Here is a 144,179-nt window from a genome sequence, read left to right as displayed (position 1 = left end):
TACATCTCTAGACTTATTCATCCTATTTTTAATTGCACAACAGTTCATGGTAAAAAAATTAACTCATTTTGAGTATTCTGGTTTTGGTTTCTAATGAATAATTAGTACTTAAGTATTTACATGTTAGGGATAGTAAGTCTCTCTAATGAGTACTTGACATCAGTGCCATGTGGAGACTGAAGCAAAATAAAAATTCAGTAATAATGCTTTTATATTTATTTAAATGTTTGATATGTGGTTTATCATGGAAGTCCTTGCATTAATACTGATTTTCTTTAAAATTACATTAAAATATATTTTATATTGATCACTGTGTATTTTGCTATACCCTTAAAATTTGGGAATCCTCGCTAAAAACAATCAGACATGAGAAAGAAATGAAGGGCATCCAAAGGTGAAAAGGAAGAAGTCAAATTATCATTGTTTATAGATGACATGATCTTATATTTGGAAAAACCTAATGACTCCAGAAAAAAATGATTAGAATGACAAACAAATTCAGTAAAGTTGCAGGTTACAAAGTAAATGTACAAAAGTCAGTAGCATTCCTGTGTGCCAACAGTGAACAATCTGAAAAAGCAATTTAAAAAGTAATTTCATTTACGATAGCTACAAATAACATAAAATACCTAGGAATTAATAAAAGAAGTGAAAGATCTGTACAATGAAAATTATAAAACATTGATGAAAGAAATTGAAGAAGACACAAAAAATTGGAAAGATGTTTCATTTTTATGGGTTGGATGCATCAATATTGTTAAAATGTCCATACTACCTAAAGCAATCTACAGATTCAATGTAACCTATCAAAATACCAATGGCATTCTTCATAGAAATATAACACATAATCCTAAAATGTATATGGAGCCACAAAAGATCCAAAACAGCCAAAGCTATCCTGAACTAAAGAAAAAAACTAATGAAACACATCACCTGACTACAAATTATACTACAGAGCTATAGTAACCAAAACAGCATAGTACTGTCATAAAAACAGACACATAGACCAATGGAACAGAATAGAGAACTCAGAAACAAATCCATACTCCTACGGTGAACTCATTTTTGACAAAGGTGCCAAGAGCATACACTGAGGGAAAGGATAGTCTCTTCAATAAATGGTGCTGCAAAAACTAAATATGCATATGCAGAAGAATGAAACCAGATTCCCATCTCTCACCATATACAAAAATCAAACATAATAGATTAAAGTCTTAAATATAAGAACTCAAACTGTGAAACTGCTAAAGGAAAACTTTGGAGAAACTCCAGGACATTGAACTGGCAAAGATTTCTTGAGGAATACCCAACAAGCACATGCAACTAAAGCAGAAATGGACAAATGGGATCACATCAAGTTTAAAAGTTTCTGCATGGCCAAGGGAAAAAAAATCAACAGAGTGAAACAACAGTCCATGGAATGAGAGAAAATATTTGCAAACTATCTGACTTACAAGGGATTAATAACCAGAAAATATTAAAAGCTCAAACAACTCTGTAGGAAAAAATCTAGTAATCTGATTTAAAAACGTGCAAAATATCTGTATAGACATTTCCCAAAATAAGACATACATGTGCAAAACAAGTTTATGAAAAGGTACTCAACAGGCTGGATGCGGTGGCTCACGCCTGGAATCCCAGCACTTTGGGAGGCCAAGGCGGCCGATCACAAGGTCAGGAGATCGAGACTATCCTAGCTAACACAGTGAAACCCCGTCTTTACTAAAAATACAAAAAATTAGCCGAGCGTGGTGGTGGTGCCTGTAGTCCCAGTTACTCGGGAGGCTGAGGCAGGCGAATGGTGTGAACCTGGGAGGCGGAACTTGCAGTGGGCGGAGATCACGTCACTGCACTCCACCCTGGGCGACTCCGTCTCAAAAAAAAAAAAAAGAAAGAAAAGAAAAGGTACTCGACATCATTGATCATCAGAGAAATGCAGATCAAAACTATGTTGAAGGCTGGGTGCTGTGGCTCTCGTCTGTAATCCCAGCACTTTGGGAAGCTGAGATGGGTATATCACCTGAATTCAAGAGTTCAAGACAGCCTGGGCAACATGATGAAACCCTGTCTCTACAAAAAATATAAAAATTAGCCTGTACATACCTGTAGTCCTAGCTACTTGGGAACCTGAAGCAGGAGAATCACTTGAGCCAGGGAAGATTAAGACTGCAGTGAGCCGGGACCACAGGGCTCCACTCCAGCCTGGGTAAGAGAGGGAGAGTCTGTCTCAAAATAAATAAAAAAAATAAATAAAAATCACTACAACGAGGTAACGTCTCACCCCAGTTAAAAGGGCTTTTTATCCAAAACACAGGCAATGACAAATGCGGATGAGGATGTAGGAAAAAGCGAACCCTCATACACTGCTGGTAAGAATGTAAAGTAGTACAACCACTATGGAGAACAGTTTGGAGGTTCCTAATAAAAACTAAAAATAGACCTACTATGGGATTGTGGTATCACATGGTAGCTCTATTTTTATTTCCTTCTTTTCCCAAAAGAAAGGAAATCAGTGTATCAAAGAGATATCTGCATTCTCATGTTTATTGCAGCACTGTTCACAATACCCAAGATTTGGAACAACCTGCGTGTCTACTAATAGAAGAATGGATAAAGGAAATGTGCTACATAGGCACAGTGGGGTACTATTCAGCTACAAAAAAAGAATGAGATTATGTCATTTGAACAATGTGTATTGAACTGGAGGTCACTAGGTTAAGTGAAATAAGCCAGGCACAGAAAGACAAACATCACATGTTCTCACTTATTTGTGGGAACTAAAAATTAAAACAAGTGAACTCACAGGGAGAGAGAATAGAATGATGGTTACCAGAGGCTGAAAAGGATAGTGGGGTTGAGAAGTGGGGATACTTTAATGGGTACAAAGATACAGTTAGACATAATGAATAAGATCTAGTATTTGATAGCACAACAGAGTGACAACAGTCAAAAAGAATTTATTCTACCTTTTAAAATAACTGAAAGAATATAATTGGATTGTGTATTCATCTATTCTTATGCTGCAAATAAAGACATACCTGAGACTGGGTAATTTATAAAGGAAAGAGGTTTAATTGTCTCATTTCAGCCTGTCTGGTGAGGCCTCAGGAAACTTACAATCATGGCAGAAAGGGAAGCAAACAAATCCTTCTTCATAAGGTGGCAGAAAGGAGAATGAGTGCCCAGCGAAGGAGGACACCCCTTATAAAACCATCAGATCTTTTGAGAACTAACTCACTATCTTTTGAGAACTAACTCACTATCACAAGAACAGGATTGGGTAAACCACCCCCATGATTCAATTATCTCCACCTCATCCCTCCCATGACACTTGGGGATTATGGGAACTACAATTCAAAATGAGATTTGAGTGCGGACACAGCCAAACCATATCAGATTGTTTGTAAAACAAAGGATAAATACTTGAGATGATGAATATCCCATTTACCCTGATGTGATTATTATGCATTGTATGCCTGTATCAAAATGTCTCATGTAACCCATAAATATATATGCCTACTATGTACCCACAAAAATTTAAAATTAAAAAATAAAAACTAAAATAAAATGCACTGTTAGGCAAAATATGCATATATATACAGATATACATATATGTATATACATACATACGTATATGTGTGTATATATGCATATATGTATATATGGGTGTATATATATGCATATATGTGTGTGTATATATATAGTGCCACAGCCAAGTTTCTCACTAACCTCAACCTTGTTCCAACCCTGTTTGACATGTTTCTCAAAGCTCTTGATTATATGATATCCTCCTTCAGGGATAATCATATAACCATAAATAAATATCTACATAAAAAGAATTGTACAAAAACACCTAGAGTCAAAACTTATATGCCTATACTTCTTATGTGAGCCAATATAGCACATTTAAATATTTGTCTTTTAAGATTAAAGTATTGCCCTTTCCAACAACCTTGTATTAAAATGAAGAGTTTTCATACAATGTATAAGGACACATAATCCATTAAACCATTAGCAATTTGTATTATTTGAAAATTTTCTAATATGAAAAGTAATTGATAAAAGGACAGAGAAGAACTGAGCTTTAATTGGAGCAGAGAGAAGAAACTTGCTCAAACAAGAGAGGAGATTAGTACAGAGAAGAATTAAGCTTTAATTGGAGCAGAGAGAAGAAACTTGCTCAAGCAAGAGAAGAGATTAAACCCTATAGATACAGTGCTGGAATCCCAAAATTAGCATGAGATGAATGATTGGCTTCAGATGAGGCATTCTGAAAGCCATGAAAAATGAGATGTGAGAATAATAAAGTCAAGCTTCTACTTTTGCTTGAACTAATTTTCCTTGCTCTAATTATATACAATGCATCAAATGCATTATCCACAAATAAAGTCCTCTCAGTAAATGTCTATTGCTCTATAAAATGGAATACTTAAAAGTGTTTGTAAATTTTACTTATTTATATTTTAAACAATTTTTCAGAATGCATTTCAAAAATTATATAAAAGCAGAATGCTTCTGCATTAATAAAATCAATAGCAATAATCATAATAAATATTGAGTAATAAGAAAGCCAAGATGATAGGCATCCTTATTTGTGATTAATGTTGGCAAGATGGAAGCAGCACATTTACTAATGGAACCATACAATCACGGAGTATTTCATGCATAACTATCCAAAATAAAATTATCATTTTCCTGGAATGAAAACACTTCAAAATTATAGTGTGCACAGCTCTAAATTGATTCTATAAATGGATTCCAGAAAATCATTTACCAGATGGTTATATTTAGATGCCACTCAAGCTTCCTGAGTACTTTAAAGGTGGAGTCACCTATGCCCACAGCTGTATTAATAGAGAAAAATAAAAGACTTAACATCTTTAAAGAGAAATAAATGCTGAGTGTAACAAAAAATACAAAAATACAAGAAAGTTTCCAATTAAATGATATTGATACACACAGGAAAGACAAATTAGTGTTTTAATTGTTCATCAAGCTTAATTTCATATAAGCAAGTCTCAGTCATCATCATCTAAAATTTTTTCATGTGTATCATGTTGCAATTTTGATTGTCATCAGAATCACTTACTTTGCCTATTTCCTCTCTGAGAAGTAATACAGGGAGTCCATGGTTAAAAGTACAGATTCTGGAGACAAACCACTTGCATTTACAGCCTAGGTTTGTGATTTCAGACAAAGTACTTAACCTCCTGGGTCTGAGTTTCCTCAAATATAAAATAATAATTATAACTTCATAAGGTTTTGACAATATTAGCTGATGCAATACCTGACATAATGAAAGTGCTAAATAATTGTTAGTAATAGATGTTAGAATTTTAAAGAATGGTAAAAATACCTAATTGATGTGGGAAAATCACTTTTACAAAACATTGTTAACATGTGCAGTGGAATATGTCAAAGACAACACCCCAGTTATCACTGTAAAAATAGGTCTCTGTGTGTTATATACATATTTTCTGCTATCTAAAATTCAATAGATTGTCTACATAATAACCACATAGCTGAAGGACAGTACATACCATCTGAACATGTATTTTTTTGGGGAAACAGTTTTCTCTTAAATTCAACTGCTTTATGATATCCCATGTGGGTTAGTGCTCATATGAATCTACTTAGGAGGAAACAACGTGCTAAAGACACCAAACCTAAAAGAAGATGCTGAAACTTGAAGATGTCATCCCATCACTACTTAAAGCAAAGATATAGAGTGATGGTGTTATCAATATTCAGATGAGAACTAACTTAGTAATCAATGCTTTGGCCTGGATTTTTGAACAGTGTTAAAAATTATAAAATGGCAAACCATGATCAGTCACCCCAAACATATAGAATTGGCTTACTACAGACTGAAAGTTTGTGAAGGGATACCTTTTAGACAGAAAAAAATATGCTTTAAAGATCCTGAAACAAACTTCAAGAGATGGGGCACAACTTGTTTCCAGGAAACAGAAGCATCATACGAGCTGTCTTTGACACTGCAAAATGAAATGAGGAGATTAAAAATGTCATTCAACTAGTTCAAGTTCTCTCTCTTTTCCTGCCCTCTACTAGTGTTCCTGTGGATCTCCCTGCCTGGAATTCCCTCCCTGACCTGTTGACTGTTTCTTTTTGGATGACTCCTACTTATTCTTACTTATTATTGATCACTCAAATGTCAACTTGGATATCACTTCTTCCAGGAAGCCAAATCTAGGTTAGGAGCGCGCTATGTGTGCACCCAGCACCCTGAACTTCCTGTACCACAGTATTTGTCATGTTTTATCATCCTGCTTCTCTATCTGTCCATATCCTCACTACATAAAAATGCTTTGAAGTCAGAGATCTTCTATGTAATGTTACAGTCATCACCAGAGCCATTCCTGGGTCAGTGCTCAATAAATATTTGTTTAAAATAAAAGGAGAGAGAGAAGAGAAAGGGAGTAAGAATGAAGGTAGAAATGAACAAGCAGTGCCTCATTCATTTAAATAATGGCAAAACTGCTGGAAATCCCCAAAACAAGATGCCACATGATCCCAGACTCAGGTGTGGCACAAACTAAGGGAAGTTATTTATGTGGGACCAAAGGGGCTGATTTTCTTTGCTACAGCTTTTTCAAGTCTGAAGACAAAAATATCCTTAAAACAATTTAATCTTTCTGAAATAATGGTAGACGAAAACAACTGTTTGTAAAAGCAATCCAGTGATAATTAATAAACAAACTGGTAGAGGGTTTTTTTTCTTCTGAAAAAGCTTTCTTCCAATGAGTGCTCACAAAGGAACACAGAAAGTATTGTATTTATTAAATGTGTGATTACACCACCTTTGATGTGTATGTATGTATGTGTATACATATATACACACATACATACACGTATGTATGTATAGATATCCCATACGTGGCATATGTGGTATGTGTGATATATATCTACAACATACGTGCACACATACATATGCACACACACACATATATCTACCACGTATGTGCACACATACATATGCACACACACACTCACACAAGTAACATATACATGAAACTCTTTAGACTGAATCTCATTTATCTCATTTATCTTATAATCTATAACTCCTTAATTATTTTGGATAAAATGAACTGAAGGTCATTGTACATTTGTCTTATTGGGGGAAATGTGAAATTTCACTTTAGGATCTAGATTGAGCTTTTCATTTGGGAAGAATCAAATAAATAGATTAAACATTCTTCTAAAAATGTGTTATATTTTAACAGCACAAGTTAATGTAATAATTGTATTAAAAATTCTTTATAATCACTCTGTAAATTTAAATTAGTGTACTCCTTTTATTATCTCTTTAAGGAACTGAGCTAAAGAAGTAACAGAACTATTCTTTTTCTCTTCAAAACGAATTTTCTTGTATCTTCTTTTTTTATATGAATGTAATTGTGAAATGAACTGTGTAGATTCTTCAAATATAATTATGTGTAATATTGAAAGTGTCGATGGAAAGAAGGAATAATATTAGAAATAATGAACATGAGAGAAATGTGAATGATGATACATATTTCTTGGAAGCAGGTGATCCAACTCAGAAAAATAACTGTCTTGTGCATAGCTGAATATATGTGACTATCCATTTTGCATGTCATTAGATAGCCAATCAATTGAAGTATACAACGAAGTTAACCTTTTATTTACCACAAATAATCTGCTTCACTCACATAGTTAAATTAAAATTGTTTGGGTATCATTCATTCATTAGTATCTAGTGCTATTTTTCTCCTCCGTATCTATTATCTGTCCTTCTTTCTGACTCAGGAGGTTCATCTGTATGAATCACACAGTCACAGTTTCTCACTCGTCTGACTTCCAGTTGAGTCCAATCAGTGGAGAAACCTAGCAGTTTGGAGGAAGAAAGAAAGAGGAAGAGCGGACAGTAAGATCAGAATATTACCTGGCTTCTTCCTTCCCTTTCAAAATGAGGTCAAACTAGCTAATCCTTTCAATAAGCATCACCCAAATCCCATTCTATTCCTCTGGCTTCCAATAACCATGCTATCTCTTGTTCCTTTAAGTCTAAGGGTGGTACCACGTCAGCAGCTGCTGACTCCAGGTTATTTTAGTATCCTTTATAGTCTCCCTTTTGTCTATATCATTAAACACATCAAGAATTATTCTATTTGCAGTAATCCATATGTTTTCTGTTGAGACAAGATTTATGTAGAAAACAGATATCTCTATCAACTATCTTGACATGCATTCTTTTTAAAATCAGAATGTTTACATTATTGACTTAACGCTTCCCTTTATTTAGTTATTTTATAAACTCAGACTTATGTATTATACATTTCTCATTAATGGATATTTCTGTCTGGAGGAAAAAAGAAGAGAAATGTGGTCATAAAACATGGAGGATCTTCTTTGCTCTTGCACACACATGGAAGATTCTTCTCTTCTTTCTACTTTACTAGTATTTTTAAAACTGTAAATTAACTCATTTGAATCTATTTTATTTCTTTTATCCTGACTTGAAAACTCCTATTAGGTCGCCCAGCCTCCCATTCCAGAAGAACCTAAGTCATGTTCAATAATATATCCTATTTTTGTTTCCAAAGAAGAATCCCGATTGGCCTATGTAGTCTACCTATGCATTTCATTCCCTTGTTCAGGTGGAGCAATGTTCTTTGGGGCTCAAAAGCCTATAGAATGTGAGGGATCTCTTTTAAAAAATAATAAAAACTGTGAATAGGTACAACTAAATATTTATTGAAAATAAAATTAATAATAACAAATTAAAAATTTTAAAGCTGGCTAAAGGTACTATAAATATAACAGAATTTACAAAAATAATATGACTTTAATGAACTACAAGAAGTTCATTTCTACAGTACATTTTCCCTACTTTCTTTCTTTTTTTTAATTGTTGGTTTTTAGACAGGGTCACTGTTTCTCAGGCTGGAGTTCAGTGGTACAATCATCTCTCTCTGCAGCCTCAATACCTTGGGTGGAAGCAATCCTCCCGCCTCAGCCTCTTGAGTAGCTGGGACTATAGGCATACACTGTTACGCCTGGCTAATTTTGAAAAAATTTTGTAGCGACAAGGTCTCTCTGTGTCCCAGGTAAACTCCTGGGCTCAAGTGATACTCCTGCCTCAGCCCCCTAAAGTGCTGGGATTACAGGCATGAGCCGCTGTGCCCGGCCCAATTTCCCTCCTTTTCAAAATGCACAGCCCTTGATCACCACTTCTTATAGTTTTATAGATTCAATGCCTATAGCAGAATAAAAAAAATACTTCAGGCTTTTATCTAGTAAAGTTAAAATCAAATTTAGTTTTTATTATTGCTAATAACTTGTTTTTACTTCTGCTACAGGCCTGTGCCCTACAAATAGAAGAATTCTAATAAATTCTGTTTCATGTAATTTGCAGTAAAAAGGGGAAAATGTATAATTCAATAATACTTATATATTCTATGGTATGATATGTATTCTAAATAAGAAAAATCTTCCATTTTAGTAAGTTATAGATGAGAACTGAATCCTCAGTTCACAATTTTACTCATCTGATAGTGGAAGAGTATTCCACACACTAGTTTCTTATGTTTATATTTTGAATCTTTTTTTCCATCATTAATGACAACTTTCCAGTGCCAAACATGTTAAAATATGTTAATATCATAATTCAATCTATGCAAAATGGGCAGTAAGTCAGAAGAAGTCTAGCAAAACTTCACTGTATCAACTAAAGAGGAAGTTGACTGCAAACCACGTAAATACACCCCATGAACCCCAAACTAAAATAACCCCAAACAAAATTCTTCTTGGCAAGAGCTCCCAAAATATTCAAAGCTGCCTGAACATCATCTGCAATGAAGAATAGTGTGAGAAAAGCTAAGTCAGAGTTCAAACACACAAAGATCTTAACTAATTGAAATTTAAAATGACTCATTTTGCAATTTTCATCAAAAAGAAATAAATAAAATGTGAACATGTGAGTACATTGTTAAGGAACCCTCTCCAGGTCTTAGTAAAAGTTCATGCAAGTTCTGGCCTAAAGTTTCATTAACCTTACACTAATGTATTTACCTCTGTCTCTGGTGATAGTTTCTGGCTCAAGTTTGGGCATGTGACCTAAGCTCGCCCAATTAGTGTGAAGAGAACTACTATTTTACACTTGTTTAGGAGAGGTTTCTCTACCTTCCTTATGGTAAATGTAAACAGAACATCTCTTGCAAGCATGGGAAAATGGGGCAGGGTGAAGTTAATGTTGACTGAGTGAGTATGAAAGAACCCAGATTTGGGGGATTTTCAAAATAAGTTCATATCGCCCTTGGAGTTTACCTTTGGATTTATATAATATATATATATTATATATATTATATATATATTATATATATACACACACACACACCATTTAAGACAATTTGCATTAGAGTTTTCATTTACAATGGAAATAACCCAATGTGTACCTACAAATTATTTGGTTTATTTCTGAAAGTCTTGTTGTTTAAGTATCATTTTGCATTTTCACTCAGATATAACCCTCAAATATAAAATTCTGCTAATTAAAAATCATATACTGTGTTGAATTGCACAACTATCACAGATGACAAAACTTTTTACTCAAATAATAAAATGTTTTAAAAACTTTTGATATTTCTCAGGTATGATAGTAATTGCTTCAAAGATATTTTTCAAGTAAGTTAAAGTTGGTCTGTTAGAATTTACATTGATATTCTGTGCAGCATAAATGATCCTCTAAAAGAGATATTTTCTTAAATTATTGAAAGGAAAATATAGGCTTCAGAATATTTTTTAAATTCCATTTTTGAGGTTTAGAAATAAGGCGTACACATCAGACAAGCATTACAGTCAAGGTGCTTTCCCATTGGTGAGACACATTTTAAAAGTTACCTTGCATATCTCAACTAGACAAATTTCAAGGCATAATATCAAGGGAAAAAAAAAAACTTCTATTGCTAGTAAAGAAAAAAACCACAATTCCCTTACGATTCAAAGCTCATTTACAGTTTTATTCCTGGACAGCTAATATCCTTTGATTTACAATCATTAAAGCTCTGGGAAGTCCCAAGCAGTGGAGGGTGAAGATCAGAACTCACAGAAAAGTGATTGAAGAGAGAGAAAGGGAAAAAGAGTTTTGTTTAACAATTCTAAAAGGAACATAACAAAAAGTATTGTCAGAAAATTCTTTGAGGTGCAAACCATAAAGTTATAGGCAAAGAGAAGTAAAAAGCAATACCCAGAGGAATAGTGACTAGTTTAAATCAGTATAAATTTTCTCTTTAATATGGAAACAAAGTTTATCTGAGGTTCCCTGACTCCAAGAGGAAGCAATATTAAACAACGCAAAGAAAGAGAAACTGCTTCATAGCCTTTGATACAACGTTTCTGTTCCATATGGTTTACATTTCCCAAAATGTTTCTTCTTGTTAGGAAACTGTTAATGGCCTTCTCATGAAGGCTTCGGTTTGTATTTTTCCTTACTCTTACTATGAGATCTACTTAAGAGGTCTCCCAGGGTCCCAAGGAAGAATGGTCTACTTTTTGGTTTCTAAATGCATTTTATATTTATAGATGTTTATTATGTCCATACTTTACTAAAATATACAGAAATATCTGCAAGAGAAACTAAATGTTACACTTTTGTACAGGTGTTTGGCATCTATCCTACACATTCACAAGTGAAGATTGTACCTGTAGTCCCAGCATTCCAGGAGTCTGGGGCAGGAGGATTGCTGGAACCCAGGAGTTTGAGACCAGCCTAGGTGATATAGCACAGCCTCTTTCTCTATTTAAAAACAAACAAAATCAATTCTAAAAACACTATGTACCAATTATATGCAAAATACGTTTGGTTCAAAAATATACAGAGTAAAACATATTTTGCATATAATTGAACAGAGATAGATGAAAATAATGAAAGAACAGAGATAGATGAAAATATTATTTTTATTCTTTATTATTGTGATATCTTTGTAAAATTATTTTTGTCTGCTATCTAAGGAGAAATGGTTTAGAAGTTGGACAATACAAAAAATGACTACTAAGAATGCAATATTTTTATGTTTCCCCCAAAACTTTGTATTACTTCATTTAGGATAAAGAACTTCTTTAACAAGGTTCTTGAGTTCAGAGGGTTTTCGGTCTAACTTGGGAGAGAAGACACAATAATGAGAAGAATGGAGGTGACACCAAGGGTACGTAGTAGGTTGGTGCAAAAAAATGGGAATATGAGAAGATAAGAGGATGTTCAATGATCCCTTGTTTACTTCTTTTAAAAAAATATGGACTATTTTAAGTCTAAATAAATAGAATGATATATGAAACATTCATGTTTCTACTGTTCAATTTGGTTATTCACATTTTTGCATCTTAAATTTTAATTATTTAAAATAAAAATAAAACACCATTACAGATTTTTATTAAATCCCCTTTGCTAGTGTTCCCAACCTTTTCCTTCATTTCTTACTTAGAAATGACAACCATCCTAAATTTTGCATATATTAACCCAAAGCAACTTTTAATAGTTTTACTGTGCAGGTATTACCATACACACACCAACACACACATGCAGATAATGTATTAAATGTAGGACATATGTTTGATATGTATATATTATATATAATTGTATATACGCATATATATCAAATAACCTACCATACTGTACCTCTTTCAGCAATTTCCTTTTTTCACCTAACATTTTGCTTACTCTTTATCCATGTTTATAAACTACATATGACAATTTGAGTCATTAATTTTTACTGCTATGTAGTTTTGTAATATGTGATAATTATACAATATATTTTGCCATTTTTGATATATCTTTGGGTTTTTTCCCTCACTTTTCCCTATTATAAACAAAATTACAATAAACATCCTTGAGCACATATACTTGTAAACACGTATGAGATTCCCTGGAGTATATTCCTAGGATTAAGTAGAAGCGCTGAGTCTTAAATATGTGCAGCTAAAACAGTATTCAATATGGCAAATTATTTTCCAAGGTAGCTAAATCAGTTCATTATCTACCACTAGTAAGCAAATTCCATTTTTTAACAAGAAAAAAATTATTGAAATTAAGGAAATATACAAATTAGGAATTGAGAATATATATCAGAATAAACTCAAGGAAGTGACAAAAGGAATAATACAGAAAAGAGCAGAACTTAATTACATAGAAAGCAAAAAAAATAATGCACAAATCTTTTGTTGTCAGGTTTTATTTGTCTATTAGCTCAAAGTTAACGAGCACTATTCAATGAATGTTAATTGAGCATTATTAATAGCCTCAATTAAATATTCTATAGCATTATTTTTCCTTGCTTTGTCTATTGAATATTGAAAGAGGTACTTAAAGTATTTTATTGCGATTGTGATTGTAGTTATCCAATGTTCCTTTATAATATCATTCATTTTGAGATTATTCTGTCAAGATAACATAAGAAAAACTTAGACTAAGCAGTAGATTCTGTATCTGTGGAAATCAAACAAGGAATATATTAGATTCATGAGATTATTTGAAACACATGGGTCATGTAAGCAATATAAGATATGATTTTATTTATGAATATCTAAGAGGTTTGTTGTGAGTGGATGCATGTAATCAAATTATTATTTACACCAACATACATTTGCTGCAGTTTTTCTTCACAGATGTATCATAATTTATTTAGCCAAGTCTTTATTTTAATGATTCTTAGACTGTCTGTGATACATCACAATTTTAACTACTACCAAAATAAACATTTTCCTATGGCTAAATATTTATATAAAAACTGTCTGTTTTAAATTATTAAAAGTTAAGTTATAGTATATAATGATAAAAATTATAACATGATTAACACACATTGTCCTGCTGTCCCTATATTTTATACTTGTAACTGCAAATTTTAAAATTAATTGTCCTACATAGCTTTATTAGAAATGAAGAATAATTTTTAAATCTTTGAATATTTAAGAAGGAAAAATTTGTTTTTCACAGTTGTACCACTGAATACCAGTGTTATACACATAGTTTTTTTTAATTATTTTTGTCTGTAAGTTTTTCTCTTTATTAAACAGTTTGTTTATAGTCTATTATATTTTATTTTAATGTGATGGCAATTATTTCTCAGGGATTTAATGTGTTTCTTAATTATGATATCAACTCATAAAATTGTTTCCCATTTTTTTATTTGGCCTTTAATTTTTTTATGTGTGATTTGTTGTACATCATTCATCTTAAACAATTTGCTTGATAGCCTTCAGTTTTATTGTACTTAAATCTCTCAGTCTTTTGTGGTTTCCTCAACATCCCTCCGACATTAAAAAAGCATACACTAAGCTTCTAGTATATGTCAATAACTGTTCTAGGTATAGGTAATACTTTATTGGAAAAGACAAGCAAAGCCTTGCCTTCTTGAAGCTAACATTTTATTCATTGCATTTCACTGATATGATAATCATCATTTCATGTGCATAACAATGAAAAATACAAATAATTTACAATTTTTATAGCTTTTTCTTGTTTTATTTTATTTTTAATTAAGAATTTTTTATGTAATATTACAGTTTTATAAATATGCAAATAATTATTATATGTCTTCATTTCTGCATGATTGAAAATGCCATATTACCATACAATAACTCTTAGTTATCCAAAAGTCTATTGTTATTATTTTAACTTCCAATTTGATTAATTTATCTCTTATTAGTTATTTCTTGTTTGTTTTAGGATCCGTCTGTTAAAAGATTTACACTGTACAGTATATTTCATTGTTCATATAATTTATAATAATTTTCCACATGCCATAATTTAGTCCATTTATTGAATAATCAGAATAAAGTACCACTATAAATTTTAAAACATGGAAAGTGTTTGATTATAAATAATAGCATAGGCTTTTATATGTTCCCCCAAAAGCTAAAAGATGAATGGTTACTCTAGCTGTTTCTTGGTAACTTGCCTTAAAATATTTGCATGTTGCCCAGCACCCACTTAGCAATAAGCCTCAGATAAAACTTTCATTTCATGTTTTATTATATTTTCCACTTAACTCTTACTTCAAGCATCCTACGGCCTTTGTAAACAGTAGACATTGCCCTGATCATGACCTTTCAATGACTTCACATTACATACCAAAAAAGACTTCACAAGCTCTTAAAGCTGTTGGTGTCTTCCACAATTTTTTCTCATCATATTTCTCCAGGCTCATCTCTTACGTTGTCTAACAAAAGTCCTCTATTCTAGCTAGTGTGATTCATGTTGATTATTCAGAGTTACATAAATTCTCCATGCCTATGCTTACCTTCTTTGATGTCTTCTACACTTTTGTCTTGCCTTCTCATTTAAAACAAAGTCTTAACTATGTCTCAATCATTATAAATCCTCTAAATACACTGCAATAAGATATTGTAACTTAAGGGCTTCAATTCTGGAAAGTTTAGCATATTTTGTTTTTTATCCATCTTTATCATCTACATTTTAAACTTCTTCTCCTTCCTCTCATATAAGCATCTTCTCAAATCTTTTTCTATGCTAAAATATAAAATATACTTAATCTGATAATGAACTCATTGGCAACAATTAGAAAATATTTACACATTCTTGGCTCATATGTGTCTTCAAACCTTCATCCAATAGAATAACAAATACTTTTGGCTTGATATTCAAATTATATGCAGATTCTGTTTAAGATGTCTGACTTTGAGCTTCTGTTTAAAACATAGAAAGCTGGAAGAATTATTATTCTTATTAGAAAATAAGAAAAGAAATAACAAATTATACCTTTTGCTAAACCTATCAGATAGCTTAGGTCACAGAGCCATCATTAACCAGCCTGAAATCTAAGGAAAGTCAACCGTCCCCATGACAGTGTAACAAGACAGTGGCTTATCTGGGGCAGAGGACAAGTGTAAGATAAGGCTGCCAAACTAAAGTATTCAGTCAAGTGTAGGCCAAATGAGAGTATACCCCCAACCCCCAAAGCCTCAGACATAAGGACAGTTTGCACCTACATGTATGTTCTACTCCATGGACCTCATAGCTTGTACACAAAAAAGACTGAGGTAAACAGGAATCTAAAGAAAGACTGTCTTAGTGCTTCAGAAAGGGCTGGAAGCCTTAGCTGTAATCTTCTCTCATATGAAACAAAAGACTCAATCCTCTGGAAGAAAGCCAGCAAACCCTGTCACCCCCAGGACACAGGTAAAGAGCTACTGTAGGGCCAGGCACAGTGACTCACACCTGTAATCCCAGCACTTTGGGAGACCGAGGCAGGCAGATCATGAGGTCAAGAGACTGAGACATCTTGGCCAACATGCTGAAACCCCGTCTCTACTAAAAATATAAAAATTAGCCGGGCGTGGTGGTGTGCACCTGTAGTCCCAGCTACTCTGGAGGCTGAGGCAGGAGAACTGCTTGAACAGGGGACACGGAGGTTGCAGTGAGCCAAGATCGCACCACTGTACTCCAGCCTGAAGACCGAGAGAGACGCTGTCTCAAAAAAATAAATAAATAAATAAATAAATAAATAAATAAATAAATAAATAAAAGAGCCACTGTAGTTAGAGTAAGGGAACAGGAAAAAACAAACAAAGAAACAAACTCTGGGGGAGCAGTAGGAAAATGTTCTGTTGTTTTGTACCCAGATTATTAACTATATTCTATACTGGAGAGGGAAACATAATAGAAAAAGTTCACCATCAAAACCAAAACAGAGGTACACATAGCCTGCCTAAGACTGAGAATGGGAAAGGACAAAAGGGAATGCCCTGTACTCCTCACTACAAAGCCAGCAAGCAGAAAATAACAAGTGTCAACAGTTTGTCTCCAGGGGAGGAGCAAATGCAAGGAAGTCCAAGATCGTAGGGACAGACTAAAGCTTAGACTGGAACATGGACAACAAGAAAAATCCTCTAGGAATCCAAATCATACTCTAAGCACAAAGTTAACTAAGAAGAATGTGAACATAGAGTACAGCAAAAGCTAAACAAAAATTAACTAGATTGACTCAATTACCACAATAAAGGCTTAGCAGAAGAGGGATCCCTATTTCAAGGCATAAATATAATTTACTTCAGTCTCTACTGTTGAATACATAACAGCAAACTGCAAACAACAAATTACAAGGCATACAAACTGCAAGGAGGGTGATAGAAGCTGTCAAGATTGGATCCATCTTGGTGGTGGCTCTGAATTATGGCCAGAGAAGGCACCCGACCAGAGAAACCAGCCAATAGCATGACTGCAAGAAGCAGTATCAAAAAGTCTGCCAGGGTAGAATGTCCAGCCAGGTTCTACAGCCAGCTTTGGTGCTTTAATTAATACCCCTAGTCTGGAAGACAAGTGCACATCTGTGAATATCTGTGGAGGAGAATATCTGGCAGCCCCACTCACTCCAATGCTCAGGTGGTGACTACACAAAGCTCTGATGCTCTGTATAAGACTTCCTTTGAGGCCGGGCGCGGCGGCTCAAGCCTGTAATCCCAGCACTTTGGGAGGCCGAGACGGGCAGATCACGAGGTCAGGAGATCGAGACCATCCTGGCTAACCCGGTGAAACCCCGTCTCTACTGAAAAATACAAAAAACTAGCTGGGCGAGGTGGCGGCGCCTGTAGTCCCAGCTACTCCGGAGGCTGAGGCAGGAGAATGGCGTGAACCCGGGAGGCGGAGCTTGCAGTGAGCTGAGATCCGGCCACTGCACTCCAGCCTGGGCGACAGAGCGAGACTCCGTCTCAAAAAAAAAAAAAAAAAAAAAAAAAAAGAAAAGAAACTATAATTAAGGAATCAATGGCAGAAAATTTCCCAAATCTGAAAAAAGATGCATACATTCAGATACATGAAGCTCAGAGATCTCTAATTAAATTTAATCCAAAGAGAAATTCACCAACACGCACAATATTCAAACCATCGAAATTCAAATAAAATAAGGAATTATGAAAGCAGTAAGTGAAAAGAAACATATACCATACAAAGGAGTTTCATTATGACTGTCATCATATTTCTAAACAGAAACCCTGCAGGCTAGAAGAGAGTGGAAGGATATATTTAAAATGATGAAGAAAAAGTTTAAAACCTGCCAACCAAGAATGTTTTACCTAGCAAAACTATCTTTCAGAAATGAGAGATAAATAAATACTTTTCCAGACAAACAAAAGCTAAGAGATTTCATTACTACTAGGTCAGCCCTAGAGAAACTGCTAAAGGGATTTATTTAAGTTGAGACGAAGGGCTGCTAATTAATAACATAAAACACATGAAGGCAAATAACTCAAAAAAAAAATAAATAATAAAGTCATATTCAAAATTCTCTAATATTAAAATGTGTTATATAAAACAATTTTATCTATGATGTGAGGGTTATAAGACAAAATTACTAAATATAACTTTAGCTACAATAAATTGTTAAGTGCTAGAAATTACACAAAGCATAGAGCAGGATGTCTGGCTTCCAAGTGGGAATCTTTTCAGTGCAAGGAACAAAAGACAGAACTAAATACGAGTGATGTTGGGAAAGGCAAAAAGATTTTTATTCAGAAGTGTGTCCAGTGGCATACCATGGAAAAGGAAGGCAAGCAGAGACTGGGCTAAATCTCCATGGTCTCTTTGGGCAGAAGACAGGTCAGGTCATTGGATTCTCATACACAGATGCCAATAAGAACAAAGGCATCACCTGAGGAGAGGATACACTGAAGGAGTATTTGGAGAATCTTAAGAAGTACATCCCTGGAACAAAATGATGATATTTTCTGGCATTAAGAAGGCAGAAAAGGCAGACTTGATCGCTTATCTCAGAAAAAGCTACTAATGAGTAACAATTGGTCACTGACTTATTTATTAGAAAACAGAAATGTCTCATAACTTTTTTATATGTGCCATAATTTAATAGATCTCATACACCATAATTCAGATCATAAATGACTGACAGAATATTTTTTGTTGGGTAGTCCTGATATAACTAAGACTGGCTTGTGGTTAAATGAATCTGTTTTTGTTTTTGTTTTTGTTTTTTTTTCAATTGTAATAGTAATTCTGACTCAGTAAACGCTGTCACTGTTTACTCCTTTTAAAGACATAATTGGACTTCATTAGTAATGTTCAACTTTTTACAAAGATGGCAAATGCTATCTTAAAACTTATTGGAGATTGATTTTATATTTAGATTTATATAACTGGTTATGTGAATATATTTAAATACTGGGGAAATTCCTTCACTGCCTCAGAGCGAAGCAAGATTTAATTGTTTTGTGTCCATTTGTGTCATAAAGGCAAGGGCTAAAGATAAAGTGGCAATGTCTACTTTATATTTTTGGTCTTAACTATGCCAATGCAATTAGAATTCCCTGTATCTAAAATGGTTCCTTTTGCTTATTGAAAGGCATTTTAGTGTGGTTTCTGTGTAATACCAAATAAAGATTATTTAACACTTCTCACATTTTATCAATCATCTATAAGGTCAGATGCTTTCAAAATAGCAAGGTAAATGTCACTCTTGAATTCTTTACTATCTAAGTCACACTAAGTTATAATATAGGACTGTCTTTAAACAGCCATTCAGAAACATAAAACTGTAGAACTGCTGTGTATTTATGACTGGGAATGGTACTTTTGCCAGCTTAAAAGGATGAAAGTAGAGGAGACATACACAAATTTAAAAATCTGTGTGCTCATAAGACTTAATTAAAAACAAAATTATAGATAAAAACAAAGTATGCAAAGATGTACATTTTTACATCTAAATCATAAAATGTTAGAGGGAGCAATGAAAATATAGCGGTTTTATGTGATTAAAATTAAGCTATTATCAATTTACATAGCCTCTTATATGTATAAAATGATTTATGTAAGCCTCATGGTAACCACAAAGCAAACCTTATAAGAGTTGCATAAACATTAAAAGAAATAATTCAAAGCCTAACAGCAGAGAAAACCATCAAATCTCAAAGGAAGACAGGAAGAAACAAAGGATCTACAAAACAATCAAAAAGCAAATTACTAAATGGTAGTAGCATGTTCTTACCCATTAATAAATACCCTGGACATACCAGTTTTGATGTTAACTTCCATAGCTGACAAAGCTTGTTAAGTAAGAATTCAGATCTCGTATAGACTTGATTTGTCTGGATTTTAGAGTTATTTGAGAGCCCATATTTCACCTTTAGGAGGGTGCCGCTGCTGTGACAGCCTGCAGTGTTTTGAAACAGCATGGATTGAGTATCTTGTTTCCAGCATATGTCCCATGTTCCCCAACACTGTTGAGGGAAAGCTGTTCCTCAGGACCTGCTGAGTGGCCATATTCCCTGAAGGTCTGAATCTGGTACACAGGCCACTGTTGGTAAGATCTAAAGCATCCAGTAGGGAAACAAAATTGATAAATATTGGGTGTGAATAATTGGGATTGGGGAGATTGCGGCGAACTAGAGGGGAAGTACACATTGTAAAAACACATCCACAGACAGTCCAGGCACTGAGGCTGAATGGCATCAGGTATCCAGAAATCTCAGGATTTCCAGGGCTTTGTTACTGTTAGGTCAAGATCACTGGTGCAGCAATGAACGTAGTTTTCCTAGATTCCTCTACCTCCCTGGGCTCTTTACCTAATGTCTTTGCTGCACAGGCAGTAACCCTGGGAGTAAAGAGGTGTGGTGGTCCAAGGAAGTAGCTTTTGTGACCAGCTGGAGTTTCTGGTGACTCTGTTGGCAATGGTCCTCATTGTTTGCCAGTTTTTCTTACTACTGAGGAAGAGATTGTCTTCCCAAGGTATTTAGAGCGATAAGAGTCACCATAGTGACAAAGAGTCACTCTTAGTGATCTCCAGTTGTCCAGTTTCTAATAGAAGTGGGAGACCCAGATTTTTTAAAGGGATAACTTTTTATAGGTTCACTGAGATATAACCAACATGCAATATATTGCAGATATTTAAAGTGTACCAGTAAGTCTTGATACACACACACAGACACTTGAAACTATCACCCTGTCAGTGGTGTTGGACAGATCTGTCACCACCAAAGTTAACCTCAGGCCCTTAACCTTTCTCTCAGTGCTCTCCTTCCCCCAAAATCCCAAAATCCCTAGGCAACCATTGAGTAGTTTTCACTATAGTTAAATTTGTCTTTTCTAGAATTTTCTGTAAGTCTATCTATAAAGTGTTAATTTTGTTTGCTGTCTTCATGCAACAGAATTTGAAATTTGTCCATGGTATGTATGAATAGCCCATTTTAAAATTACTGAGTCATATTCTGTATGTATATACCACAGTTTATGCATTTATCTTGATTGGTGTCTGCACTCCACACCCCATTTTTAAATATTAAAAAGCTGCACTGCAAAAATAAAAATAAAAATAAAAAATAATTACCCTGGACATAAATGAATTAAATTCTCGAATCCCAAGACATAGAGTGACTGAATGTATTTTTAGACAAGAAGCTCCAACTTATGTCCCTACAAGAATACACATAGATTAAAAGTAAAGAGATGGAAAAAGACATTCTGCAAATTGAGCACCAAAAAGGACAGGAGTAGCTACACTTATAACAGGCAAAATAGACTTTTAAGATAAAAACTGTAAAAGGAGACAAAGAATATTATTATATAATTATAAAGGGATCAATTTATCAAGAGAACATAATTGTAAATATGTATAAGCATAAAAATATATAAAGAACCTAATATATAAAGTAATTATTAAATAAGCAGAAGAAAGACTTCAAGACTGTAATAGGAAACTTCAGTATCCCTCCTTGAACAATAGAGAGATCATCTACACAGAAAATTACTAGAAAAACATTGAACTTCAATTCTACTTTAGATCAAATGGGCCTAAAAGGCCCATAAACACTATATTACATCCAACAGCAACAGAATACATTGTTTCTAGTTCACATATAACCTTCTCCATGATAGATAATATATGAGGCCAAAAAACAAGTCTTAGCAAATTTAAGATTATAAAGTATCTCATATCTTTCCCAATCAAAATGGTATTAAACTAGAAATTAATAAAAGAAGAAATCTAGGTAAATTCACAAATATGTGGAAATTAAACAACAGGCTTCTGAAAAAAAAAAAATAGGTTAAAGAATTAAAAGGGACAGCAAAAAACACCTTGAGACTGATGAAAATGGAAACATTATATACCAAACTTATGAGATGTAGCAAAAGCAGTTTCAAGAGAAAAGTATGTATCAATAAATGCCTATATCAGAAAAAAAAAGAAAAAGTAATCTAAATCTATGTAAAACTTCTCATGGATTTGAAATATTTGAAGTTGGTTATGAGTAATGAAAGGATTTTCAAATTTTTTTGATTTAGAAAACATTGGAAAAAAAAACTAAGTCTTTTACGATAGCAAAAAAGAAAATAACGAAGATCTATGCAGAAATATATGAACTAGAGACTAGAACAATATAAAAAAAATCAATGAAAGAAAGACTTGGTTCTTTGAAAAGATGGCATTGACGAACACTGAACTAAACTGAGAAAAGAAGACTCAAATAAATAAAATGAAAGAGGAGACATTGCAAAAGATGTCACAGAAATACAAAGAATTACAAGACACTACTCTGAACAATTCTACATCAACAAACTGTATTACCTAGAAGAAACAGATAAATTTCTAGACACATCCAATATACTAAGACCCAATCAAGTAGAAATAGAAAATCTGAATAGATCAATTACAAACAAGGAAACTGAATTAGTTTTAAAAAACCTCCCATCAAGCCCCGGATCTGTTGGCTTCACAGCTGAACTATACGCACATTTAAAGGAGTCTTAATACTGATCTTTCTCAAACTCTTTCAAAAAATTGAAGTGAAGGGAATATTTCCAAACTTATTGATGAAGCTAGCATTACCCTGATACCAAAGCCAGACAGGACAATACACGAAAAATTAAATTACAGGACAATATCCCTGATGAACATAGATGTAAAATTTCTTGACAAAATACTTGGAAACTGAATTCAACAATACATTAAAATAATCATTCATCATGATCAACTAGGATTTAACCCTTAGATGAAAAAATGTTCCAACATATGTGAATCAGTAAATGTGGTGCCCCACATTAATAGAATGAAGATTTAAAATTGTATAATCATCTTTATAGGTGTAAAAAAGTCACTCGGCAAAATTCAATAGGCTTTCACAATAAAAACTCAATAGATTAGGTAAGAGGTAGTGTACTTCAACCCAATCAAGGCTATATATGACAAGCCCAAAGCTAATGACATTCTAAACAGTGAAAAGTTGATAGATTTTTCTCTAAGATCAGGAATAAAACAAGAATGCCCTGTCTCACCACTTCTATTCAACCTAGTAATGGAAGTTCTAAACAGAGGAGTTAGGCAAGAGGAAGATATCAAAGACATCCAAGTAGTGACGGAAAAAAGTGAAATTGTCTCTGTTTGCTGACAACGTGATCTTATATACAGGAAACCCTAGAGATTACAGGTACACATACATAAACACATACACACACAACCGTTATAACTAATAAATTAATTTAGTAAAGATGCAGGATACAAAGTCATCAAGAAAAAAATCAGAGATGTTTCTATAAGCTAATAATAGACTATCTAAAGAGAAAATTAAGAAAACAATTCTGTTCACAATGGCAACAAAATATAAAATATTTGGACATAAATTTAACAAGGAACATGAAAAATCCATATACTGAAAACTATAAAACACTGGTGAAAGAAATGGAAGAAAACACAAACAAATGGAAATATATTCTGTGTTCATGAATTGAAAGAATTGAAATTATGTAAATGTCCATACTACCCAAAGTGACCTACAAATTCAATACAACCTTATCAAAATTTCCATGTCATTTTTCACAGAAATAGAAAAAAAATCCTAGAATTTATATGGAATCACTGAAGATCCTAAATAGTCAAACCAATCCTGAGCAAGAGGAACAAAGTTGGAGGCATCACACTTCCTTATTTCAAAATATATTATAAAGTTAATTAAAAGAACATAGTACTGGAATAAAAACAGACACACAGACCAATGAAGCAGGATGAGTCCAGAAAAAAAAAGTCATAAACTCATGTATTTTTGCACAATTGATACTTTGACAAAGGTACCAAGAACACACAATGAGAAAAGGATAGTTTATTCAATAAATGGTGATAGGAAAACCAGATGTCCACATGCAGAAGAATGGCATTGCATCTGTATCTCATACCTTATAAATAAATCAACTCTAAATGGGATACAGACTTAAATATAATATCTGAAACTATAAAACTACTGGAAGAAAACAAGGAAATAACTTGTTGAAGTTGGTTTGGGCAATGATTTTTTGGGTATGACCCCAAAAGCACAAGCCAAAAAGAACAAATAAGATTCCATCCCACTTATCAAAACAGCCACTGAAATAACTGAGCTTTCAGAATGTGGCTGGAGATGACTAAGGCTCCAAATGGGGTTATCAAATTATTGAGTATGCTTCTTATCAGTTATATTTTACATTCAACTTTCATTTGCAGGCATTTTTACTTTATGTTAGGTAGTTATTTTTATCAGTTTAGGCACATTTTCAAAGGAATAAAATAAAAGAACAATCAAATATTTCAAAAGTCTAAATTTAATGATTTCTGATGAATACTTATGAAACATTGATTTGATATTTAGTATCCTCAGCTCTTTATGTTAACTCTGAAAATCCTGGTCTAATCTTGGTATACCAAAATCAAGGATTAAGCAAAAGAGATATTTTTTTCCTCAAACACTTTGAAAGCAAAATGAAATTTAGAAACATGACAGAAGAGTGGAAATGCACCAAATACAATGTTGTCCTAAAATAAGAGTTAAGAGGTCAAAATTGCAATAGTTTTACATAAGCAAGATAATTTACATTGCAGTGATGAAACATTCAACTAAGAATTTAGAATAGTCTCAGTGTGGCAGAAGCCACACTAATAGAATGGTTAGATGTAAGAAAATGTATCTTATGCGCCAGTTTAGATCAATTTTTGTTATTAAGCGATGTCACTGTTGCATGAGAAAAAAAATGATAAATTAGTGATGTCAGTTTTAAGTGCCAGAGAGGAATTTGTGGCACACATACTATGTATTTATTCCTCTTTTTCCAATGTCTATTTTTTTCTAAGTTTTCTTATGAGGTTTAGTGGGAAATAAACAAGATTGGGAAGTTTCTTCATAAAGATGAAAAAATAATGTCTACAAATGGGAATAGAAATAGTGAACATATGGGAAAAGGAACTGCTGACAACCTTTATAGGCATGTCATAGGACTGGAACAGAAGAACTTTGAACAAATTCTGATTCATGAAGGCAGTGGAGACTAATGAGTCTACTTTAAAGTAAGTGTATGTGTCAGTTTCAGTCATCTGTTACTAAAGAATAAGCCACCTCAAAACCTGGTGAATTAGAACAACCATTTATTTGCTAGAGAGTTTATAGTATAACAACTTGATCTGGGCTCAGGTAGCTAGTTGTTACCTTGGTCTCAGCTGGGGTCACCTTAAGTGGCTGCAGTCATCTGATGGCTCGATTTGGACTAGATGGGGTATGATGGCCTCACTCACACTCGATGTCCAATAGTGTGTGCTGTCTTGTACACCTCTACATGTCCCCCTGTTTCCCAGTAAACCAAACTAGCATTTTTACATGGCATCATAAGGACAGTGTTTCACTAGGGCAAATGCAGAAGCTGCAAGATTTCATATGCTCTAAGTTCCAGAATTCATATAATTGTTACTTCCGCCATATTTTATAGGTCAATCCAAATCCCCAAGGCTAATCAAGATTAAATGGGTGGGAGAATAGATTCCACTTTTTGATGATGAATTGCAAAATACCATATCCATTGAAATCTACCACGGGGTTCTTCATTTCTTGCAATTTTCAAACACAAAAATTATTTACAAAAATAATTTTCATGAGACTAGAGAAGAAAAGTATTGATTAAAGTACTGAGAATATTAAGAAAGCACAAGGGAACATGTACTTTATAAACAAACTTAATTGTAAGATTTATGTCTCATTATCTTATCACTCATGTAGAAGAGTACTTGTCATCTAGTAAGTGAGAAATAAAGTTTTGTTTCATAATACATAGATTTAAAATAGTTGAATTTGGTTATGAGTAATGAAAGGATTTTCAAATTTTTTTCTTTACCTTTAGGTCTAAGAAACAAGTTTACTATAAAATGATAGGATATACATTTGAAATGAGAAGTTTGGGACTTGGTTATGGTGATTTTGTTTTGTTTTGTTTTTGTTTTTGTTTTTTATTATACTTTAAGTTCTAGGGTACATGTGCACAGCATGCAAGTTTGTTACATATGTATACATGTGCCATGTTGGTGTGCTGCACCCATTAACTCACCATTTATATCAGGTATATCTCCTAATGCTATCCCTTCCCCCTCCCCCCTCCCCACAATAGGCTCTGGTGTGTGATGATCCCTTTCCTGCATCCAAGTGATCTCATTGTTCAATTCCCACCTATGAGTGAGAACATGTGGTGTTTGGTTTTCTGTTCTTGCGATAGTTTCCTGAGAATGATGATTTCCAGCTGCATCCATGTCCCTACAAAGGACACAAACTCATCCTTTTTTATGGCTGCATAGTATTCCGTAGTGTATATGTGCCACATTTTCTTAATCCAGTCTGTCGCTGATGGACATTTCGGTTGATTCCAAGTCTTTGCTATTGTGAATAGTGCCACAATAAACATATGTGTGCATGTGTCTTTATAGATTTATAATCCTTTGGGTATATCCCCAGTAATGAGATGGCTGGGTCAAATGGTATTTCTAGTTCTAGATCCTTGAGGAATTGCCACACTGTTTTCCACAATGGTTGAACTAGTTTACAGTCCTACCAACAGTATAAAAGTGTTCCTATTTCTCCACATCCTCTCCAGCACCTGTTGTTTCCTGATTTTTTAATGATTGCCATTCTAACTGGTATGAGATGGTATCTCATTGTGGTTTTGATTTGCATTTCTCTGATGGCGAGTGATGATGAGCATTTTTTCCATGTGTCTGTTGGCTGCATGAATGTCTTCTTTTGAGAAGTATCTGCTCATATCCTTTGCCCACTTTTTGATGAGGTTTTTTGTTTTTTTCTTGTAAATTTGATTGAGTTCTTTATAGGTTCTGGATATTAGCCCTTTGTCAGATGTTAACTTTCTGTCTCATTGATCTGTCTAATGTTGACAGTGGGGTGTTAAAGTCTCCCATTATTATTGTATGGGAGTCTAAGTCTCTTTGTAAGTCTCTAAGGACTTGCTTTATGAATCTGGGTGCTCCCGTATTGGGTGCATATATATTTAGGATAGTTAGCTCTTCCTGATGAATTGATCCCTTTACCATTATGTAATGGCCTTCTTTGTTTCTTTTGATCTTTGATGGTTTAAAGTCTGTTTTATCAGAGACTAGGATTGCAACCCCTGCTTTTTTTTTGTTTTCCATTTGCTTGGTAGATCTTCCTCCATCCCTTGATTTTGAGCCTATGTGTGTCTCTGCATGTGAAATGGGTTTCCTGAATACAGCAAACTGATGGGTCTTGACTCTTTATCCAATTTTTCAGTCTGTGTCTTTTAATTGGAGCATTTAGTCCATTTACATTTAAGGTTAATATTGTTATGTGTGAACTTGATCCTGTCATTATGATATTAGCAGGCTATTTTGCTCTAGTTGATGCAGTTTCTTCCTAGCGTCGATGGACTTTACATTTTGACATGTTTTTGCAATGGCTGGTACCAGTTGTTCCTTTCCATGTTGATCCATGCTTCCTTCAGGATCTCTTGTAGGGCAGCGGTGGTGACAAAATCTCTAAGCATTTGCTTGTCTGTAAAGAATTTTATTTCTCCTTCATTAATGAAACTTAGTTTGGCTGGATATGAAATTCTGGGTTGAAAATTCTTTTCTTTAAGAATATTGAATATTGGCCCCTACTATTCTGGCTTGGAGAGTTTCTGCCAAGAGATCTGCTGTTAGTCTGATGGGCTCCCTTTGTGGGTAACCCGACCTTTCTCTCTGGCTTCCCTTAACATTTTTTCCTTCATTTCAACTTTGGTGAATCTGACAATTACATGTCTTGGAGTTGTTCTTCTCGAGGAGTATCTTTGTGCTATTCTCTGTATTTCCTGAATTTGAATGTTGGCCTGCCTTACTAGGTTGGGGAAGTTCTCCTGGATGATACTCTACAGAGTATTTTCCAACTTGGTTCCATTTTCCCCCTCACTTTCAGGCACCCCAATCAGACGTAGATTTGGCCTTTTCACATAATCCCATATTTGTTGGAGGCTTTGTTCATTTCTTTTTACTCTTTTTTCTCTACACTTCTCCTCTCGCTTCATTTCATTCATTTGATCTTCAATCGCTGATACTCTTTCTTCCAGTTGATAAAGTCAGTTAATGAAGCTTGTGCATTTGTCACATAGTTCTTGTGTTATGGTTTTCATCTCTATCAGTTCGTTTAAGGTCTTCTCTGCATTGATTATTCTAGTTATCCATTCATCCATTCTTTTTTCAAGGTTTTTAGTTTCTTTGTGCTGGTTACATAGTTCCTCCTTTAGCTCTGAGAAGTCTGATCGACAAGCCTTTTTCTCTCGACTCGTCAATGTCATTCCCCATCCAGCTTTGTTCCGTTGCTGGCAAAGAGCTGTGTTCCTTTGGAGGGGGAGCTGCGCTCTGATTTTTTGAATTTCCAGCATTTCTGCCCTGCTTTTTCCCCATCTTTGTGGTTTATCTGCCTGTGATCTTTGATGATGGTGACGTACTGATCGGGTTTTGGTGTGGGTGTCCTTTCTGTTTGTTAGTTTTCCTTCTAACAGTCAGGACCCTCAGCTGTAGGTCTATCGGAGTTTGCTTGAGGTCCACTCCAGACCCTGTTTGCCTGGGTATCAGCAGCAGAGGCTGCAGAAGATAGAATATTGCTGAACAGCGAGTGTTGCTGTCTGATTTTTGCTTTGGAAGCTTCATCTCAGGGGTGTACCCCACCATCTGAGGTGTGAGGTGTCGGTCTGCACCTAGTGGGGGATGTCTTCCAGTTAGGCTACTCAGGGGTCAGGGACCCACTTGAGCAGGCAGTCTGTCCATTCTCAGATCTCAACCTCCATGCAGGGAGATTCACTGCTCTCTTCAAAGCTGTCAGACAGGGGCATTTACCTCTGCCAAGGGTTCTGCTGCTTTTTGTTTAGCTATGCCCTGTCCCCAGAGGAGGAGTCCCCAGAGGCAGGCCGGCCTCCTTGAGCTGTGGTGGGCTCCACCCAATTCGAGCTTCCAGGTGGCTTTGTTTACCTACTTAAGCCTCAGCAATTGTGGGCACCCCTCCCCCAGCCTCGCTGCTGCCTTGCAGTTAGATCTCAGACTGCTGTGCTAGCAATGAGGGAAGCTCCATGGGCGTGGGACCCTCTGGGCCAGGTGTGGGATATAATCTCCTGGTGTGCCATTTGCCAAGACTCTTGGTAAAGCCTAGTATTAGGGTGGGAGTTACCCGATTTTCCAGATGTTGTGTGTCTCAATTTCCTATGGCTAGGAAAAAGAATTCCCTTCCCCCTTGCACTTCCCAGGTGAGGCGATGCCTCGCCCTGCTTCAGCTCTCGCTGGTCGGGCTGCACCCACGGACCAGCGCCAAGTGTCAGACACACCACAGTGAGATGAACCCAGTACCTCAGTTGAAAATGCAGAAATCACCCGTCTTCTGTGTTGCTCACACTGAGAGCTGGAGGCTGGAGCTGTTCCTATTCGGCCATCTTGGGCGTGCCCCGGGTGATGTTTTAATCAAATAACTAAGAAAGCCTTATGTGCATCAGTGTGTTACCAATGTTAAAAGCAAAGAACTACAAACTAGATAAAATTGCCACAGCATATTTTGAGATTTTATAGCAGCATCCACATTAGCATGGAAAATGTAAAGGCATTTATGGGCTACTTGCACTTCTATGTAAAACTTCTTATAATGATCACATATTTATGGCTAAGCACATTTTACATCTACAGAATTTTTAAATGAGTTGCAGTTTCCACAAATATTTCTAATGGGGGTTTTGCCACCTGGAATTCAAATTTCAAATCAAATTTTGCAAACTTAGTGGCTCATTATAAATGGACAGAATTGTAGGTTTGTATTTACCATCTTGGCAGAATAACTAGCAATGACAAGAGATAAAACATCAAGTGCACTAATAAATGAGCACTTTAAATCTTTTCGAGGAAAATATAATTAGTATATTTTCAGGTACTTTAAAAAATGTCATTGTCAGGTAAAATTGCAGCTTGTCAATTGTAATGAAAATTTAGTTAAATGTATCTTCAGGATTTTAAAGGAGTCTATCATGTTATCAAGAAATTATATGAGACTACAGGCTAATTAGAATTATGATTAATATAAAAATAAAGTTATAAAAATGTGCATCACTGATTTTTAAAATCTTAGAAATCAATAAAGCATAGCTGATTGAAAACATTAAACTGTATAATTTGAATAATTTACATAAAATTTTTTTTCAAGTACTGCAATGAAGTGCAATCAAGCCCCCTTGAAATTAGGGCACCATCCATAATATGAATTAGCAATAAAATGCATATCTTTGCTCTTATCCCGACACTATCAGTTAACACAGATACTCTTTATTTTCTGCAAAATTTTTACAGCAGATTAGAATAATTGTATTATACCTTTCCCCCCAAACAACTACTATTACCAAGCAAATGTAAGTGGTCACTCAGTGGTTTCTGAAGCTTTCAATACAATATTTCTTTAAGGTTCCCCTTCTCATCATCTCAAGAACCACAGTTCCTATAATACAGCAAACAAATTTTCTTGCCCTCCTTCTAACAGTAAAAATCAATTTTCCTTGCCTTGATATTTGCGTGGAACCCATTAGGAGGCCTTCCTGTCGCATCTTCTTTAACATAAATCCTGGCCTGACGCATATCCTCGAAACCCTGATCTCAAAATTTATTTCCTCTGGAAATATGTACTATATAAACTGCGTTACTTTGTAGATATCTCAAATAGTTACTGGAACAAATTGTGAAAGTTAAATAAAAATTATCACCTTGTACATTTTCTTAATTCGGTTTGCATAAAAGGAAAGCCAATTATTTCAGAAATTGTTGTTCGTAAATCTCTTGTAAACTTTTTAATGAGTGTAGACTTACTCTCTTAATAATTAAGAACAAAAAATAATGTAAATGCATTATACATGTATAAATATATTTAAAGTAAATTTCAGAAAAATGATGGTCTCATAAATAAGACCGACAATAAATATGAATTTATATTGAACTTAGCATGTTAGGAGTTATGCAAAGGAAAGGTTGGTGATACATGATCTGTTCTTAACACATTATTAGTGCTATTCATATGAAAGCATTGAATTGAAAAAATAAAGAATGAAATAATTATCGATTTCTAATTCTCGGCTATATCCAATCCAATATCTAAAGCAGTATTTTATAGCAAAATTGTATAAATTATTAAATCATTACAGCTAGGTCATGTAACTCTTTTCTACTTCCCAAACTCTCTCTTATTCAGAATCTCTCTTTTATTTACTTTGGCATGCATATTCTCACCATAATTTTTAATACTAAATAGTAATAAGGACAGCTTACAAACACGAATACACCCCCCAAAATAATAATGGGAGAAGTAGAGTGGGAAAAATGTAAAGAAGGATGGACACTCCTAATAGTTTAAATAACTTCTATTTCATCTATCTATGTTTGAATTCCTTTTCTGTTCAAGTTCATTCTCTACCCCATGTGACTGAGGGAAAGGTGACCTCTGCTTCTTACCCCAGAAGGGTAATCTGAGATATCCCAGCTAAGCTCAGAACTCTCCTTTCCTTAACCACTGTGTTCTCACAGTGGGGTATTTCACGTATTTCTGGCCAATGACATGCAAAGAGAAGTCTAGGGGGGTATCTGACAATACTTTCCCTTAATTTTTCTCTGAACACAGCTAAATATGGTACCTGGAATGACTGCATATTCCCCATTACCAGACTTAGAGAGAAGGGCAAAACCAAAATGGCGGCAGAAATGTGAACTATGCCTGAACGCTACACTTGCTCTGGACTTCTGTTATGCAATATACCATTTTTCTCACTGTTTCAATCCCATTGAGAAAAGAATCTTGTTTGTTATGTGCAATATATGGCATTTAACTGATACAAATTGGTAACCCAATAATTCCAGGTAACTTTGCAGCTTTCTTTCTTTTCAAAATCATAATGGCAAGAGTCCCAGGAATATATTCTTGAAAATTAGAACACTCCAAAATGTCCTTATTGTTTCTAACTGTTCCCAAATAGGTTTTTCATATGTGGATCCACGCATCACTCTTTCAACTATAGCTACTGCACAGGCTCTGCTCTATTCTTGTTCTTCTGCTCTGTCTTCTGCTTATCCAACTGGTCTTCCCACTATTCAGAGAAGCCTCAACATTGGTGGTGCTCATCAGAAAAATAAATAATATTCATGCAAAGGTTGCTATCGCCAAACATTGACAAATGATCTTAAGCTTCTGGCTGCATCGTTGTTTTCTGCACGGAGAGGCAAAAAACACTATCCCTAATTCTGTACAACACATGTTTTCCTTGTTCCCAATGCAGTTCTGACTTTGCCCAAAATTACTCTACACATTTCTGCCTTTAACTCCTCCTTCATTCAGGGCTCAAAAACAGGCCATGTAGGGGAACAGAATGCATCATATCACTGCTATTATTATCTCATCTCTCTCCTTTTCTTAACAGAAAGGAAAAGTTTCAATGAATTCAGGCCGACATTGTGGAGGTGCTGGTTTTTGTGGCTGTGAATAGACTCCAGCCTAACCTGCTTTGTTACAGTCAAAGACAAGAAAAATAGACTTCCTGGCTGGATGTTTTTCCCATTAAAATAGCTATTTACTTTTTCTTGTTTTCCACAAAAACTGCTTGTGCAAGTACTGTAGGCAATTTCCAAATGTTTCTTTAATTTAATTAGATTTTTTAAACACTCAGAATAGCAACACTCCTGGGGATAATTTGAATTTAAGACACATTCTGAGTCAAAACCTGCCCACAAACGTTATGTTTATTGATCTAAAATGGCAATAACAACTGAAATATTATAATTTCACTCAGCCTGCTAAGTTACTTTTTATGACCTGTGTCAATTATCGTCACAGCATAGCAACTAAGTATCACCCCACAGCAACTAAATATCAGAATATTTATGGACTAATCCCAGATGAAAACATATGTTGTCTGGGATGACTAAATGATAGAGACTGTAAACTTACTATTTATATGGATATGCAAATAACATAAATGAGTGGGCCATATAAGGTGGTGTGGGACAAAATAGGAAGCATATACCTGGTCTGGAAGTACGTGTTCCTCTAACAAGGGCTACCACTTCTCAGCTTCATGGCTGAAAGGTAGAAATATATATTATCACAGCTTCTGGTTTTTCAAGATAAGCTGGAATTCAAGATTTCTATGTAAAATCTTTAGGCATTTCAATATTGACTACTTTTTCAAAACACTATATAGAAATGCAAATTAAAACCACAATGAGGCAAGGTGTGCTGGTTCAAGTCTGTAATCCCAGCACTTTGGGAAGCAGAGGCGGGCGGATCACCTGAGGTCAGGAATTCGAGACCAGCCTGGCTAACATGGTGAAACCCTGTCTCTACTAAAAATACAAAAATTAGTTGGGCGTGGTGGTGGGTGCTTGTAATTCCAGCTACTTGGGAGGCTGGGCAGAAGAATTGCTTAAACATGAGAAGTGGAGGTTGCAGTGAGCCAAGATTGCACCATTGCACTCCAGCCTGAGCAACAAGAGCGAAACTCTGTCTCACAAAAAAAAAAGAAAAAAAGGAACCCTCATACATTGCTGGAAAAAAATGTAAAAGGGTAAAATCACTGTGGAAAACAGTTTGGAGATTCTCCTCCAAATTAAACATAGAATTACCATTGATCTAGCAATTTTGCTTCTAGGTACATACTCAGAAGAATTGAAAGCAGAGGCAGGGACTTGAAAAGATATTTACAGACCAATATTCATAACAGAATTACTCACAAAATAGCCACAAGGTGGCAACAACCCAAATATTCATGAACAGATGAATAAACAAAATATGACATATACATACAATGAAATACTATTCAGCAATATTAAAAAAAGAAGGAAGTTCTGATATATACTACAACATGTATGAACCTTGAAAGCGTTATTCTAAGCAAAATAAGCCAGACACGAAAGAACAAATATTGCATGATTCCACTTATTTGAGGTACCCAGAGCAGTCAAATTCATAGACAAAAAGCAGATAGTGGTTACCAGGGGCTGGGGGGAGGAAGAGATGTAAATTATTATTCAGTGAGTAAATTTTAATTTGGGATGATGAAAAGGTTCTGGAGTTAGTGATGTGGTTGCACTACAATATGAATATACTTAATGACACTGAATAGTACACTTAAAATTATTATAATGGTAAGCTTATGTTACTATGTTTATTTTACCATTAAAAACAAACCCTTATGTGGACCTATTAAAATACATCTGCAAGTTGGATTTAGTCTAGGGTTTTCAGGTTATATACTCTGCTTTAGCCATCAAGTCTTCAGGAAAATCACTTAGGCTTCAAGGGTCTTAAGACAGTGGAAAGGCTGACTTCCAGCATGACAATGAAGCACTAAAATTGCTAGAGACGTCAACTTCCTGTTTTATAAATTTCCATGAGAATATCCAAATACCAAGGGGAAAAAAACCTTAAATCTGAAGTAAAGTATTTTATAGAATTTTATTAGTTTTTTCCTAAATCTTCAATAATTAGAAAAGTTAATTAGGCAATTATAACATAACTAGGATTCTTATCCTTGACTCATACTGTAAGAATGGACAAGAACATAAATGAGTCTTTGACTTGCTTAACAAAAATTTCTAATTCAAGGAAATAGGAAAAAAGCCAACCTGAAAAGCCATTATTAACCTTGGACACACAAATATAGAAAGGCTTTCCAAAGAAAAATTAAATCCCTAATCCTCTATTTTGTCTCTATGCCTTAGAATTCTCAAAGTAATCTAAAGATACTTTGAGCCTATTCTATCCTGCCATTTTCCAAATTAGAGCTCCTTGGAATGGGAATTCTTGTTCCCACTGCAGAACCCAGAAAAGATCTCTGTGTATAAAAATGGGAAGCTCTAAATGGCGTCTCACATTTAGAAGGAGAAAAAGTAGTTATTGAATACCCAGTTTGTGTCCTCCACAGTATTGGGCATTAACTCACTACCTGCCTTTCATCTTCAAAAGAGTGAAGCAAAACCTGCCAGCACCCAGCCAAAATTAAATGAGGGTCATTTTCTCCTGTTCTTCAACACTGTATTTACATAGGTGTCTTTTTGTTAAAGCTAAGTAAAGAAAAAACAAATAAAAATAGTGACACATGACATAAGAACGTTACCAATTGCATAAGAATGTTAATGCCTTAAACATTCAAGGAGCAAAGTTTATAATTAAATTAATGCATGACAGATCAAAGTGTTAATAAAAATTTAAGAATTCAGAAAATATAATAACAATAACTTTTTTAGGAAAAAAATTATCATATACTGTTTTTACAATTACCATGAGATAAATATAAGGCAAGAATGGATAAAATTTAGCTGTATAGGTTGTGGAGAAAGAAAAGAAATAGTGCAACATGAATTTAAGTCAGATATTATCCAAGGTAATTTGATTTTTAAAAATAATATGGTGATTTAAACCATATAGTGTTCTGCAGTAAATCTGATGTAACTAAAAGATATTGGGACAATTTAGCAAACATCCTAAGGAAGTTAAGCCAGACAACCAGGATACTTCTTATACTTAACTATCTCAAAGCTAGTTTTAGTGTGTATAGGAGCTGATACTAGTGTCTGGAAATACTGATTTCCATGCCTTCTTTCACTCCTGATGTTGGTTAAGTTTTTCAGCTTTGAAGGTTACTATCCTTCTAGTATCCCTGGGATACATTAAGGTCAACAACAGCTTCCATAGTGAAGCCAGATCTCTCCAACAGAAAGAATAATTACTTCAATCCTCCACAACCCATCTGTGGACAATTAATTTAACACCCTTGACACCCAGGTTCTTAAATCAGAAGACTGTGTTAGTGAGAGCAAATTATCAAAGAACATAACATGAATTTTATTATTATTCCCTTTCCTACCCTTATTTTTAGGGCAAGGTATTTCTTACAGTTGAGAGTTGCTGGATGTTATGATTCAGTAATCTACCAGAGCAATGGTAACCACACTTCTCCAGATTCACCTGTCTGCTAGAGCAGGCATCCCCAACCCCCGGGTCATGGATCAGTACCTGTCTGTGGACCCTAAGGAACTGGGCTGCATAGCAGGAGGCTAGTGGCAGACCAGTGAGCAAAGCTTATCTGTATTTACAGCCACTCCTCATCACCTACATTATCTCATCTGTATTTACAGCCTCTCCCCATCACTTGCATTACCACCTGAGCCCCACCTCTTGTCAGATCAGCAGCAGCATTAGATTTTCATAGAAGCATGAACCCTATTGTGAACTGCACATATGAGGGATCTAGGTTGCATGCGCCTTATGAAAATCTAATGTTTGATGATCTGTCACCGTCTCCCATCACCTTCAGATGAGACTGTCTAGTTGCAGGAAAATGAGCTCAAGGCTCCGATTGATTCCACATTATGGTGCATTGTATAATTATTTCATTATATATTACAGTGTAACAATAATAAAAATAAATTACAAAATAAATGTAATGCACTTGAATCACCCCAAAATCATCCTTTCCCGTGCCACCTGGGTTTGTGAAAAAATGTTCTTCCATAAAACCAGTCGCCCGTGCCAAAAAGTTTGGGGAGTGCTTTGCTAGAGAATCTGTTGTACTCCCAATCACCATGGGAAAGACATGCAGTTACCGAGTCAAATGTTGACAGTGTTTCTCAGAGAGGCAGCCAACACTCAGAGCAATGGCCTCATTCCCTGACATAGCACTAGGAATTTTTCTAGGTGATGGAAGGAGAAACCACTATTGGACAGCTTCTACACTACTAGATTAACTTGATTGAAGTGTTATTCATACAGTACATTCAGTATATTAAAGAGAAAACATAGCCTGCAAATTCTGATTAGAAAAGTGCCCCAACAATCATGAGTAATATACACAGTAACTATGTTCCTAGTGCAAACACTTCTAAAAAATCACTTAGACTGCCTTCATTAATTAAAAAAAGATTAATTTTGAAAAATCCATATACACAAAGTAACTTAAAATTAAAATGCAAAAAAGAAACCCAAATTTAGTTTTATGAAAAAGGTGTAAAGCCTCACTTTAAGTTGATTCAATGTAAAAGTATTTTTTCTATAAATTACAGCTAAAATAAGTGCACAGAGTTTAATATAATAATTAGGAAAGCATAAAAATGTTTCTAAAAAGGAGTGAGGATAAACAAAAATAGAAATTTTGAACTACCAGATTGTTTCAATAGATAATAAATCCTAGTCCACCAGCAAAAGAGAAAAACAAACAAACAAAACCATAAGAGGACAACATTAGAGAAAATATGATAATTAAGTGACAAAAGCTAAGCCAAGGATAACATTACAAAATGAATATAAATGCTTTAAAATGTCTCTATTAAAAAAAGAAATAGTAAGGGTTTGAATTTTAAAAGAGCACAATACAGTGATGTTGTCTCTTTAGAAAGACATATCTAGGTGGCTCACGCCTGTATTCCCAGCACTTTGGGAGGCCGAGGCCAGCGGATCACGAGGAGAGGAGATCGAGACCATCCTGGCTAACACGGTGAAACCCCGTCTCTACCGAAAATACAAAAAATTAGCCGGGCGTGGTGGTGGGCGCCTGTAGTCCCAGCTACTTGGGAGGCTGAGGCGAGAGAATGGTGTGAACCCGGGAGGCGGAGCTTGCTGTGAGCCGAGATCGCGCCACTGCACTCCAGACTGGGCGACAGAGAGACTCCGTCTTAAAAAAAAAAAAAAAAAAAGACATATCTAAAAATAAAATAATTTTAAAAACAGACAAAAGCTAGTTAGTTAAATGTAAACTAAAAGGAAAGCTGAGCGGCAAGAGGTGTGTGAGCCAGCAAGATCAGGGTGCGGTCACTGGGCGCACCAGCTGGGCTGGAGGGGAAGCTGCAGGCACCGGGACAGGCCCTGGCGGTGGGAGAGGCTGCGGCTGAACCAGTCATACCAAAAGCATCTTCCGCTGCTGGCACAGGGAAACATGGTGGTGCCTGAAAGCCTGGAGACGCTAGTAACCGCAGAGCCCCCAAAAGGGTGTTACAGCTTGTCACAGCCCAGGCTTAGGGAGCTCCGGGTTCTGGGCTCCCAGCAGGGCGGCAGCTCTTCTCTCTTGGTAGCCCATAGTGTGGCGAGAGGGGGGTGGGGAGGTGGGGCATGGTGCACCCCGTTTGTGTTACAGCTCCCTCAATTCCCCCACCGTTAGGCTGGCCCAGCCCTGCCACTGCTTCCTGTCATGTGGGGCTGCTGCTCAGCCTAGGCAGAGAGCAGGAGGCCTACAGTGTTACAGCATCTCTGGCTAGGGGAATCCTAAGGTCTGGACCCCAGGAGGGTCACCATTCTACTCCCGCAGTCCAGGAGTGTGTCACCATCTGTAGCTTGGTGAGCTGGCCAGCAATGTGTTACAGCTCCTTTTGCTCTGGCCGTTTGATGGGTCCTGAGTTCTTGCCCTGCATCCTGGAAGAATGAAGTTACATGTACAACTGGAGCGTGAGGAAGGCAGAGAGGAGCTTTAGTGAGTGACAGAAGAGCTCTCAGGAGACTATAAGGGATCCTTACCATAGATAGGTCGTCCCGAAGAGATAAGTCTGTCTGAACCCAAGAATTTTTATGGACTCAGAATAGAGGAAGTGCATGCTGATTGGTCCATGGGCGGTCATGGGTGGGCCTGGAAAAAGCACCATCCAATTGGCCGAAAGGCTTCAGTGAAGTTCTCACTCTGAGTCCCGGACTCCACATGGAACTGGCAGCGCGGTCCGCAGGCTTGAGGCCATCCCAGACTTGAAGGTGGGGTTTCACTGGGGATCCGCCCCTTCCCGCTTAGGAACTTGTCTGCCTCCTGTTACTATCAACTTGCGGTTTATGACGCTCAGGCTCTCTGTGCTGTGGGGCTCCTGGAGGTCTGTGCTGGGCTACCTTCAGCTCCCCTGCCCCTCAGCTCCCCCACCTGCTTCCCATGCTTGTTGGCACCCAAAATCTGGAGGAAGAGAAGGCAGCAGGAGGCCGGCCTGTCTGTGCCGCCCTGAGCATGCGCACACCTGACTAGGTTGCTACAGTGCATGGGCTTTGACACAATTTTGCTACGCATCAGGTCCGGCGCCCGGGAGCAGGGGGAGGCCGGGGAGCGGGAGAAGGCACTTCTGAGCCTGTGGAAGAAGGGGGCTTCCTGGGGCCCCGAGAGTGCAGGGATGCCCAGGATCAGAGTTGCAGCTGCTCCCAGGAGCGCGGCCTCTTCCCCACCAACTCGGTAGGGCTTGGAACCCCAGCTGGCATTCCCAGTCCCCACTGGCTCTGTGGAGTGCACAGCACTAGCTGTGCCTCCCCCGCTGCAGCTGGCGTCCTCACAGTGACCGCCACTGCCATGAAGGAGCCCAGGGGAATAAACCACTTAGGGCACATGGCACCTGCTCGTAGAATTACATTTTCTACAAGCCCAGCTGCTGAAACTGCCTGAAACCAGTTTTATCTAATACCTACTGAAACAATCTGCTGACTTTATTTATTTATTTATTTATTTATTTATTTATTTATTTGGGGGAGGAGGGTTAGGGGGGTGGGGACGGAGTTTCGCTCTTGTTGCCCAGGCTGGAGTTCACTGGGGATCTCCACTCACTGCAACTTCTGCCTCCCGGGTTCAAGCCATTCTCCTGCCTCAGCCTCCCAAGTAGCTGGAATTACAGGCGCCCACCACCACGCCTGGTTGTTTTTGTATTTTTAGCAGAGATGAGGTTTCACCATTTTGGCCAGGCTGGTCTCGATCTCTTGACCTCAGGTGATCCACCCACCTCTACCTCACAAAGTTCTGTGACTACAGGCATGAGCCGCCGCTTCCGGCCTGCTGTGACTCCTAAGACTAATTTTACCCACTATTATCATTCATCAATGGAGGCTTGCCAGCTCATCAAAACTTAACTGGTGCCACTTAACTTTCAAGACAATATGCAACACTTTTTTTTTCTATAATCCCTCTAACCTTGTCTTTGTTCTTCAGACATGCCGAAGACTACTCAATCTATGTGTATTCCCCAAATTACAATTCTTGCTTCCCAGACAAAACATTTTAAATTTAAAAATTTGTCTCTATATTTTATTTGACTTAAACATACTTGGTGTCAGAAGTATAGTTCCAAAGCTGAATCACCTCAGGGAGAATCACTGTGAAGGACTATGAAATGAGGTACCTCTACTTGGCCCTTGATCCCCTCCTGTTTGCCTGGGTTACCTTTTTCCCCCTGGTGAATCTCTCTTGGACCAACCTCCCCCCTTTTTTTTTTTTTTGAGTTCTGTTTTATTTGTGATTTGGTTGGGGAGGTGGCTTACCTTTCATGTTTGAGAGATGTATTTTCCTCCTTGGTTGAGAGATCTCCTGTTGGGGAGGACGCTTTTCCTCATGGCATACCTCCGCTGCAGGTCTGCAGGAAGGGACTTTTCCCTTTGGGTTAGGGCATCAGTGAAGGGATTTTTTCCCCTTTGGTTGGAGAAGGTGGCTTATCATCCTTTTAGGATGTGCTTTGTTTTCCATTCATATTTGTGTTTATTTGATTTGTGCATATTCAGCACTTGCATTTAATTGGCCTTTGTTTATTTACAGGTTATAAAATGTGTTTATAAAAGGGTAACTTAATGATTATCTCTGTGTAAATACTCACTTTTCATAAGTAATCTAAGTGTAATTGTTAAAAAGCTAAATAAAATGGGTAACTGTAAATGGAATAAATGTTTATAAATGAAGTTTTTGTGGAATTTAAAATCTTAAAACCATGTTAAATTAACAAATAGATACTAATTAGATTTCTTAGTCATGTCCAAACAAGATAGAAACATATTTAGCTCTACTAATCGAAATATATATTTAAGAAAAAATAATTTTATATGAGAAATAGTCTTAGGTAGTAAATTTTTGTCCTAAGATAAAATGAATAATAAAAAAAAGTTTTTAATGAATGACTTGGCGGTTAAGAAAATGTAAACGGTCTAAACAAGTCAAAGAGGATTTGTAAAGGATGGGCCTTATAAAGGAAGTTTTATGTGTGCTTCGGTAAGCTGAGATTAAAAAGAAATTATTTATGTGTTTTTCTAAAAATTAAACATTGGTGTCAGGGAAACACTGTTATAGGACCAGGGCCTATTCGTATTTACTGAAAACAAGGTTTTCTTGAAGTATTGCCCTGCTCTTAATAAATTTGGCAACAGGTTTTGATTTTTTATATTAAAATCTGTATCTTTAATGCCATCTTCTAAACTGCGGACAGTTTCTATTTCTGCCACATTTCTTGCTGAGATGTATTTAATTTTTCTAGTTTCAAATTTAAAATGCTGCCCTTTTCTTTTAAAATGGTAATTTCATTTCTTGAGGTAAAGTTTTCCTTTTGAAATTTCTCAGATTTATAGCTCAGAAGTTCAAATTTTGCTGTATCTCGGGGCACGTGATTTGCAGGTTTTACATAATCATGGCCATACACAACAGAATGGCATTCTATTCTTTCTCCTCTTAAAAAGCTATATCTTTTTTCTTTGGCTGGTAACTCTCTCTTTCAACCTTTTTTTTTTTTTTTTTTTTTTTTTTCTGGTCAACTCTTGTAACTTATTTCTCCACTTCTAACTCCTGTGTTAGTGGCCTGATGCTAAAATGTTTATTTTGAAGACCTAGAAAAGCAATGCTTTCCTCCAATATAATTAGATTCTATACACTTGACTTTTCTTTATATCTAAATTGTTCCATGTAACCAGAAAACTTCCCCATGCTGTTATTAAGAGCTCAAGATACTAGTTTTCTTGTTTATATTCCTCTATAATATAGTGTACTCTCATAACCTTAGACACATTTTTCCTGTGTCTAGCATAATTCAAGTACCTTTTTCATTAAGTTTGACTTCCAGGGTACCTAAATAAGCTTCCTGTAAGGGGAAACAATAACTGCCTAGTAACTAGCCTAAACAAAGATACTACATTTTATCAAGATAATTGCTACATTGTCTTTCTTGGGTTTTGGGTTACTTAGGAAAACTTCGCTTTTGAAGGAGTAAGGTTTGTAATCCAGGTAAATTTCTACATTGCTTTAAAAGTCTTCTGATTATTACTCTAGTTAAATGAATGTTATATAATATTACAGTGACCTATGACTCTGTTTTAATCAAGCATTTTGAGCCTTTTGACATCTTTGACTAATTGTCCCAAAATCAAATTCTGAAATTCATGTACTTTTATTCAATTTGAAAACTATTATAACATCTGTTTAAGTTTTACTATGGCCTAAAAATATTGATTTTTAGTTGTGCTACATTAAAATTTTCTGTACGTCTTTTGATTCTTCCTTATAAATTTTAAAGTTATTTTTAAAGGTCATAAAATGTTTAATTGAGAACTCTATTTGAACTTGATACTAATACTCTTCTTTGGTTGCAAAGAGCAAAAACTAAATGAGAACTGTTTTAATTAAAACAAGACGGTTCGTAGAAAAATAGTTTTCAAGTTGAATAAAAGTATACGGAAATATAAATGTTAGAGTTAATGAAAGATATGAGTTATAGAGTTTTCTTCAAACATTTCATAAAATAACTTGAAATAAAATACACCATTCCTCCTCTCATGTTAACAAAGATTTAAAATACGATGATACAAATGTAAACAAATGTGCAAGGGAGGAAACAAACTGAAATATATTGTAACCAGAAGAAATCCTTTGGAAGAAATTGAGCAACTCCTATGCAAAACATCTAAGAGTGTATATGATATTGATCTGTTACTTCGGGCATAAGAAATCTATCTTTGTAATATAACCCAAAGCATGAAAACATTGCATACAAAAAAGTCATTTTTTCCCAAACAATGTAGAGGTAATGAAACAGGAGAATAATTACACAGTATTTTTTCCAAACTGTGTTCCATTGTATGCTAACACAGATTGTACAAATAAAGTGCTCTATACCCAAGAATATTTAAAAGATTTTTTAACACGGGAGTCTTCACTCTAAGCCTTCTTGGGACATTTTATACTTACATAAATTAGGAGTTCCTAAGAGGGACGTTTACTAAAAAATTTTACCCATAGGCCATTAAAAGATGGTATATGTGAAGAACTACTAATTCTGTGGAAATTGCTTGTAATTCATTTTATGTTGGAAAAACAAATGATGAGGGCTTGGAAGACTGGAAGAAGAAATGGTGAGGGCTTGGAAGGCAAGACTGAAGTTATGTGAAAGATAGAATAGGAATGTTGTTTTAGTGGTAAGGTAATTTGGATTTCACACAAAGATTCAATGAATTGTAATGAAAATCACTCAATATTTCTTTAGATTCAAGAGGTATAGAATTCAACACAATTTAGTTCCCTCCCAGAGAGAAAACAAAAGATATTTCACATTTAAATAGATGCAGAGAACTATGTGTTCTGGAAGTGAATGTGAATACACTGGTTCTCAAATTTCTCATATATCCAGACTCACTATTTGCCATTGTTGTACTATAGTTATGATGCAGGGTTATTTTTATTTTTTGTTTCCACTGTAAACCCACTTTGTCTCAGACTGGGGAGAAGGTAAGTAACTGGAGTAAAGGATTTATCAAACTGCCAAGGTTCTTTTTTCATCCACACTTTAGGACAACTGCAGGAGAAAGGCCTAGGTATCATTAAAACACAAATTTCTTTTTGAGGTGATGAAAATGTTGGAAAATTTTCTGTGGTGGTGGTTGTATATCTCTGTGAATATGCTAAAATCCTTTGGATCATACACTTGGAATTGTATAATATGTGAATTATATATCAATAAAGTTTTTAAAAATATATAGCATGATAAGAGAACTGAACCTTAGGAATCAGTCATGGAACTCTGTAAACAGAGAAATCTCGGCCTTGGGAAAAAAGTCACTGCTGCACTAAAAGTATTCATTTTACTCACTAGCTTGTTTACTGAAAAACTAACTTTAAAATCACCCACTGACAAGATGTCTGCTCTAAATCAAAACTAGTTTTTTTCTTATTTGTAGCATTTGTTGGTCTTTTATTTGAAGCCAAAGAACATTACTGTGGATACACATGGGCTATATTTACTTAAAACTTTTTGTCTTTAAATTCTACTAAAGTAACTTTATCATATTAAAATATGATATACTTTTAAAATACTTTTAATGGAGACATTTTTTAATGTTATAATTGGTCTATACCACATGCTTCTCAGACAGTTTTTCACTGGTATATCTAAAAGGCTCCAAACTGTTTCATGTTCTGAGGTATTTTATTTCATATATAACCTTTCTGAAAAATTCACAGCATACTTGCAATATCCTACTTCAACTCAGGTGGGTTCCTCTGATGTTGTTATTCTTCCTCTGTTTCATTAAATATATCCTGAATCTTTTATTTGCAAATTTATAATCTTATCAGTCAGCAATTATATTCTTCTATTAGAAGGAATCCAACTTCTTATCTGTAGGAAAATTGCATTCTGAAATGAAGAAAATATATTTCATGATTTAAAAATATGAATCATAGTCCACATGAGACTCTGAGTTTTCAAATTCACTTAGAAAGAGCTGGCAGAAAATATGCTGAACTAAGATGAGTATTTTAGTGAGGAAATGATTTCATTTATTTAAATCTGTCATTAAATATCCTAAGTTTTGTGAAATAACTACACAAAACCCCAGATTTCATAGTAATTAAATCAGTCCATCTTTGACTCTTCATCAAAGATAAATCAGTCTTTAATTATTAATAACTTGGCTCCCAAATTTAGCTGTACTTTACAACTTTTGGGCATCAAATCAATCACAGGACAAAACCAATGTAAAAGCATACATTTTTAAAAGATTTTATGATATAACTCTTTTTGGTTAAAGAGATACATTCTGAATCTTTGTTAAAATAAGAAAATTGAGTAATTACTTATAGTCTGACTCAGAATTTAAAAATTACACAGAGGCGTGTTCTGCCTATAGCAAAATGATTTTACAATCAGAAGAATATCCAGTGTCCTTGGAATGGCAGTTCTCATTAAAGAAAGATTGGGGCCTCCAAAATGCTAAAAAAGTCGCAATAGGTTTATTTCATAGTTCTCTAGATGATGGTTTGGGTACATCTATCTTGATCACCATAAGACTTTATTTGAATGTTCTAAATCCAGACCATCCAGGATTCGCCCTTTCTGTGTCTGCGTTTTTATGTCATTTTCAGCCCTACTCAGTTTCATGCACACCTAGAAGAAATTCATTCTTTCAGCAACAGCATATTAAGACCACCTAAAAGATACAAAACACAGTAGCAGGAAACATGGCAGACAGTATAAAACAGATCTTATATTCTAAGGTGTGGGAGCATGGTAGACAGACAACTAACAAACGCATATACAACAGTGTGTCAGGTAGTGTTGCGAAGAAATCTTGAGAAAGTAAGGATAACAGAGAGTTTGTGTTCATGTGAGGAGGATTACTTCAGAGAGGATATCTGGGAGGGCATCTCTTCCCATAGATACTGAGAGATAGAAGCACTCTCTTCCTTAATGATTACATTTCAAAAGGCTGGTTCCCAGGCCCTCTGGAAAAGCACTCCTAGGTTGTAAAACTGCAAAAGGCTGAGAGAGATTTACATACATTTAAAATTGGCAGAGAAAAAATATATATTTGGAAATTTTCTTGTCAATGCTCTAACAAAAGAGAAGACAGAGGCCTATAGTCAGTAAGAAACCTATCTAAAATTTAGTCAAGCTGAGAGGAACATTAAGCCAGTTTAGGTCAACTGTAAGGTGGGTCACATTAAGCATTTTAGTTAAATTTATTTTTTAAAAAAGTTTAGGATAAATAATTATAGTTTTAGATTTTAGTATATCATTTTCTTAAAAGTAGGTATATCACATAATTTTACACACTCCTCAATTCTTATATACAGCAACATGCAGAAGGAAATATTTTTAGTTAGGGAGAGTATGGACTTCAGAAATCACCCTGACCCAAATCTTCCACATAATAGCTATGTGACCTTCAATAGATGTCTTGTAACCTTCTTCTGTCTTGTAAAATGAAAACAATAACAGCCATCTTACACAATCTTTGGCTAAATCTAACAACATACTATTGTAAAACATCTAATATAGTGACTAGCACAAATAAGACAGCTGTCAAATATCATTTCCCTCCTCCTAATGCCCATAAAGTTGTTGGAATAAAGTTTAGATTTAAAAAAAAATAATAACAGTCTTCCAATAGGAGAAAAATATCTGTATTCTTTACCATCTTTTTTCCCTTCAAACGCATATAATATAATTCATATGACTGAATGTTTAGAACAAGGTTCTTGAAGTTGCCAGTTTGGGAATTCCATGCCTTAGTGCACCAGTGACTTCTGTGACCTTAATAGAACCTCTGGGCCAGTGCTCATTCATTTCTGAAATAGATACAATACTGGAAAACATATTTATCTCACAAGGGTGCTTTTTACATTACTGAAAAAAAAATCTTTTTAAGGTGCATGAGATAAAAGTACTGTTGTTATTAAATATGTGATGAATTGTTAGTAATTCATATTCTGTGATGTTGTGAGAATCAGTAGCTTCAGGAGGCAAACACTCTCGAGAGTCTTGGGCAGAAGAAACTATACAATGGCAATTGAATTACCTGCTAAATTGGAAAAAAAATCATTGAGAAAACCCAGTATCCCTTTGGAAACAGAAGAAGCTATTATATCTCAGTAGAATACTTATAACACTGGAAGAGAAGTTTAATATGATCTCATTTCTTGCCCATATCTGTAAGAGTCAAGTGCTTCACTGGGACATAGCCAAGACATTTTCTTTTATAGAGCAATGCACTGTCAAAGTATCTTTTAAGTATTTAATCTAATATTTGCAGGACCTTTGTTCACATTAAGAAATTGATACATACTAATTAATTTTGTCACATACATATGAATATATTGCTAACCTGTGTGATCAGTAAATGTTTTAAAATTTGCAAATGGTAAAATGAATACTGAATAAAACCTCCCCAAAGGTTATAAGGTTTTTTTGTAAGTTGTAAAATTTCAGCCTGAGAAGAGATGAACTTTTTATTTAAGATAAAACAGTTTTTGATAGAAAAATTCATATTTTAAATAAGACCAATACTTACTGGTGAGGAAACAAAGTTTATAATCTTTGTAGGAAGTTATAGTCAAAATACTGAATGCACTAGTTATAAACATTCCTTTAAAGTTCTTCAGGAAAACCCTGAAACTTGAAATCATAGCCATAAATCACCTCCTTCTAAACTCTCCTAGTAGATCCTGACTAGCAGCACTGAATAGCAGAAATTCCTCTTTTCATTGGTCAGATTTTTGTTAGATCACCAGGTTCTCTGTAAAATACTACAAATATGATGACAGGTTAGGTGTGATTTTACTTCTTGATAAGGGGCCTACAGTCTAGATGAGAATGAAAGCCATAAAGTAATAGTTCAAATAAAATAATATAGCTGCTATGATAAAAGTTTGTACACAACATAATACAAACATAAAGAAGTCACTCTACCTGGCAGAGATAAAGGGAAGTAAACATTAATAAAGGAGGTGATACTAGACGTAAACTTTGCTGATAAGGTAGATGTTCTTAAGGTGGACAGGAGCAGTAGGTCAGGCAGAGGAGCTGGAATGAACAAAATCATAGATGAATACAATTCTCCAGTAGATCTCAGAATTGTGTATGGGGAAAGTTTTTGCTTGGGACCAATACTCAAAGGGAGGGGAGATAGATTTTTAACTTAAGCAGATGCAAGCAGATGGTGGAAGAACAGATACACCATAATGTCAGCGTTCCAGAACTGTGCACCAAGGCAACTCAGGATGCCAGAGAAGACACTCAGTAGCACCACAGGATACATTCAATTTCAGGAGGAAACACAGCAATATCTGTGAAACACCATAAACACTACCCCTGTTAAGTCATTGGAATCAAACTACTTAGTAAATAAAACTGCTCAATATTTATTTTGACTGAGAAGAATGGACTCCAAGAAGCAAGAAAGTTTGGAAATCATGGCCTGAATGGGTTTTTAAAAGCAGGGAAATTCAGAAGAATTTTAAGTGGGGGAATAAAATGGGCAAATATGTATTAAGGGATGCTCATTCTGGCAGCAATGGGAGCATACATTAGAAATGCCATTTTGGATAAAATATGACATGTCTAGTAGATGACGGGCATCAACAATTAAAGGGTCAACTGTTATTACTTACTTAGGTGGCTCTCAATTTCCGTGTTGTTTTTTTTTTAGTATGCTAGAGGTTTTTGGCACGATTCTTGAAATTAGTAAGTTATATTCACATTTACTTAAGACCTTCATTTAGTCACATTTTATTCACTGTTTGGCTATTTGAGTAAAACCATTTACAGTGTGACACAGAGCAGCAATCTGGCAGAGAGCAACATTTTTGCATGTCCCAGTAATAAGGTGTGTTTAAAATACTAGGTTGGCATCACACTACACCTTTAACTTACTTTACAAAGAAAGTCAATATTCCACTAATTGAAAGTCAGTGACTTAGACTGATCAGACTAACGGAAACCAATTAGCACATAAAACTCACACAATATCTTCACATTTAAGCACAATTCCTGGTACCCACATCCCAAAGCTTCCCTTGCTACTGAAGTCCTTTTTTGCAAGATCATTTTATGACCTCAACAACCCAAGTCCTATATTAAAAGAGAGCTCAAAATATGTTATGGTTAATATTTATTGGGTTAAAATGTATTTCTATGAGCCAGGCACTCTTCTCAACACTTGGCGTGCATTATTTTACTTATTCCCTACACCCATCCGTTGATGAACATGCTATTATTAGTGTTCCCAATTTATACATAAAGAAACTGAAACACAAATTTAAGTGTTCCAGGTCACATGAATATGAAGGTGGACCTGAGACACAAACAAGATTTTATAACTCCAGAGTCCATAGTCTTAACAACAACTCTATATCTCTTCCATGTGGGAGCAATAACTAAAATTTGTGTTTATTTGTAATTATTTATTTTAAGCATTTTATGTGTACCTATTTGTAAAGCTCTCTTTGACTTAGGTAAATTGAATAAAAGTGGTATTAACTTCATTGTAAGGAAAAATGTTGTAATTATGGAGACACATGTTAATAAAAAATATAAGCCTGACTACAGCAGTTAGAGGGAGATAACATTAAAAAGGCAGCTTCGCTAGCCATGATACTTTGGTGCTCATGGCATAGTCCTTAAGTTTGTGAATGCAATAAACTTGGGCTTCTCAATTTTTTTAGATTTATAAGGTCCTCAGGCACTGGCTGACATTAATAAAGTCATTAAACATTGATGTTTAACTTCAAATGTTAACATGTGGACACTGACATACTAGACTAGTCACCAGAATTCTTGTGCCTACCAGCCGGGCACTTGATTATATCAAAGTGCTTGAAAGAAATATTTGAAAAATAAATCAAATGGTTGAAAGATCATATGATGATCATAAAATTAAATCAAGGAAAAGCAGAAGGTCTTTAGAAGTAATTCATTCTTGCCAAGATAAAGCTTAAATACTTACAACAAAGTATATCCTTAAAACTGAGGTGATCAAGGGTGGGGAAAGTTTTTTTTAACTTTTAATTTCAGGGGTACATGTCCAGGTTTGTTATATAAGTAAGCTGCGTGTCACGGGGGGTTGGCACACATTATTTTGTCACTCAAGTAATAAGCATACTACCTGAGAGATATTTATTCTGATCCTCTACATCCTCCCATCCTCCACCATAATTAGACCCCAGTGTCTGTTGTTTCTGTCTTTGTGTCCATGAGGTCTTACTATTTAGCTCTGACTTATAAAGTAGAACACATGATGTATTTGGTTTTCCATTTCTGCATTAGTTTGCTTAAGGTAATGGCCTCCAGTTCCATCTATGTTAGTGCAAAAATTATGATCTCATTCCTTTTTATGGCTTCATTGTATTCCATGGTTCATATGCACCACATTTTCTTTATCCAGTCTACTATTGATGGAAATTTAGGTTGATTCCATGTCTTTGCTATTGTGAATAGTGCTGCAATGAATATATGTGTGCATGTGTCTCTATGATAGAATAATTTATATTCCTTTGGGTATATAACCAATAATGGGATTGCTGAACCAAATGGTAATTCTGTTTTAATTTCTTCAAGGAATGCCACATTGCCTTCCACAATGGCTGAATTAATGTACACTCCCACCAGCAGTGAATAAGCATTCCCTTTTCTCCTCAACCCCAGCAGTATCTGCTATTTTATGACTTTTTAATGGTAGCCATTCTGTCTGGTGTGAGATGGTATCTCGTGGTTTGGATTTGCATTTCTCTAATGATTAGTAATGTTGAGCATTTTTAAATATGCTTCTTGGCCACATGCATGTCTTCTTTTGAAAAGTGTCTACTTAGGTTCTTTGACTACTTTTTTATGGGATTGTTTTTTGCTTACAAATTTAAGCTCCTTACAGATTCTGTATATTAGATCTTTGTCGGATCCATAGTTTGCAAATATTTTTCCCGTTCTGTAGGTTGTCTGTTTACTCTGTTGATAGTTTCTTTTGCTGTGCAGAAGGTCTTTGGTTTAATAGGTTCCCATTTGTCAATTTTTGGTTTTGTTGCAAATGCTTTTGGTGTCTTTGTTTTGAAATCCTTGCCAAGTCCTATGTCCAGAATGGCATTTCCTAGGGTACCTTTCAGAGTTTTTATAGTTTTAGGTTTTACGTTTCAGTCTTTAATCCATCTTGACTTGATTTTTGTATATGATGCAACATAGGAGTCTAGTTTTAATCTTCTATAAATGGCTAGCCATTTATCCCAGCACCATTTATGTATTGAATGGGGGTTGTTTCCCCATTGATTGATATTGTCAGCTTTGTCAAAGATCAGATGGTTGTAGGTGTGCAGCCCTATTTCTGGCCTCTGTATTCTGTTCCATTGGTCTATGTGTTTGTTTACCAGTACCATGCTGTTTTAGTTATTGTAGCCCTGTAGTATAGTTTTAAGTCAGGTAACATGATACCCCAGCTTTGTTCATTTTGCTGAGGTTCTCCTTGGCTATTTAGGCTCTTTTTTTGGTTTCATATGAACTTTAAAAACAGTTTTTTAAAAAAAATTCTGTGAAGAATGTCATTGGTAGTTTGATAGAAATAGCATTGCATCTGTAAATTACTTTGGGCTATGGTCATTTTAACAATATTGATTCTTCCTATCCATGAGCATGGAATGTCTTTCCATTCATTTGTTTCATTGTTTCATTATTTGATCTGTGTTCTGTAGTTCTGCTTGTAGAGATCTTTCACCTCCCTGGCTTGCTATATTCCTAAATATTCCTGAATTGGCTCTCATCTTGTATGTTGTTGGTGTATAGAAATTCTACAGATTTTTGTATGTTAATTTTGTATCCTAACACTTTGCTGAAGTTGTTTATCAGATCAAAGAACTTTGGGGCTGAGACTATGGGGTTGTCTAGGTATGGAGTTATATTGTCTATAAACAGGAATAGTTTGACTTCCTCTCTTCCTATTTGGATGTCACTTATTTCTTTCTCTTGTCTGATTGCCCTGGCCAGGCTTCCAATACTATCTTGAATAGGAGTGGTGAGAGAGGGTATCCTTGTCTTAGGGTGAATGGTTCCAGCTTTTGCCCATTCAGTATGATGTTGGCAGTGCTGAAGCTGGACTGTAGTTGCACAATCTTGGCTCACTGCAACCTCCACCTCCCGGGTTCCAGCAATTCTTCTGCCTCAGCCTCCCAAGAAGCTGGATTACACACGTGCACCACCTCACTGCCTAATTTTTTGTATTTCTAGTAGAAACGAGGTTTTACTATGTTGCCCAAGCTGGTCTCAAACTCCTGACCTCAAATGATCTGCCTGCCTCAGCCTCCCAAAGTGCTGGGATTACAGGCTTGAGCCACTGTGCCTGGCCTGTTGTAAACAGCTCTTATTATTTTGAATTATTTTCCTTCAATACCTACTTTATTAAGGGTTCTTAGCATGAAGGGATGTTGAATTTTATTGACAGCATTTCTTCATCTATTGAGATAATCATGTGGTTTTTGTTTTTAGTTCTGTTTATGTGATGAATCACATTTATTGATTATTTGTGTGTTGAGCCATCCTTGCTTCCCAGGGACAAACCCTAGTTTATCATAGTGGATTAACTTTTTATGTGTGCTAGATTTATTTTGCTAGTATTTTGTTGAGGATTTTGAAATATATATACATCAAAGATATTAGCCTGAAATTTTTTTATTGCTGTTGTGTCTCTGCCAGGTTTTAGTATCAGAATAATGCTGGTCTCATTGAATAAATTGGGGAGGAGTCTCTTATCCTCAATTTCTTGGAGTAGTTTCAATCAACATGGTACGGACTCTTCATTGTACTTATGGTAGAATTTGGCTGTGAATCCATCTGAGCCTAGGTGTTTGTTTTTTTTTATTGGTAGGCATTTTATTACTAATTTAGTTTTGGAAATCATTATTGATCTGTTCAGGGTTTCAGTTTCCTTCTGGCTCAATCTTGGGAGGTTGTTTTTGTCCAGGAATTTAACCATTTCTTCTTAATTCTCTAGTTTGTGTGCATAGAGGTGTTCATAGTAGTCTCTGATGGTTTTTTGTATTTATATGCAGTCAGCAGTAATGTGCTCTTTGTCATTTCTAATTGTGTTTATTAGGATATTCTCTTTCTTTTTCTTTGTTAGTCTAGGGGTGGCCTATCTATCTCATTGGTTTTTTCCAAAGAAACAACTCCTAGATTCATTGATCTTTTGTACGGTTTTTCATGTCTTAATTTCCTTCTGTTCAGATCTGATTTTGGTTATTTCTTGTCTTCTGCTAGCTTTGGCGTTGGTTTGCTCTTGCTTCTCTAGTACTTCTCATTGTGATGTTAGGTTTTTAATTTGAAATCTTTCTAATTTTTTTTGATATTGATGTTTAGTGGTATAAACTTCCCTTTTACCCCTGCCTTAGCTATGTCCCAAAGATTTTGGTATGTTTTATCTTTGCTCTCATTAGTTTCAAAGAATGTCTTCATTAATGACTTAATTTTATCATTTACCCAAAGGTAATTCAGGGCAGCTGATTAATTTCCATGTAATTGTATGGTTTTTAGTAATTTTCTTATTATTGATTTCTATTTTTATTGTTTTGTGGTCTGAGAGGGTGGTTGGTATGATTTCATTTTTTTAAAATTTGCTGAATATGATTTTATGTCCAATTGTGCAGTTGATTTTAGGGTATAAGCCATGTGGTGATAAAAAGAATGTGTATTCTGTTGTTTTTGTTGTAGTATTCTGCATATGTTTATTAGGTCCATTTGGTCAAATGTTGAGTTCAGGAGTTCAGGTCCTAAATATCTTTGTTAATTTCCTGCCTCAATAATCTGTCTAATACTGTCAGTGGGGTGTTGAAACCTTCCACTATTATTGTGTGGGAAAGTACGTCTCTTTGTAGATCTCTAAGAACTTCCTTTATGAATCTAGGTGCTCCTGTTTTGGGTGCATACATATTTAGGATAGTTAGATGTTCTGGTTGAATTGAACGCTTTATCATTATAAAATGCCCTTCTTTGTGTTTTTTCATCATTGGTGGTTTAGTTTGTTTTGTCTGAAATTAGAACTGCAACCCCTGCTTTTTCTCTGTTTTCCATTTGCTTAGTAGATTTTTCTTCATCTTGTTATTTTGAGCCTATAGATGCCACTGCATAGGAGATGCATTGAAGACAGTATACCACTGGGTCATGTTTCTTTATCCAACTTGCCACGCTGTAGCTTTTCATTAAAGCTTTTATCCCTTTTACATTCAAGGTCAGCATTGACAGGTGCAGATTTGATCTACTCATGTGTTGTCCGCTGGTTATTTTGCAGTCTTTTTTGTGTGATTGCCTTACAGGATCACTGGTCTGTGTACTTAAGTGTATTTTTGCACTGGCTAGTAATGGTGTTCCTTTCCATATTTAGTGTTCTTTTCCTCATGTAAGCCAGGTTTGGCCGTAATTATTTCCCTTAGCATTTTCTTGTTTGACAAGAATCTTATTTCTTTTTCATTTACAAAGCTTAGTTTGGCTGAATATGAAATTCTTGGTTTGAAATTTTTTTCTTTAAAAATGCTGAATATAGACCCCCAATCTCTTCTGGCTTGTAGGGTTTCACCTGGAAAGTCCACTGTTAGCCTGATGAGCTTCCCTTTGGAGGTGACCTGCCCCTTCTCTCTGGCTGCCATTAAGACTTTTTCTTTCCTTTTCACCTTGGAGAATCTGATGATTATGTGTCTTGGGGATGGTCTCCTTGTGTAGTATCTTGCAGAGGTTCTCTGCATTTCCTGAATTTGAATGTTGACCTCTCTAGGGAAGGTTTAAGGTGAAAGTGAGTGATTGTAAAGAAAGGAGAAAACATGACAAAGAACGAGGGAAAAATAGGAAATGCACATTTGGAAACACAAGTATTTTTAAATATCTGTTTATCTACTAATTAATAGATAGGAATACAGAGATCATGGGTGACAACCACAAGAAAGGATTTAAGACTGGTTATATAGTGAATAATGTTTTCTTGAGAGCATTGATAGATTTTAGTGTTTAGCTATAAAAGGGAGAAGTATTTGGAGATTTTCAACCATAGATATATTTGTGAGGCTTTTGAAAAATTACTACCCCTTGATGAATCTTACCCTGTGGCAGTGAGTAAGTGAATACTTTGGATATATTAGTAAAAAGATAATTTTTCATATATTAACTAATACAATTTAACTATTTTTGGCATATTAGAAATAGAAAACTTTTGTAATAAAGAACGAAAGCTCTTTATAAAAATTATCGTTATAAAAACTAAATGGAGACTTTTTTAAGTGTAAAGTTATTTTCTGTTTTGGGGGGAAATAAATATCAAAGAACCACAGCTACAGTTCCAGGTTCAAGGTGGCAAGCCCACTCCTAAGACACAGATCAGCTTTAATCTATTGCTATATTTGTTTATTTTTTGACAGGATACAAGGCAGAAACTATAGCAACTAGAGAAACTAGAGCATGTTCAACTTATCTTTTTCTTGCTCAGCAACTTCCAGGTACACAGGTTGTCTGTCTCACTACATGGATATTTGACTTCCATGGATGAGAGTCAAGATGTGTGTGGATCACCTTGACAGGTAGAAGCAACAGACTGTGCTTTCCAGTAATCCTTTGTGCTGTTCAAGTCTATAGGCCCAAACTGCATGCCAACTTGTAGGTCTCCCAACCCAGAGCTGATTTCACTCAATGTACAGAAATACCATTCCTCATTTTTGTTGCTTCATTCCTCCCAAGGCAACAGAGCCGTGGGAAACTGAAGTCACTCTTTGAGAAGTCCATATCAGACCAGGCTAACGTTAAATTCTTACTCACAGTTTCACCTCCATGACCTCAAGTCAATATTTCACAAAACATACTTAAATGTTCCCTTGTATTTTTTCTGATAGGTACATCTCTAATATTCTGTACACAGGAAAAAACAAGCTAGTATACTTGTGACCACCAAATTTGTACTGTTAATAGAGCATAGGTATCTTCTTCCCAAAACATATTCATCTTAACCAACATACTAAACAAGTCTTTTGATACCTTATTAGTGAATTACAGTCTCCTTGTCACTCAATATCACACATATCTTTTAAATGTTTTTAGGGACACTTAGACCTGTGTTTAGTTTCTCTAGGGACAATTAGTTTCTACGGGGTTATCATCAAGTGGGGATTTCAAATCAGTTTCTCAAACTATCTTTTGATCCTGGGGGGTCATCGTCATTATACATTTTATTTCCTTTAATTTCCATATGTGAGGCCATAAAATACTTTATTATACCAAATAGCAGTAGGTGAGAGATTAAAGTAATGCTTAGCACACAAACTACTTCTTAACATTACAGCAGATAGCAGCAGATAAGATATTAAAGTAATCCTTAGCCCACCAAACATTTATTTTTACTACAGTGTAATTTCCTCATCCTTCCCAACAGAACTATCTCTTGCCCATATGCCATACATTTTCAATGAAAGGAATAGTCACTAGAGTATTCAGTAAATTCAGAATTCTTTCTGGCCTGGGGGCCTCATCATACCTCTGCTATGAAAAAGCAGGATTTTATTGACAATGGTTCCCACATATAAAAGGAGAGCACAACCAGTTCACCCTACAGAGAGGACACAGTGTTGGTCTTTCGATGGCCACTAACTACATCACAGGAAATGGTGGCTCCTCTTAAATTCATGGTGTATATATTGTAAGAGAATGATGACCGGATCACTTGTCCCAGTGACATCCTGCTGTAGTTCAGGTGGTCCTTACCATTTTAATATTGCATTTGTCCAGCTTGGACCTCTAAAGCACTCAGACATTTTCCTTTAAACACAATAGAAATAAAGCATAGCAGAGAGTACTTGCTGGATGAGTATACAGGCCCTCTCCCAGAGGTTTTGCACAGGATAATGTCCCAAATGACTTTTTCTTCCCTCCAGATAAAAATAAAGCCTCACCAAATCCTTTTCTCATTCTTAAAAACAGATGATAGGTTTGCAAAGGTAAAAGATAACAGGTCCTCCTCTACCACTAGGCAATAAAGCAGTACTTAGGGTCAGTCCTACCTTGGTCACACTGGGCAAAATAACTATCTACATGTTCTTAGGAAAACATATACCCAAGTGTAAAGGAATACAGTATCCTAAGTAGTATACTCCCTTTAGTTGGAAGAAGGGCAAATGCAATGTTTGTCTAATGCACTTGATCTGATAACAGAAAAGGAAAGGTTTGTAAGGTATGAAAGACAAAGATTTATGTCACAGTATCATTTCCCAACCCTTTATTCCCAGTACAAAAAAACATTTCTTAAGTCTATTCCCCCTTCAATGCCCCCCATGTTTAGGTGAAGCACACACCCCCTTATAAGCTTCCCAGCCAGCCCTTTTCATTCTTCACTTCCTTAGCATCCTCTGTCTTTCAAAATGAATGTTTTAGTTGACCATTCCAATTTTTAATTAAGCCACTCCTATGTGGCTGGTAGGAGTATATGTCCATTACATATGGTTCTTTTTGTCTCATTTTGGGAACTTGTCCGTGGTAAAATTCATTCTCTATGAAATACAAGGAGGGGACTCAAAATATTCGTCTATCCCCAGAAAGACCCGCTGGAATACTCCAGGAGCAATTAACTGGGTTCAGTATGATCTATCTGCCAGTGATGTGCTTGCCATTGACCTCAGGGAATTCTCTCCAGTGCCATTTTTGGATTTTCTTTCTTTTTGATCACATTCAGGACAGCCTGTCACAATAGTAATGGCTTTTCTGGGTAGCATTGTTCTATGCCATTTCTTCCAATTGCCGTGGCATGGCTTGAGCACCACTGTGACAGCTCATCTCATATACTCAACTGATTTTCTCCTTTGGGAGACCAGGGCATCTACTTTGGCTTTCTAGCGCTTCTCTGGGACACTACTGGGTGTTTATTGTAGGCATCTAGAAATGTGCTTCTCCCCAGGAGTTTCTATAGAGACTTCCACAATTTCATCTCTTCACATCAAGATAATTGTGTGTATCTATGTATCAAGGAAGCAGTTGCCTGCCTGCCCGTGCAACATAGTTCTAGGGAAAGCCCAGGAGGCTTTATATATTAAGACATAACCCTGAGACCAAGAACCACATTCTTCCTGAACTATTGACATATAGCATATACTGACGTCTATTCAGACCACTATGTATGCTTATCATTGTCTCTTCAGCTCAGATTTTTACAGTACATTGGAGGTTAGCTGCAACCTTCCATATAGGGTCCCATCATTCAGTACAAGAACTCTCATTAGCAAATAAATAAGATATTTTGTCTCAGCAGGGTTCAGAACCTTTGGCAATAAGAGTGGGTAGCTCCTCCGGAGTGCCACTGTAGAGGCAGAGATGTTACCTGCTTATGGATAGAGTGCATTTCCTCCGAGTCGATCTTTTTTAGCATGTTCCCAAATATATGTTATTAGTCCGTTCTCCCACTGCTAATAAAGACATACCCAAGACTGGGTAATTTATAAAGTAAAGAGGTTTAATTTTTCAGCATGGTTGATAAGGCATCAGTAAACTTACAATCATGGTGGCAGGAAGGAGAAGAATGAGAGCCACGTGAAGGGGAAAGTCCCTTATAAAACCACCAGATCTCATAAGAACGTACTATCATGAGAATAGTATGGGGAAACTGCTATCATGATTCAATTACCTACCATGGGTCCCTCCCATGACATGTAGAAATTATGAGAAATTATGTTGAAGTTTGGGGAACCACAATTCAAGATGGGGTCTGGGTGGGGATACAGCCAAACCATACAATATATCATTTATATTTTACCAGGGAACTTGTTGTACAACTCCCTTTTTACTGAAATCTCTTTTTCGTATCACCCATGACACTGTAGACAACTCATGCCTCAAGTCATCGTAGGTAATGCAATGTGATCTGGTGCTCTTTGGGTATGAGGGCTGTTTCTTACTAGAGCCAAAAAACATGCTAATGCCTGTATCTCAAACAGGCTGTTCTCAACACAATATCATGAATTGTTTTAGTCCAAAACTCCTGCAACCACCTAAGGCTTTGGCTAGGGACTCGAGTCTATGTGTTTTTTAGTAGTGGACTTCTCTAAAACCACTGGTTATATCAGGATTATAAAATTCTAAAAAGACAGCTTGACCTACCCTCTGCTCTGGATATCATTCAAATCCATTGCTTTTTCTAGTCACTTTGTCTATCGGGGCCAACAGGATTTCCAAATATGGCATATGCGTCCTAGAATCCAAACAACCCTTTGAGGGTTTGTGCCTCTCTTGCTAGTAAAAATGGGTCAGGACAATTTGTTCTTTACTGTGTGTGAAGTGCCTCTAGTGGCCAGATTATTCCTAGAGAAAAGACTGACTAATCTGGGTCCTGAATCTTAACCAGATTTTTCAGGCATCCTTATCTAGTCCTATTGCAGCTACAGTTTGTAAATCCTCCTTGCCTCCATTCTTAGCTTACTTTCTGAGAGGAGAAGTATCATATCATCAACTTCATGAATCAATGGGCTTTCAGAAATGAAGAGACTCAAATCTTGTCTTATAGAGCAGTAGCTAAATCCTGGAGAATGTGCATAACCTTAGAGGAAGATACTAAAATATACGTAATGAAATATCTCTCCTGCAGATATAAATGATGCTTGGCATTTTTTCCAGATTCTATTATCAAAGCACATTCCCTGCCGAACCTTCTGGTAGCTTTTAATCATGCCTGGCATAACAGAGACTTTGGGGAAAATTGTTTCACTTAATTCTGCATTTTCTCACAGGACAGATAGGCCTAACATGAAGAGAATTGATGGGGATGAATGAGCACAACCGTTTCCATGACCTCTTTAATCAAGATTGAGATTTCCTGCTATTTTCCTGGAAAATGATGCAGTTTAGTATTTACTACAGAAAAGGGCAATTGTAAAGCCTCCCACTTAACAGATCTGATAAAAACCTGGCAAAGGGCAGATCCCTAGCATTCAGCTATAGACCAGTAAGAAAGGCAAGACCTTCTGTTTTTGCTTCATAACCTTTCCAGTTATTCATTCAAGCAGAGGATAGCAGCACTATTCTTATCTATGTCCACTTCTTCTTTATCATGCTCCTCTCTGGTGCTCTACTAGGGCCTTGGTGTCTTCCCTCACAGTATCTCCTTCCCACCCCAACCCTTAGCTGCTTCTTTGGCTTCTTAACATTGTGTTTTTGCTCTCCACATGTATTATAGTACTTTATGTACCAATATTCAATTGTCTCAAAATGTTTTGTTCACCAACCCTAGGATATTCTACTTTAACCAAAGCACTTGGTCTTTGAACTGCTCTGTGGGGTAGGACAAAATATCCTAGCCTTCAGATTAATCCTGATTGGTTTCTATTGCCTCTACCAATGGCATTTATTTAGCACACTGGGTCAGAACTTTTGTTCTTACAGCATCATTGGATTTTTTAGTAGTAGACTTCTCTAAAACTACTGGTAATGTCAGGTTCATAAAATATGATACCAGAGGGACAGCTTGACCTGTCTTCTTCTCTGGATCTCATTCAAATCCATTTTTTTTTCTAGTCTCTTTGTATACTGGGGCCAACGTATGTGCTCCAGAATCCAAACAGCCCTTTGAGCCTTTGAGCCTCTTTTACTAGTAAAAACGGGTCAGGACAATTTGTTCTTTACTGTTTGTGAAATGCTTCTAGTGGCCCTAGGCCAGATTATTCCCAGAGAAAGGACTGACTAATCTGGGTTAAACTCATATAGATTGGCTTAAAGGGATCATATCTCATGGGATTCATTAAGGAAGGCAGCTGGCAGATACGGAGCAAATGTTCCTTTTCCCAACTGGTGATAATGAGCCAGTAAATCTTTTCAGAGAATTCAATAAATTTCTTACCTTTTCATCTTATGTCTTAACAATAAATTTCTTAAATTTTCATCCTGTGTCTTAACAGCCACCTAACGACAACTGTATCTGATTCACCCTTTTCTTACATCTTTAACTGCCCTCTCCCTTTGCCTTTCTTTGACTATCCATTTTAACAGTTTCCTAGGAGATAAATCTGTGTAACTCAGCCATCCAGGCATCAAATGTTCATCAAAATCTGCTCCCCAACCCTATCCTGTCCTATTTCCTGCATCACAATGATTTGACTCAAGGGGCCTGAAAGCCAAGGCTACTTCTGACACCATTGTCTAGCACAGCATTTGTCTTCGGCTAGCAATCTGAGTCAGGAGACACAGGCAAGCTTTCATATAATACTATTTACTTAGCATTATAGAAGGAAATAAGCAATACATGAAGCAGGTGCAGCATGTTCATCTCATCATCACCTCATCTCAGCAGCTACCCAAGTACAAAAAAGTAGTAAAAAAAAAAAAAAAAGATTTATTTTACATCCTCACACACATATGTATGCATGGCTGCCACAAATGATTGCCAAGATGTGTGTGCAACCTTGAAACATGGAAGCTACAGCCTCTATTTCCCACCAATAGTTTTTATACCATAGTTAACCCACAGGCTCAATGCCCATGTGCATGACAACTCACAGCCCCTCTGACCTGAGGCAGATGTTGTGTTCTGCAAAACAAATGAGCCAGTCAAAACATTCCTCATTTGTCTTAAATCTACTGTTTCCACGGAAACAGTCCTACAAGAATCTAAGATCTTTCTGAAGCAGTCTTGATATGCAGGCTTAATAGTAACTCTTTATTCACAAAAGCTTTATATATACATATGTATGTATGTATATATGTGGTTAAATGTGATGTGTTAATCACCTTTTTAAAATTTCTGTGTTTATATATAATTTTCATTTACCACAATCCTTTCGTCTAACCATTTCTAATTTGTGAAATACAACACAAACAGAAAGGTGCACAGAATATTAAATAGAGTAAAATATAGTATGTATACATAAATCATTATGCATCCATCCCCCAGATTGAGAAACCGAACACTGTCCTCACCTCCAAAGCCTCCAGGTTTTTACTTCCCAAACTAAGACTTCTCAATATTCCTTAGTCCTGTGCATGTCTTTAACTTTTATAATAATCACAACTACATGCTGTTTTAGTTTTATCACTAAGTACACGTTGCTAAACAATACAGTTAGGTCTTTCCTATTTCAAATGTTTTATAAATACTACTTACCGATTTGTGTGTTTTTGCTTTTTTTTTTTTTTAACTCAACATTCTCTTTCTAAGATTGTGCAGTGGCCATTTGCTTTTTGTTACTATGCAGTATTCTATTATATAAAATGTCACAATTTATTTAATTCAGTCTCTTATTAATGGTTGTTTTATTTCAACTTAGGGTAACACAAACAGCGCTCCTCATAATATTCTTTGCGGTAAGCATTATCACTTTTGTTTTGTTTTGTTTTGTTTTTGTTTATTTTAAACAAATAGAATAATGAATAAAGAGAGAAAATGTCATTTACTCAATATCATGATGCTGGTAGAATTGGACTTTAAACCTAATTCTGGAGTCTCTGTGACTCCAGAGTCCATGTTCTCAATTTCAATAATTCTTGTAATAAGAAGCACGTTTTAATGAAAATAGTGACAATTGAGATGATGAAAATTGACAGATTCAACCAATTCTAAGAATACAGATTCAATATGATTTTGTGATTGAGGTAGTTGCTGAAGGAGATGGAAAAATCAATAGTAACATTGATTAAGCACCTGGCTTGAATAAGTGATTGGTGGTATCATTTAATGAAATACTAAATACAGAAAAATGACCAGGGTTGGCAGATGAGGAATTCAGATGGACTTGAACATACTGCATTTTGTACCCTCAAGACGCCCCTTGACTAATAGTAATAGCTAGCATTATTGAGAACTAGCAATATTCCAGGAATTGTTTCTGAAGTATTTACATGCATTAATTTGATTCTCACCACAAACCTATAAGGCAGATCCTATTATCATGTCCATTTTATAGATGAGGAAAGAAAACTGAGGGAAACAAAGGCTTAGTGGAACCTCAGTGTTACAAAGCTAGTTAATGAGATGTTTACATAAGCAGCCACTTCTAAAATTCATATTCTTAAGCATAAAATATGTAAGGTCTTTTGATAAAAGGTCATGGGCAATAGGCAGTTAACTATGCAGAGGTTGACGCTTAGGTAGGAGATCTAGGCTGGAATATAAATCTGAAAGTATTTACATGACAGTGAATATATGCAAGTTCAATTACATCATGAATTCTGAGCCATAGGTGATTTTCCCCCCCGGAGACATTTGGCAGTGTTTGAAGACATTTTGTTTGTCATAACTGGGGTGGGTGCTCATAGTATTTAGTAGGGGAGTAGCCAGGGATGTTGCTAAACATCCTACAATGCACAGGATTGTCCCTCACCACAAGAAATTATCCTGTTCAAAATGTTAATAGTGCCAAGACTGAGAAACCGTGTCCTACACAGATTAATCATTGGATGGAGGCCCACCTAGGAAGGAAGAGTGATGCAGACTAGGAAACTCTTCAGCTGAGACTTGTCTACTGATAGCACTTACAGCAGCTGTGGTAATAAGTTCTTTATTCCTAACTAGGAATGTATCAGTGTGTCACAGCAACTGCCATGATTATGGAAGGCAGATAAAGAAACACAGCCAGATGGGTCCCCCACGCAGGGGGAACCCTGCTTTCAACCACCTGCTAGGTTCAACAGTGTATTAAGTCATGCCTTTCCATTTCCTGAAATTCGGATGCTTTGACATCTTAGGGTTTTGCCGATCCTGGAAAGCCTACCCCTTCCAGGACTAGCCATCTCCTACATAGTAAATGACTGGCCCAGGACTGTAAGATTCATATGCAAACCAACAATGCAGAGCTTTCACACCCCACCACCTCCTCTAGGAGGCTGTCATACTCAGGGTCACTATCCCCTGCCCTAATCACTCCAGAGTCAAATACTAGACAATTAGGGACAGCTCCTATACCCCAGAGTATGCTGGGATTAAACAAACCACTTCTAAACCTGTTTACCTTGCTGCAGAAACCACAATAAAGGCTCTTGCTCACACTCTCCACCACCCCTCAAATCCCTCTGCCTCCCAACTGAATCTGGTGCTTCCCAGCATGGCCTTGTGTGGCATGGCATACCCCTTCCTCTATGGGAACAAACTGTCTATACAATGGCAATTGCCTCCTGATTTTTGGCCTCATAGTACCTGAATAATAATGAAACCTACATTTTAAACTGACTAGGTTGTTTGAATGATTAATTTATTTTTGTTGGGGTTTTATTTACATGTATTTCTTTTATTTCTTGTCTTTTGTATTGAAAGCATTTAAAAACTAACTCTCTGCACATGACTTGGCTGTCGAGTGGGTGCTATATTTACTATATTAATGCAAATTTTCATTTTTAAAAAATTTGCTTAATCTCCGTGAGAAAAAGTATATCCACACATGGTATTTGTTATAAACATTACAGATGCACTGTCCTTGTCTTATTCACTATCTACCTATTGCTAATACATTCCACCTCTCTGATTTTGAGTCAGACGCCTTATAGACATAAAGCTTCTATCAAATATTTAATGAAGTATTATCATTTGTATTGCTTTGTAAACAACCTGTAATCCTCTTTGATCTGTGTTAATGAGCCATGCATTGTTTATTTCCAAATAATTAATTTTTACCTTTAGCTATTAATGGCTATTTTGTATTGTGATCTGATAACATGGCACACACAAATTCAGCTATTCTTTTTGTAACTGATTCAACATTTTTCTGGCCTATTAGATGATGAGTTCTTACAAAAGATCCATTGGCTTTTAAAATAAAGTGTATATTCTGTTTATTTGGAATATACTTGGTCTCTTTATTTAAAAAATGTATAAATTCGAATACTATATAGCCTTTACTTTTTTACTTTTTTCTTACATGAGTATTCAAAACCTGGGAGATGTTTCTTCAGAGCTAAAATGTTTTCTAACTTTGTGTTGTAAAATTTTATAGCATAGCTTTAACTTTAAGTATTTTGTAGCTATGTTATTTTTCATATAAAGGTTTATGATTCTAATATCTTCATTGTGGATATATCATTTTTAAACATAAAACTGAAGTCTTTTATATTTTATGATGATTTATTTGTCTCAAAATCTGATATAGCTGATTTTAATGTTATGATCTTTCTTTTGTTTGCCTTTAGATGATGTATCTATGCCAGTCTCTTTTTCTATTTTCTTTTCTTTCCTTTTTTACCTCTCTAGGTCATATTCCCTTAGGTACGTCTCTTGGAAACCACATATAATTGGACTGATCTTTAATAGAACGGTTTAACCCATTCAAGTTCAAAACTTTTAAGCTGTTATATCTGAAAACTTTGTTCATTTGCCCTTTCAATTTTAACTTTAAAAAATGCTTCTTTACTGTCTTTTTCTTATCTGGATCCTTATGGAATACAATGTTCCCACCTTTATTGCAAACGCTTCATATAATATACATCTTATTTTAAAATTTTACAGATACATAAAAGTTAAAAATAAATTCCAGTGATCACTTTCACAAACCAAATAATGCTTTGATACCACCTGATAGAATTCTGAATATTAGTATTATGTTACTTTGCTTCCTATAGCTCTCATTCACCTCTCAGTTGGGTGAAATGAGGTTTTTATAATAAGAAATTTGAGGTTTGGATTATTATGGACATTTTTACATGTCATATATTCTATTTTATGTATTTCCTTTGTATTTTGTTTCAAAACCTATTTAGAATATTTAGTTCCATTTATTTGATTTCACCATTTATAATGCCTAACACTGAGCATTCTTTAGTCTTTTATGTGAATTAATCTCTTGGCTGGATATATGTACATCTTTCAGTAATTTTTTCCTTATGGAGAGAGTTCTTGTTATTATATATGTCATTTCAATTTTCACCTTCCTCCTTTTAATTAACATCCTTCTTCTGTCAATCTGTTGATACTTCATCTTGTATTCTCTTCTTTTGTACCAGAGACCATATTTTTAAAATTGTACTAAGGACACCAGCAAATGCTTTAAAAAATGTGCTTTACATTTCTGATAATAAACTTTCCCAAAGTATGTCCTTGCAGCTTAAATGCTGCTATATTTCTTTTATGTAGCACTTGCCAATATACTCACATATCTTTTATATCTGCTTATCCTGAGGAGGAAAATATATATCCAAACAAGATATTTTCCCATAAACATTGTGGGTGAAATTGTAGGTCATCTGACTCTATTACAACCTCCCCTCACAGATTTTGAGCCAGAAAGTTTATGGACCTGCAAAGCCTCTATCAAAATTTCTTATGTTCAGAAGACATTTATCTTTTTTGGCTATCTGGTTGTCTTTTGAAAAGGATAATTTATAGTTTGATGATTGGAAATATTCTCTGACTCTTCAGATACAATGAGAGGGAAATGGGAGCAATCAGAATACAGGGCTTTGCAACTCTTTCAATCACAGTACCTTCCACTGCTGCCACATGCCTCAGCAGAGAGCACCAGTTGCCTTCCATGTCTGTCATTGGCAGGAATAATACAATGATCATTTTATTTCTTAAATGAACAGAAAGAGCTACAGATGGGAGAAACTGGATGGTATGGTGGTCTTAAACGTTTTAGAAAACAGTTCCATCCACAATATTGGAGGATTAAAAGGTTAGTGTTGTGGTTAATACAGACATCGAGCATTGAGGCAAGAAACTGTCCGTGGCAGAACAATGCAGACTAATGATCTGTAGGTTTACTCTTTTAATATTCCTCAAGAGGCAAAATAAGTGTCAGTATCACCCATTAATTGAAGTTTCTTTTTCAGTATTTTTCACTTGTAAGTGTCTGGCTCCCTGTTCTCTAACAGCTGGGGTTTCCTAATCCTCACCCATAGCCCTGTAGGTTCTAGGGCAAGCTTTACCTAGATAGTTTTATCTAGTCCAACCATTTGACACTGAGCTTTGTCACCTGTGCCACTGGTCTTGCTGTTGTTTTGAAAGTTTGTCTTGCCTTCATTCTCACATGAAGCTCTGAAGAACTGGGCCCCTGCCTTTCCCTCTGTGGATTCAATTCCCTCTCTTGGTTACTTTCCCAATACTTTAGATCCTCTGGGTTTACCCATGCCTGCGACAAAGAGAGGGATTGTAGTCTTGCCTTCACATTCAAAGTCTGTTGCCTGGTTTGAGGGGGAATTTCAGATGCCACCTGTCTGTCTGTCTTCTTGGCTGCCTTTCTGCCTCCCATCCAGGATTGCTAAATGCGTCCCTATCAGCATGCTTTCTCTCTGACACCACAGCTTCCAAAACTAACATCTGTTGTGGTTCCTTTTCAACACTGTACTTCATATCCTGAAACGCACTTTTCCTAACTCCTGACAGCAAGTTCTATTTCACCATTATGGTTAGGCTCATCTCTAGGTCAAGGTTCCTCTAGGGTTATTCAAACCCTTATTGCTCAGCCATATATGGTCATATTAAAAATCAGAAAACTCCAGATAGGTCAGTATTCTTATCTCTGGGTTTACTAGACAGTTTCTTCCTTCTCGTTCCAGCCACCATACAACCAAGTGATCGCTGATTTAGGTGGTTTCTCATGCAAAAATTTTTTTTCTTTCCTTTTTTTTTTTTAAGACACAGTCTCACTCTGTTGCCCAGGCTGGAGGGCAGTGGCACGATCTCAGCTCGCAGCAACCTCTGCCTCCTGGGTTCAAGCAATTCTTCTGCCTAGTCTCCTGAGTGGCTGGGATTACAGGCGCCCGCCGCCACACCCGGCTAATTTTTGTATTTTTGTAGAGACGGGGCTTCACCATGTTGCCCAGGCTGGTCTTGAACTCCTGACCTCAGGTAATCCGCCTGCCTCGGCCTCTCAAAGTGCTAGGATTACAGGTATGAGTCACCATGCCTGGTTGCAAAATGTATTTTATAGCTGACCAATTTTCATGAACTTCACTAGAAGACCCTACATCAAGTCACTGTTATGCTTTACCTAGGATAAAATAGCTTCCAACATTCTCTCCTGTTTATTCCTGCTCCTGCCTCATCCCTTCTTTGTGGGGCAGTCAAAAAATCCAGTTACTCCTCTGTTTAAAACCCTTAAGGGACTTCCCACTTCTTTTGCTTATTATTAAAAAAAAAAAAAATGTTTAGACAGGTTATCACTCTGTTGCCCAAGCTGGAGTGCAGTGATGCAAACACAGCTAATGGCAGCCTCGATCTCTTTGGCTTAAGCAATCCTCCTGCCTCAGCCTCCCAAGTAGCTGGGACCATAGCCACCACCATACCTGGCTAATTTTTACAAAAATTTTTGTAGAGACGGGGACTTGATAGGTTGCCCAGGCTGATGTTGAACTCCTAAGCTCAAGAGATCCTCCCGCCTGGGCCTCCCAAACTGCTGGAATTACAGGCATGAGCCACCATGCCTGGCCTCACATATTCTTTAAGCTTATGCTGTGACTCTTGCCTTCATCTTCGGCTTCTTTTCCAGCTACTTTCTCTCCTGTTATGCTCTATCCACACCGGACTGCTTTCAGGATTTTTATTTACATTCTCTTCTGTCTGGAATGCTTTCAACTCTTGTGGGCAAATGCTAACAAATTTGTCCTTTATCCTCCTCAAATGGCATACCCTCTAAGAGGTTCCTTACTGATTTCCTTATTAGGTTACTCTATTAGCACCCTGCAGATTAGATTCTCTGAAAGCACCCTATACTTTTTGTTGGCTGCACTAACTTTATGAATAATGTGTTTGTTTGAATATTTGTTTCATGTTTGTTTTAGATATTATCCTGTAAACTTCACGATGGTGTCTGTTTAGCACATCACTTCTTGACTAGGGTCTACCAGTATCTTGAATGAACAGAGACTCAAGCATATTTGCTCAATAAAGAAAAATTGGGGTGAACATGAAGTGAAAATAAAACGTTAGCATTTTATCAATAATATTAAATATTTCTTATTAATAAATTCTATGTCTAGTGACAATATTAGGTATTCTGTGAAAATAGTGTTAGTTTGTGAGAAAATCTATCGATATTTTCTTCACATACAAGAAAAGGGAGAGGGCGTAGAATAGTTTAGTGAAAGGGAACAATATAATAACAAGTTGTAGGCCTGTGAAGAGAGTCTCATTTCTGAAGATATGCCAAAGCGCTTTGAAATATTTCTTAATCATTCATATGAATATTTATCTGAGGCTGGAAGGGTGCAACTATTATTTTTTATTCCTTTAAAGCTAACAGTGAAATAAATTTATTTTTTTTTTCAAAATTCATGTAGCAGGTAAGAATATACATGAAATTTCTTAACTTTCCATCCTAAGTTTTGTCTGCAACACTGCTGATAAAGCAGGTTCCTGCACCCTCCACCCTCACCCTATTCTGTTCACCTAACTCTCCATTTATTTCTCATCATGTTGTCTTCAAAGAATTGAGACTTAATGCAGAATGGCATATGAGACATCTGAAGTCAGCCGCTCTCAAAGAACCAACTGATGACCCTTGTTGACTCCTCCATGACTTTCCTTTTTTCTCTCCTCTTGATTCTTGCCTATGACCCTATAAGCAGCACTTCCCAGAGGTTAATGTACAAGGCTACTTGAAGAATTTGGTAAGGTTTGGGCAAAAAGATCAGATTCCTACGTCTTACCCCACAAATTTCTATTTGTTAATTCTGAATCAGGGCCTAAACATCTGAATTTTTTTCCAACTTTTATTTTAAGTTCCGGGGTACATGTGCAGGATGTGCAGGTTTGTTACATAGGTAAACGTGTGCCATGGTGGCTTGCCACGCAGATCATCCAATTACCTAGGAATTAAGCTCAGCATCCATTAGCTATTCTTCCTGATAGTCTTCCTCCTCCTACCCCCAACTCTGACAGGCCCCAGTGTGTGTTTCCCCCACGATGTGTCCCATTTGTTCTCATCATTCAGCTCCCATGTTTAAGTGAGAACATGTAGTATTTGGTTTTCTGTTCCTGTGATACTTTGCTGAAGATAAAGGCTTCCAGCTTCATTTATGTCCCTGTAAAGGACATGATCTGGTCCATTTTTAGGGCTACATAGTATTCCATGATATATATGTACCAGATTTTATTTATCCAGTCTATCATTGATGGGCATTTACATTGATTCCAGGTCTTTGCAATTGTGAATAGTGCTGCAATGAACATATGTCTGCATGTATATTTATAATAGAATAATTTATATTCTGTTGGGTATATACCTAGTAATGGGATTGCTGGGTCAAATGGTATTTCTGCCTCTAGGTCTCTGAGGAATTGCCACACTGTCTTCCATAATGGTTGAACTAGTTTACACTACCATCAACAGTGTAGAAGTGTTCCTTTTTTGGGCCGCGTGCAGTGGCTCACACCTATAATCCCAGCACTTTGGGAAGCCAAGGCGGATGGATCATGAGGTCAGGAGATTGAGGCCATCCTGGCAAACACAGTGAAACCCTGTCTCTACTAAGAATACAAAAAAATTAGCCGGACGTGGTGGCAGGTGCCTGTAGTCCCAGCTACTCGGGAGGCTGAGGCAGAAGGATGGCGTGAACCCGGGGCGGGGGGGCGGTGTTTGCAGTGAGCGGAGATTGTGCCACTGCACTCCAGCCTGGGCAATAGAGCCAGACTCTATCTCAAAAAAAAAAAAAAAAAGAAGAAGTGTTCCTTTTTCTCCACAACCTTGGCAGCATCTGTTGTTTTTTGACTTATTTAATAATAGTCATCCTAACTGGTGTAAGATAGTATCTCATTGTGGTTTTCATGGCATTTCTCTAATGATCGTTATGTTGAACTTTTTTTCATAAGTTTTTTGACTGCATGCATGTCTTCTTTTTTTTTCATTATAGAGTCCTTAATTGGTTTTTTATTATTATTATACTTTATGTTCTAGGGTACATGTGCACAACATGCAGGTTTGTTACATATTTATACATGTGCCATGTTGGTGTGCTGCACCCATAAACTCGTCATTTACATTAGGTATATATCCTAATGCTATCCCTCCCCTATCCTCCCTCCCCACAACAGGCCCCAGTGTGTGATGTTCCCCACCCTGTGCCCAAGTGTTCTCATTGTTCAATTCCCACCTATGAGTGAGAACATGCAGTGTTTGGTTTTCTGTTCTTGCAATTGTTTGGTGAGAATGATGGTTTCCAGCTACATCCATATCCCTATAAAAGACATGAATTCATCATTTTTTATGGCTGCATGGTATTCCATTGTGTGTATGTGCCACATTTTCTCAATCTAGTCTGTCATTGATGGACATTTGGGTTGATTCCAAGTCTTTGCTATTGTGAATAGTGCTGCAGTAAACATACGTGTGCATATGTCTTTATAGCAGCATGATTTATAATCCTTTGGGTGTATACCCAGTAATGGGATGGCTGGGTCAAATCGTATTTCTAGTTCTAGATCCTTGAGGAATCGCCACACTATCTTCCACAATGGTTGAACTAGTTTACAGTCCCACCAACAGTGTAAAAGTGTTCCTATTTCTCCACATCCCCTCCAGCACCTGTTGTTTCCTGACTTTTTAATGATTGCCATTCTAACTGGTGTGAGGTGGTATCTCATTGTGGTTTTGATTTGCATTTCTCTGATGGCCAGTGATGACAAGCATTTTTTCATGTGTCTGTTGGCTGCATAAATGTCTTCTTTTGAGAAATATCTGTTCATATCATTTGCCCACATTTTGATGGGGCTGTTTCTTTCTTGTAAATTTGTTTGAGTTCTTTGTAGGTTCTGGATATTAGCCCTTTGCCAGATGAGTAGATTGCAAAAATTTTCTCCCATTCTGTAGGTTGTCTGTTCGCTCTGATGGCAGTTTCTTTTGCTGTGCAGAAGCTCTTTCGTTTAATTAGATCCCATTTATCTATTTTGGCTTTTGTTGCCATTGCTTTTGGTGTTTTAGATATGAAGTCCTTCCCCATGCCTATGTCCTGAATGGTATTGCTTTAGGTTTTCTTCTAGGGTTTTTATGGTTTTAGGTCTAACATTTAAGTCTCTAATCCATATTAAATTAATTTTTGTATAAGGCATAAGGAAGGGATCCAGTTTCAGCTTTCTCCATATGGCTAGCCAGTTTTCCCAGCACCATTTATTAAATAGGGAACCCTTTCCCCATTTCTTTTATTTGTCAGGTTTGTCAAAGATCAGATGGTTGTAGATGTGTGGTATTATTTCTGAGGGCTCTGTTCTGTTCCATTGGTCTATATCTCTGTTTTGGTACTAGTACCATGCTGTTTTGGTTGCTGTAGCCTTGTAGTATAGTTTGAAGTCACGTAGCGTGATGCCTCCAGCTTTGTTCTTTTGGCTTAGGATTCGTCTTGGCAATGCAGGCTTTTTTTTGGTTCCATATGAACTTTAAAGTAGTTTTTTCCAATTCTGTGAAGAAAGTCATTGGTAGCTTAATGGGGATGGCATTGAATCTATAAATTACCTTGGGCAGTATGGCCATTTTCGCGATATTGAGTCTTCCTATCCATGAGCATAGAATGTTCTTCCATTTGTTTGTGTCCTCTTTTATTTCACTGAGCAGTGGTTTGTAGTTCTCCTTGAAGATGTCCTTCACTTCTCTTGTTAGCTGTATTCCTAGGTGTTTTATTCTTTTTGTGGCAGTTGTAAATGGGAGTTTATTCATGATTTGGTTCTGTGCTTGACTGTTGTTGGTGTATAGAAATGCTAGCAGTTTTCGGACATTGATTTTGTATCCTGAGACTTTTCTGAAGTTGCTTATCACTGTAAGAAGCTTTGGGGCTGAGGTATAGGGTTTTTTTAGATACGGGATCATGTCATGTGCAAACAAAGTTTGACTTCCTCCTTCCTATTTGAATACCCTTTATTTATTTCTCTTGCCTCATTGCACTGGCCATAACTTCCAATACTATGCTGCATAGGAGAGGTGAGAGAGGGTATCCTTATCTTGTGCCTGTTTTCAAGGGGAATAATTCCAGCTTTTGCCCATTCAGTAAGAGTATCTGCATTTTTAAAAAAACACAACAGCTACTCCTTATGCTTATGATCTACAGAAAACCTGCTGAAGAAAATGAGCAGCAGTTTTGTTGTTTATTCATTTGGCCACCAATAGGTGTCTGAAGCTTTTGCAAGCTTCAACAAATTTTGTCACTAAAGCATCCACCTATGTATAGGGTCAGCTTCATTAAAAAAAAAAATCACCACTCATTAATTCAGTATTGTTTTTGATAACTTGTAAGCATTTACAATTAATGTAGATTTGTTTCAGTTTTTGTTTTAAACCACTTCATTGACATATGATTGACATGTAAAAAGTTGTACATATTTAGCATATACAGCTTGATACATCTGGGAGTAAGTATACATCCATGACCTATCACCATCTTCAAGGTCATAAATATCCATCGCCTCCTAAAGTTTCTTCCCACCCATATTTATTTATTTATTTTAATTTGTGTGTGCTTGTGTGTTAGAAAGAATTAACATAAGATCTACTATCTTAGTAAATTTAAAGATAAAATAGTGTTGCTGCTTGTGGTCACTACGCTGTATAGATATCCAGAAGTTATCTTGAATAACTGAAACAGTTAGAAACTTGTTAGTTAATGTTCTGAAAGGCATAAGTTCTTTAATTATTTTATTTTATCCAGCTGTCAATACAATCAATACAGACAAAATGGATTCAACTTTTGAATTTTTATGTAATTTTTCTTATTCTACCACTTTGATTACATGTGTAAAAATGTTTCCAAAGAGTGCAAAAATAACAATATACTTTAAGTGATTTTAGCAAGATGACTAAACATCCAATAATTTTTTTAAAGTAAATTTTAATAGTTCAAATATAAAGATGAAATTCGTATTTTGTTACTTTTCAATCTGACTACTATATAGTCCTAGATTACCTCCAAGAACCCTCTTTCCAGTTGAAAATGATGATAGAAATGTGATGTTTTGCATCAGACACCTGACTGAAGTATCTCTACTCATCAGACTTCTGAGATTCAACCTGCAGGTGGTCCTGCATTAATTTTAGATGTCTGCTGTATTTCTCCATTTTAAATCTCTTTCAAGTAAAACAACTTAAAGGAATATCAGGAAGCAATTTATGGGAGATTATGTCTTTATTTTAATCAACATAGAGAATGAATTCAATGACTGTAATACATCATCTGGATTCAGCTACATTCTGTGTGTTCGCATTTTAGATGAAAGACTAAAATTTTCTGCGGTTCATTAGGTGTGGTATGATTTCCTGTCTTAATTAAATTTGAAACCACATAAATTATTATTTTTCACATTAAGTACTATTCTTCACTCCAGTTCAAGACATACTACTTCATGTTTCTATCTCACAATTATGTGCCATCTGAAAGTATTTTCTATGCTTCTCAAAATCTTTATAAATTTGACTACCTTTATGCTTTACAAAAATAAAACGAAATCTATATGCTTCTAACTATCTGTGTCAGGGCTGAAGCAGTATAGATGTAATTGCTGATTTTTAAGATGAGGAAACCAGTATGCTTATACTTACGCCCCCCAAGTTTTAGCTGTATAATTGACATGTTTGAAACAACATAACTTTTTAATGTTATTTAACTTTTCTTTCAAAACTTTTTATATTAATTCCCTTGTTTTACACAAAATTATAATGATTTTTGAAATTATTTATTTAAATATTTAAATGATCACAGCCATAAACGATCCAGTTCTTATTAGTTCAAGCTGATTTATTTTTCTATTTTAATAGAAATAAAAGTCCATTGTTAAAAGGAAGGCTAGCTAAAATTGTAACAAGAAAATAAAAGTTCCTGTAACTCCTGATAAAAATATCTTTGTTTTCCTTTTCACACATTTTTATACCTATATATTAAAAGTTTTATACAGCTACCTGTAGCATTTCACTATCCTTGCTGTTACGTAGTCTGCTTTCCACTTAACAATGAATCATGAGTATCTCTCCATGTCACTATACTGTACATCTTTACATTTCAAATGTATGTGTTTATATGTATATTTGTGTCACATTTCAGGTTGAAGCATCATATGAAACTACAGAAATGTATCCTTCAATATATAACCAATTTTTATGAACATTTAGATTGGTTCACATATTATTGTTATTATTAGCAATACTGTGATTAATATCCTTATTTTTATGTATGGGTTCAATTAGTTCCTGTAGATCTATTCCTGTAGGGAAAAAATGCTCAATAAAAAGTATTCACTTTAAATTTTGATATATGATTCTTATTTGCAAATGGTTGAAATAAAGGTGTATGAGTTTCTTTTTCTACATTCTTGATGTTGTATGATATTATAAGTGTTTTTATTTTATTGTTGTTAACCTAAAAACAACGTTTAAAAAACATGTTTTAATTTGTCTTTCACTCAGTATATTGGAAGGTTAACTAGGACCGCTACCTAACTTGCAGGACTGAGTGCAAAACAAAAATCCAGGGCTCTGTGTTCAAAAATTGTTAAGGATTTCAAGACTGTGACAGCAGAATATCAAACCAAGTATGGGGCCATTATCAACTATGGTCCTGCGTGACTCCATAGGTTGGACACTCATAAAGCTAACCCTTTAGCTTTTTAAATACATATTAGCCCTCTGACTTTGATTTCTAGCTACTGTTTATGAGTGGATTTCAACATTTAAAAAAATTAAGTGGGTGAAAATGGTTTTCATCCAGTTAAATGAGTTTAGTATATCTTTTAATTGATTTATTGTGAAATTACTGTATAGTCCTACATCTGAATTATAGAAACACTTATTGAATTTTATTTATATATTAATGATTTTTTTGATTTTACATATAAATATTTAATGTATTTACATTTTTTTTTTCTTGAGGACAGATCTTAACTGATTTTATTTTCCCTAGTTATCCAATAAGCCTAACATCTTTTATCTTATAATCTACAAGATCCCCTGTGATTAGAAATGCCATAGTTTTCACATGCCCATAGAAATATAAGAATCAATTTCTTGCTTTTCTATGCAATTTCATTGATCCAACTTACTGATCTTTCCCCCCAAACCATCCTATTTTAATTATTGTAGCTCTATGATTCTACTCATTCTTCTGATTTTTTTTTCTAGTATTTTCTTACTATTTAATTTTCTAACATGATTTTAAATTGTTTCAAGTTGTGAAATGGAGCTCTTGGGACTTTGATTTAAAAAACAATGACCATGTTTATCCAGGTGGATAAATGGATGTCTTTAAACTAATTTTTTATACCTAAAATCAAGGTATAAGCCTTTATTTATCTGTGTACTTTTTGAGGTACCTTGGTAGAGTATAGATTTCTTTATATGGATCCTGCACATTCTTATTTTTATTCTGTTTTTTAGATTTGACCTCTTCAAGGGAAAAAAATCTGTTACTTTTGTGTATACATTTTGTAACTGCTCACCATGCTGTTTGTTTCTTGAGGTCTACTTTGTGACTTTCCCTACCCTGCTCTGTGCCACAGGAAGAAGTCCTCTGTGAACTGAAATTAATCGAGTGCCCTTGTATTCTGATTTCCAGTTGGGTTCCGTCAATAAAAAACAGCAAGACAAAATGGGAGGGTGAAAGAGAGTGAGGTTAGGTGAAAGTCTTGATTAGTCCAAAGGAAAGGATTTTTTTTCTAGCATTTTTTTAGCCCAGAGAGGATACTATTTGCAATTTGCAAAGAAAATAACTTACGTGCTACACAAATTTCATAGAATTCTTCTAAGTCTTCTATTTATTGTGCTTTATTTTATCACTCACGTAGAATGAAGTTGAAGGGGATGGAGGAGTATAACGTTTTATTATCTGCTTAGTTGTTAGCTGCCTAAGGAGAGTAAGACCTATTATTTCAGACTATCAAGCACCAGGATTTTTATTTTTTAAATTACTTCGTCAGATACTATATTCACCACTTGTTGCAAGAACTTGTAATATAAATTGTTCTTCCATTTTATGGAAAATTTGTCACATTGTTGAAGAGACAAAAATAATAATAACAGCACGATGTTGGTATTCTCTTTGTTGCATGGGTGCCTATTTCCTCTGTACTTGTACCTTTTTACCTGTAGGTCTTTATTTATGGATTTTGGTCTAAGCAATTTTGGTGCACCCTTTTATCCAAGTCTTACATGTCCCTTTATCTTATAAAAATCCCTACTCTTAGACCACCACCAGACCAGAGAAGCATAACAAAGTATTTTCCTATGGGTAGTTTCCTGTCTAGCCACTCATACGGTCTGACATCCATAGTCGCTTGCTTTGACAGGTGGTGGGGAATGAAGTCTCACTTATAATATGCATCTGCAGCCCAAATCCCATAAAAGTTAGCAATATTAAAGAGTGTTTTGTAGAATTTCAACTCAGTATTTTGTTCATCACTTCATCTTATATCTTTTGCTGCAAGAGTCCTTGTGAATTATTTTGACAGCATAAGAGAGGCACATTTAAAAAATTTTTGTTTCTCAAGGAAGATTTTTTGAGAACAATCTTTAGAGAGTTGTGTTCTACTACTTTAATTAGAAAAATCAATTCCTATTTTCATCTTTGTTTCTCCTTCTTGAATGAAGAGAGGTCATATATGGCCTGGTATTTGTCCAAACAGCACATGGGAGAATACTTTTTTGATGTCTTCATTGTACATCTGAAATATATATATACACACACACACGTATGTATGTATATACATACAATATTCCAAATATATTTTTTGGAACATCCCTCTAATGTCTTAAACTGGAAAGGCAATTAGTGTAAGTCTTAATAATCCAGCATTCTATAAAGAATTAAAAGGAGGGTAGGGCATGAGCAGATTTAGTGGAACAATTTAATCTGTGCATGATTTCCTCTCTGTCATTTATAAGGTTGCTGTACTAGGGACCAGTTCTCTATATCTCCTTTTCCATTTGGTCCAGCCTTCAGTCCAGGAATACCATGGTGTTCAATTGCCTTTTCAAGGTTAGTGCCGAAGCTTTAGGAAGAATCAGTAGATCAGAGAAAAGTTAATACATGCTGATTTCCTTTTTGAGTAGCTTACTTTCTACATCTTCCAGTGCAGATAATTCCAAAAGCTGCTTATCAGAGAAAGTAAGGGTTGAGCTTGCTCTGTGCTATGTTTGCCGTTGCCTTTGTTCCTCTCTACTGAAAATTATGAAGCACGAGAATTTCCTGTATTTACTTCTGTAATGTCACACTACTCTTCGGAAGAAGCAATGCATCTTTCCTTGATCTGTTTTAAAGTCAATTACTTCAAGTTCAAAGTAGACTGATTAGCCTTGGCTCCTACACCATGTAGGCTCACTGTTTTCATGTTCCTTTAGACATTTTAGCCTTTAATTACCAGGTAATTAAGAGCATTAGGTAGTCAAAGTGTTTAGGTATCCCAGTATTTAATACATTTACTTGTCTGGGAATCATTGTCAACAGCTTCTTCTTCTCAAACATTAATTCTTACTAATTTTTAACTGCCCGGAGTCCTTTTATTGGCCTAGAATCTTTAATGGAGTTTTCACTCACTTGATTTCAGGTGTACTGAGCTTTCAGCTAAAAATCGACACAGGTATTTCCAAATGTTTCATCATTACCTGTCTTCCCTTTTAATTCTTTTTTTTTTTTTTTTTTTTTTTTTTTTTTTTTTTTTTTTTGAGACGGAGTGTCGCTCTGTCGCCCAGGCTGGGGTGCGGTGGCCGGATCTCAGCTCACTGCAAGCTCCGCCTCCCGGGTTTAAGCCATTCTCCTGCCTCAGCCTCCGGAGTAGCTGGGACTACAGGCGCCCGCCACTTCGATCGGCTAGTTTTTTGTACTTTTTAGTAGAGACGGGGTTTCACCGTGTTAGCCAGGATGGTCTCGATCTTCTGACCTTGTGATCCGCCCGTCTCGGCCTCCCAAAGTGCTGGGATTACAGGCTTGAGCCACCACGCCTGACCCTTAATCCATATTTTCTATATCCAATTTCATCTAGTTTTATGACTTCAACTCTCTCTACTTTGTGGATGGCTCTCAGATCTCACTCTCTACTTTTGTACTTCCTATAAGCTCTGGTTTATCCATGCAGATGATTTCCTGCTCTTGCTTGAATATTCTGGTAATGCCTTTAGTTAAAGTCATACACCCAATATTGAGATCATCATCTTCTACCTTCCCAAATGTCTCTACCTGTTCATTCAGATGTTCATTTGTTCATTTATTCATTGTTGTATTTATCAAATACCTCCTTTGTATCAGGTCCTTTTGCTGGGGGTAATCAGTGGAAGAGGTAGATAAGGTAATTCTCCCAAGGAAGTTTGCACACAATTAAGAGACACACAAGCATATAAGTAAGCAGACAAATATGATGCAATATGATAAGGCCAAGATATAATGAGTTTGGGGTAGGATGAAAGAACAAAATGGGGAACCTAGTCTTAACTTAGGTGTCAGAAAAATTTCTTAAAAGGAATAATGTCTAAGTTGAGCACTAAAGCTTAAATAGTAATTAGTCATGTAAAGGAGAGAAGCAAAGAACAGTACTATTGGTGTAAGAACAAACATGGCACACAAGCAAGTCTAGGAACAGAAAATTATTCATGACAGCGAAGTGAGGGGAGTATGGAGTAGTGAGTTTTGAGAGTGAAAGAGTAATCATCAGCTAAATCCATAAGGGTTTCATATGTTGTGTTATAGAATTTGGACTTTATCCTGAGAGACAGAGAAAGTACTGGAAGGTTATAAGGACAGGAATCACATGATCAATTTGATTTTTAGAAAGATCATTCTGACTGCAGTGTGGAGGTCATATTGAAAGGCCAAAGGCAGGTGAAAGATCAATCAGAATGAGAGATCTTAAATGAAAGCTAATAAAACATTTCATTGGAATGGTTACATTAGAAATACAGAAAAGTTAAAGTAAAATGTATTTTGAAAGATTTGTATTTTCTCTGATGAGGGCCTGAGGGGAAAAAAGAGGCCAAAAATTATGGTTTGATCTATAAGATGCATAAGGATACTTTCCACTGAGATATGGACCAGAAGAGGACAAAGTGGTTATTGAAGTCATGAAAATGAAAACAGACTTCCAACAGTGAGTATGTATCATATGAGAGAGCACCCAGTCAGAAGACGGTCTATTTAAGCTCTAGACCAAGAAAGAGAAGTCTACAGAGGAATTGTTGGAGAAATAATATTAGGACTCAATGTAATATGTTTAGAATATGTGGGTGTTCACAGAGGATTCAGTGCAGTAAGCACTTTACATGGATGCCAACTGTCAAATTGGAGAATGTGAGGTCAAGGAAACTAGAGGGAGAAAATGTTCAAGATGGATGGAGCTGAGTATAGAGCTGAATATAGCCAAGATATCAAGTGTGGTATAGACTAAAAATATATTTAGTGCAAGGAAATCACTGCAGACCTTGTGAAAAGCAATTCCTGAGGAGTGCTGGGGGCAGTAACAAGTGTACAGTAGGTTTGAGAAGCCAGAGAAGGTGAGAAAATGTTTCCCGTGCCTTGCCAGCAACTCCATTAGTCTATGTATCTAGAATGAAAAATATACAGTCACCTTTGTTTCTTTTCTCTCATTTGTCTTCTGCTGCTCATTCTAATTGCACAATGACTCTTGGTTCTCTCTGGCTTCTCCTTGCCATTACCTCTAAAAGAGCCACTCTTGCTCAGTGTTGATACTCTCACACTACTACTCCATTCTTGTTTATAGAAAATCATACCATAATTAGTTATTATTTAATACCCCGTATAAATAGTACCTGTGTGATTAACCGCCCCCCACAATAACTTTTCTCTGAACTCTTACTACACTTCATTGGAACCCTTTTAAATAACACTTATGACATTTTGCTTTGAGTGAAGCCATCTACATGCATGTCTTATCCCCCTTCATAGACTATTAACTTCATGAGGAAAGAAGTCTTATTTATTTCTATATTGTACATATTTCCTAAAACAGAACATCTAAGTACATATTTTGGTTCTGCCCAATTTTGGCCTATAGGACCTTGAGCAAGTCTTATCTAGGTCCTCTAAATATTTTTCCTTCCAAAACGTGGTAATTTTCTATGCTGCCTACTTAATATTAAAGATTGTTTTCAGAATTTATGAAAGTAATGTAATTGAAAATGTTCTGAAAGTGATAAAATATAAAAGAAACAATTTTTATATTTTTACTATGACTACAAGAGTTAGTAGTAGCAGTATTGTTATGATTATTATGTACTGAGAATTGCCACTCTATTTAGACATGCAGCAATTCGGTCAATCAATACTTTAAAGGTTAATTTCTTCAATTTAGAGCATAACACCTACAGTGACTTTGATGAATAATTCATGGAACATATATTTACTTAGAGACTGTTTCTTTCCCTAGGTGTTTATACTAGAAAATAAAAAACTGAATTTGATCAAGTGCCTGAGCCTAATTGATAAATTATTTTCTTTTTACCTTTTAAAGTGCAACATTAATGTGTGCTTGTTGCACAAATATAAATCATTCTTAAATGTATATGTATAAACTGAAATCCGGCTGGGTGCGGTGGCTCACGCCTGTAATCCTAGCACTTTGGGAGGCCGAGGCGGTGGATCACGAGGTCAGATCGAGACCATCCTCACTAACATGAAACCCCACCTCTACTAAAAATACAAAAAAAAAAAAAAAAAAAAAATTACCTGGGTGTGGTTGTGGGCACCTGTAGTCCCAGCTACTCCGGAGGCTGAGGCAAGAGAATGGTGTGAACCCAGGAGGCGGAGCTTGCAGTGAGCCGAGATCAGGTCACTGCACTCCAGCCTGGGCGACAGAGCGAGACTCCCTCTCAAAAAAAAAAAAAAAAATTAAATCCACTTCCTTTTTTTTTTTTTTAATTTTAATAAATCCACTTTCAATAAAAAACTTTGTTGGGAGCAACCCCCCCCCCCCCAAAATCTGGCCATAAACAATCTCTGCAGGACTGTGACATGTTCATGATGGCCCTAATGCCCAAGTCGGAATGAGGGCAAGGAACACCTGGCCCGCCCAGGGTGGAAAACCGCTTGAAAGTATTCTTAAGCCACAAACAACAGCGTGAGCAATTTATGCCTAAGGACATGTTCCTGCTGCAATTAACTAGCCCAACCTATTCATTTAATTCGGCCCATCCCTTCGCTTCCCATAAGGAATACTTTCAGTAAATTTAATATCTATAGAAACAATGCAAATAACTGGTTTGCTGTTAACAAATATGTGGGTAAATCTCTGTTCAGGGCTCTCAGCTCTGAAGGCTGTGAGACCCCTGATTTCCCACTTCAGACCTCTATATTTCTGTGTGTGTGTCTTTAATTCCTCTAGCGCCGCTGGGTTAGGGCCTCTGGGACCAAGCTGGTCTTGGCAAGTGGTGTCCATTCGTGGGGCTTGAATCCAGGTTGAAGTGCCGCCGGAGCAACGGTTGGAACAGAAAACTAGCTGGAGGACACCCGAGTACTCTTAAAGCAATCCCCATGGTGAGTAAGAAGGGGAGCTCGGAATCATCAGGGTAACAATGGGACAGGTTTGGAGTTTGGTTCATTTCACCTTGGAAATTTTTCACACTGATAATGAAGAGGAACAAGAGTATAGCAAAGTAACAGAAGAGGTTACAGAGCATGTTTATTTGCCAGCTAAAGCTAAAGCGGCAAAGGAAGGAGAGGTTCATCCCTACCCTTCTGCACCCCCTCCTTATTATTTTGAAGAAAATGACCCCCCAGATCTTTCTTTTCTGGAGGACACTGGGTGAAAAGTAGTTGCCCCAGTGACTGTTCGAGCAGCGCCTCGAGCAACTTCTCTCAGTTCTATTCAGGCAGGAATTCAGCAAGCTAGACTAGAGGGTGATTTAGAGGCTTGGCAGTTCCCTGTTAGAATACACCCCCCAGATCAAGAGGGAAATGTTATAGCTACATTTGAGCCTTTTCCTTTTAAATTACTCAAAGAATTAAAACAAGCAATAAATCAGTACGGACCAGGTTCTCCTTTTGTAATGGGACTGTTAAAGAATGTTACTGTTTCTAGTCGGATGATTCCTACTGACTGGGATGCTCTTACTCGAGCTTGTCTAACTCCTGCTCAGTTCTTAGAATTTAAAACTTGGTGGGCAGATGAAGCTTCCATTCAGACTGTTCACAATGCCCAGGCCCAACCTCAAATGAACATAACTGCAGACCAACTTTTGGGGGTTGGCGGCTGGGCTGGTTTAAACACACAACTGGTCATGCAGGATGATGCCATAGAACAGCTTAGAGGAGTGTGCATTAGAGTTTGGGAAAAAAATAACTTCAGGTAGAGAACAATACCCTTCCTTTAGTGCTATAAAACAGGATCGGACCCAGTTAGAAAAAAAGAACGTACTTGTTTAGGAAGATTGCTTTGCAGAACAGGCAGAGGTGCTGCACAACGATTACTATGGAATCATTATTAATTGGTCCCCTAATGGGATGTTTAGCTTAAATTGCACCTCTTAGTCTGCGTGCCACCATCACAATATGTTCAAATGATCTGAACAAAATGGTCAGATGGTAGAAATAATAACAAGTACAGCAAAAGTTCCTATTATCTGGAACCATGGCGGCATAGTGGCACCTCAACCTCAAATGATATGGCCCGCTGTAGGAGCTGTCAGGCCTCTGAGCCCAAGCCAAGCCATCGCATCCCCTTTGATTTGCACGTATATATATGCCCAGATGGCCTGAAGTAACTGAAGAATCACAAAAGAAATGAAAATGCCCTGCCCCGCCTCAACTGATGACATTCCACCACAAAAGAAGTGAAAATGGCCAGTCCTTGCCTTAAGTACTGACATTACCTTGTGAAAGTCCTTTTCCTGGCTCATCCTGGCTCAAAAAGCTCCCCGACTGAGCACCTTGTGACCCCCACTCCTGCCCGCCAGAGAACAAACCCCCTTTGACTGTAATTTTCCTTTACCTACCCAAATCCTATAAAATGGCCCCACCCTTATCTCCCTTTGCTGACTCTCTTTTCTGACTCAGCCCACCTGCACCCAGGTGGTTAAAAAGCTTTATTGCTCACACAAAGCCTGTTTCCTGGTCTCTTCACACGGATGCGCATGACAGGAGCTAAACATAAGGATTTGTGGAAACTATTAAATGCTCTTAGTAAGATCAAAATTTGGGAAAGAATAAAAAAGTATATAAAAAGACACTCTACAAACTTGTTTTTGGATATAGCAAAATTAAAACAACAAATATTTAAAGCATCCCAGGCACACCTGACCTTAATGCCAGGAACTGGAGTGCTTAAAGGAGCGGCAGATAAATTAGCAGCTATTTAAATGGATAAAAACACTTGGAAGCTCTGTGATTTCAATGATGACTGTACTTTTAGTCTATGTTGTTTGTCTTTGTATAGTCTGAAGACGCAGATCCCGACTTCTGCGAGAAGTAGCTCACTGTGACAAAGCTGCCCTTGCTTTTATCTTTTTGCAAATCAGAGAAAGGAGACATGTTGGGAGCAAGCCCCCCAAAATCTAAAGGCCATACACTGGCCCCAAAACTGGCCATAAACAGAATCTCTGCAGCACTGTGACATGTTCATGATGGCCCTAATGCCCAGGCTGGAAGGCTGTGGGTTTATGGGAATGAAGGCAAGGAACACCTGGCCCTCCCAGGGCGGAAAACCGCTTGAAAGCATTCTTAAGCCACAAACAATAGCATGAGTGATTTATGCCTTAAGGACATGTTCCGGCTGCAATTAACTAGCCCAACCTATTCATTTAATTCGACCCATCCCTTCGTTTCCCATAAGGGATACTTTTAGTTAATTTATTATCTATAGAAACAATGCTAATGACTGGTTTGCTGTTAATAAATATGTGGGTAAATCTCTGTTCAGGGCTCTCAGCTCTGAAGGCTGTGAGACCCCTGATTTCCCACTTCACACCTCTATATTTCTGTGTGTGTGTCTTTAATTCCTCTAGCGCCCTGGGTTAGGGTCTCCCCAACCAACCTGGTCTCGGCTACTGTTCAGTGTTTGGTATGTTTATTTCTAAAAATTTAGACACATACACGTTTGTTTTTTGTTGCTGATATCCCTCTCTCTCTTTCCTCATCCCTATATGTATACGTAATTGTATATGCCTATATATTTATATAATTTATATTAAATGTAAATGTGATATGAGAAGAACTGGATCTGACCTTGCTGTCTTTGACAATGGAGGCAGAGAGCTATGAGCCAGGTAACATGGAGGCCTCTAGGAACTGGAATCTGCCTTTAATATATAGCCGGCAAGAAAATGACCTCAGTTATACAATTGAATTCTGCCAAAAAAAATTGAACAAGCAAGGAAACAATCTCTCCAAGAACCTCCAGTAAGCAACGCAGCCCTGATGACACCTTGATTTTAGCATAGAGAGACCCATGTCTGACTTCTGACCTACAGAACTGTGAGATAATAAATTTGCGTTGCTTAAGCCACTTAACTTGTGGTAATTTATTATGCCAACCATATAAAATTGATACAGATATATCTTTATGTAAATTACACAATTTTGCAAAAATTATACATGGACATCTTAAAAATTATACATGGACATCTTTTCATGTCATTTACGAAGAAAGCTCACTGTGTGCAGTTTCTTCTCACGGGTACAGTTTTGTAGGAAAAAACACCTAAATATAGAATAGCTCACTCAAAGAGTAGTGCAGCCAAATTTCCCTTCAGAAAGGTTCTACCAATTAATATTCCCACCAATAAAATCTGAGAATACACATATTCCACATCCTGGCTACAACTGGATATTATCAGTCATCTTAATGCCATGGCCTTTGCCCTTTCCAGGACTCAAAATTACTTTTATAGCTATTGAGTACCCTTATTTCTTCTTTTTATGACTCTCACATGTATTCTAATGGGACACATTAGAGATCCATACAGGATTTTATAAGAATGTCCTCTTGCCCTAGTAGATTTTCTTACTAAGATAAATTGGCAATATAAAAGTTATTAATTCAGAAAACTTTTAAGGACAATTTTTAACAAAAACATCCATACTCCTAGGTCTCAAAGATTTGTGTTTAAACTCAACTGACTAGGCAGCTAACTCTACATGTTCAACTGGACACTTCCTGTACCACAATAGATGAAGTTACCTACACTTGTCACCAGTGCAAATTCACTCCTCAGTCTGTTGCTACCATGATCGCCCTTTCCACTCCATGTTCTGAGAGTACTAGTTTCTAAGCGACCTAAATGAAAACAGAGAGATGTCTTGGGATAATTTATGAACACCTAATAGCTAATATGCACTGAGTTAAGGTAAGTCTCCAATCAAGTCTGACTTAGAAAAGTCTTTCATGGCGAATATACTTAAAATTATTCTTATCAAGTGTTCCTAAATTCCTCCTAGATCTTTTGTTTTTAAATTACAGAATATTTTTAATTTGTTAAAAGTATAAAATGCATGTGCCCACCACTCAGGTAAAATTTAGCCCTACTTGCCTGAGATATAAGGTTATTCTGTTTGTTTCCCTGAATGTTTATTAGTTATCTCTTGTAAAACTTCATATGCCTAATGGGTTCTTGCTATTATTTACATTATTGCCTCTGCAGTTGATGCTATTATTATAACTATTTTGGTTAGTGTGAGTATATGTTTGATTAATGACCCATTCTTAAATTTTTATTGGTCTGTTCGGGTTTCTTTTTCTTTTCTCTTTTTTTTTTGAGACGAGTCTCGCACTGTCGCCCAGGCTGTAGTGCAGTGGTGCGAGCTTGGCTCACTGCATCTTCCGGTCTCCCAGGTTCAAGCGATTCTCCTGCCTTAACCTCCCAAGTAGCTGGGATTACAGGTGCCCACCACCACGCCCAGTTAATTTTTTGTATTTTTAGTAGAGATCGGGATTCACCACATTGGCCAAGCTGGTCTCAAACTCCTGACCTCGTGATTCACTTGCCTTGGCCTCTCAAAGTGCTAGGATTAGAGGTGTGAGCCACCGCACCCACCCAGGTTTCCTATTCTTGAGTGTGCTTTGGCCATTTATACATTTTAAAGATATTAACATCTAAGTTTTCAAATGTTCTGGCATTAAGTTATTCTTAGCATTCTCTGATGACTTTTTAAAAGCTCATGGTACTTTTATTACTCCTTTTCAATTCCTGGTATTATATGTTCCTTTTCTTGCCCTCCCTAATTTCTGTTGGAGGCCTATTTATTTTTAATAGTTTATTTTTTTTTAAAGACTCTTGTATCTTTATTTTCTATTTTATTACTTTCTTCTGTTACCACTATTTCTCCCTTTCTTTGACTTTTTGAGTTTACATTAATGTTCATATTTTAACATAAAGTCCTTTTAAAATAATTTTATTCTAAATATAATCTCTACTTTTAGTTCTTTTTTAATCCATGAATCATTGGTTTGTGTCATTTAATTCCCATACCTGATGAGTGGCTACTGTTTTGTTACTGTTTATTAATTTCAATGAATATTTGTCAAATAATACAGTTTATATGTTATTATTTGGTATTTCCTGAAACGACCTTTTGTGGCCTAGAATGTGCTAAGGTTTTCTACATACTAATGTTATCTAAAATAAAGTGAATTATTTTTTCAGGTACAGGATGCTATGCATGTACAATAAATAAACTCCCTTAAGTGCTTTGTTGAAATAATCTATATCCTATGATTTTTATACTTTACCTATTATTTCTGGTGGAAGCATGTTACCAATCTTAATATGAATAACTTTGCAAGTTCTCTTTGTAATTCTGTCAAATTAAAAAAAAAAATTCTTATGATGCAAGAATAAGTTGTCACATTTCCTTGGCTGAATGCTACAGCTTCAGAAGTTAGGAAAGAATCTTTCATCCATGTCTAATCTTCTCCACCAAGTTACTGGCTTCAAATTCTCTACTTGTTCTTGACCCTTAGAATTTTTTTCTCTCTCCCCTTCTCAGGCTACATATTAAAACCAAATATTTTAAAATTACACCTGATTTAGCATTTCTTTGTATGGGAGAGAGAGGTTGTGCAGCCACATTGGTTAGTTCACTCAGAATTGTGTTCACCAGAAGTTTTCCCCTTAAAATTTAGAGTAGGGTTGATATGAAGAATCAGTGCCTTTCTTTCCTCCTGACTGGGCATATCAGGTTGCACGGACAATATTTTCTAAAATAGACTGTATTCTGTACTGGCAATTCATTTTTTTATTCTGGCTGTCGCACTTAAGGATATTATCAAGATGTTTTGCAAAGTTGCAGAGAATTTTTAAAGGGGTTAAAATGTTTTGAAAGAAAATTAGAAACATATTCATTTATTTATTTTCGTTTAGAAGAGGTATTACAGTATTTTGTAAAGCTTCATAAAGAGAGCTAGGAAACCTGTATGGAAGAAAGTAGGAAACGCATTTAGAATTATTTTGATAAAAATATTGCAGCAATTTGTCCCGACTTTGTGAGAATCAGTTACCTATTCTTGGCTGTTCAATGTATAGCTACCACCTGTTTGGAATGTTGTAGAAGAGATTATTCTACTAAGTAAAATAAACACTGTCCCGCTCAAACTTAATGTCTCTTAATAGTCTAAAATTCTATGAGTTGCCATAAATCCAACAAAGTTCCAGCAGATGTAAGACTGGAAATTAGACAGGAAGTTAATAAGTAGCCTAAGCCAGGCACTGCCGGGCAGTAAGAGCTTTTGGAGCTACAGATTAGTATAGGGAATGCCACTGAGCTGCCCACAGTAGGAGCTTGAGGGAAAATAAATCTCAGGTCTGGAGGCAAAAATGCCACAGCGACAACTAGGAAGATGAGAGTTATCTGGTGAGCTTGAACATATGCAGAAAGAAATCACAATTGAAGGATAAAAAATTAAGAGAAGCCAAAATATTTTGTTCCTTGGTAAATAAACCCAGAATAAAATTTCCTTATCTTGTGTTTTTAATGAAATATCATTGATAGTCACTTGAAAAATATTTTATAGTCACTATTTTCACATTGTTTTGATCTTTATTTCTATACTTTTCCTGATCAAGTTACATAAATTGTAAAAAAAGTCAATGTTGTGGAATAAAGATATGTTGTATCTCATAACCAATTCTATACCCACAAAAGCAGTGCAAATGTATGTATGAAATTTGTATTATGTATTTTTAGCACATATTTTTGGGAGCACATTATCCTTTTCTATGAATCATAACATATTAGAGATAGCACATATATGGAATACATATAAAATTATATATAATACATATAGATTATATGAATACATATATATAAATATGTTTATATTTTATATAAAAATTTTTGCTGTAAAATTATATATGGTAAATTGGTAAGCTTTGCTTTTATTGTTGCATATTCTTATTTTAAAAGATGAGTAGACATCATACTTGGGGATTTTGAAAACCAAGAACAGCAAAATGTTACCACCAAATTATCATACATATGTATAAATACACACACACACAAATACACACTCCCCCCACACACTCTTACACTGTGTTTCCTTAATTTCTTATTCAGTCAATAAAGCATGAATTTCTGGCCACTAGATACATTCAATTAAATATTCCTGAAGTCTAGCTATGTGGACAGCATTGTGTTAGATGCTGTAAATAGATGAATGCAGAAAAGACTGCCCTGCAGGGGCACAAACACTTTTGAGATACACACATATACACAAAAATAATTAAAGTAACCCAAACAGTGGTAAGTAGATAATATAAACCACACACTGTGTATCTCTGTGTTTCTTGGTAGATGGCAAACTCCTAGGAGGTAGAGATTTGTCATGAATATATGTATTCTGAAAGTAGGCACCCCTCAACATTGTGAATAAATGCATAACAAAATAAAAAAAATTATGAAGCTAACATATTTGCCCATCTCAACAAACCAAAACCAACAAAAACAACCGGAATAAAAATTGGTAAATAAGAACTCAGTTTATATTAATGCATTTAGCTTTTACTCTGCAGATGCACTTAAAGAATGATGTGTCTCTCACACTCAAGGAACCAATCTGGCCATCATATAATTAATGTAATATTTACCGAATCCCTACTGTTCATTGATTTATTTATTCAACACATATTTGTTGAAAACTGTATTAGTTTCCTGTGGCTGCTAGAACAAATTAGCAGAAACTTGGTAGCTTAAAAAACATACATTTATTCTCCTGCAGTTCAGGAGGCCAGAAGTCTGAAGTCAGTTTCACTGGGCTGAAATTGCGGTATTATCATGGTCATTCTCCCTTCTGAAGGTTTTTCTTGCCTTTTCTGGCTTTTAGAGCTTGAATGAAATACTTGCTTTCCTTTCCTTTTGGTCCCTAGTGTGATCTTCAAAGCCAGCAGCCTAGCATTTTTCAGTAGTCCCACTGCCTTCTTCTTTGTCAAATCTCCCTTTGCCTCCCTGTTATAAAGACATATGTGATTATATTTAGGGCCCATCCAGACAACTCTCATCTCAAGATCCTTCCTCGCACCTGCAAAGTCCCTTTTGCCATGTGAATTATTATTCACTGGTTCAGAGGATTAGGACCTCTATATCTTTGGGGATTTTTATCATCCTACTATAAGCCTATAAGCACCTACTATGTGTTGGGGGTTGGAGCCCCAGCTCTGAATTAGACAATCTCTGAACTGCTTTCATGGAACCTGACATTACAGGGTGTATAAAAGATGTATATAACACAGGCCTGCTATTTAATTGGGTTCTCTAATAGAAAAATGTTTATCAGTGAGTAAATGTATGTTTTTTTCTTTTTCTCTTTTAACAAGAGAAATTGCCAGCTACTTCTTAGAATAAGCAGGCAGAGAAAATCACCTTGTAGCTGATACTGTTGAGAAGAATTACTGTGGTCTCTCTTATATAAATAGAAGACCAGTGAGCTCATCTATTTTGAGAAATAACAAGGCATTCTTTTTTTCTTTTACTGACTTTTGCAAACTGCTTCTTTTTCCATGGCAGAAGAGGGTGGTATCATGGCAAGAGAAAGATTAGGTTGCTTTGTTTAAATAACCCATGGCATCCTACGAAGGAGGAAACCCAAACCTAATACCTTAGGAAATTCTCCATAAAACCTGGAGTTTGAGTGATGCAACATTTGGGGAGTGGCTGATTGTGGTATGACACTAATGCTCAATCATAAAACATGAAACTTCCTTCCATCAACACACCGAGAGGCCCTACATCAACTGGTGGAGTCATTTCCGAACTCAGGAAGTGCTACATCTTCCTGCTGGCTCTGGTTTCCACTAAAGACATGCATCTGCCTTAGCTGCCACCATGCCTGTTTGCAGAATAGGGTTTCCTTCAGGATAGGGTTTCCTTAAGGAGAAATATTCCATATCTAGTAAATCAACGCATTGGCATCTAACAGCATCATTCAATCAGAGGTGAACTTTCTGCCTTCTTTATTGGGGAAGGCAGAACCCTCTCCCATCTCCATCACTCAGGAGGGCCATGACCTGGGCAAGTACTTGGATCAGAGAATGAGAAAAACTTTCACCAAAGGGGCTTAGCTTGTTTAGTTAGAAGTTACCTACACTGAGTTTAATTCTGGGTTACGTACATCAATTCTGAGAAGAGCCTTATCTAATGCATCAAGAAGTCACCCTAAAACCTGTGACCACTATGAGGCCAGTGAATTTTAATCATGGCCTACCAAGGCAAGTGTTTTCCTTGGTCTGATCATAGTTCGTGAATTTATGTGAGATAGAGTTAGAATGGATTCCTTGCTGTCAGGATGCTGGTAGGTATAGTGAAAGGATTAGAGCATTAGGGGGAACAATGAAAGTTTGGTTTTCTGAATTATCTGCTGCTATAAACTGGTGGAAACTTTAGTGTTTTACTCATGGCACTTCTTGGAGTTACATTCTTTGCATCCCAAATTGTGTCAAGGAATATCCAAGTTAAACCTTCATAAACACAAGATATGATCAAAAGAACAGAACAATTTAGTTAATTAAGAAATGATTGCTGTTTCATATTACTCCCTATAAATGTAGAGGTATTAAAAGAATAAAATAGTATAAAATAAACTTTATATGGACAGTGAAGCATACGGTGATGGATAATTGGACTATTTGGGGATTTATTTTATTTTGTTACTACTTAGAATCTAAAGATCCTTCAGGTTTTTGGAAGAATAATGTATTGTGTGTTTTGTGCCCAATTTCCCATTATATAAGCCAAAAGTTCTGGGCTCTACTTCAAGGAGGCTATGGAGGAAAAGACATACAGCCTAGAGTAAGCTAATCAAATGATCTCAATCCAAAATTTGAATCTTGAAGCAACAAGGCAGACAACATAGGCAGAGTTGGGAAGTCACTCATAGTGGTGTCAGCAGCATTGAGTTCAGGGCAGCCCTGAAAGCAGCAGTGCCCTCATCTATACTGTTATATGAGGCTGTATTCCCAGTTTCCTAGCCCCTCTTGTTTCCTACCCATTGCCATTACCTAATGTACTAGCCTTCATCTTCATGCTAAATTCTGTAACTTTTTGCATAGTCTATTTGTTTTTAGGTTTGCCAGATTCAATTTCTATTGCTTACAAAATATATCTCTGATTAATGTAAGTGGAGAGGATATGGACAGAAATTGATTTCTCATCTTCAGTGAGAGGAGTAATGAGCAAAGATATAAATGGCATATGGCTAAGAAATACTAATGAAACTTCTAGGACAGGGGAAAAATAGACATGAAATAATCAGGAGACAAACAATAGGGCCCATTGAAATAGAGGCAAGAAAAAGATGGTTGAAGGTGTAACTGTTTGCTTAGGTCTGGGAAATACAAAGAAGACTCTTCAATGCTGATGTCAAAAGATAACATTAATGGCTGCTGCTTTTCTAGTAGCAAGATAGGATTAACCTCAAGGATCTTGTGGGGTGGGGACTATGATTTTAATAAATGTCTATTAGAATAAACCAAAGGCTACTATTAGTTTATTGTGTTAGAATCCTTCCATACAAGAATTTGACAAAAAAGAAAAAAATGGGGGATTTTTTTTTCATTCTTCCTTCTTTGGATCATTTTTGTCTTTGGACTCTCAGTGACTGATTACTCCTGATGCAACACACATAAAATGTCTATTTATGTCAGCTGTGGCAGTCTCCCTTCCTAGCCATGGAAGAGCACATTCTTGTTTATTGGCAAAGCTGTCACCATTTAATTGGTATCAGATTCTGACTTGCACAAGTAACATTATTCACTGTTAAAAACCTGGAGGGTGCTGGATTATTGGGCAAACTTTTCTAAACCGTTGTTCAAACGTTTCTAGGAAGCTGAGCTGAACACATTACGATGGAAGATGGAAGTATAAGACTATCAAGAAATCCAAAGTGGTAATGGGCGAAGTCTATTCAGCATCCGTCAATGGATTTATCTTAGTTGGGGAAACGGGTGTTCCGAATAATGTTCTGGAAGTTATCAGGATACCTATTTTCAATATAGGACTGAATTTTTTAAAGTAATATTTAAGGTGGTGCTTGATAATTAAATAAAATGCTTAATTCATGTGGCTAAAAAAAAAAAATGCCTATTTACGATACAAATGAATTTATATGCAGCTCTTTTTCCTTTCAAGAAACCACCTATTAGATGAATGGCATATTCTTCTGGTGCTGTATTTTTAATTTAAAAAATAAATAAATATGGGCTCATAAAAAAAAAAAAAAAAAAAGCACTACAGAGAGTAAAAAAGAAAATTCTTCATTCCCCTGCCCTTACATCACTATAGGTAACAATGCATATATCCTTCCAGATATTTTTATATATCATACATGCACATATATAAAATTTATATTAATATAACACAAACTTCTCTTGTAAGTAATAACATACTAATCACTTGCTCATTTATCTTGGAGACCTTTCCCATCAGTGCTTATTAATTTGCTAAATTCTATATTGTTTACATTCAGAAAATTATTGAACTAATTAAAAATAAATGTATACATGAGAGATAAAAAAAATTGGATGTGGCAGCTATTATGGCCATCCCATATTTGAAAATAAAATCAAGATTCAGAATGCAAAAACATTATACATGTGATAATTATAACAAAACATGTTTGCTTACTTTCCAGTGTTGTCAAGTAAAAAAAAAAAAAAAATCTACATAAAAACACTTTGTGAAAAAAGTGATGTGAAAGAAAAAAAGAATATTAACAACATTATTTCTATCATTGCCACCTCAACATTCCCTGACAATAGCAGGGGATAGGTAGAGCAGTCAGAGTTACAAGATGGGGCACTGGCAGCAATTCTAATCCAGTTTATAAACACCATTGTGCAATGACTCTGACAGATACAGAGGGTGATGCAATGCGAATCTACTTGCCCTAATTTATTTACACTGGCAGTCATAAAGTACCCGGTTTTTAAGCAAGTGAGCATGCACTAACATTTTTATAAAATAAAATTCTCTCCCTCTCATTTGACATCAGAAAATGTATTAATCATTCCCATAAATATATTAGAATAGGAAACAATGATTATCTCAATGGATGCAGGAAAAGCATTTCATCAATTAAGCTGTCACTCACGGTTAAAAACAAAAGCAAACAATAAAACATTATGAACTGCAAACTGAACACTTAATAATCCTGATAAAGTATTTACCAAAACCCACAGCAAACATTGTTATCATTATAAACTGTTAGCAGTATGGCAGTAAAGAGAGGAATGGGACAAGAATGCCATTACTACTTCCATTAAACATTGCACTGGATGCTCTATTAATAAATAAAAGAAAAAACTGAATAAGTGGTTTAAAAAGAGAAAGAAGGAAACCATTATTTTTACTTACAAATGATATGATTACCTATATAGGTCATCCAAAGATGTAACAAGGAAATAAAGCAAGCAATCAAAAAAATTCAGCGAAGATTCTGGAGACGGTACCAATATATTGAAATTGATGCTCTTTTAATACAATGCGACTGAATAATTAGCAAATAGAGTTTAAAGACAGAGATCTCTAATTTTAGTAATAAAACTAGGAGGCAATATAATGAAAGATATTCAATAAATTACAAAGCATAGTAGCACATAAAGTACCTGAATAAAATAAATATACTATGTTCATAGATAAGACATGTCACTAAAATAATCTTTAAATTCAATTCTTAAGTTGAATAAAATGCCCAATTAAAATCCAATTTTTAAAAATGGATCTTGGCCGGCTCATCCTAAAATTTAAATGAAAGAGTAAAGAGCCAAGTATAGTTAAAGCAATTTTAGAGAAGAATCATTAGGAGGAGGGGCTTACAAAATGTTTTAATACACAGAGTTGAGTGCATGGGTGTTCATTATGTTATTATTTGTCCTTTTCTGTGTCTAACATTGTTACAATTAAACTTTTAAACTTGTAGAAGAAAGAATAGTTTCTGATCTTATATTGGGAAGAATCTTGTAAGCAAGAAAGCAAAAAGCACAAAATTAAAATGTAAAATATTATTAAATTCAAAAAGCTGTATACTGAAGTATAAAGCTTTTGACAATCAAGAAACATCATAAGAACTGGACAGTCCATAAACTAAGAGAAGACATTTGAAAAACACACGTAACTTACAAGAGAGAATTAAACTAGAAAAACTAAATATTATCTACAAAATAATTTTCAAAAGCAAGCAATTTTTAAAAAATGAGACAAAATTAAGAACAGGCTTTAAAAAAAGGGCAAATGCAAATTAAAAGAGCAATCAGATGCTCTTGCCAGCAAAAACAAAAGTCTAACAATAGCAGAAGGACAACGATGTGCCAGTCTAGTTAATGGGAAACGGACTTGTATATAGACGAATCTCAAAACCTCTCAAAATCTAAATGGGTAGTGAAAAAAGGGTAAAAATGAAGAATGATTCACATATAAAATATAAAACCAGGAAAAAAGTATTTTTAGGGAATCGTACATATGTAACTGAATTTTCAGAAAGGCAACGGAATAAGCAATATAAAAATCATCGTAACGGTGAACGGAAGGAAGATGATTTTAGAGAGGCCTTTCTAGAAGGCTTCAAAAATACTGGCATTTTTTTTCTTAAGCTCTGTAGTGGGTACTTGGGCATTTTTCATTCTTCTTTAAGATATGCACATGAGACATACTCATACGTATATTTCCCAATTAAAATTGGCGTAACAAGTAATTTTAAGGAGAGCCCTTATAAAACTCTTCACATCAGCAAGTTCTAGCTTGAATAAGGATTTCCTGTTACTACGCAAGCAAATAAAAGATAGCATTTTCTTGTTTTCTGAAGCGAATATAAGATGGAAACCCTCAGTTGTAATCCTATTTCAAAAGTTCTCGTTCTTTACATCTGACTTATCGTCAATTATTTCTAGTATTTCAGTACAGATGTGACTTTATAGAATACATTCGCAAATTAAAAACGCCATCTGCATCTGCCTACCTTGGGCTTCCAAGTAAAGTTCTGTTTTTTAAAAAATCAAAACAGTTCAACTTAGAAAGTTTGAAAACTAGTATACTCGGGTTACAAACAACTTGTGAAAGTTTCACATAAAAACAAACAAAAATGTGTCCTCTGTAATACAGTTAGAGCCTCCCAACTGAGCCTCAGAACACCGTTTCTAAGGGCAGTGAGTTCTACTTGCAGAAATAGGACGGGAGGGCAGTCTGACTCCAATCTACACGTCTTTCCCCTCTTACAGAAAGCCCCGAAACGCAGTCCTTTCTTTCTTCCGCGCCGCTCCCGCCCTAGGCCTCTTAGACCCGCGACTGGAGGCTCCGGGAGACCCCCCGAGCCCCGCCCGCTCCGTGACCCCGCCCCTGCCCGTCCCGCCTCTGAAAGCTCCCGGAACGCTCTGCGCGGCCTTCGGGGAGGAAGGGCTGCCTGGGCTCGCGGCGCGGCGGCAGTCTGCTCTCTGTTCGGGGGTCTCAACCTCTCCTCTGGCCGAGTCCCCGCAGGAAGCGGATTACCCGACGCTGGTGAGTAGCTGCAGGATTCGGACCCCGTGGAGGCGGCGGCGGTGGCTGCAGGGGGCACGAGGTCCACCGCGGGCGCCTGCGCGCTCGCCCGCCAACCAATCTGGTGGCGGCTTTCCTCCTGGTGTCCTTTGACCCGGCGCCCCTCTGGCAGGTAGCTTGTGGCGCCGAGCGGCGAGTCTGTACCCCCAGACCCCCGATTAACCTGAGCTGTCACTCTTACGCCTGTATTAGTTTGCGTTAGTTCTACTGCCGTTTACGCTGCTTTATCCCCACCCCGCCGGCCTCGTCGCCGCCGCCTCTTTGAAACGGAACCTCCTGTTGCCTCGGTTTTTCCTCGTCTCCCAGACAAGTTGGAGATTTCGGGACGGATGAAAGCCTTTTTCAGCACCTTCTCCTTGTTCCCCAAGACTGCCTCTGAGCCTTGAGCCGACCGGGAGAGTGGAAGGACCGAGGCCTGCTGGGCTCAGGGTGCAGCGGAAAGGTTGCTGTCGCCTGTCTCAGCGCCTCTGGGCATCGGGAGGAGACCGCCGGATGGCGAGGCCGCTGGAGATGGTTTTTCAGTTCACCTGTTAACGTGTTTGGCACTGTCATCTTAGACTCTTACCCTTTGCTAAGTCTGGGGATGCAACAATGCTGGATTAGCGTTTTTGGTGTTCCTTTTTCCAAAGAAGGAACTTGAAGTACAGGCAGTTGTAACTGTTTGGTTTTGTTGTTGCAAGACCCTACGGATAAGTGTTAAACATGAAAAGGTGGAAGTGCTATAAAACAACAAGGGGGGGATAATGTTGATTATGAACTTGAAAATAAGAAAAATGGGACTGAAATAGGCTCTTCACGTTTAAGTATTGGGGCAGTAGTTTGAAAAAATACATAAAGTAAAACCTAGATGTTGGTGATACTGTGTCACGTTGTTTGCAAATCACTTTCATGACAATACATCTATTTCAAGTGTATCACACCTGAAAAAAGCAGGAGTGCTGTGAATTTGTGGATTTCCAGGCTCGATGCAAAAAAACACCCCCCAAAACAAAAAATCACAACAATGAAAACACCATTTCCAGAACTGTTGCTGTTATTTGTGTGCTGAATAGTGAATGTATGATCAGAAAATAGAATAAGCTGTCTTTAGTTTTACGTTTGGGCTACAGTTTATGGAATAGGTAACAGTTAATCATTGTTTATTAAGTACATAATCCTTAATTGAAAACAACCATATAGCAGCAGCTTTCATCTTATGTCACAAAAATAACTGTGGTGTATCCTCTAAATTTGATTTGTCTAATCCCTTGAAGGAAGGCAGAATAGCATAGACAAGAACTTGAGTTCTTCAGCCGGACTTGATCTGCTCCTTGCTAGGTGATTAACCTTAGATTGGTTGCTTGGCCATTTGCTCACCCAGAGATTTTTGAAAAAGTTACCAACTGCTCAGTTTCATCATCTGTAAAATGAAGTTAAAAGAAATTCTACTTCATAGGTTGTTGTGAAGATTAGAAAGGAAGAATGAATCTAAACTTAACTGAATTTCTGTTAACCAGAGGGTACAAGTGTTTACAATAAAACTGACCTGGGCAAGAATTGATTTTGAAACTGATTTTGAAAGTTCCAGATGTGTCTTCTACTATTGAGTTATATTTATCTCCGGTGGCTTCATACAAAATAAAATTAGAAGAAAACAATATATATATTTTAAAAAGCACCAAAAATCTGTGTGATTTAATTTAGTTCATAATAATTAAAAGGGGCAGTCTTTTTGGATTTTCTGAGTTGCATGATAAAAGCAAATAATTTTTGAAGTAATTCATACCACCCTACTTCTGAATCTCTTGGGGTCTCTTAGCTAGCTGGATATGTCCAATAATTTTTTATTAGACATCACTAAGCTTTAAGTCAGCATTTCAAAGAATTAAAAGCACAAAACTCAAAAAATAGAAGCGATAGGTTCAAAAGAACCTATTGTGTGTGAGTAATGTAAACAGCCTTTTGAGGAGAAAACAAATTTTCAGTAGCCAATACTTTGAGTAGGTCCCTGCTTTGGAAACATATCTGCAATTAACTTGTAATTTTTTTTCTATGGTGACTTATAAAACTTTTCTTTTATTGAAGCTAAATTAGTTCCTCTACCCCTTTCGTGCAAGATCAGACATTTTAGGCATCTCAAGGGTCATTGTGGTTTTGCAGTGTTGAAGATGATTTTTTTCATTAAATTGGATTTTTAAAATTATTGGATCTTTATGATTCTTTGTAATATGTTCAGTATACACTGTAAACTTATCAAGTGTGTATATGGTCAGTAGTCTATATATATATACACACGCAGTCTATATATACCTATATATACACACACATATATACATATACACACACACACATATATATATACTGCCAAAATACCAATGAAACACTAAAGAGCCAGAAATTAAGTTTATTTAAGCTGAACACTTAACACTATGTGAAAGATAGGTTATACTCTACTAGAATGTGAAGATAAAGACTCTATTTCTGAAACTTAAGGAGCAATCTAGTAGGGAATATAAATATAAATGCACAGCATGATATAATACATAAGAAATGACAATTTAAAAAGTAAATACTGTTAACAATGAAATATATGAGGAGTAAGTACTTTCCACTGTGGAATCTGGAGAGGTATCAAGAAGAGGCAGCATTTCAACGTTGACTTGAAGGTGACTGGTATTTCAATAGTTGGTCATATAGAGAATAGGCACTTAGAATAAAATGTGTTCTATTTTAATTGCTTCCCAGATTAAGATTGCACCCATCTTTAATCATCATCATAAACAGTTGCTCATATTTATTTAGTCTTATACTAAGCCACATGATTCTGAGAGTTTTACAATATTAACTAATTTCATCCTCACAAAAATCCTATGAGTGAAGTAATAGCTCATTTTATAGGTGAGGAAAGGAACTCAGAAAGATACGTCAGTTTTGTAGGTCAGATAACTAAAAAATGGCATAGCTGGATTTTGAACTCAGGCATTTGAACTACAGAGCTCATATTTTAAATCTCAGTGCCCATCTGTGTTTATTTAGGCTGAGATGACTTAATTGAGATATGGAGGTTGAGCCAGAGCCAGTAGATACCTTTTAAAATTGAGCTTGTGTGTCATCTATAATGATGTGATACACACATTTTAATTGAATGAATGAAGTAATGTAAAATGAGAAGACAGAGGGATCAGCTTAAGAAATTACATTTATAGGGGAGAGAGGGAGAGAAAAAAAAACAGCTTCCATAAATGGACATTTTGTGCTTTGTGTTCATGTGTAGATCTGGAAAATGAACCTAAGAAATTTTTTTAAATTTCCTTTTTTTCCTATATTTCTTCACTTTTCATTTATTTATAAATTCATTAGTGTTTACTCTTTGATAAAACATTACTGTTTCAAATTGTCTTGCATGATTCACAGAACAGTTTTATCAGTAGGCAAAACAGATACCCTCTTTTTTAAGAAAAGGCTAAATGACTTGCCCAGGATCACACAACTAAGTGTGACTGATTTGAATTTACATCTTCAGATTTATTATGTATCTTGATCTTTCATGCATCTCGCCATTTAGCTGAAGTCAACATTTCAAAAATCAATGCCTTACTAATTTCTAAATCTGTTAGTTATTTCTCCTGTCTCTGTAACTCTTCCAACATTCATTACCATTGTTTTTTTCCTTATAGAATACCTATCCAGACCTTTTCCTTAGGAAGTATTATGTTCTACTTTTAGAAAATAGTAAGAAAATCACTGTTTTATCACCCAGACGTAACTATTTTACATGTTTATTTCCTTCTGTGTATATCTTTAATACAGTTGATATGATATTATGTATCATAATAGTTGATATGATATTACATCCAAATTTTTGCTTCATGTCTCATCAAAATTCTCCCTTTAAGCAAAGGGGGAAATATTTGTTGTGATATCAATAATTTGAAAATTTCAGACAACAAATTACAATGGCATGCCAAAATGGTTGTATCATCCTTTTATACCTATTAGTGCAACAGGGCTGCCACAACTCACATGTAGAAATTTCACTTCCTAGAGTCATGTAGTTGAGGGTTTGAAAGACCTTATGACTTGCCCTTTCCAGAAGTAAGCAGGTATGTTAACAGCTCACATGCTTCAGTTTACTGCTGGGATAAATAGCACAAACAATTTCTGTATACTTTTCCTGCATATTCACCAAATGGTAATATTTTACCACATTTGCTTACCATTATACACACACTCTCTCTCACACACACACACGCCCTTATATGTTGCAATGTAAGCATACATTATATATAGTGTATGTGGTGTGTATATATGTATGAATATATGTGTATTTATGTGTATGTGTGTATCCTTTCTTTAATATATTGTCTGATGCTTCCTCGTGATTAGATCTGGCTTAATTTTTTTTTTTTTTTTTTGAGATGGTGTCTCGCTCTGTTGCCCAGGCTGGAATGCAGTGGCGCGATCTCTGCTCACTGCCAGCTCTGCCTGGCCCGGCCCGGTGACTCACGCCTGTAATCCCAGCTCTTTGGGAGGCGGAGGCGGGCAGATCACGAGGTCAGGAGATTGAGACCATCCTGGCTAACACCGTGAAACCCCGTCTCTACTAAAAAGAAACGAAAAAATTAGCCGGGCATGGTGGCTGATGCCTGTAGTTCTAGCTACTCAGGAGGCTGAGGCAGGATCTGGATTAATTAATTTTTAACAGGAATGTCACAGCAGTGATTCTGTGTTTTTCTCAGTACAGCTTCTCTGCAGACTAATGGTCATACTTATTTATTCAAAATTAACTGATAAAGTCAATTTTGATCATTAGTTTTAATTGGTGTTTTGGTAGGTTTTCCACTGTCATTATGTCCCCATTTGTAATTAATTAGATACCTTCTGGAGGAACGTTTTACCAGTATGTATATAGTTATTAAAAGAAAATCTTCAGACTTGTCTACCTATTCCTTTACTGAAAGTTCATTTACATAGCTTTTTATTAGAGAGGGAAGGAACTGATGTGATGGAATGCAGGGATGTGGAAGAGTTAGGATACCAGGTAAAGTATCAGAAAAGATGTAGTAATTAATATTGTTTCCCAAGAGTTTTATGAATTTAAATAACATTTAATTACGTATATATAATCATATATATTTATATTATATGCGAATATATGACGTGTCCACATATAACACAAAATGCATAATATGTAAATACACATATATGTACATGCATGTGTACACATACACATACGCATGTTTATGTAGCTGCATGCCTTGATATATATGCATGGTATACGTATCGTATATATAGTACACATATATACACATATATAATGTATATATGTACACACACCATATTTGCTTAAAGTTTGAAACAGACAAAATACAATTAACTTTAGTCAGATATGCTTGTGTGGTGGGAAAACTATAAAGAAAGAAGAGGTGTAATGGAAAACACAAAAGTCAAGCAGTTGCCCTTAGGCAGGGAGAAGGGCAGGACTGGTGATTCACAGGGAACACAAGAAGTAGAAAAGAGCTTTTAAGCTGGCAGATTTCTTTTTGAATGTTTATTTTATATGTCTTAAACTAGACATATGTCCTAAGCTAGACATATGTCTTTTATACTATTCTTTTATATTGTTCTTTATATTATTCACTATTCACAGTTAAACAGGATTGACCTTAAGATTTTAGCTGTTAAAGAAATACACTTGGTTACTTTAGTGTTTCTTAAATACACGTAGAATAGAAGCAGCAGTTTGTAGGAAGTTTCACTTGTCTGTCTTTTCTATTGGAGTTAGTCTATTCTAACTTAATTCTCTAGAATAACAGCACCATGATGTATCGTAGAACTCATATTTTATAAAGCAATCAGTGTCAGCATTGTGCCAAATACCTTTCTAATAAGAAATTTGTATATAAAAAGACTTGAATACTTCATTCGTATGATGTATATGTACCTATATACATATACTCATACATAAATACACACACACAGCAATAGTGTCTTTTCTTAATTAGCCAAGAAGCACTGCATTAATATATGTCCATAAACATACTTACTAAAACAAAAACACATATAGTACCATTTCAGAAGTTATAAATTACTTTTTATAACCTCTGTTCAGTAAGATTTGCAGAGTCATAAATTAATTTTGTTTTTGGAGACGTTTTCTTGCTCTGTCACACAGGCTGGAGTGCGGTGGCACAATCATGACTCACTGCAGCCTTGATTTCCTGGGCTCAAGCAGTCAACCCCTCTCAGGCTCATGAGTAGCTGGGGAACTACAGGCACACATCGCCATGCCCAGCCAATTTTTTTTTTTTTTTTTTTTTTTTTGAGACGAGTCTCGCTGTGTCGCCCAGGCTGGAGTGCAGTGGCCGGATCTCAGCTCACTGCAAGCTCCGCCTCCCGGGTTCACGCCATTCTCCTGCCACAGCCTCCTGAGTAGCTGGGACTACAGGCGCCCGCCACCTCGCCCGGCTAGTTTTTTGTATTTTTTAGTAGAGACGGGGTTTCACCGTGTTGGCCAGGGTGATCTCGATCTCCTGACCTCGTGATCCACCCGTCTCGGCCTCCCAAAGTGCTGGGATTACAGGCTTGAGCCACCGCGCCCGGCCTCCAGCCAATTTTTAAAAAAACTCTGTAGGGATCAAGTCTCCCTGTGGTTGTCCAGGCTGGTCTCAAACTCCTGAACTCAAGTGATTCTCCTGCCTCAGCCTCCCAAAGTGCTGGGATTACAGACATGAGCCACCATGCCCAGCCTACTGAATTTTTTTTAAAAAATTGGGAATATCTTACTTGTGATTATTCTTTTTTTCTCTACTGTCATTTAAAAATTTTCGTCCGATTCTATTTCACTTCAAAATGTTATTCCAAATTTGTAATTTTTCCCTTTTATGAAATTGTTCTTAGTTAAAAAATTTTTGGAAAATCTGTTTAATGACTGGGATTTTTATATACTCGTATTTCCTTTTTATTAACTGTGATTTGTAAATTTTACACTTAGATTTAGAAAATTTTAGTTCAGGCGAGGGGTGTGGTGACTCATACCTGTAATCCCAGTAATGTGGGAGGCTCAGACAGGAGGATTGCTTGAGCCCAAGAGTTCAAGACCAGCCTGGTCAACATAGACCTTGTCTCTACAATAAATAAATAAATGATTTTTAAAAATAAAATTTTAGTTCATACACATAGAATGTTCCCTTCCTACATTCAGTATACATATAATCTGTTCAAGTAATGAAAAACATATTTTAATTTCATAAATAAAAATTCCTAAAGGTTCGTCTGACTCAATGTAATTGGCATGTACATGGTGATATATCCAAATGAATATTGCCATTCTAGCCATAGACCCTTACTGTAGACATTTATACATGATGGTATAATTAATATCTTACTTCACTTTCTTAATTTCACCAATATATGATGAAATCAGTATTAATCAATGTAATGAAATTTATGGATTTTAGTTTTCATGTTGAATACATTGGAAAATAATGTTGATAACACTAATTATCTTTTTTTAATAAATTGCAGCAAAACACTATTTTGGAGTTTAAAGTATGTCATCATGGCAAAGTTTCGGAGAAGGACTTGCATCATTTTGGCACTTTTTATTCTATTTATTTTCTCTCTGATGATGGGTTTAAAAATGCTGAGACCAAATACAGCTACTTTTGGAGCTCCTTTTGGACTTGACCTTCTTCCAGAACTTCATCAACGAACTATTCATTTGGGAAAAAGTTTTGATTTCCGAAAGAGTGACAGAATCAACAGTGAAACAAATACCAAGAATTTAAAAAGTGTTGAAATCACTATGAAACCTTCCAAAGCCCCTGAACTTAACTTGGAAGAACTACCACCTCTGAATAATTATCTACATGTATTTTATTACAGTTGGTATGGAAATCCACAATTCGATGGTAAATATATACATTGGAATCATCCAGTGTTGGAGCACTGGGACCCTAGAATAGCCAAGAATTATCCACAAGGGAGACACAACCCTCCAGATGACATTGGCTCCAGCTTTTATCCTGAATTGGGAAGTTACAGTTCTCGGGATCCTTCTGTTATAGAAACTCACATGAGACAAATGCGCTCAGCTTCAATTGGTAATTATTCTGTGTATATATATGTGTGTGTGTTTGTGTCTGCATATAGGCATATAAATAATTTTTTGTGTAACTTTAAATTACTAGTCAATTTTCACGTTATTATTAATTATATTGTTAAGCTCATCCCTCCAAATTAAACTGTATGTGTGATTTTAAACATCCAGGAAACCACCTTTTAACACTGCCCTTAGTGTATATTGTTTAATTTTTAAATTTTGGAGCATTTCTGGATATATTGTTGATTTCTAATTTAATTCACTTTCTCAATTTTATTAAATTATGATTTTCATAAAATACAATGAATTTCCCACTTTAAATTTACAGCTTATTGGTATTACTCAAAAGTATATACCTGTTTGAATACCACCCCAATCAAGAGGTAAAATATTTCTATAGCCCGAAACGTTTCATCATAATTCCTTTATACAGGCCCACCTTCTCCCCTACCGCTGAAAACTGTATACATATCAGCTGGATCTAATTTCTATCAGATCTGATTTCTATCAGACCTGATTTCTATCACTGGAAAATAGTTGTGAGTGTTCTATTACTTTGTGAAAATAGAATCATTCAGCCTTTATATGTATGTCTTTTGCTCAGCACAATATTTTGAAATGTACTTAACTATATCAATAGCTTCATTTTTATTGATGAGAAATATTCTATTATTTGGTTTTGGCAAATTTGCTTTTATATTCACCTGTTGATAGGTGTTTGGGCTGTTTCAAATTTTAGGCATGTAGCACGTAATTCGGTCTTGCTTTTCTGTTTCTTAAAGTTATTCTGACAGTCTTTTCTTTCTTAATGTCTGTTTATTTCATTTATGTTTAATGTAATAATGACATGATTTTAAATCTGCCATTTTTCTGTTTATTTTCCATTTGTTCTACATGTCTGTGTTTCTTCCCTCTTTTTCTTCTCTTACTTTACATATGCGTATTATTCTATTTTATATTTTCTTCTGGCTTATTTTATTCATTTGTTTTATTTATTTTATAACTGTACCTTTTTACAATACGCCCCTTTAACTTAACTGATTCTTATTGTTGTTCTCACCTCTTTTCACCTTTCTCTTCCATTTCTTTCTGACACTCCAATTACATATATTTAGATAGAGTCATATTGTCTCACAGGTGAATTATAGAAAAAATATAACTTGGTGCCTGAAAATTCTTCAGTTATTAATATGGTCTTTGTAAAACCTTCCAGTTTCAGTTTCATTTATCTTTTTAGTGCCCCTACCAGTAAAGCTAGAAGAAGAAATTGGGTATTCTTACATTTTTCTAGCTCTACATAAACGGATGAATTCACCATGGAGCTGATACGTATTTAGAGAAACACAAGAATCTTTGATGAACAAAACACTGTAGAATTCTATGAATCTATATCAGATATGTGCAAGATGAGTTGTTTTCCTTGTATGGACTTTTTTCAAGTATTTATAAAATTTAACTTTATAGTATACTTAGAGCTTTAGTTTCTATGTTCTATATGTATTATAACATAAAATAGGCTAGGTCAGTTAAGAGAGCATTGACTTGTGTGTGGTCAATATGTATATGTGTGTGTCTGTCTCTATTTACTAATTTGCTTTTGGGAGGAGAATCTTTTCAAATGATTTTTTTTCTATTTTTTACAAAAAAGTTGTATCACATTTAGGTCTTTTTTTTTGAGACGGAGTCTCGCTCTGTCGCCCAGGCTGGAGTGCAGTGGTCGGATCTCGGCTCACCGCAAGCTCCGCCTCCCGGGTTTACGCCATTCTCCTGCCTCAGCCTCCCGAGTAGCTGGGCCTACAGGCGCCCGCCACCTCGCCCAGCTAGTTTTTCATATTTTTTAGTAGAGACAGGTTTCACCGTGTTAGCCAGGATAGTCTCGATCTCCTGACCCCGTGATCCGCCCATCTGGGCCTCCCAAAGTGCTGGGATTACAGGCTTGAGCCACCGCGCCTGGCCAATTATTATTTCAAGACTGTCTTGATATGGCTAAAAACTATGCTAGATTGACAGAGACAATGGTTGTTCTTTAAAGTTTTAATTTTCCTTTGCAATTTTAATAGTGTACAATGAGGGTTTTTCCCCCTCCATTATAAATACAACTATTATGTTAATATATATTTATAATACATAAACATATATAAATAATATTTATAGTAAATATAAATTTTAAATGTAAATAATATATGTGTTACACTATGTTTGGTATAGTTTGTGATCAGGAAGAAAAGTTTCAATTAACATTTTTGTGCCTATCTCATATTTATAAAGACCATTTTCCCTGTATAGTATTTTACTATTGTATCATATATATATGAACATTAATTATTTCTAAACATTGACAGTCATACAGTCATTTCGATTTTAAATGTTGACAGATTCACTACTGATGTAAATATTTTACTTTTTGATGGATTTTCTCCTAGACAAAAAAAAAACTTGATAATAAAAGTGACATAATCAATTCGTAAATAAATAAATAAATAATTTCTTAATGAGTTAAATATTGAATTATATCATTGTTACCAGGCAGAAAAATTTGACTGTTGGAATACTGACTCAAAACCCTACTTTAATCCATGGAGCTGGCATGCTGACTCTGGCATTCTTGGAATCAAATATGATAGTAAATGAAGGCGATTTAAATTGTTGTATGATTGACTGTGCTTTGACTACATATTTAACATTCATATTTTTCCTTTGATATAAATGGCCTTCTTTTTATCTTAAATTGAATTGATGTGTGAAGTAATTATACTGTTATATCACAGAGTACAAGTTGGTTCATTTTCTGCTTTTACAATTAGAAGTGTGGTGTACATAAATCCTAATGGCTCAACCCTTCATTGAAAAGAATGATAAAATTAAAATGAACTATTAATGTTATGTTTAAAATCCAATTATTCTACATAATGTTTTAGATATATTACAATAGCCTATGATAGATTTGTATCCTTTTCAAGTCTTTTAAGTAAAATATTACGTATCATGGATACTATCTTCTTGTATTGCTATATTACAACTCTAAAAGTACCAGATGAATGCCTTCTTATTTTTATACAGTTTACTAAAACCTTAGTAGATGAGTCAGAAAATGGCCCCCAAGATGTCCACATCCTAATTCCCACAAATCTGTGAATATATTATTTTATGTGGCAAAAGGGAATTAGGGTTGCAGATGCAAAAGGTTGCTAATCATCTGAACTTGAGATGGCATTATCCTTCATTATTTGGGTACAGCTAATCTAGTCACATAAGTCCTTATAAATAAAAGAAGAAGAAGGAAAAGAGAGTCAGAGGGATGCACTGAGAGACTTGATCCCCTGTTGCTATCTTTGAAGATGGAACAAGAAGTGTGAAGTTCATGAGCCAAGGAATGTGGTAGCCTCTACAAGCTTGAATGGCAAGGAAAGGGATTCTTTCCTAGAGCCTCCAGAAAGGAACGTCATCCAGTCCAATACCTGGCCTTATCTTGGCATATTAAGACCCATGTCAACACTCTTGACATGCAGAGCTGTAAGATAATAAATTTACATTGTTTTAAGCAACTAAATTTGTGAGAATGTGTTATGGCAAAATAGAGAACTACTACATTTAGCAAAACATAATATACTCTATGACTTTAAAATTATCTTCCCCTTGTTTCAGTTTAGCACTAAATATTTATTGACTTTCCATGATGTTCCAAGCTTGTGCTAGATTCTAGGGACATAAAGATGAGCAAGTCACATTCCCCAGGTGTTCCTTTGTTTTCATCATTGTTGCTTTAAAAACGGTAGATGGATTTCAACATTAGAATATTTCCTGAAAGTATGACATACTTGTTTTAGTAAAGTTACAATTCTTGTTTCTGCATCTCCTGCCTTAAAAATTTTGTACATAAAAGTAGAAGTCACAATGAGATGAATTAGATGCATAAAGTTTAAATGTACATAATGTCTAATATGATGTCATAAATAATAACTATTTGCATTAAGTTTAAAATTTATATTTATAACTGTAGAGTGGTGATATTCCATAAAGCTTTCATATTGCTATAAATGCCCAACCTTTGGTTTCATTGATTTTCTCTGGAAAAGCACGTGTATTCTGCTGTTGTTGAATGAAGTATGTTATAAGTGTGAGTTGGTTCAAGTTGTTCCTAGTATTACTCAGGTCTTCTCTATCCTTGAAGATTTTCTTTCTACTTCTTCTATTAATTACTGGTAAATGAATATTGAAGAGTCCAAGCAAATTTGTGAATATATCTATTTCTGTCTTCAGATCTGTCAGTTTTTTCTTCATATGTTGTGAAGATCTTTTGTTAGGTGCATTAAACATTTAGGATTGTTATGATTTTTGGATAATTGAGTACTTTCTTACTTTGTAATGTTCCCATTTATTTCTGGTAATATTATTTGTTCTGAAGGCTACTTTGACATTAATATAACTGTTTAGTTTTCCTTGATCAGTATTTGCTGGGTATATCTTTTTCCATTCTTTTATTTTAACTTATCTATGTCTTTATACTTAAAGTGGTTTTCTTGTACATCGCATATGGTTGGGTCCTCATTTTTTGATACCATATGAAAATTATATTTTTAAATGGGTGTCATTAGACTATTTGTACTTAATATGATTATTAATATGATTGGATTGATTAAATCTACCATCTTGTTAACAGCTTCATGTTTCATTCTGTTTCCTTTTTTCTTTTTCATTTTCTTTTCCATTAATTGAACAATTTTTATGATTATATTTAGTCTATAGTATTTACTTATTATATATAACTTTTTTCTTTTTTGTCATTAACTCAGAATTTTCCAAATATATCTTTGTATAATCACAGTCTACTTGCAAATGATATATACTTCAAGTGTAATGTAAGATCTTCAACACTGATATTCCCTATGTTTCCCTCCCATACTTTGCTGTTGTCATAATTCTATCACATAAGAAATGATATTTTACTATCATTGCTGTAGACCAGAAGTTGGCAAGCATTTTCTGTAAAGGACTACATAATATATTTTTTTGATTTTGTGAGTCCCTCACTCTCTGTCTTTGCAGCCACTCAGCTCTATCCTTATAGTGTGAAAATGGTTATAAGCAATAGATAGACAAATACATAGATGAATTTCTTGTAAGGCAAGATCTGGCTCATGGGTCATAGTTTGCTGATCACTCTTTTCAATAATCAGTTGTTTTTCATAGTTACTAAAAGTAAGAATGTTTTTTTACATTTATTCCATTTCCAGTGTTCCCCATCCATATTTTAATGTAGGTCCAAGTGTATGTCTAGTATCATATTGTTTCTCTCTTAAAAATTTCTTTTATCTTGTTTTACTGGTCTCCTTGCAATGAATACTTTCAAATTTTGTTTGTAGCCTTTATTTTGAAAGATGTTTCATCAGCTGTGCAATTCTCAATGGGCAGGTTTTTGAGGATTGTTTTCTTTTGGAATTTTGAAAATTTACTCCGTTTTTTTTTTTTCCTTCTTTTTCTTCTGTCTTTAATGGTTTCTGATGGGTAGCCTGCGGTAATTTAAAAAAATCTTTTTATATCCTCATTTTCTTGGATGAATATGTTTTGTTGTTGTTTTCTGGCTGCATTTAATTTTTTTCTTTTTTTTCCTTTTTATATTTTGGTTTTTAGCAGTCTAAACATGATATGGTTAGTTGTTACTCCTGTTGTTTTTTGGTATTTATCCTTCTTGGTGTTCTCTGAATTTTTTAATCTGTTGCTTTGTGTCTTTTATTAATTTTGGTAAATTCTTAGTGATTATTCTTATTATTTTTTGAGACGCAGTCCCACCCTGTCACCCAGGCTAGAGTGCAGTGGTGCTCAGCTCACTGTCACTGCAACCTCCGCCTCCTGAGTTCAAGCCATTTTCCTGCCGCACCCTCCCAAGAAGCTGGGACTACAGACACGCTCCACCACGTGTAGCCAATTTTTGTACTTTTTGTAGGGACAAGGTTTCACCATGTTGACCAGGATGGTGTCGATCTCCTGACCTTGTGATCCACCTGCCTTGGCCTCCCAAAGTGCTGGAATTATAGGCATGAGCCACCATGTCCAGCCTGGTTATTTTTTCAAATAAACTTTCTACTTCTGGGTTTCCAATTACATGTATACTAGAACTTTGATTTGTATCTCACAACTGTAAAATGCCTTGTTCTAGTCTTTTCCCCAGTCTTTTTTCTCATTATGGTAATTTGGATAAGGTAATTTCTTTTGACTTGCCTTGAAGTTTCCTGATTGTCTTCTCACCTCTGTTAATGAGTCCATTAAAGGCATTAATTCACCTTTTTAAATAGTTTTTCATTCCTGGCATTTCTGTTTTATTTGTTCTTATAGTTCCCATGTCTCTGCTGAAATTTCTTGCCAGATCTTGTGTGTTAGCTACTTTTCCCATTAGATCTTTTAAGATAGTCATTACAGTCATTTTAAACTCTCTCTCTGATGATTCCAATATCTGTCTCATATGTGAGACTGGTTCTATTGATTGCTTTGTCTGTTGGCAGTGAATTGTTTTTCTTGCTTTTTTTCTGTACCTTGTAATATTTTGTTAAAAGGTGTCACCCTGAGTAAGATAGTGAAAATTGTGTTATGTCTAGAAATGAGCTTACCTTTTTTTCTCTTAAAGCTTTAGTTTGAAAGAATGTTTGAGATGTTCAAAAGAGGCTCTAAGTTTCCTATGAACACATAACAAGTTTTCTGGGGCTCAAGGTATCCAAATTTATCTATCATTGTACATTATAATCACTTTTTAGGTGTTTTACTGTGCCTTATGCATTCTCTCATTTGTGCTTTTTAAAACAGACCTTATCCTCCGTTTTATAGATGTGGAAACTTAAGTAAAATAACTTACCTAAAGATACACATCTATCAAATAGCAGAATAAGGACTCGATTCTCTAGGCCTGTCTGATTTTTATACCCTATATTCTTAACTGTTATCCGATTTGAATGCATCACTTTACTAACAACAACAAAAAAATTAACTATCAATTATATTGAAGGTCCTGTAATAGGTGTCATGGAAGGGTGACATAAGCAACATGACATGAGTTTTTGCATTTAGTTTGCTCCTATTTCAAGAATGGACTTCAAAGAGCATCCTAGAGTTTGCTAAGCAATTAGTATGACAGAAATACAGAGTAGTAGATTTTACTTATAAGGGATATTCAGTTGGCTTATTTTATAGACACTTCTCTGGTTACTGTCAAGGATTCACTGCCATTGTAAATTCCCAACACTCCTCAGAAGTAAGACAATCACTGGTGTGGTTCCCAGGCTAGTATTTATTCAGTGTCACAGTCCAAAAGGCACTGTATAATAATTAATTGAACTGTGGATCACAGTATAGGGATAGAGTTAGATATCTGGAAGTCATAATTGATGGAATAAAGAAGCTGAAACATAACAACATTGTAAGAGAGAAGAAAGAACATTCCTCCAAAGCCATAGAGTATACTTACAAAGAGGATAAAAGAGGAAGAGAAATTACTAGACCAAGATTGGGGTGGTTAATTAGGAAAATCAGAATAATATGGCAGTGCTGTCCAGTAGAATTTTCTGTGATGATGAAGATCTTTTCTCTCTGTGCTGCCTAAAACAGTAGATATATACTCATATGTGGCTATTGAACACTTGAAATGTAGCTAGTTGAGTGTGCAAGAAAACTTAATTCTTTTAAATTTTAATGTATATGGTAGATATGGGTATTATTTTGGACAGCATAGGACTAGAATGTAATCAAGCTTAAGGAAGAGAGTAAAGAAGTGGTGGAATGGAGATGATAGTCTTAAAATGGGTAAGATTGGCTGGGCGCAGTGGCTCACGCCAGTAATTCCAACACTTTGGGAGGCCAAGGCGAGAGGATCACAAGATCAGGAGATCGAGACCATCCTGGCCAACATGGTGAAACCCCATCTCTACTAAAAATACAAAAATTAGCCTTGTGTGGCGGTGGGCGCCTGTAATCCCAGAGGAGGGATTCTATCTGTAATCGATAGAATGAGGCAGGAGAATCACTTGAACCTGGGAGGCGGAGGTTGCAGTGAGCCGAGATTGCACCACTGCACTCCAGCCTGGCAACAGAGCAAGATTCCGTCTTTTAAAAAAAAAAAAAAAAAAAAAAAAGATGCTAAAGCTCATTATGTGTGTGCTAGAAGAGGGGTATAGTTGAAGAGGGAGGGAAAAATGTGAGGAAAAAATCAGAGAACATCGTAGTTTAAGGAACCAATATTTATCGAATACTGTAGTCTAGTTAATGGAATTCTATATGTGTACTTAAAATATATCGTGAAAGGTAGGAATTATCTGTGTTCTGATGGTGAGGCCACAGAAGCAAGAAGTTAGTTTGCCCTTAGTTCACATAGCTGATAAGTGGTGAGATACTTGAATACACGTTCAAAGCCCATGCATATTCTGCTATACTGTCCTGACTCTCACAAAAAGAAATCAAAGAGTAGTAGATGAATTAGGAAAAGGACAAAAGTCACAATTTTTCAAGGTAAGTGCGTTTTATCTTTTCTCTCTTAAACTATGAAGGTAATTTTTAGAAGTGTAATATCTGAAGTTGTTGCATGTTGTTGCTGTTGTCTTGTTTCTGCTGATTCTTGTGCATGGTGTTTTATTCTTTGTGTTCTTAATTATCCTTGATTGTATACTAGTTATTGTTCTTTAAAAAAAACTTTTTGTAAATAATTTGAGGCCCAGGAAGAAGATGCCTTCCTCCAGAAAGGATTTTCTTTTGCTTCTGCCTGATGACTGTTTAGAATACCATTTCTGGGTTACCTTAAATTAGGTCTAAAGCTAGAGGACTGTACAAGCACTGTGAACCTGCAGTTTAATTCACTGTTTTTGAGAGTTGGTTTACTTCTACCAGTTTTGCTTGGGGCAAACAGACCTCGTTGCTCACTTACCTTTCTGGTTTCACATTTTCCCTTCAATTTGGACAGGAAATTTCTTACTCTCTTCAGCTCTTTGACTCTAAGACATTTTCTCCCCATGTTTTATATAATAATAATGGTTATTTTCATGGAGAGTGCTTGGTCTACTATTAGATGAACTGTTATTTTAAACTAGTCCACTCAGGAATCCTGTTTTGTTTTTACTTTTGTGGAAGAACACTTTGCTTATAATTTTCAGATTCATGGCATAATCTTTCTGTTTTTTAATGTTTATTTTTTTCTCATTTTGTTTCTTTTATTTTTTGCATAACATAATTTTTTGGTAGGTCCTATGTTTAGAAAACTTTTGTTGTCATTCTTATTTTCATTGGTGATACTCTTCTTACAAGCGGGGCTAGTAATCTTACAAGATTATAAGTGATTGCTTATACAATGTTGTATTAATTGTCTCCAGACACTTTTCTCACCAGCATTGCTTTCTAGGATATGCCTTCCTCTGGCTAGCCAGTTTCCCTCAAACCTCATATGTTACAGGTTATTTTTTCTATCTTTTGTTCTAGTTGCCATTCTTATTTTCAGAGTGGATAGGGGACATAAGGATTATTTTTCCATTAACTTTTGATTTTGTTGTCCTAATGGGACTTACTTATTTGTACATGGCATGGCTAGCACAAAACTTAGGTCTTAAAATTTATTTCTCTGGCAGTTTCTTACCTTCAATTTCTTAATTTCCTCATGCTTCTCTTTTGGTACTATTGTTATTTACTTCCCTGTCTTAAAGAGTCTGTTGATTTATGTAGAAATTTGTGCCATCTTTTTGATGACTGTCCATTTCTTTGTATATATAATGAGGCTTTGAATTAATTGATCTTAAATATTCTGTCTCCGGTTAGTGATTTCCATGTAATTTATGCTTCCAACACATAATTTATAAGTTCAAAAATAAGTAGGCAGGCACTACAGAGAGGAAGAGTAATTATGTTACTATGTTAGAATATTCTGTTAAAAGGTATTGATCTACACAAAAACAGCATATAAATGTTTATGGCAGTTTTATTCATAATTGCCAAAAATTGGAAACAACCAAGATGTCCTTCATTAGGTGAATGTATAAACATACATACAATGACTTATTATGCAGCAGTAAAAAGAAATGAGCTATCAAGTTATGAAAATATATGAAGGAACCTAAAAATTCAAGTTGCTAAAATGAGTGAAGCCAGTTCTAAAAAGCTACATACTTTATGATTCCAACTATATGACCTTCTGGAAAAGGCAAAATTATAGGCAACAAAAAGCTTAGTTATTGCCAGGGGTAAGGGGGAGAGGGAACAGGGATGAATCAGTATAGCGCAGGAGGTTTATGGAGCTGGTAAAACTAGTTTGTCAGCTACTGTAATGGAGGACATATGGTATAATAGATTTGTCAAAACCTGTTGAACTGTACAACACAAAATGTGAACACTGATGTAAACTATGGACTTCAGTTAATGAAAATCTTTCAATATTGGGTCATCAATTGTAGCAAATGTACCACACCAATGAAAGATGTTAATAATAGGAAAAACCATGTGGAGGGTAGGGGCAGGTAGGAGGAAGAGTATATGAGAACTCCATACTTTCTTTGCTGTTTTTATGTAAACCTAAAACTCTAAAATGTAAAGTCTGTTCACTTTTACAAAAGCATATTAGTGCCTGATAAAGAGGTCATAAATATTGACAAAGTGATCAAATAACCGTATGTATTCTGAAGGAACTTAACAAAACCACCTCGTGTAAATGCGTTCTTTTATTGTCAACTATTTGGTACTTACTATGCCTTTTTAAGAATATCTGCATTCATGTTCTTGTCTTTTCCCTTTCTTTTTGGTCTTTTCTATTAGGTGTACTAGCCCTCTCTTGGTACCCACCTGATGTAAATGATGAAAATGGAGAACCTACTGATAACTTGGTACCCACTATTTTGGATAAAGCTCATAAATATAACCTGAAGGTATTTTATTTTCAAGCTATACATAAGTTAATTCTTTTGGACAAGAGGATAGTAATAACAATTTTTGAAATAGCCACTTTAATTAAAAATGATAATGACTTAGAATCTCTTAAATACTACATTTATTTCATAAAGAAAATTTATATAATAGGAATTTCAATCTTATCTAAATTATAGTTTAGAGATTCTTTACTGTGTTTCTAATCATGTTTTATATTTATTTATATTATATATATATTTATATTTATATATTTATAACAGGCCTACATTCAGTCCTGGCTCAGCCACTTTGTAGCTTTATAATATGACTTGTGTCTCAGTTTCTTCATCTCTAAAATGGAAATAGCAACAAAACCTTCCTTACACACAGAGTGGTTATAAAGATTATATGAGATTATTCATGTAAAACATAGATTCCTGTCTGGCACAGAGTAAGCATTAAGTAAAAAAACTTAGTGCTTATTTAAATTATTTAAAGAAGGTAAAATATGGTTATCTTAACAGATACTGAAAATTTTAAGAAAGAAAAATTCATGTTAATAAAGTCCTTAGTAACCAAAGTTCTTTAGCTTGATAACGGGTGTCTCTTAGTAGCTTATTTTAAACACTGTATCTGATGGAGAAAAAGTAGTGTCATGCTCAACCAAGATCAGTACAAGATTACAATATTATTTAGTGCTGTTACGGAGACTCTAAACAAGCAGTTCGACTAAAAAATGCAAAAAGAAGAAATAGTTCTAAATAAAATACGGTTTTTTCCTTTGCAAATGACAAATACAAAACCCCTGAAAACTGTCTAAAAACTATGAAAAATAATGAATTCAGTAAGGTGCCTGGAATGAAAACATGTACATTTCAGTAAGATTCCTCTATTATAGAACAAAATGGGAAAGTGTGCATTGAAAATAACATCAAATGTATATGCAAAGAAATCTTTAGCATTTTATCAAAAGATATGGAAGACCTGCATAAATGACTTCCCATGACTTTGATGAGAAGATTCAAATTGCAGAAATAGCCATTCTCACATTTTTCTTTCTTTTAATAACTTTTGTAAACTTAATGCAATCTCAATTAGAAATTCTGATGAGATTTTAAACACAGAATTTAACAAACTAATTTCAAAGTTTATAAATATGTTGGAATCAAGTAAGACTTAAAGTTTTTAATGAGGGGAAAAATTTGTCTTCTCAGATAACAATATATACTATAAATTGATAGAAATTAAAGAATATAACATTAGCCTCAGTTTGGAGAAAGAGATGGATACAGAGTCTTGGCATTTAATATGGAAATCTATTATGTAATTCAAAAAATCATTAAAAATCAGTTATAAAAAGAATATTTATTCATGATCTTGCCCTCAGGAAACTGCTTTATTTTATTTTATTTTTTTATTTTTGGTATTATCTTCTCTGTTCTGTGTCCTTGGACATTTTTGTTTCATATCAGGTAACTCTTATTCTCTGCTTGCTCATGTTTCTTAGAGTTTTTCCTTCTTGTTCAATGTATTGTGTTTGCAAATCTTGATGAAAATGTCAGGTTGAGCACAGTGGCTCACACCTGTAATCACAGCACTTTGGGATGCCAAGGTGGGTGGATCTCTTGATGCCAGGAGTTCAAGACCAGGCTGGCCAACATGTTGAAACCCCATCTCTACTAAAATACAAAAAGTAGCTGGGCATGGTGGTGCACACCTGTAGTCCCAGCTACTACTCAGGAGGCTGAGGCACGAGAATTGCTTGAACCTGGGAGGCAGAGATTGCAGTGAGCTGAGATTGGTGCCACTGCACTCCAGCCTGCACGACAGAGTGAGAGTCTATCTCAAAAAAAGGATTTAGGGTCTTTTAACTAGAGACCACTTACCGTTACCCTGAGTTCTCAGATGGCAACCACTCTTAAAATTTGCTGAACAGTTTTATTTGCTCTGTAACTTCTTGCAGTTATATTCTAATGGAAGACAATCTGGTTTGTCCATTAGTGGTAATTGAGCCCTGTAAGATATGTTATGGACCACTGTTGAAATATTTCATTTCAAATAAAAATATGAAACATTAATTTTGTCTTAATTTTCCTTTTGCAGCCTAGAGATTGAGTAGTTATTGGAGAATAGAAGTGGAACTCTAGGGAGTGAGAAGGAGCTAAATAGGCAAGCATTTTTTTATTCCTGTCCATAAAGCTGCCTCTTCTTTCTAATTTACTATCCTGAAACTGTTAAGACAGCATCTCTCAAATTAGCTGTCTAGCAAGAGCTGTCACCTGCTGTGCCCCTTGGTGCCTTTCAGTGAGTTCTTATTGGCATTTGAAATCTGCAAATAGGCAAGCCTCCAGGTTCTGGCACCCAGGCGGAAGTTGGGTAAGTGATTGATTTATCTTCCACAAAACAAGTCCAAGAGCTGCTCCTCTGGCCCGACCCTGCCAAAATCCTGGAAGATGGGAGCTCAAGAAACTGGCTATTTTAGTACTTTCAGGAAATTTTTAAAGAGAAAATGAAATTATTACGATGTATGAAGATTGGTGGGCTTTTTCTCCTGTTTAAAGCATCTGTGTAGAGAAGGAGAGTGTGGCAAAGAGCTCGACCACTGATTGCCTATTTAATGTTGCCAACATACTTGATCTCTCTGTGCTACAGATTTTATATCTAATGATCAGAAAAACTTGGAACGCAATAGACTGATGTTTTCCAAAATTTTCAGAACAGTTTCTTGGCTTCGTGTCTGGTGAAGAACTATGTATAGACAAAGAATAGACCTGGAATCATGAGGCTGGAGCTTGTTCCAACTGAGTAGCTCTGGAATCTTATATTAGTTCCTTGATCTTCTTGGCTCATCCCCTTCATTTGTACAATGACGATGAAACCATAAGATAGTTTTATTTATTAGATTTGTTTATGATTTCTATTGTTTTGGAACGGACATTTTTCCCAATTCAATAAAATGCAGTAAATCCTGTTTTTTTAAAGAATGGAAAACTTTCCCTTTTCTTGCTAATATAAGGAAATTTTAATGTTTAATGAATGACAATACCTTACTAGAATTATTTAATGTGCTAAGGCAATCCGATAGGAAAAGATTAATGATGTTGTAGATTGCGTGCTGACAAATTGTAGCCTCCAGTGCACATAACTGACCACGTCTAAAACTTTAAGTGTAAAATGCGTTCATTAGTAACATCTCTTTTTTCTTGCTTATCTTCAAAGCATGGAAATACTGTGCCCTTTTTTCACCATTTTGATTAATATTAATTAGCTTACCCCCCACCCCCAAAAAACCCTTCCATGTATCAATTTTATTTTTAAAATATTCTAATGGTTTTAATGTTTTAATTCTCCTTTTTTATTGATGTCTCTCTTTTTTTTTTTTTTTACTCTTTCTACTTTTTGAGGTAAAAATAATTTTTATTTTTATTCTTTTTTGTTTAGGGATGGAGAATTTTTAGGGAATGAATTCGTCTCACAGTTAAGCTTTTGTTATAGTTCATTCATTTTGATTATATAATGTTTTCACTAATATTAGTCATTAAATATTTTGTAATCGTAATTTTGATTTGTTAACTTCAACCAAGGGTTATTTTAAGTAAGTGCCTTTTAAATTATAAACAAACATGCAAGAAAAGGACATGATTGGCGCTTTATTTAGTTTTTATTATCTTTAGCAAATGTGACTAGGTTTTTTTTTTGGAAGTGTAAGTGAGTGAAAGTAAAATTTAAATCTTGATTTTTCAAAGCGATTTAGTTTCTGTTCTTTTAAAGTATGCTTGACTGCATGTTTGCTAGAGCAAAGGCTGTTGCACTTATAACCGTCATTGGTAGGCTGGTTTTGCAGACAGTATAAAAATCAGGGCTGGATTCCTTCCTCTATATGCTCTCTATCCTGCACCATTAAGAACAATGGAACAGTTTTTTGAGTGAGACATGATAGAGATGTTTGGTAGATACTGTCATTGTTTAGCAAATATTCTGGTTTTCCTTCCCTTCCATGCAAAGTAAGTATACTTCCTGCCCTGTTGTTAGGTCTGGCCTTATGGCTTGCTTTGGCTGATGAGATGTGAGAAAAGATAATGTATACTATGCGCTTACATGGTTATACTCCTATTCTCTTTTATGAGAAAAGCATGCCCCCTTCTGTCTAGGGCTCAGAATGACAGACACATGAGCTGATTTGAACCAGCCTGGAGCAGAGCCATCATAAGCCAATTCATAGATTTTGTGTTCAAAAAGCAAATGTTTGTCTTTTAGAGCCACTGAGATTGTGGGGTGGTTACATGGCATTATTTAATCAAAACTTGACTGAATTAAATCATTCATCTAAGTAAAGAAAAATTGGGCAGATTCAGTGATTTTTTTTTTTTGCTCAGAATTATAGGGGAAAAGACCAACTCAGCCCTGGTGATCTTCTTGCATTTTAATACATTTAGTATGTTATTTTAAAGTAGCGTATTTTCTTTCTACTTTATGCAGAAATCACATTTCTTATACTAGGTTTATCAACATCCATTATTTCTTTGCATATGGCTCTAGAGTCATTTTATCTGCTTTTCAGGCTTATGCCGATTTCCACCGTGTGATACATGCATATAAGTATGTGTGTGATTCTTTTTTAAATGATTTTCACCTACATTTGAAACATGTTATATTAGTCATGGCCTCTCCTTTTTCGTTTTCCTTGTTAAATGAATATTGTGAATTCGTGGCAAAAACTTTGGGAATCTTACCTAAATTCAGTATAAATGGTAGATTTAAGAGTTTAACTGTTGTTCGTTTTTGCATGCAAATCATTAGTCCATTTATTTATGCATGCATTCATTCATTTAGTGCCTGCTATGTGTCAGATGCAGTCCCAGATGCTGACAATATTACCAAGAAGGATCAAGTATTATCTCTGTCCCTAAAATGCCTTGTAATCTACTGGAGGTCAGACACAAAGACAAGTAAATTCCAGGGAGAAGAAAGTATGAGGTATTATGGCACCACCTAGGAGTAGGAAGACCTACCTCATTTTTGTTGTGGCAGGGGATAGGGGAGTGTGCAGGGGTGAAGGTAGGGAATGGAGTTAGAGAAGGGGAAAAATATCAGATTTTCATTTAAGAAAGTTCATTTTGTTCATTAAAATTTATTAAAGTTATTAAAATGCAGGAAAAAAAGACAGGAAAGGTCAAAATTAAAAACATGAAATGAGGGAATGTTTATGTTCTTATTCTCTAAAGATAGACATTTCATTTTATGTATAGAATTCTATTATTTTAAAATTGAACTAATTGATTTTTCCAAATGGAATAGAGAGATGGAGACTAGATCACATCATTAATTAAAATTGCAAAGTAATTTTATTATAATTAAGACATTAGAAATACATGAGGGAAAATTTTAAATGTTTTATATTTACCAATAATAGCTTTTTGCATTTACTGCAAATATATTGATCTGTGCTTTTCAAAAATAGCATGCTATTTGTTTGCAACTGTAAAAGCAAGTTCATTTTGATATAGGATATTTCAAGTTAGATCTTGCTTAAATATGGTGTCCTTTATGTATAACATGGAAATTTAGAAAACACAGTGATGTATCTGAAGGAAGAATTACCCAAGGAAACATTATATAATAGTATGAAAATACCTACACACTTGGTAATTTGCTTTCAACTGAATTTAAAAACAAATACCAAAGTTATTGAGAAATCTAACTGCCCTAGCAGTTATTACCCTGGCAATACTAACAATAAGGTGCAAAAATGAATTTGACTTAGTTTTTTACGACAAAAACTTATTTTTGTAATATTACTGTAATTCATTTAAAGTAGAAAATTATATTTTTATTAAATATTATTTAACTTTAAAATTGATTATGTGAAAACAAGTAGCATTGATTAATGTAAAATACATTTTGCTTTAATTGGGTAATTGAAAACAGAGGAGTTTCATATTGCAATAGAAGTCTCTAGTTCCATAAATACCTCATGGAGCCTGAAACCTGAAATTAAAACAGTTAATTTATTAGACTATCATAAAGATTTTTAACTGATGTTGGTAAGTCAGTAAAACTAGGAATAAAAGTGAAAACCTCATTCTTTGTTTTATGAATCTGAAATAGATTGTCGTCTAAGAGAAGTATCTTCTGTATTTTTTACTTTACTAGTTAGAAGTGGCATACAGAATGGTTTTACTAGCCATAATTTGTCTGTCTTGATTTATGTATAGCCAACCTTAAGTTAAAAAATTTTAGTCTGTGCACAGTATTTTAAAAATACTTGGCCGGGCGCGGTGGCTCATGCCTGTATTCCCAGCACTTTGGGAGGCCGAGGCGGGCGGATCACAAGGTGAGGAGATCGAGACCATCCTGGCTAACACGGTGAAACCCGTCTCTACTAAAAATACAAAAAATTAGTTGGGCGTGGTGGCGGGCGCCTGTAGTCCCAGCTACTGGCCAGACTGAGGCAGAGGCAGGAGAATGGCGTGAACCCGGGGGGCGGAGCTTGCAGTGAGCCGAGATAGCGCCACTGCACTCCAGCCTGGGCAACAGAGTGAGACTCCATCTCAAAAAACAAAAAAAAATTGTAATTACTTCTCTCTATATGTTTGCATATTTATAATGTGTGTGTGTGTATGTATGTGTGTGTTTGTGTGTGTATGTGTGTATGGGATATACAAACCATAAATACCTAGGCATTATGAAAATTATTGTCCTTTATGACACTAGTGGATATTATTTTTAAGTGATTTCATTATAAATTCTTTAATAGAAGTAAATGTATATTATTTTGTAAAATGCTGTTTTAATGGTATGGAAGGATTTATATGTAAATAAATTTGCTAATGACTTCCATTTAAATTTAAGCTTAATGGTCACATGCCTGTAAAGAATCCAGATTTTTCTATTTTTTTGGTCGTTTTCCTAAAAGAAACATATATCTGAATATAGAGTATTTCCTATATATCTTATAGGGGATATAAATATGTAAGAAACATATTTTTATAAGGAGTAAACATAAAAAGAAGCATTGCATAGTGGTTAAGCATTCGAACTTGGAATTCAGATCATCAGTATTACCTCCAACAAACTGGGTGACTTGGAACAACTTACTGAACATTTCTTAAGGTTCTATCTATCTTTGATTACCTTACTAAGAAAACAAATACCTTAGGGATTTGTGAAGATTAACCAAGAAAATAGGTATAAAATGTTTAGCATGTTATTTAGCAGTAAATTTTATTGGTAAAAATTCTCTGGTAGTTTCTGTGTTCGATAAATATTCATCTTAAATTACGGTGATTTAATCAGTTACTTTATTAAATATATGAAATATACTTCAGTTTTACATTATAGATAATTTATCCTCTAACTGATTTTTTTGTTTGTTTTAGGTTACTTTTCACATAGAACCATATAGCAATCGAGATGATCAAAACATGTACCAAAATGTCAAGTATATTATAGACAAGTGAGTTTCTTCAGTATTTATAAATACTGTTATATTATCCAGTGATAATTATTGTTTTAAGAATAGTACATTAAATTATATTTGAGATTTGAATGATTTATGATTATTCCATTTTTAATAAAATAAAATTGTTATTTAATTTTATTAAAGGAACATTGCTGAAGTTCCTTATAATTCACTTTCTTTTTGGCAGATTGCTGTTTTTACTGTGTTACAGGTTTATAGACTATTTATGATTTCTGTAATTTTGATATTTTAAATTGACATTGTTTTCTAAACCTTCGGAATATAGCTTTATCTTTTTAAAAAGAAGGTTCAGATTATTAAAAGTGAAGTATTTCTTTTAACGCAGTAGACCCAGAGCTGATATTGTCATTTATATCTAGCCTGATCAAAAAGAATTTATTAATGCAGTTTTCATTTTTTCAAACAATTTTACTGATAACAGTCTGTGACAGATGCCATAGTCTTCCAAGGAAACTTGTCAGCAACAGTAGAATATTTATTACTGATAGATAAAAAAGCAGTTTATGTATTAATGTAGCGAACCATAGGCTTTTTATGGCATTAGTCATCATTTGTAAACCTCAGTATGAGATAGTTAATCACTTGTTTAGTAATGCATCTAGTATCTCATTTTCTAATGTGTAAAATTAAAAATGCATTTTTAATTACTACACTTACACAACTGATTCCCCTAAGAAATTTAAGTTGTTACAATTATATAATTCTTATCTTTAAATCAGAGACCAAATATTTTTTAGGAAAGAAAAATGTTATTACTGTCATTAGATTATCTTTTAATATTTTAAGTTATTTTGACCAAAAGTAATGTGTTCAAACTGCACTGATTCCTTCATTTTCAGTACATAAACAGTTTTTATCTGTAGCAAATTAGTTGTGAATATTCATTCCACTTTTATATATGCTTGTTTTCTAGATATGGAAATCATCCGGCCTTTTACAAGTACAAGACGAAGACCGGCAATGCTCTTCCTATGTTTTATGTCTATGATTCCTATATTACCAAACCTGAAAAATGGGCCAATCTGTTAACCACCTCAGGATCTCGGAGTATTCGCAATTCTCCTTATGATGGATTGTTTATTGCCCTTCTAGTTGAAGAAAAACATAAGTATGATATTCTTCAAAGTGGTTTTGATGGAATTTACACATATTTTGCCACAAATGGCTTTACTTATGGCTCATCACATCAGAATTGGGCTAGCCTAAAATTATTTTGTGATAAATACAACTTGATATTTATCCCAAGTGTGGGCCCAGGATACATAGATACCAGCATCCGTCCATGGAACACGCAAAACACTCGGAACCGGATCAATGGGAAGTATTATGAAATTGCTCTGAGTGCCGCGCTTCAGACACACCCCAGCTTAATTTCTATCACCTCTTTTAATGAGTGGCATGAAGGAACTCAGATTGAAAAAGCTGTTCCCAAAAGAACCAGTAATACAGTGTACCTAGATTACCGTCCTCATAAACCAGGTCTTTACCTAGAACTGACTCGCAAGTGGTCTGAAAAATACAGTAAGGAAAGAACAACTTATACATTAGATCACCAGCTGCCTGTTTCTTAATGCATTAATTAAAGTTTAATAGTTATAAAAATCACCTAATTTTTAAAAATAGCTTTCTTTTTGCGTTATGGAAAGAAAACTGTCAAAACCAGTATATACTAGTAGTTATATTTAAAAATACATTTTAAAAATTCTTACAGATAATATTATAATTGTTACCCTTCACAATACCACATGAGAAAATATCAGACAAAATGTATACAAATATATTCCTTATGGCATAATTTACTGCATTTCTGACTGAAATCAAAATTCTGATTTGATGGCAATTGAATTTTCATTTTACAATAGATAAATGCTTGTGTTACCTAAAGCACTTAGCACACAGTTAAATTATACTGACATCCTAGACCCAAAGAAATAGGATTGTGTGTATATTTGGGATATCTATCAAAGAAAAAAAAACCCTGAAAGAGAATGTACATGTTTTATGTCATATTTTAAAAATAATTTAATCAACTTTATTGTTTTAGTATTTAGACTCTGGATAACTCTTCAATAATGAGGAAATTCTTAAGATTAACAAAATCACTGTACCTTCCTCTCAATTTTGCTGTGAACGTGAACCCAAAATGGCTTTAAATTAATAGTCTTTTTTTTTTTTAATTTAATTACATAAATTAAACCTTACCATGACCAAGTTGTGGTAGGAAGGCCTGCTATCTATGGCACAGTGTGTCATTTGCAGATTTGTGGTTACCTATACCATGCTAGGTGTTTTGGCATGTTTAGTGTTTCTGCTTTACAGTGCTGAATTCCATGTTTTAGAAGCTATGGAATGTCCTTTTATGAAAAAGTTAATGATTGCTTCTCAGTTATTAGGAAAACAGTTATTTCACAATTATTATGTAGATATGATGCCCAAATATTATTTTTAGTATATCTGGTCAATTTTTAAGTTGTTACTATTATATTATTCTTATCTTTAAATCAGAGACCAAATATTTTTTTAGGAAAGAAAAATGTTATTACTGTCATTAGATTGTCTTTTAAGTTAAGTTATTTTGACCAAAAGTAATAGAGAAAATTTACTTACCATTTTAGATTCTAGAGACATGGAGATGAAAATTATTTTATGTCTAGGGTAAGTCCAGAAGTTTAGCTTTAAGTTTAACACTGTATAATAATGAAGAAACTAATATTTTACTTAAAAACTAATAGTTTCAATTTTTTATATAGTAATATCCCCATTTTATGAATGTTAGACTTTTATCATACCTATAGGTTAAAATACTTGTCATCAATAACTTGTCGTATTGTGACAAATTGATCACTTGTATACTAAAAATAAATCTTAAAAACTAAATAAAATGCACTCTATTCTTATAGTTAATGTTTATAACTATAACTATAGTAAAGAAATATATATATCCTGTTACATAAATGTTATTTCTTAGGTGTTCCATTAAGAAAAGCAATAGAATAATACTAAAATATAATGCCTATAAATCTTCAGAGTATAAAGACATCCATTCAGAAACATAAATTAGCACTAAATTTTTTATAAAATAGCTCACCAGATGACAAAATTTATTTTATTTTTAAACAATGGTTTTGACACAAATTATGTTATTGAAAAGAGGCATTACTGTTTAATTTATTTATAGTTTTGGAATTTGTCATTTCTCAGAGAATGATCAGGCCTTAGGAAATTAATACAGTAGTAGTAATCATTATTTTCTAGGGGAAAATAAAAGAATAAATCACTATACTGATATTTTGATATAACCAAGCACTTACATAGTAATACTGTATAGATACAACCTGTGGATTTTCTTCTTATATCCATTTAACTTGAATATATTATTTTAGGTATAATTTATAAATGTCATACCTAATACTCTTTTATAATATACCATATTTCATTAAAGTTTTGTTAGAGAAGTATCTACCACAGAGGAGTTTTTGTCATTGTGTATGTTGTGTATTTGAACCCACCATGACAGAAAGTAAGTTTTAGGAAATAGTTGTGAGATTAAAGGAAAGTCTGTAAAAACAAGGTCAGCATATTCTCAACACAGATACCACCACTTTCTATCTTTTTCCCATTATAGACATGGCGAATCCACACAGCATACTTCACCTCTGAGCTTTGTTGTGATTCCTCAACACATTACCCTAACCAACCAGCAGCAACAGATTTCAGAGTAGGATAAAGCAGATTCTGTCTTCATTGCACAAAGTTATTCTCAATGGAAGAATGGCATCTGATCTCATAATTACTAGTTTATAATTATATTAATATGTTTTTTTCTCCCTTTTTAATAAAATAATTACAGTCATCCCTCACTGTCTGTGGGGGATTGGTTCCAGTTTCCCCTATGGAAACCAAAATCTGCAGATGCTCAAGTCCCTGATATAAACTGGCATATTCGTTGCATATAACCTATGCACATCCTCCTGTACACATTAAATCATCTCTAGATTACTTATAACACTTAATACAATGTAAATGCTATGTGAATCGTTGTTATACTACACTGGTTAGTGAATAATGACATAAAAAAAAAAGTCTGTACATCTTCAGAGTTTTCAGTCGGCAATTTCTTGGCCATGGATGTAGAACCCACAAATAAGGTGAGCCAACTGCATTAGGAAATATCTCTAATAATTCTGTTAATTCTTAGAGAGGAAAGCTTTCAACATCTTCCTCAGGTATTCATTACAGCTGCCTTTACCATTTTATTTGTAACACAGTTTAAATTGTTATCACAAGTAAATAAGAGCAAAGAATTTATTTCTTGATTCAGAAAAACTATGTTTGAATTCAATATAGGATAATAACTGTTAAAGTGGTATAATACGTACAATGCATGAATCATAATGGATTCTTTCATAAGTTATTAATTTTTATGGTTTAATCAGTCTAATTGTTTTGACTGTATAGAAACCAAATATTTTACTGTTTCTTTTAAGGACTAATATTGTCAACAACTGCTGTTATTAATGTTTACTTGAGTTAACTTTTTTGTTTTAAGACTGTAATTAAAAATTACTATTTTGTTATATGGAATGGTTAATTTTTACTTCATAAAAACATAGATGTAATACATTGTATTTTAGATATTAAAGTTTATCATTTCTCTTTATGAAATGTCTTATTTGATTTCCGATTAACAAATGAAAAGGAGTATCCAGTCATCATTCTTTATATGTTTTCTCTTTTGAGATATGCAGCACTTACAAAGTGGATATCTTTAACTGCATATACTTTTTAAATCTATAAGCTTGTGTTAAATATACACACATACATGCACACATAATTGTTTTTTTTAATTTGGGAGCTGGTTTTGTATTTTTTTTTCTTCTTTGAGTATAATCAGATATTAGCTCCGATATCTGTTAGGAAATTAATCTTCTAAAACAGCAAAGTAACAAACCAGTAGAGAACCTACCAAGCTCCTGCACGTTTTCAAACTGACCACAGTTAGCCAGTTTAAGCATGACTGCTCCTAAACTCTACAGTGCTTACAGAAACAGTCTTTAAAAATCTATATTTAAATTTTGAATTACACTCACATCCCGTAGTGAAGAAAAGCAATAATTTACAACCAGCAAAATTTCAGTTATTTTTGCAAATATTTATAATTTCTAAATGAAAACTTGATGTAGCCACAAGCAAAAAGGCTTTATGGCTCAAAGCATTACTTTTTCCATATTAAAATAATACAATTTAAAAATTACATTAACATTTCTAGTCTTTAAAAAAATGTACTCCAAATTAAGTTTTATACTATGTTGTCGTATATCCACATAAAGGCTAAATGTTATTGTGGGCTTGTTGCCAGATTGTTATCCTTGAGAATTTAGGTACTATTTTGGCTTAATTACTTTATAGAGACTCATTCATCCTTAGTCAAATCAAAGAACTGAGTAGTGGCGGTATTATGTTCCAACTATCAATGAAGGGAGGAACATTTTTCAAAGTGATTAGCTTTTTTAGTTGTTATATCATTACTACTTATGGCATCAAAAGACAAAGGACTAATGAGCAAAAATAGTCATACATCTAAAATTTATTGAAATCAAAACATAATGGCACTTTTATATTGGATATTCTATATTGAAAGATACTGAATTTCAGGTTTCTCAGATTACATTAAATTACCCATAAATTTTACCATAAAGTCAAAAAATCTTTGGAAGCTAAACCCCATATAAATATTTTACGATAGAAAAGAATGATGCCCTGTAGTAAGATAAAACTACTTACAATTATGGTATATGATTGTATTATGCTTTTGTGTTTTCATTTTTGAAAAGAATAGGTTAATCTGAGCAAAGATCACTATAAGCAACACAATGAGAATTATGACTCAATTATATTTAAAATACATGATTACAATTATGTTATTGTATAAAAGTGCTTTTGAGTTTTACCAAAAGTCATTATCAAAACACTCTAGTTGTGTTAATTTGATAATAGAGTCTAATGTAATACAAATTTTGCCCTGAAATTGCCTTGAAAATATCAAATGCAAAAAAAAAAAATAAACTATTTGGAAGAAATTCAGCTGAAATGCATGTATTAAACTTTAGAAATTTTTATGTTTGAACACAGTCACCTAAATGAGTAGCATGCCACAACTTTTTAAAGAGAATATTGCATAGGATATTTAGTTTTTCCACTCCGTTAAAATACTATGCATCTCTTTGGGGTTAGAAAACAAATTAATAGAAACTCTTAATCTTGTAAAACTGAAACATTAAGAAAATACCAATTATAGATAGATGATAGATAGATAGATAGATAGATAGATAGATAGATAGATAGAATTGTGTTAACTACTCAAGCCTACCTTTGGCAAGTAAACACATCCTTTCATTAAATATTGTTTATGGTTACATAAAAAAGTGTTTCCAAAGAAAAACCTCTTGAAATATTATTCTTTCTCTTGAAAAATTAATTGTTTTTTAAGATCAGAAACCAAATGGAAACAAGAAGTGGCAGTCTGGTGCATTTATTTTTATATACATGAAAACAATATAAAAGATAACAAATGCTATTTCAGTTATTTCTATCTTGAGAGATACAGAAAATAAGAAAAATTTCATTAACCAGAGAAAAGAACCATTAAATGCTGAAATAGAAACTAAACAAATAACATATATCATTAAAAAGTAGTTACTCTGATATTAAGAATGCATCTGCCATAACCAAAAAATATAAGGCAACATTCCTCATGAGGCTGGTATAGCATAAAGCCAAACTCATAGGACCAAGTCATTTATTCACATAGATAGCGAAATTCTAATATGAGCAAATCAAATACCACAGTGTATAGAAAGGCTGCCATGATCAGGTTGAAGTTAGTCTAGATTGAAAGAAGTGTTTTAACAAGAGAAAAGCAATAAATTACATTGACAACATACTAAAGGTGAAGTGTTGTGGCGAAGAATTGATACGATTCAGTATTTGTACATGTTTTGGTAAATTAGAAACAGGAACATTTTTAATCTGAAAAAGGGTATTTACCAAAAACCCTACAGCAAGTATCATAATTTATGGTAAAACTTGCTATTTTTCTCCTTGAGATAGGGAACCAAGCAAGGCTGCCTATTTTCATGAATGCTACCCAACATTGTATTGGAGATTCTAGCCACTGCAGTAAAGTAAGAATGATTTAGTGAATGAAGTACTTTTTACATATAAAGTTCGAAATAATCTACAAATAAATTAGAGTATTTAGCAAGTGTTACGTACAGTCCTATAGAAAAATCAGTTATAAAACCTCACAAAATTCCCTTATGAAATTTAAAATCAAAAGGAAGTTTAGATCAAAGCTATTTTTTTGCATATACTAAATTTATATTTATTGAATGCTGCTTTTCTATATATCATTTTTAATTACCTCGTCTTAAATATTAGCCACATGGCAGAATATTCAGTCATTAATATTAAAATGAAACAGCCTAATCTCTGATTTTATGTAAAAAATTAACTGCAATTATGATTGTTCGCTAAATTCTTACTTGAAAATTTGCTTTGCTGTAATATTTAGGTAAAGCACATTATTGAAAATTGCTCTTATTAGGTATATTATAAATATCTTAAAAATATTTAGTGGCAATCATTATATGAACAGTAACTGAGCTCAAATTCTCCTATTTTTCCACCTATTAGTATTATGTGTTTGTAGCTACAGACTTAATCCCCAGATGAAATTATTCTGGTAATGCAACACTATTTTCTCATTTTTTTCCTTGATTCATGTTTTTTTTTTTTTTTTTGAGACAGAGTCTTGCTCTGTCACCCAGGCTGGAGTGCAGTGGCCGGATATCAGCTCACTGCAAGCTCCTCCTCTCGGGTTCACGCTGTTCTCCGGCCTCAGCCTCCCGAGTAGCTGGGACTACAGGCACCCGCCACTTCTCCCGGCTAGTTTTTTGTATTTTTTAGTAGAGACGGGGTTTCACCGTGTTAGCCAGGATGGTCTCGATCTCCTGACCTCGTGATCCACCTGTCTCGGCCTCCCAAAGTGCTGGGATTACAGGCTTGAGCCACCTCGCCCGGCCGATTCATTCTTAATTAGCGTTTACATAAGGGTTCCTGTTACTAGAATACAGGCACTGTTTTTGCAAAAAGGATTTGAAGTATTTTTCTACAAAAGGTAAATATTACAAAATTAATGTGTAAATAATGATGGATGGAATTGTTTAAAAGAATGTCTATATATAGTGCTGGTGGTATGTGTGGTTGAGTACACGTTTGTAATTGAGCTTCCTGATAGTCAGTCCAAGAGGCTATATGGATCTTTCTGCCAGAAAAGCAGCACCTCCTTTCCCATTGGAGGCAAACTTTACCTTGTCAATTACATTTTAACATAAATTTCTCAAGTAGAAATTACACCTAGGGTCAAAAATGCAAATAGTTACGGGAACCTGTCAGGGAATGTAAGTGAATTCGTCAGTTTTAAAACCTTAGAGAGTCCCAGGGACTGTGGACAATTCTCACCTAAAAGGAGTGCTCGGCCGGGCGCGGTGGCTCACGCCTGTAATCCCAGCATTTTGGGCCTAGGCGGGCGGATCACGAGGTCAGATAATCAAGACCAGCCTGGTTAAGATGGTGAAACCCTATCCCTACTAAAAATACAAAAATTAGCTGAGCATGGTGGTGCATGCCTGTTACCCGGCAACTCGGGAGGCTGAGGTAAGATGATTGCTTGAGCCGGGACCTGGGAGGCGGAGGTTGCAGTGAGCCGAGATCGTTCCACTGCACTCTAGCGTCCTCTACAGAGCGAGACTCCGTCTAAAAAAAAAAAAAGAGTTCTCAACAGCTCCTGTCAACATTGCCCCTTTGTTGTTATGGGTCCGTAAAATGAGGAGGTATATCTTGCTGTGTATGTCTGTTAATTTTTCTGATTATAATATGGTCAAATATTATAAAATATTTTTAAATTTTTAAAATGTTCGCTGGTTGAATCTGGCTAATGGATCACTAACGAGTCACTAATTTGTGACCTGTGATACAAAGAGTATAAAACCATGTAATTTATGAAAAATGGCCTCAACATTTTGTAACATTGAGAAGGGAATTTCATATGATGAGTCATTGTATGGTGACTTGAATAAATTCTAAGCACATAACAATAAAAAAGTCAGTGAAAGTGAATCCATGGGGGCTCTGTTTTTGGGATAGTTTCCTTCAGCTGTTATCTGATGCAAAATCACAGATTAAAGCATCTAAAGAAGTGAGCTAGATGAATATCTCTTAGCTAATCTCTATTATTCCTTCTAATTTGGCTTTTGCCTGCCTGCCCACCACTCGACCTTTATTTCTCATTCCCACCTTACCTGCTTTTCTTTCTTATTTGCTTTGTTTCAGAAAGGATGTGATTTATTAGACTGAATTGCATATGACAATATAGTTTCAGTCAAAAGTAGAGCAAGAATAGGGACATACCTATTAAGTCCACATTGAGTCCAGTATTAAATGAAAACAAAATTATAACATACATTGCTATACTGGTGGTCACAAATTTAAGACTTTGAATAGCCAATATGAAAAAGGATATCTAGTCATCTACACAGTATACAATGTTCATAGTATAAGAAACAAATTTCTCAAGAAAAGTATAACTGCCTTAGTATTAAAGGAGAATTCTTCTGAGGATTCTCATAAAGAAGATACTGTAATATAATGTACATTATCTTGATCAGCACATTCCCTAAAATAGGACAAAGACAAACTTCATAACAGTCTATCCTATAAATATCTGTATAGTATGTGATTATGATATCACACCAAAGCACAGTTCACTAAAAGTAATATTTTGGAAAAGGAGTGTGTGTGTGTGTGTGTGTAAGATTTCCACGTACCTTCAAGCATTTTTTTGAGTATTCATTAATGAAATATTTCTTGGATTTCTGCCAAAGAATGTAGTAGTTAAGGGAGTTATATGCATGAATAAGACTAGTTTCCTGCTTTCATGGTGCTGACAGTTTTTAAAGTTAAAGCACTTCATTTTTGGTCATGTAGATTTATATTTATTGATTCCTTAAGTTTAATCAGTTATGCCTTTCTCATAAATCAAAAAATAAGCAAAAATATTTACTAATGACTGATCTGCCCTGTTTCCATATCTTTAAAATGAAGTCATTGGACCGGATGCCTGCTGAGATTGCATTTAATATTAACATTTTTATGTTAATCATATCAATGTCATGAAAACTGTAAAAAAAGTTTGCATTTCTCTAAAACAGCTATAAAACTGAGGGGAAAAGTAAATTCTATAAAATTATAAACCTTAAATTCACATTTGTTATCCACTCTGTATTTTGTTACTTTATTTGCCTTTCAAGTAACGTTTCACTCACTTTCAAAAACTACTTGGTGGTTTCTTTTAAAATTAAGCATATCTTTACCATGACCAACAATTTTACTCCCACTAGAGTATAATTTCTTCTCTTCCCTCCTCCTTCTCTTTTCCCTGTATCAATTGATGACATTCTCATTCATGTCACATAACCAGAAACCTGGGGTCATTCTTTGCCTTATCGTACTTTGTCATTCCCTAAATTCCATATAGCACTAAGTATGACTTCCTTTTTCCTCAAAAATATTTCTTAAGTGTTTACCCTACTCTCCATCTGCACTATCTCTGACGAAGTCCAGGACGTGATTGTCGTCCACCTGGGCTATTATATCGTAACTAATTTGTTTATATCTATAGCATTGCTTAATTTAAATTAATATCCAGAATAAGAGTCTATGTAATTCTCTTGCTTCAAATCTTTCAGTGATTTCACATTGCCTGCAGAATGAAGCACAAACTTCTTCAAGAGGTATATAAAATATCCCATTACTATTCTATGCCCACAACTGCAGTCTTGTCTCCTGGTTTCTGTTACATTCATATTTTGCTTTGACTCAATAACCAACACAACTTGTTATTTCATAACCTCATGAAGATCACTTTTGTGTGTGTTATGTCTTTTCCATTGTTCCTCACTAGTTTACTTCTACTGGAAACAGGACAAGAGTGTTAGAGGAGGAAAAGAAATAAACATTTCTAATAAGTACCTAATGTATGTCAAACACTGTATTAGGTGTTGTAATATTTATTTAATGTAATTAGATGTAATATTATTGTTGTTTAATGTAATATTCATTCAACATTCTAAGTTTTGTTTATTTTATGGTTAAGGAAACTATATGTTGTAACTTGCCAATGTCTCACATCTGAAAAGAGATGAATCTGAACAAACTATCCTTCTACTATAAGGTCAACTCATCCAGAAATATTTCCCTACACCCAACCCTCCTCCTACTCTCACCGACATTAGGCGCTTAGAATACAACTCTATTCCAGCATTTACTATATTCTGTTGGGATAAACTTCATACCAGAGTATCTTTGTCTCTACTCAAGCACCTTTGGCTCTACTCAAGCACACCTTGGTTTCATTTAAGAACATAAAATGTTTTAGAGAGAAAAGAGAAAACAGTGCCGTGGTTTGAATATATGTCCCAATGCTTATGTGTTGGAAACTTAATCCCTAATACGAAAGTGTTGAGAAGTGAAAGCTTTAAGAGGTGAATAGGTCAGGAGGGCTCTGCTTTCTCAAATAGATTAAAGCCATTATCATGGGAATGGGTTTGTTACTGCAAGAGTGGATTTATTATAAATATCAATTTGGCCTTTCTCTTTCTGTCCCTTCCTTGCTCTGCTGTCTCTTGCCTTTCTGCCTTTGACTATGGATGAGGCAGCCTGAAGGCCCTCACCAGTGTGGTTCCTCAATCTTGGAAATCCCAACTTCCAGAGCCTTGAGACAAATAAACTTCTTCTCTTTATAAATTACCCTGTGTATGGTATTCCAATCTTGGATCTCTGCTCCCCATATTTAAGTGCAATTTTCATCAGCTGTCTAGCCATGGCTCAAGTGGTCCCAGGTGCAGCTCGACCTGCCACTCCAGAGGGTACAAGTCATAAACCATGGCAGATGTGCAGAATGTAAGTGGTGGGGGTATGGCTTCCTCTACCCAGATTTCAAAGGATGTCTTCGACAGCCTGAGGGCCCAGGCAGAGACTTGTCACAGGAGTGGAACTAGACCATCACAGAGAGCCCCTACCACAGCACTGCTAAGCAGAAGCATGGGGCTTCTCTGTGCCACCACAGAGAGTGGCAGTGCCACTCCCACTAGATTATTCCTACTGGGAAGAGGACAAGAGAGAGAGAGAATGGCAGTGCTTAGTGGAGCCCTGGGAGTAGGGTCTCACCTAAGACCCAAGAACTATAGCGATGCCAGCTTACAGAATCAGCCCAGGAGAGCTGCAGACAGGAGATTCCAACCTCTGTCTCTCTGCGGACTTTATATTCCAGTGTTTGACAAAAGTAGGTGCAAATTTAGTGCATGTTGAATTGAAAAAAAATGATTCACACGAAACTTTGCATATACAAAAAATGTGCTATACAGAAGTTTCTGTTCATGAATATTTCTTATTAGGTGTTATTCTATTTTCTTCAGCAAGAAGATTGTACATGTGTTCCATGATTTGATGGTTATAGCCAAATAATACTATACTGGCATATATAATTTCCCTTTACCTTCTTTAAATAAAATATTATTAATAAAATTGTAGTTATATTTCCAGATTTTTTAAATAAATGAGCTATTTATACAAAGTCGATTTCAAAAACGTATTATAAGAACAATCAAAAACAATAAAATAATAATTGCTTACATAAATAAGGCTTCTGTGTTGATATAAAATATTAGTGGCAGAAATTCTGGAAGTGGCCCATTTAAACCAACTTTCAATCAGTCATTTACTTTAAGAGTATAATGTTTGAGATACTCATAGCTTCCAACCTATTTGCATAATCCTTGTGCTTTCCACTAAATGTTTTGCTAAAATTAGCACAGCTATTAAAACAGACCCTGCACTAGAAATTATTAAAGAGTAAATATTGACATGCTTTTCAGTCAGTATAACAATTTAGAAAACCATATGTTGAATATTAACATCATTTCTTCATTAATCATGGTTCCTAATATACAAACAATTCTTTAAAAGGAGAGCAGAACCAATTATTTTTGTTTATGACAAAGTCCTACAAACACTACCCAGAATATTTAGTAACTGACCTAAGTATGAGAATTGGGTTGAATAAGCAGTTATCCTAGGAAATCGCATGGAGAAGCCCCGCAAATTTTGAAGATATTCTTTAGAGTCAAAAGATAGATTCATATATTTCATTCATTTTCCTAGTTCCTCAAACCGTCACTACTTTCTCCTCTTCCTCACTTAGAATTGATAATTTTGCTTTCTATTTAACTGAGAAAATACAAGCAATTGAAGATGACAACTAATGAGCCATCCTTTATACAATTCCCTTCTTTTGAGTGTGAGCCGAATCTGTAATTTACGTGTCACAGAATATAGCAGAAATGGAGGCTTTTGAGGATGCAATCGAGATCTTTAATCAGTTTAAGTCAATCAAGAGGTAGATAATGCTGGGTGGACTGACCTAAGCAGGTGAGCCCTTTAAAACAGATCTAGATGTTAGAGACAGAAAACATTAGAGACGCTCTCCTGTTGGCCTTGAAAAAGTAAGCCACCACGAGACTACAACTTCAAGAAAGGAAATACTTCCAAAAAAAAAAAAAAAAAAAAAAAAAAAAGGCAGCTTGGAAGAGTACCCTGAGCTTACATGAGTCCTCAATGCTGGTTGACACTTTAATTGTAGCTGTGTAAGACCCTGAACAGGGGACCTAGTGAAGCCATTCCTGATGTACTGACTCATGGAAACTGACATAATAAAATAATAAAATGCATTGTTTCAAGCTACTAAATTTGCAATAATTTGTTACACGGCCTTATAAATTTAATATGCAATCAAAAGAAAATCTCTATATGCCTCTACCACCAAGTACCCTCTTGCATATGTGTGTTATTTGCTCTGCCAGCCCTTCTTTTCACTGTGAATAAACTGTCCTTTTCTTCATCAAAACCAATCCCTCTTTGGGGTTCTAAATCCTATTTCCTCATGTCTGCTCAAAGGCATCTCTATGACCGTGGTCCTTTCTCACTTCCATGTTATTAATTTACCCCTTCTCTTCTTTTGTAAATAGTTCACAAATAGGATCTGTTTTCTTCCAAGTTCAAAAACCATGCTTCCTCTGGTATTCTTTCAAATAAAATAACCCCAGTCTAGACATGTGCAAAAAACATCTGACAAACTCAAATTGAGAGTCATTCCGCAAAATATTGACCAGTAATACACAAAACACAGGATTACGAAACAAAGAAAGATAGAGAAACTGTCATAGACCAGAGGAGATTAAGGAGATATGATGAATAAATGAAATATAGTATCTGAAATTGGATCTTGGAACAGTAAAAGGACATTAGGAAAGAACTGCTGAAATCTGAAGAAAATATGAGGTAACTAATGTTAGTTTCTTAGATTCAACAAATATGCCATGGTCAACCCCACTTTCTTCAGATCTTACTCAAATATCATCTTCCCACCAAGGCCTTCTTTTACACTCTATTTTATTAAAGATCATACCCCTTACTTCTATTTAATAAACATACACAGTGTGCTTACTCTTCTATGATGAGGAAATAAAATGAACATAATTCTCCATTCCCAAGGAGTTCAGAGTTTTGAAGCAAAATAATAATTTTCTCAGAAGATACCTGGTTTTTGTTTTTTCATCGTTTGTTCTGCCGTGTGTGTGTGTGTGTGTGTGTGTGTGTTTTAACACTTTCTGATAAAAAATCTCACCTTTAAATTTGAGGAACCACCTTTCTCTACTCTGTGTAGTCTCAGTGAGGTCATTCATCCCTGGACCTTTAGGTTGGACATATGATATTAACTGGCAAAGTGATCTACTCCCTTTGCTACAGTGACAGCTCCAGAGCTAGGCATGTGAACCAAGCTCCAGTGAGCTTTAATAACATAGGCTTGTAGCACTTCACAGATATATTTTGTCCCACATGGAAAGCTTCTATGAACAAAACCAACACAGAGGAAAGCAAGAGGTGGGCAAAAAGACAGCTTGATGACATATTTTTAACCCTCAAATTCTACCTTGGATCATGTCTGCCTTTAGCCTCTCCATTCCCTTAGCAAATAAACTTTTCTTTTTTGATGAAGCTAATTTGATTTTATGTTACGGGACTGGAAGAGTCCTTATTAATAAAATCTTATATAGTGTTATAAATCTCAAATAGAGGTAGATATGGTGGACGCATAAGGAAAAGTCAATACTTTTTGAAATGCCAAAGAAATACTCACAGAGGAGTCACCCCTAAGTTTTAAAGTCTCAATAAGAACATATGGACAAGCACAGGAAAAACCTTATTAAATTATTGAGTTCTTACTGTGTGCCAGGCACTGTTTCAAGTATGTTGCATACATCATAGATTAGATCTTATTATTCTCACCAGTTTACTAACTGAGGGAGAAAGCAGTTAAGTAAACTTGCCCAAATTGATACCTGAGAATTAAGTTCTTATCCACTGAGTTCCATAGGATGCTATTTTCAAGAAAACAAATTTTAATATATGTAATTTTTAAAATGTTTGCTATTTTGTTCTTATAACTCATTAAACTGGTACACAAAATCTTTATTACGAATTGGAATATCTAACAAGAGGAATAATTTGAGCTGTCTAAAACCGTCTAACTTTGGTTTAATTAAGGTGAAGAATATACTGAAGACCAAAGGGGAAAACAGATATGTTGCATAGTTGACAAGAGAAAACTTACTCTTATTATATTGATTAGTTTTCTACTGCATGTGTGCTTCTACTCCCTGATTAGAGCAGTTATTGAGGAGCATGAACAATTGTAAACAAATGCCTATGAGAATCAAGCATTTCCTCTAGTGTGGCTGACATGTTTAACCAGGTAAAGGTGACAACACTTGCTTGGATGGGTTAGTGGATATTTTTTCTAGGAGTGCAACTTAGTGAAGCAAAGAAGAAATATTTTGAGAAACTTTAGGGTAATGTTTTTTATTTGTTTATTTTTGAGTTTTTTGTTTGTTTGTTTGTTTGTTTGTTTTGAGACAGGTCCTCACTCTGTTGCCCAGGCTTTAGTGCAGTAGTGTGATCATGGCTCAGCACAGCCTTGAACTCTGGGGCTCACGTGATCTTTCAGACTCAACCTACCAAATAGCTGGGATTAGGCATGTGCCATCACACCTTGCTACTTTTTTAAAATTTCTTTTTTTGAAGATGGGTGTCTTACTATATTGCCTTAGCTATTCTCAAACTCCTAGGCTCAAGTGATCCTCCTGCCCCGGCCTCCAAAGTGCTTGGATTACAGGCATGAGCCACCATACCCTGTCTTATTTTAACAAAATAATATGCCAAATTCCTTAAGGAAAAGTGACAAATATTTTCAAAGATGCATGAATACTTCTATACAACTTGTCAATTTTGAGAGACCCTCAGGTTTCTTTTATTTGCTCACAAAATTTAATAACATCTAATACCAGTTGATAGAGTTTTTTTCTATCTGCTCTAGCTTGTTTCACTTTTTGTCCTGTACATATTCCTCTTACAAAATAAGTCATTCATTTTATTCAAATAGTAACTCTTATGTCTTGGCTGTGTCCCCACCTTTCAAATCTCATCTTGAATTGTAGCTCATATAGTCCCCATGTGTCATGGAAGGGACCTGGTAGTAGATACTTGAATCATGGGGGCGTGTTTAACGAAATACCCCAAACTTTTCCTTTAATTACGTGTCTTTCATTAATTGACAACTGTTCGTTTATCGCTCAGCATTATGGCAGCATATATTATTAAGGAAAAACAGAAAATATTGTTTTCTTTAATGATGCCCTGCAACATTTTGGTCTTTTTTCAAAGTTCAACTTTTGTAGGCACTAATCCAAGTATTCATAAGCTGAGATATTTCTCTGTTATTGTGCACATATTTCCATGAACTCTAGAGGAATGTGTTTTTATTCACCATTTAGAAGCATCATGCCATCTTAATTACTGTGCTCAAGAAATAAAACATTTTAAACTATGAATTAAAAAACCAATGTTATCTAACTAGCTTTGAGTGAGCTGACAATTTATTAGTAGTACTTCACTAAAACCTAAGCACTTTGGGAATAAGTTAAAAAACACTTCATTTTCAAATTTAAAAAATCTAGGAGTTCTTTCTCTTCTTCTTTCATTTTTCCCTTCTTTCTCTTTACTCCTTCATTGCTTTCTGTCTTTTCCACCTACTTCCTACTTCTTCCCTTCCTCCCTCCCTTATTTCTTTCCTAATTTCTTTGTTTCTTTTTTAAAAATCAGTCTAGTGTTACAAATGGCATTTCTTCAGACCAGATTTGTTATAGGCAGAAAAACTGAGATGAAATGCAAGATGCCATGCTTTGGAAAATCTTTTATTCAATTTATAAATCAAAACAACAAATTAATTTTACATTTTATAATGTGCTTTAACTTTATTGATTTTGAAAGTAAACTTTAGTTTTATGGTCTATCACACTTTTTCATAAATTACAAACTCTGAATAAGATAATAGCTTGATATTGCATCACTACCTACATATATTTTGGTTACAGCATGTTCATTACTGATTTATCATAGATGAAGATGAAATTCTTGACTAATATTTTTGAGTTCCTACCAACTATGCTTTAACTTTGTTATCTCTTTAGCCTTCAAAGCATCTTGTATGCCAAGGGAGCTATCCTCAGCTTCATTTTTATTTTCCTCACCTATAAAATGAAAATAATAGTAGTACGTGCCTCATGGAGTGATGTGCTAATAGTTGAAATAAATGATGCATGGTAACCTGCCTAAAGTGGCTGAAGTAACAAGTGAAAGGATCAAGGCTTTTTAAACCTAAATCTGTCCAATTCTAGAGCACGTGTGCTTAACTATAAACTATTTTGCTATAGTAACATACAAAAGCTCACTGCTGCTGGAAAAATCACCCTCCCTAGCTCCTGCACGGCTCTCTGTTAGACTGAAGGGAGGAAAACAGAACGTATCTTACTCTCACTATGACCATGGCGCTCATTCTCCAGTTACCCCAACCTATTTCTAAGAAGGATATACAATTAGAGTTAATAATTTATCTCTCTATAAGATACCATCAGGACTAATACCACTGTATCCTATGACCCTGTTTATCTTAGTCCTTGACAGGAAGTCCAAACCTGCATATCCTTCCTTAACTTATCTTCAAATGGCATTGAACAATCCTTTATCATTTAAATGACTCCCAATTATCCTAACCTCCTGTTACTGAAGTTTTTGTGCATTTTTTTTTTTTCCTTTCAAGAGTGGGTGTGTCCTTCGAATTATTTCTAATAACAAAACACAATACTGCAAAGGTGATGGCATACCATATCTGTGATTATGATACATAAGATTGTAATGTCCATTTTGCTAGAAGACCTTCCTGCTTGTTGGTTTTGATGAAGCCTTACTGAGGAGGCCTACATGGCAAAGAATGGAGGGTGACCAGTCAACAGCCAGCAGGAAACTAAGGCCCTCAATGTATCAATCTACATGGATCTGCATCATGCCAACAACCACATGACCTTAGAAATGAATCCTTCCCCAGTCAAGTCTTGAGAAGATAGCTTTGGCTGAAATCTTTTTTTAATTGAAAATTAATTTAATGATGAAATATGTCATATTTGTTAATATCTTGCTTGCCAAAATGTTTCATATCATCATTGGCCTATATTTCAAAATACAATATATATATTGAAGGCAAAGTTTATCATTAATAAAAGTAAATGTAAACCTATAACTCAATGGAAAGGAGGAGCTGAATTCTTGTAAGTCTGAATTAGATAGATCATCAGGGTTTTTTTTTTCTTTATTTCTTCTAAAAAGAAAAATAACGGGATACATATGTTCTACATATGTAGAACATGCAGGTTCGTTACATAGATATACATGTGCCATGGTGGTTTGTTGCACTTATTGACCCGTCCCCTAAGTTCCCTCCCCTCACCCCTCTACCCTCAACAGGCCCTGGTGTGTGTTGTTCCCCTCTCTGTGTCCATGTGTTCTCAATGTTCAACTCCCACTTATGAGTGAGAACATGTGATGTTTGGTTTTCTGTTCCTGTGTTAGTTTGCTGAGGATGATGGCTTCCAGTTTCATCCATATCCCTGAGAAGGACATGATCTCATGATCTCATTCCTTTTCTTTACTTTTTTTTTTTTTTTTTTTTGGAGACAGAGTCTCCTTCTGTTGCCCAGGCTGGCTGGAGTGCAGTGGCGGGATCTCTGCTCACTGCAAGCTCCGTCTCCTGGGTTCATGCCATTCTCCTGCCTCAGCCTCCGAGTAGCTGGGACTACAGGCGCCTGCCACCATGCCCGGCTAATTTTTTATATTTTTAGTAGACATGGGGTTTCACCACGTTAACCAGGATAGTCTCAATCTCCTGACCTCGTGATCCGCCCACCTCGGCCTCCCAAAGTGCTGGGATTACAGGATCTCATTCTTTTTTATGGCTGCATAGTATTTTATGGTGTATATTACCACTTTTTCTCTATCCAGTCTACCATTGATGGGTACTTGGGTTGGTTCCATGTCTTTGCTATTGTAAATAGTGCTGCAATAAACATATGTGTACATGTGCCTTTATAGTAGAATGATTTCTAGTCTTTTGGGTATATACCCAGTAATGGGATTGCTGGGTCAAAAGGTATTTCTGGTGGCTAAAATCTTGACTACTGTCTTGAGGAGGATCAGATATGCTATAACTGGGCTCCTGAACCACCGAGATTGGGAGATAAAAATGTATGTTGTTCTTAAGCTGCTGAGTTTATGGTAATATTAATACCGAGCAATATGCAATTCAAATACTCCTGAATCCCTGAAACTCTATCAATGCCCTCTGGAATTTACTAAGGAAATAGAGGTCATCAGAAGAGTATTTCTACAGCTTCCTGTCAGCAAGTATTACAAAATCTTATATATATTTTTCTTTACTATTCAACCATTTCTCTCTTATAGTGTATGAACTTTCCATATTCCTAAGACCGTGATTTGAATTGTATGCTTGATCCCATTGTCTCACTGCTTCTTAAAGGCTTTGATTCCAGAACTATTTTTTCTCTCACCATCATCCTCATCATCACATTTTTTCCCTATGGGATATTTCCCATTCGTGTAGAAGAATGTGTAATAGTGCCGTCATTAAACAACACAACTTTTTTTTGCCCCCGTGCCCTGCCAGATACAGCCATCTGTTCTTTTTATAGCAATTTTCTCAGAATAATGGCTTTATGCTCTTACCTACTTCTCCTGCCAGTCTCTTTTGGATCCAATTAATTTTATTTTCCTACCACTCCACTAAAAAAGGCCCTTATTAACGTCCCTGATGACTTCCAAATTGACAAATTCAAAAGGTAGTCCATAGTTTACATCTTATTAAAGCTCACAGCTGGGACGCAATTGATCCCTTCCTTCTCCTTGAAGCACTTTCTTCCCTTAGTTTTGGTGACATCACCTACACTCCTGGGCTCAAGTGATCCTACCGTCTTAGCTTCCCAAAGTGCTGGAATTACAGAAGTGAGTCTCCATCATGCCTGGCCCCTCCTGCCTTTCTTTACCACTGAAGCTTGCAATGCTTCAGAACTCTGTTCTTGCACATCTTCTCTTCCCTACCCACACTCCTTTCCTAGATAGTCTTTTCCAATTCCATGGGTTTAACAATCATAGATATGCATATAACATCCAAAACTGTATCTGTAGCGCTGACTTTTCTTCTGATCTCCAGGCTCATACATCTAATCTGCAGTTGGATTTTTAATATACAACTCAAATTTAACTTTTGAAAATTGAACTCATAATTTTTTCCATCCCGTAAATATTTGCTTTCCCAAGAAGTGTCATCAGCATACTTTCTGTTCCTCATGCCAAAATCCTTGGAATCAATCTTGATTCCTCTTTTTATTTCACAGCTCATATCCATTCCTTTGTTCAGAATCTTCCAGTTCTACTTTTAGAATATGTTGTAAATACGAACCTTTATGTTAGTAGCTGTGTAATTCTTTCTCAAATCTTA

At 35.4% G+C, this 144,179-nt stretch overlaps 1 protein-coding gene, 1 long non-coding RNA gene and 1 other non-coding gene across 4 annotated transcripts; 2 read left to right on the top strand and 1 right to left on the bottom strand.

The window, feature by feature from the left end:
• Positions 1–89,829: 89,829 nt before the first annotated feature.
• Positions 89,830–96,383, bottom strand: LOC140713179 (uncharacterized). The gene is made up of 2 exons (XR_012095071.1): positions 96,091–96,383; positions 89,830–90,089 (listed from the first exon to the last, which is right to left on the bottom strand). It is a non-coding gene; the product is annotated as an uncharacterized lncRNA (long non-coding RNA).
• On the top strand, positions 92,768–92,887 carry LOC119625509 (small nucleolar RNA SNORA24). Its single transcript, XR_005241701.1, has one exon. It is a non-coding gene; the product is annotated as a small nucleolar RNA SNORA24 (small nucleolar RNA).
• Positions 96,384–96,458: 75 nt separating the features above from the next.
• On the top strand, positions 96,459–127,762 carry MANEA (mannosidase endo-alpha). 2 transcript variants are annotated; one of them, XM_008006649.3, is made up of 5 exons: positions 96,459–96,626; positions 104,172–104,749; positions 115,525–115,634; positions 122,994–123,070; positions 124,011–127,762. In XM_008006649.3, the coding sequence occupies exons 2-5, from the start codon at positions 104,206–104,208 to the stop codon at positions 124,666–124,668; spliced, it is 1,389 nt and encodes a 462-aa protein (XP_008004840.1). In that variant the 5' UTR covers positions 96,459–96,626; positions 104,172–104,205; the 3' UTR covers positions 124,669–127,762. The 2 variants fall into 2 exon arrangements, with proteins under 2 accessions (XP_008004840.1, XP_072878675.1); XM_073022574.1 differs by having other exon boundaries at positions 96,490–96,626; positions 104,532–104,749.
• The last annotated feature ends 16,417 nt before the right edge of the window (positions 127,763–144,179 follow it).

The sequence above is a fragment of the Chlorocebus sabaeus genome, chromosome 13 (genome assembly GCF_047675955.1).
Source record: "Chlorocebus sabaeus isolate Y175 chromosome 13, mChlSab1.0.hap1, whole genome shotgun sequence".
In the NCBI taxonomy this organism is placed as follows: Eukaryota; Metazoa; Chordata; class Mammalia; order Primates; family Cercopithecidae; genus Chlorocebus; species Chlorocebus sabaeus.
The sequence above is the reverse complement of the archived record's forward strand: the minus strand, read 5'-3'. Positions and strand labels throughout refer to the sequence as shown.

Bases quoted from the DNA above. Each gene is read 5' to 3' on its own strand.
- MANEA (XM_008006649.3), top strand. From the start codon at position 104,206: ATGGCAAAGTTTCGGAGAAGGACTTGCATCATTTTGGCACTTTTTATT. The intron at 104,750-115,524 runs GTAATTATTCTG...CTTTTCTATTAG, and splicing joins AATGCGCTCAGCTTCAATTG to GTGTACTAGCCCTCTCTTGG. The intron at 123,071-124,010 runs GTGAGTTTCTTC...CTTGTTTTCTAG, and splicing joins GTCAAGTATATTATAGACAA to ATATGGAAATCATCCGGCCT.